Below are 116,573 nucleotides of genomic sequence, written 5' to 3'. Positions count from 1 at the left end.
CACAAAGGAGTATTATTGCTACACTGCCAGTAAATAACATCATATAATTATATTGATAATCATTGAAGTGGAGCTAAGTGTCATCTGAGTGTCATCTTCTTTGTCTTGGAATGACTTCATGAAAATAATACAATAGTAATGAAAACCTATATGGCAAATGGATGCTTCATCCAGCAGCTACTAGCTTCAGTTTTACTCCAATGCCAGGGTATTTTTGCTCAGTCGCTACTTTTTATTTGCTTCCTTCAAATTTTCTATCAAGAATAATTGAGAAATGTATAATAGTGGGAACATACCCATATACGAAGACAGTAATGCCAAATCTCATTGGTAAATATATTCCTACAAGATTGAATTCTATCCTGAATAGCGCAGCTTGAAAATGTGCTATATTGGGTGCTATTAACTCATGTTAAATAGGGTAATGTTTCTACTGAAATAGTGGACTAGTGAGTATGCTGTGAATTTGTTCTGTAGTATGTTACAATATACTGTTTAAATTTAATTTTTGCATAGTAATGGTTTAGGAGAGGCAGAATAGTCTCCAGTGGCATTTTTCATGGGATCCAATGACATAAATCACAAAACATATTGCTTTCTTGAAAATGTTGTCTTGATGAAAATAAACCATAACTTTTCTCCCCACTGTTAAACAATGATATTTTGCTGAAAAATATCTGAACTATTTCTAATCAGCTGAACTTAAGTTTACATCTTTTATCAGCCCTTAGCTGCTTCTTGCTTAGGGTTTCTTATCATAAAGAATGAAATAAATCTACTCGGTGACCTTGGCCTCCCTTGTGCGAGATATTCCCCTTAACCTAAACATCTATCCCTATCTGTGCTTCTGTTTTGCAGAAGAATCTTTGACCCCTAAAATGTTAATTTTCTTTTTCCATTAAAGCTTCCTGGCCTGCTGAATGTTTCCTGTATTTTCTGGTTTTGAACTTCAGTTCAATGTCCACAGTGGCAGCAATGGAATTTCTATTTATTAGTTATTAGTAATGATAACCACTAAAAGAGAACAAATTGTTGTAAAGTCCCATCAGCTTCCCTAACGATCTTCAGGGGAGGAAATCTAACATCATTACCAGATCATAGGACTCCATTGTAGCTACTTCATTATCACAAATCTCTCCCACTGGCAGAACAGACACTCCAGAGGGGAGTATGCATATGGCAGTGAGTAGCCCTGTGAATCTCAGCAATTGCTCTGAATCCCATGAGGTCTCATTGCATTGGCAAACATCTGTTCAAACTGGCCTGAAGGAATGAGCTTCTGTTGATGCTGAACATTTGAGGCCAGATTGATGGAGATAATTGAACAGATTAGAGGGAGATCAGTCCGGCAGTAAGCTCCAGCCATTGTAGGTTTGCATCTCCTTGGTTCATTGTTGGGATGATGATAAAAGGTAACAGTTTGATAAGGAGTGTTGCCATGAGGTCCTATGCTTGCGTCAGTGGTGAAACAACATGTTCCTTGTGAGAAGGGCACATAGCCGGAATTTTATTAGAAGAAGGACACCCTTGGAGTTTGCTTTCTCTGCTCCTTTCTATGCCAGATGGTTGCGTTGCTTCGTGGAATTTGCCCAGGTAGAATAGTTTGTCTCCCTTCAGGATGCGGACTGGGATTTTTTTTCAACATTAGTGTCAAATCCCCCTTGGCCTCATCTTCAGTTCCAGAATTGGGACATGTGCACTGACTACTGTGGTATGTTGGTTCCATGTTAGAGTGAGCCATAGGGTCATCAAGTTTTTGTTAATTATTCAGAGGGAGTTGTTGAGACATTGAATTAGCTCATTCTCGACAGTTAAACTCACTCTCTAAAGATAATGGTCTCTTCCACTTTGCTCTTTCAGAAGAAGATGTACCCAGCACCTTATTAAACTGATCACCTACTGCCTGTCTTGCCATATTCAGTGGCACATTGGTGATGTCAAAATATTTGAGTTTTTGAAATATGATGGTGAATCAGTGTTCAGTACTATCTCTGCCAGAACTGTCATGAGTGATCTAACACTGCAAATTGCCTGTGCTTGGTTTCTTTTTGCACACCACTACCACGTGGATTCCATACAGCAAGTATTTTGGGAGCAGCTGTTTGAGGGTAAATTTCTATCTGGCAATTGGGTATCTTTCAAAGGCTATTTGATTAAAGTTCAGGACCAGAAAATTCCTACAATAAAGAAAGATCAGGATAGCAAGGTTTGAAAACCTTGGATGACAAGAGATATTGTAACTTCAGGATGCATATGTAAAGTTTAGGAAGCTGAAAGAGAACAAGAATCTTGAGGAATATAAAGAAAGCAAGAAAGAAATTAGGTCTTAGAGGGGCCATGAAATGTCCATGGCAAGTAGAATGAGAAGAATCCCAAAGCATTTTATACATACATTAGGAACAAGAGTTAAGCCAGCTAATGGGTAGTACTGCTCAATGAGAAAGAGGGATTTATGTGTAGACACAGAGGAAGTGGTTAATACTTAGCATTGACATGGATTATGATGAGATCAGGGAAGGGTGCATTGTTATTCTATGGCATGCTGATATTAGGAAAGAGGACATATTGGGGGCCTTGAAAAGCGTTAAGGTGGATAAGTCTACAGGGCCTGATGGAATCTTTCTCAGGATGCTGAGGGAAGCAAAGGAGAATATTGCTGGGGCCTTAACAGAGATCTTTGCATCCTCTTTATCCACAAATGAGGTTCGGGAATTCTGAAGAACAACCAGCATTGTTCTCATTTAAAAATGGAAACAGGAATAATACAGTAAATTATCGGTCAATGAATCTAACACCAGTGGTAGGAGAATTATCAGAGAAAATTCTTAGGGACAAGATGAGTTGCATTTGGAAAAACACAGATTTGAGGAAGAGTCAGCATGGTTTCCTGCGGGGGAGGCCCTGTCTCACAAACGATTGAGTTTTTGAGGTGCTGACAAAAGTGATTGATGAAGGTAGGGCAATGGACGTTATTTACAAGGACTTAATGAAGCATTTGATAAGGTCCCTTTTTGTAGGCTGGATAAGAAGATTAGGTGAGTTGGAAATTGAATCCCAAATTGATTAGTCAAAGACAATAAAGGGTAGTTGTGGAGGGTACCTAGGACTTAAGTTGTTTATGATATGTAGGTATTCATGCTTGGATGAAAATGTAGGTGGTCTGATTGGTAAATTTGCAGCTGACACAAATGTAGATGGAGTTGTGGAGACCAAGATATATTGTGAAAGGATTCAGCAGGATGTAAATTATCCTGTATCCTTTAAACGATTTGGAATTTGAGTGGAGAAATGGAAAGTAGAATTTAATTCAGACAAATATGAGCTGTTGCATTTTATGAGGTCAAATGATAGAGTAAGGTATAGAGTAAATGGCAGAACCATCAAGAACGATAGTATACAGAGGGATCTTTGGGTGGAAATCCCCAGCTCTCTGATAGTGGCATTGCAAGTGGATAAGGTGGTAAAGAAGTGGTACTAGATGATTGCCTTTATCGATCAGAGCACTGAATATAAATAATGGGCAGTCATGCCGCAGCTGAATAAAACTTTGGTTAGCATATTCTACACATTTCTGGTCACCATATTAAATGAAAGATGTTGGAAGGTTTGGAGAAAATGCAGAGGAGATTCATCAGGATGCTGTCAGGTTTTGAGCATATTAGACGTGAGGAGAAGTTGGTCAAACTTGGATTTTGTTCTCTGGAATATCAGAGGCCGAGTAGCAAACTGATAGAAGTATATAAAATTATGAGAAATATAGGTTGCATAAATTGAGCCTTTGTTCTCAGGTTGGAAATGTAAAATTCCAAGCCTCATAAAGCTTGAAGGAAATGTGTAGGCCAAGGTTTTACACAGAGTGATAGGTGCCTGAAAACTGTTGCTGGAAATTCAGATATGATGAAAATGTTTAAGAGGTATTTGGACAGGTGGGGAACAGGGGGATACAAGCCAGGTGCAGGCAGGTGAATTTAGTTTAGAATGACTTCATGGTGAATGCAGACATAGTGGGCCAAACAGTTTGTTCCTGTGCTGTTCACAGAGTAAAGTCTTGACCCAATGGCAGTGGGAGATTAGGCTCTATTGTGGTTGTTCCACCTTAAATGTATGCTGTAGTCTTACTGATAATGATGGCAAAACACTCCTCAGAAACACACTGAGCTGGCTGCATAAGCATTTGATGACCATCAGGTCCCCTTACAGAAATAATTTCTCCTGTTCACATTCTACAGCTAATTTTTTTGGTAAAAAATAACTGAACAATTGGAATGTTGGAGGCTGCCTGCAAAACTGTGTGAATTTCTTTGAAATTACATAAATGTGCAGCTAGAGGGAGCAGGGTGGTTCGGTTTGGAAGATCCTACTAGAGATTGTTTTGCACCCCACCAGCACTCATTTCTCCCAGCTCTCTCAAGTTCCCTGTTTTTTCAGTGGATCTGCTGCTTGCACCCCTGCTGAATAACATTCTTCCCCTCTGGGGTCGATGCACAACATCTTGAGCTGTGATGAATGCCCCCTGTGTGGCTATCACCTCCTGATGATGGCAGAGCCCTAGCTTTGCACGGTACGACTGTGCACTAATCTATGCTTAGCTGATCATGACTGGGAGCATGTCAGAATTTGGGAGAGAGTGTTTTTTCCATTTTCTGTTTAAAAAAGACGCAGCATATTTTCTGCCTCCGTGTGCAATTAAAGGGTTTCGGGACTGTTAACCCTCAACATTCCTCACTTTGACACCAACCAGATTATTGAATCTCATGTGGCATTTCTATTTGAAGCAAACAGATCTTCCCATTGTTTTATTTAAACACAACTTCAGTTAGTCACAGATTGCTCCAGGAGTGGGTTGCCTCTTTAACAGTCTCTTCCGCAGATCGGACGAAAGGAGTTCAGCCTTAGGGGATTGTTCTGGGTCTTAAAATATGAATTTCATTGAAGAGTGAAGTCAGCATGCTGGCTGCCCCATCTGGCTGCTGAACTGGAGCTCACACCCACTTCAGCGAGTTAGACGTTTGTAATTCATTCTTGGCCGATGTTCTGTCTTTCACCTCACTATCAAGTCCCTTATTTCAGGGATCTTTATGGGACTGTGACTGGTATGCGTGTCGCCTTCACGCTGTTATGATTGGAGCAGTAAAGGAGAAGGGGTAAAAACATAAAACAGTGAACTGTTACAGGATGTGGTTTCACTGAACACGCAGCACTGAAGATTAAAATTTTTGATGCATGACGTTTTCAGCAGCAAAAAGGAAGTTAACGGATAATTTTAGACCAAAATGCTTCAATTGTAAAATTGGTATAAGAATCAGACCAGTCTGGTCACCTCTTATGCTGTTTGGAATAGTGCTTTGTTGCACTCTGCCTTTTCGAGTTATTTCTTGCTTGTAAAGCTGATCTAAGTTTCCTTCAGGGTCAGGAACTTCCACTCCCGAAATGAGAGTATCTTTAATTGTGGTGGCATTTTGATCACCGGCAATTCTTGAAAAGACTGCTGGCTTGCTTGAGATAATTTTCGTGCAAGCATTCCTCAGGTAAATTATTCAATAATTATTTGTGTGCATGAATGCATGTGTTGATGGATTAATGTTAGTTGCACTCTGTGCTCTCAGTTTAGGTGCTAATGCTGAAGTGGAGGAGTTGAAGCTTTGACACAATAAACAGCATTTTATTTGATCTTTAGAATTTTTTTCCCTTTCTTAATTTGTTTGCTTCATTTAACTATCACAGGAAGCATGTTACTATGCAGCTACGAATCTGCTGAGAGTGCTCTTTTTAACTATCTGTTGACCAAAATCATTTATAAATGTGTTAAAAACAATCAGGGGTTGCTGTATTAAATTTTGCTGGTTCTCATGATAGATGGAGAAAGAGTGATCTTTTCTATAATTAAAATGCAAATACAGATTTGTATTTGTTGCATCATTGTATATTAAATATAAACAGCACCAGCCTTCCTTCAAATAGTTAAACAGTCTTCATAAATAATTATATAGTAATAAAGGGTACAATTCTTTTGACAACTATTGACTACATAATTATTTGCACCTTATTTAATTAAAATGAATTCCCGGGTTGACATCCTTGATTTTCAGCAGATATTTTAAGTTTTATTAGTCATTTTCTTACACCTTAAAATTATTTGAAGAGTACAGCATGGTTAATAATCTTTAAGAATTTTTGTGTAACAATGCTGTAGGGTTCTCTGTTAAAAAGTCATTGTACATGAGGCCAGTCTTTACATGCTGACAGAGTCTTGTAGAGAACTCTCAGAAAAAAAATCAGCTGGCAGTTGTTAACAAAACTGCAAATATAGCTGATAACAGAGCCCAAGAAGAGCATTACTCTATCCGTTATGTATTTGGTGGTAAGGGTTCTACCACACAGGCAACTTAAAAATATCTGCAGTACCTTCTTTTATATGATGTTTTAGTTATTTGAGTGACAGTACATTTCTTCTTAAGAAGTATATAAACAAATTCAGTAAAACCAAGTTTGTAAATAAAATGAAAAAACTGCTAACATATTCCAATTAAACCCATAAATATAACTGACCTAATTGGCAGCAGAATATGGAAATTGTGAGTAAAATTACAAAGCTGAACTTCCTTATAAGTTAAGCTTAAGAAAAGAAAGAGTGGTTTTAAAATGATAAACATGTGCTATGATTTAGGAGAAGGGTTTAGAAATGATAACAGAGTCAAACTGCACATTAGTCATCAATCAGAGATATTCTGGAATAGCACAGGCTGACTGTGAATGAAGTCAGTACTCAGTCTCTTGCTATTGAAGCTGCTGAATTCTTCCCAACATATACTACCTTAAAAATAACATAGACATAAGGGCACAATTTAACCATATTTCCTAGGCAAGAACTACTCCTTCAAGTTACTAACCTGTTGGAAAGGTGCACAGGATTCTCATTTTCCCAATTTGTGACAAATGCATAGCCAACAGGATCGTATTTCTCTAATGCTAATTGAGGATCTCCACCGTGACTTAAATTTCTGTCAGAAACCTTTTAGATAAGTTTATATTACTGTAGGAGGAGGAGTGCTTTAGCATGCCAGTGAGTGATTAAAGTTGTTGAATCCTCATACCTTCATTTAACCCTTAACCTCAATTCTGCCTTTCTATGCGATTGGCTTTATTGGAATATATTTTGGGATGCTCATTCCCCATTGTGTGAAAGTACGTCCTGACTTCATTTCTGCATGATCTGGATCCCCCAGTTTATCATGAGAACAAATAGTTTATGTAAATCCATCACAATGAATAACACTATTTTAATCACCTCAATCAGATTACATCCTCACCTTCTCAAATAAAGGTAACTCAAGGAACTCTTATGCAGTCAGTCTTAATAGCATAATACTTTAACCCACAAATCATTCTGGAGTAAACTGTAGCAAGAGGTTGAGGAATCAGTCACTGACATTTAGAATCACAGCCAGTTTCCACCCATCCTTACTGGATTATATGTAAAATATGTGATGTGATATTGCATTTGAATAATATTTATTTGATTCTATCACTGAGATAAAAAGTTTGTCAAAAAAACATAAAAAGCAATCAATGTAAAATGTTGTAGTTTATCCTAGCTGACTTTCTCACAACAAAGTATAGTTTTATTATCTTCTTTAAACAATTTAAATTTCTCTAAGCCATAATTGCGATGTGAATGCAATTGTAAGTAAATTAGGCAAAATATTGCAGATCCTGGAGGACAGACATAAAAACAAAATGCTGGAAATTCTCAAGTGGTCAGGCAGCATCAATGCAGAGAGAAACAAAGTTAGTGTTACAGATTAATTATAAATCTTGACTTGCAAAAATCAATGGGTTAATCAGAGTTTTCAGATTTTGCATTAATTTTATCCAAAGTATTTCAACCCTTTAAGAGTTAAAATATTGTTCTATTTTTAAATGAAGAAAACCTCTTCAGTACAGTTTTAATTATATCTATTTATTATTTATTCAGGATACATACCATAGAATCTCTGTTAAAGTGAAAGTACTGTTGACAACAAAAACTGAAATGCTGGAAACATCAGCACATGTAAGAGAATATTGGGTTAACTTAGCAATCTATGATTTTATGTTAAAAATTCAGTACAGTGGATTCCAGTTAATTGGGATACATTGGGACCAGTACATCTCGGCCCAATTAAGTTACCCTAATTAACTGAAGTTTCATGGAATTAGTTAAAAAAGTATAAAAAAAAGACAAATTACCATTTAACTGAGTAACAAATTATGTATTTAAATGAAATATGGAACAAATTAGGACACTACCATTCCTACTACAATACTATAAAACTGTACATTAGTTCCTAATAGTTATTGATAGAGGAATTCATTCAGTTTACGCTGACGTGTATGGCGAGTCCAGATAGAGGCAGCACCTCTGGTGAAGGGGCTTGTCATGATCATTCTGGAGTAACTCACTCACTTTTGGTCCCTGCTGGACACTCAGCCCTCACCCCTGGCTCTAAGTAGCTGTTTGCAGGTGACAGCGGCCACACTCCAGTACACCGCTTCAATAGGAGGGCCAAACAAGTTGAGGGTAGCCAGTGGGTTGCATGTCCCGTTGAAACAGGGACATGCTTGTCCTAGTATGTGAAGTCAGCTCCAGTGGACTAGGTGAATGAGATCAATAGTGCGATCCAACGGCTAAGAAACTGGTCCTGCAACACTTTGTGGAGAGTGAAGGCTATGATGACCACTCGTACCACTGGACCCAGACTTCCGAGGTTGAGAGAGTGGAACTGTTCCTGTGTGACGGCTTTTCCACTTTAAAGCTCTCTCATGGAGGTTCACTGTCATTGTCAGATACGACGAACAACCAACATGCTGCCGTATTCTTTTTGATTGCTTGTACATGAACAAAAGTAGTGCAGACACCTAATGCAGTTAATGGACTGCCTTCATACAATGCTTTCAACGATTGCATCCTGCAAATCTTCATTTTTATTGTAACATCCAAGATGATTGGTGATACCTTTAAATTCTTTGTAGTTTCTAACTTGCTGAAGTAGTGAAATCATTTCATTTTCACTCCCAGCCATTTCTCCAAGCTTGGATGATTGAACCCGCAGTGAGCAAAACAATTCTAAATTGTCTTACTGCTATTTCCCACCAACTATCAGTGACAAAAATCACTGCTTTTTGAACACAGGCACACACAACTGATGCTATTTAAAAACTTCGCTCTGAGCACAGTGTACTGTCTTATGGGCACACTAGTTCATGCGACTAACACTAGTTGGAAACTGTTCAGCAACAGTTTTCTGTCCCAATAAGTGGCACAATGTCCCAAATAAAGGAAAGGAATCACAGCTACCTTTTCAATTAGTTTTTGTTCCTTAAGAGTTGTCCCAAATAAGTGGCTGCCCTAATTAACCGATGGACCGATTAAACAGAATTCACTGGATTGTCAAAAGTTGTAACCTTTTCTTGACAAAAAGATTTATTGGGTGTTTACAGATGAATATCAAAAATAATAACAAAGAACCAGATCAACTTTCTGGTTTGTGATTTAAGAGGTCCGAGGTTAAGAAAGGAATACCATTTTAAATATTTCGTAGCAGTAAAGAATGAAGGTCAACTGGTTTGATTGTGTTTCGGTTATATTATATGACTTCAGATTTATTTTACTCTTGTACAAGTGATGCACAATTAAACCATGCTGGCAGTTTAAGAGAAAATCAAATGTGGAAAATGTTTCATAATGGAATCATTGTATAGTTAATGCTTGTAAATATTTCCATGTTGCCAGCTGCTTTGTTAAGGATAAGGTTTAAAGAAAACAAATGTGACATCTGTAATAAATAGAATTCATACAGTTAGCAGCATGTTTATTTGATTAAGATTTATTAAGTTTCTCAGGGATATCTGAGGGTGTCATTTGTTGGTGCTGTGCTGTTAATTCTATCACTCCCTGTACACTTCTATTTTATATTAGCAACTGAAAAAATGGGCTGCGGCTTACCAAAGCTGGAAAAATCCGATGAAAACAGCCCTGGCAAAATCTATTCAACACTTAAAAGACCGCAAGTGGAAACAAAAGTGGACATAGCCTATGAATATAAGCTTCTGGATTTCACTATAGCAGCAGAGGGTGGTAAGTGGTACTCATGTTCTTAATATTACAAAGCAAAGCTGTGAATTGTGATCCCAAATCTAATTACATTCACTTTGAAGAGGTATTCTTAATTGAGTAACACTCAAAAAGTATTCTCTTGACTCATCTGTAAAATTGTAAAAATCTAAACTGGAACAGTAAAGTGATTATCTCACTGTCAATGTAACATGTAGCCATCTCTCAATGTGCCTAATATTACCTTTCAGGTGGTCACCCATTGGTCTTAGTCTTGGAGTCATAAGGAAATACAGCAAAGAAACAGGTCCTATGGCCTAACAAGTCCCCACTCAACATAAACCGTCCATCATTACACTAATCCTAATCCATTTTATCCTCTTTGCACTCTCATCAACTCTCCCAGATTCTACCCTCATCTACACACGTTAGGGCGAATTTACAGTGGACAACTAACTCACCAACACAAAAATTTTTGGGATGTTGGAGAAGACTGGAGTACCTGCATGGTTTGAGTGAGAACATCCAGACTTCATGCTGGCAGCAACAGTGGTCAGCTTTGAACCTGGCTCACCGAAGCTATGAGGTAGCAGCTCTAGCAGCTTTACTTTAACCTTCCAACAAATGAAGCCACTTCAGGTGCTTGACTGGCTTGTGTCATTTAAAGATGTGCATGAATGTGCACACCTGAGCACTGAAGGATATTTCAACTTATAATGTTGTGAGTTAGTTTCCTTTGTCAGCTTCACCACTATAGTAAGGCAAGAATGGTTTGATGCCACAGATCTACTCACTCCGAGCACTGCCTTTGGGCCAGAGGGAGTAGGAATATTCCCTCAGCTGTGTATTTTCCCTCCCCAAAGTTAGCAGAACTGTTTATCCCTCCATGTTATTATAGTCCCAAGGTATATGATAGCCTTCTCCTGAACTTACTGAGAATCTCTCCATTTCACTGTCTTACTAAATTCTCTGTCTTTCTCAAGTCCATCCTTAGCTGCCACTAATCTATCCACAAATTTGTCCCATAGGCTCTTCTAATCAAAGCATAGCATTATCAAATGCACCACAATCTTTGCCCACTTCCTTCACATGTTCTACCTCCCCACCACTGAGGACATCTTCAAAAGATATTGTCTCCAGAAGGTGGTATCCTTGACAAAGGACTCTCACCATTCCGAGCATGCCCTCTTTTCTTTACAATGATCAGGGAGCAGGTGTAGGATGCTGAAGTGTCACACTCAACAATGCAAGAACAGCTTCTTCCCCTCTGTCATCAGCTTTTAGAATGGCCTATGAGCTCATGAATACTACCTTGTTTTGGAATATATACTTATTTCTGTAATTTATACTAATAATATGTTATTGCACAATCTGCTGCCACAAAACAACAAATATCATGTCATATAAGTCAGTGATAATCAATCCGATTCTGATTCTGGATCCAGTTAACCTCCCTAGTGTCTATTTGTACCAGACCAATTGTTGTCCCCCTCCAATAAGAAATTTAATCTCCTATGGGTTTGATTGTTTTTGCTCTCATTCATCTGCACTCTCACAAAATGTATGTAGCAGGCCTGTTGTGGGTATTGAAGGATTTTCTTGACGGAGTTTCTGCGTGTTGTCCATTTGTGGTTTTCTTGCTAAATGATGCTTTAAAAAGTCAAGTTTTCAAATATCACTCCACTTCTTCCCACTTGCAAATTCTCCAGCAACTTTTGCATTGTGACAATACATGCAGGTAACACCAGTTTCTGTATTTTACATAAATTTTTCTCGAAGCTGCACATTTCTGACCTCATGAGCATTTGGTGTAACAGTTTCTACAGTTTCATTAAGCCATTCTGCTTTAAGTGAACTAGCAGTTCTTTTGGACTTCACACCCTTCGCTTCTTTGGAATTCAACATACTGAATCAATAATTTCTTCAATAAAAACAGTATAAATAAGCCATTTCTAAAATCTGCAGATAAATTGTCGCAAACTCCATGTTGTCAACACTATCTGCACCAGAAACTGGAAAAGGAAATGTGATTGCGTATGATTGTGAAATATACTTAACATGCCAATGAGGTAGAGGGTAACAACCTTTTGTGGGCAGTTTAAATTCCTCTGTGCAAATGATGTGTATGCACACACATGCACACACCTTAGATGGAACATTGTTCCTAAAAGCCAACCGACCTCTTAATTTACAGTTTCCAAACACATAAATTAGTTCCTGCAATTAATGTAGCAGCACTTGTTTCTGGAAACCTGTACTGTCAGGTTCCTTGGCCACTACACTTCCCAAGCCCACTCCCGTAAACCTTGGAATCAATGAATGAAGATAATATCTAAGGAACAAGAGAGCTGATGCCCAGTCACACTAGCATGTATTATTTCTTTTTGATCCATTCAGATTGTAAAAGCACTTGCCATCCCATCGTTCTGTCAGATAATACAATCCTTTTCAAATGTCTGTCCAATTCCTTTTCAAGAATTGCATCAGACAAATATCAATACTTCGCTATTGATTAGAATGAATTTGGTAAAACATTGCCAGATAAGGGAAGAAATGATCCTTCGTTTTAATTCCACTCCTAATATAACAATATCCTGTAACTACATGACACTTCATATTATCAACAGCATAAAATATGAAATAACCAAAAATCTTTCACAGTATCTAGCTTAAGAAAGCAGACTGTTTCTATTTGTTTAAATCTTAAAATAACTGATAATCAAAAATACCATGGGGAAAATCTCATAGAAGGGAAAAAAGTTTGCTAAAAACTTTATTTATCCTCCCTGATGATAAACCAAATATCCAGGATATGTTTATCACATCATAGCCAACATAGCTCAGCCTGACAGGTGGATTCTGCAGTTGCCATTTTCAGAAAGTCCAGGACGCAGGACAACATGTAATCATCTGTGCCCATGTTGTGCTTCCAACCTTAATCCATGAGCAACTAATGATAGAACCAAATCAAAACAAGTTTGGTATCAAAGTATTCAGAAGCATAAGAACAACCCACTGTGCCTTTTGAATAAGGCTTTTTAGCACAATGTTGGTTCCTGGTAGTTCAATTTGCTCAGTCCCATTCCTCTTCTTTCTTTTCACTTGCAAGCTGCTTTCCCTTGTGTGCCTATCCCAGTTCTCTATTTCCACTGTCCCTACAGGCAGTGGGTCCAACATCATAAACTCTTCATCAATGAGTAAAAATTTTCCTTCATCCCTCCAGTGATTTGCCCATCAGTTTCCAGATCTTGAACAATTTGTTACTGGGAATTGCTCCCCCTTTACCCTAACGAAACCTAATTGGGTACATATACACCAAAATTCCTCTCAATCTTTTATGCTCCAAGAAGAATCACCCCAGTTCTCCAGCCTAACTTCATAGCTGAAATTCTACATCCCTAGAAACATTCTTATAAATCTTTTCTGCACCCTTACTAAATTTGTTCTTCCTTAACTATGTTGAACAGAATTGGATGCAATACTCTAGTTGTGGTCTAACCAATATTTTATAATGTTTCAACCTAACCACTCAGCACTTGTGCTTTGTGCCTGTTTATGAAGCTCAGGATCCTACACACTTTATTAACCACTCTTGCAAAACACCTTGATGCTTTAAAACATTTTGACCTAGTTATACATAGGCCCCTTTGTTTGTGCACATTTTTAATGTGTGCGCTATTGAGCCAATATTCTACCTCAGCCTTTATTCTGCTAAGCTACTTCACCACCATTTTCTGCAGATGTATTTTTGATTTTGATTAGTTAATCAGCCTGTTATGCAGAAAATCCATATGGGCATCATCTACTCCATTGTCCTCATTAATTTCTTCTGCTACATCATTAAAAAAAATTCAAACAGTTTAGTTGAACAGGAGACACAAGAGACTGCTGATACTTGCATATGGACTTAAGGAGCTGGAGGTCAGGCGGCATCTATAGAAGGAGATGGATAGTCAATGTTCTGGATCCAAACCCTTCCTCAGGTCTGGAGAGAAAGGGCGGAGGTAGCCAGTATGTAAAAGTCAGGGAAGGGGTGGAGCGAGAACTAGTGAGTGACAGTTGAATCCACAAGAGGGGATGGTAGGTGAGGGAGAATGGAAAATGGGGATGATGTCACAAGCTGGGAGGTTATAGAAGAATTGACAAAGGACTGAAGATGATAGAATGTGGAGCATGGAATAAAGGGAGGGAGGTGGGTAGGGAAACCAGTGGGAGGAGTGTATGGATAATGGGCAGGTGGAGAGGGTGTGGGAGGGAAAGGGATAGGGTACTGGGAGCCAAGTGGATCGGGGGTAACGAGAAAGAGAAAAAGGAACTTAATTTGATTTGCTACACTCTGGGGGGAAAAGTTCTGTTGGCTCCATTTCAATCCACTTAACGTTTGAATCAACTCCCTGACTTTATGCTCATTGTTTAAGTAAGCCTGATCTACAGCACCTTTTGATTAGAACTTCTGCTATGCAACCACTAATTCCAGAGTCAGGCAAATGAAAATTGCAACTTCTCAGACTGAAACATGGGTTACCGAGTCCAACTATGCCAGGTTAAATATTAATCTGGGCACTTCCAGTTGCAAACTGTGCTTGAGCAGATGAGCTACTCCTATGCAGGTGTAAACCGTGACACAATTCATAATGTAACCGTCACGTTGTGTGTGGCAGGAAGAAAGGTCACCTTGGTCTTTGGCTCATCCACTGTTGGTTACCCACAACACAGCGACTGGTTCTACAGCTGTGCTATTTACGAAGGAACTCACTCAGCAAACTCAACACAATGCTGATCCCTGACTCTGATGAATCCCTTTTAAATTACTTGCTTATTGGTTCTCTTTATGACACTCTTCAACTCTTCTCTCATTAATACCTATCACATTTGCCTCAAGCTCTCTCAAACTGATAACCACTGACCATTCAACATCCACTCCACACCAGTGAGCACTTCCTAATTCACTAATTCAACACCCCACTACTGCTGACTGCACTCTACAATTAGAGTCATGGAGTCAGACAGCCATACAGCCTGCCTTGTCCATGCTAATCTGCACCAATTCCTTTTGCCCTTATTAGGAATGGATCCTCCAGTGCTTTGCTTACGTAAGTGCCTGCTTAGATGCCTCTTAGAGTGACTTTACCACCTCCTATGGCAGTACATTACAGGTATTAACCACTCTAGGTCTAAAAAATCTTCCTCCTAAGGACTCCTATAATTCTCTTCAATTTCACCTTAAAACTATGCTCTCCTGTTTTTTTCACCACCTTCAACAGGATCCTACCACCGACCACATCTTTACCTCTGTCCCTCCCACTCTCCACTTTCCACAGGGATCCCCCTTGTCCATTCGTCCCTCCACACTAATCTCCCTCCCGGCGCTTATCCCTGAAAGCGGCAGAAGTGCTACAGCTGTCCATTCACCTCCTCCCTCGCCTCCATTCAGGGCCCCAAGCAGTCCTTCCAGGTGAGCAACACTCCAGCTGTGAATCTGTTGATGCCATCTGCAGTGTCCGGTGCTCCCAATGTAGCCTCCTCTACACTGCTAGGACCTTTTCGTAGATTGGAGACCGCTTTGTTGAGCACCTTTGCTCCAACCACAAAAAGCAGGATGTCCTGGTGGCCAACCATTTTAATTCCAAATCTCATTCCCATTCTGATGTGTCAGTCCCTGACCTTCTCTACTTCCATGATGGAGCCAACTCTCAGGTTGGAGCAGCAACACCTCATATTATGTCTGGGGCACCTACAACCTGATGACATGAGCAATGATTTCTGCAACTTCTGTTAATTTTCCCCCTCCCCTTCCTTCTTCTTTAGTTCCTCACTCTGGCTCATCTCTTACCTCTTCTCTTCTCCTCACCTCCCCCTGGTGCCCCTCTTCCTTCCCTTTCTCCTGTGGCCCACTCTCTTCTCCTATCAATTACCTTCATCTCCAGTCCTTTAACTAATCCACCTCTCACCTCCCAGCTTCTTACTTCATGCCCCATCCCCCACCCACCTGGCTTCACCTATCACCTTCTAACCTATCCTCCTCCCATCCCCACCTTCTTATTCTAGCATCTTCCCCCTTCCTTTCTAGTCCTGATGAAGGGCCTTGGCCCAAAACATCAACTGTTTATTCATCTCCATAGATGCTGCCTGACCTGCTGAGTTCCTCCAGCATTTTGTGTGTGTTGCTCCCCTGTTTTTGCTATCTCGGCTGTAGAAAAAGAAAGATTCTGTGTACCTACCCTACCTGTGCCATTCATAGTTGTATATATTTCTGTCAGGTCACCCCTCAGTCTGCTTTGCTCCAGGGAAAACAAGTCCAGCCTTTCCTATTTCCACCAACAACACACGCAGAATATGGCAAAGTCTGCACACCATCGCAGACTTCAAAGCTAAGCACACTGGTGCTGCCAACATCGCTGCCTCTCTCCCAGATGAGCGAAATCTTTTTTACGCTCGACTCGATGTTGCCAACACTGAGCCCCTGAGGAAAGGTGCCGAAGCCACCTGCACCTTGGTCACCTCTGAGGCTGAAGTATGCAGGTGTTTCCAATGTGTGGACAGTCGCAAGGCTGCGGGACCAGAAGGCATCCCAGGGCGGGTACTCAGGATGTGTGCAGCACAACTGGCAGGTGTGTTTGCAGACATTTTTAATCTCTCCCTCTCCCAGCGTAGAGTGCCCTCCTGCTTCAAATTATCCACCATTGTTCCTGTACCAAAAAAGACCAAGGTAACATGCATGAACGACTGGTGTCCTGTCACACTTATCTCAATAATAAGCAAATGCTTTGAGAGGCTGGTCAAGGACTTTGAGAGCATGCTACCACCCACACTGGACCCCTAGAATTCGCCTACGGCCACAACCGATTGACAGATGACGCAATAGCCACACTGTCCTTACACATCTGGAGAAGAAGGATGCTTATGTGAGAATAGTGCTCTTGGACGACAGTTCAGCATTCAACACCATAATTCCCTTCAGGCTTGACAAGAAGTCAGCCTTCACCCTGCCTTGTGCATCTGAATCCTGGACTTCCTGTTAGATCGCTGGCAGGTGGTAAGGGTTGGTTCCTCAGCTCTGCCCCTCTGACCTTCAACACAGGAGACCTTCGGAGCTGTGTCCTAAGCCCCCTCCTTTACTCTCTGTATACTCATGACTGTGTCGCCACCCACAGCTCCAATCTGCTAATTAAATTTGCTGATGATACTACATTGATTGGCCTTATCTCAAATAATAACGAGGCAGCCTACAGAGAGGAAGTCATCACCCTGACACAGTGGTATCAAGAGAAGAACCTCTCTCTCAATGTTGCAAAAACAAAGGAACTGGTTGTGGATTACAGGAGGAATGGAGACAGTCCAACCCCTATTGACATTAATGGATCTGGAGTTGAGAGGGTGAGCAGCTTTAAGTTCCTTGACATACACATCAATGAGGATCTCACGTAATCTGTACATACTGGCTGTGTGGTTTAAAAAGCACAACAGCACCTCTTTCACCTCAGACGACTGAAGAAGTTTGGCATGAGTCCCCATATCCTAAGGACTTTTTACAGGGGCACAATTGAGAGCACCCAGACTGGCTACATCACTGCCTGGTACGGGACCTGTATTTCCCTCAATCGCAGGACTATGCAGAGAGTGGTGCGGACAGCCCAGCGCATCTATAGGTGTGAACTTTCCACTATTCAGGATATTTACAAAGACAGGTGTGTAAAAAGAGCCCAAAGGATCATTGGAGTCCCGAGTCACCCCAAGCACAAATTGTTCCAGCTGCTACCATCCGGTAAACGGTACCACAGCATTAAAGCCAGGACCAACAGGCTCCGGGACAGCTTCTTCCACCAGGCCATCAGACTGATTAATTCACATTAATACAATTGTATTTCTAAACTATATTGAGTGTTCTGTTGTATATCTTACTGTACACACTATTTATTACAAATGACTATAAATTGCACATTGCACATTCAGACGGATGTGTAAAATAAAGATTTTTACTCCTCATGTATGTGAAGAATGTAAGAAATAAAGTCAATTCATTTCAATTCTCCCCATAATTGAAATTCTCAGTCAGGGCAATATTCTGGTGAATCTTGTCAGTATTCACTCTAGCACAAACCCATTCTCCTTCTGGTGTGGTGACCAGAACTGCATGCAATACTTAACAAGCAGCTAAACCAATAGTCTGAAGTGTTGTAACATAATATACCAATTCTTATATTATAGGCCCAACCTTCTTCACCACCCTATCCATTTGAGTTGCCACTTTCAGGAAACTGTGGATGTAAACACCAAGATCTCTCTGTTCATCAGTATCTCTTAGTACCCTCCTGTTTGATGTATACATCAGGATTAAATTCCATTTGCTAACCCTCTGCCAATTTCTCCAACTGATCTACATATTTTGTTATAGTCTTATAAAAACTTTCTCGTTACTTACAACACCACCAACTTTTGTGTCATCCACAAATTTTCCAGTCAGTCCTCCTAGATTCTCAACCAAGACATTAATTTATGGACCTCTGTCCAGACTCTTGATCAGCAATCACAGGCCCCAACATCATTGATCATCAACAGTTGACCCTTCATAACACCTCTTCTGATCCACAGCTCTCCTTCTAATCCTGGAGATCTCTCCTCTCCGATTCCCCTAGACCAGGGGTGGCCAACCTTTTACATTCCACGTGTCAATTTTTTCAAGCACGACTTCTATATTAACATATTTTACAAGAATTGAATGGGTGTACAAGAGTTGTGTGGCGCATCTGAACTCGTGCGTGAAAAAACTTGACGCATGGAATGTAAAGGGTTGGCTACCCCTGCCCTAGACCATGCCCTGTTCCTGCCCTTGTGCTCTGGATTGTTTGAATTGTAAGGCCAAGTTAGCAGTGCCTAATGCCTTTGACCTTGGATGCTAATAAGTACCCAAATGCTCAACCTATTGCTAAACCTCTAATGGTAAGACACGTAATGACCAGCTGGCACATCCCTGCTTATGCCAAGGAAATCCTAAGCATTGGAATTGGAATTGAGGCTAATTTATTACTGTCATATATATGAGGTATGGTCAAAAGCTTGCCTTGCAGACTGTTGACACAGATCAAATCATTATACAGTGTATTGAGGTAGTACAAGCTAAAAGGATAACAGAATGCAGAATAAACTGCAGCGGCAACAGAATAAAGTGCCACAGTTGCAGAGAAAGTGCAACTCACGTAGACAATAAGGTGCAAGATCACAATGAGGTAGCTTGTGAGGTCGATACTCCTTCTTATTAAATTATTCCAAAGTTTTCACTATAGAGCAGAGCAGAGGCTGCCCTTGAGCCTTGAGATCTGTGCTTTCAGGCTTTTGAATGTTCTGATTGATGAGAGAAGGGAGAAAAGACAATGTCTGGTGTGGACGGTGTCTGATTATGTTAGCTTCTTTAATGAGGCAGCAAGAAGTATAGACAGAGTCCGTGGACGGCAGGCTGATTTCCATGGTATTCTGAGCTGTGACCACAACTGTCTCCAGTTCCTTTCGATCATAGGCAGAGCAGTTGCCATACCGAGCCATTATACATTCAGAAAAGATGCTTTCTGTGGTATATTAATAAAACAAAAAGGTGAGGGTCAACGGGGACATGCAAATTGTTTTAACTTCCTGAGGAAGTAGAGGTGTTGGTGATCTTTCTTGATATCTATGTGGCTGAACTACGGACAGGCTATTTGTGATAATCACTCCAAGGAACTTGAAGCTCTCAACCCTCTCCGTCTCAGCCTTGTTGATGTAAACACGAGCCTGACAACCACTTCCTGAAGTCAATGACCTGCTCTCTTGTTTTGCTGACATTGAGAGAAAGGTTATTGTCATGACATATGCTACTGATCACTAAGATGCATCATTATTTGAGGATTGGCTCACTGATGGTATCATCTGCAAACTTTCAGATGGATTTAGATTAGTTTCTTAACTTTAAAAAAGTTAATTTTTCATAAAATAAAATATTGGAGCAGGAGACCATCCTGGCTCTTGGCAGAAACTATTGTTGGCAGAATCTCAGATGGAGACGGGAGGGCATACAAAAGCGAGATATACCAGCTAGTTGAGTGGCGTTGCCGCAACAACCCTGCACTCAAAGTCAGTAAGACCAAAGAGCTGATTGTCGTCTTCAGAAAGGGTAGGACGAGGAAACATGAATCAATCCTCATAGAGGGATCAGAAGTGGAGAGAGTGAGCAATTTCAAGTGTCTGGGCGACAAGATGTCTGAGGATCTAACCTGGTCCCAACATATTGATGCAGCTATAAAGAAGGCAAGACAACGGCTAAACTTCATTAGGAGTTTGAGGAGATTTGGTTTGTCGCCTAAGGCACTCGAAAACTTCTACAGTTGTACCGTGGAGAGCCTTCTAATTCCTAAATGGACAATGAACCCATCAACACTACCTCTTTTTTTTATATAATATTTCTGTTTTTGCACTATTTTTTATTTAACTATTTAATATACATATGTACTTACTGTAATTGATTTACTTTTTTTCCTATATTATCATATATTGCATTGTACAGCTGCTGCTAAGTTAACAAATTTTACAACAAATGTTGGTGATATTAAACCTGATTCTGATTCTCAAGTCTACTCAGGCATTCAAAAAGATCCTGACTGTTTTATCTCATGTCTGCGATTCTATACAATGCTCGTTGTTCCTTGTTAATCTAGTGTCTGAAAACCTATTAAATTTAGTTATTTACTGAACAACTGTCTAAGGGATCTCACAGAGTGTTATAGTTTATTGCAAGGGGAAGTGAATACGGAAGTAGGCAGATTATGTTTCAGTTACACAGGGTGTTAGTGAGACCACAATTGAAGTATGTTTAAGAGCGGGTATTTATTAATACTTTGGAAGCAGTTCAGGCAAGGTTTGCCAGATTAATATCCGGATTGAGCAGGTTAAAATCTATAACTCACAGCCTGAGGAAGGAAAGCACCCTTATAATTTTCTAAGAAGTAAAAGTACTAAATGAAAATATTCTGCACCTGGGGAAAGAGGAACAGAATTAATGTTCAGGTCAAAATATTTAGAAGAGCATATGAAACATGGCAAAGAGGTTGGGCACCGTACACTAGAAATATTATTAATATATACTTGACAGCTGGTGTTGACACTGAGGGCCAAGCACCTGTTTCTGTGCTATACAACTTACTAACTCCAAGGCTCTGTGTTTGTCTTATGAGGACAGGATGGACAGGCTAAGATTATATCAACTGAAGAGTAAGGCACTTCAATTGGAACATACTTGAGTCTTGGATGTGCAGAAGATGTATCTATATATGGCAGATTAGGAACTAGAGATCACTGTTTAAAAATATTTGGTTCAAAACAAAGATAAGGTTATTTTTCTTCTCTCTCAGAGGGTTGTGAATGTTTTTTTGGGTAACAGCTGAGAATATTTTTAAGACAAAGGTAAATAGATACTTGTCTCCCATTTTCAACATTGTAATTTCAATATTATATTCCTTCTGCCATACCCTTGCCCATTCATTTACTCTGGCTATAGCCCCTGAGGTCCTTTATCCAAATTATTGATACTGATTGTGAACAGCTGGCATTCCTGCATCAAACCTGTAACATCGCACTAGTCATAGATCCCCAACCCAAAATAGGATCCATTTATTCTTACTTCCTGTATCTCTATCTTAACCGATCGTCAGTCTGTGCCAGTACATTACCTCTAATATTGTGCATTTTAAACTTGTTCAATTATCTCTTACGTGGCACTTTAGTGAAGGTCTTTTATTTTGAATGTTCAAATACACCAGAAGCACCTAATCTGCTGATTATAACCTCAAAAACTGCCAACATATTTGGTCAAACCTTGTGAATAAATGTTTCACACTGATTTGGTACTAATATGCCATGATTGCTCTCTAACTGATACATCTTCTGAAAATTATCCAGTGAGACAGGTGGGAAAACAGGATAGGATGACAGGAATGTTAAAGTCTCCTGCTGTGAAACCTGGTGATCTGGAGCTGCTTTGCATTGATCAGGGTAATTACCAGAAGCATACTGTATGAGTGTAGCTTTTTTCTGACCTGTTTAAATAACATAACTGGAACTGCTGACTCAGTACAAGATAAAGCAATGTTTTCAGTTGAGCTCATGATACTTCATGACTTAGCTTGCACGAGATGTTTTTTATTTCATGAAGAGTATGTACATGAATAATCTGGATGAAAATGTGGGTTAGTAAATTTGTGGATGACACCAAGACTGGTGGAGTTCTGGATAGTGTAGAAGACTGACAGAATACAGCACGATATAGATCAGTTTCAGATATGGGCTGAGAAATGGCAGATGGAGTTTAACCCAAATAAATGTGAGGTGGGGTAAATGCAAGGAGACAGCACAGCGTTAAGGGCAAGATCCTTAACAAAGTTGCTGAACAGAGAGATCTTGGGATCCAAGTTCATAGCTCCTTGAAAGTGGCTACACAGGTTAATAAGGTGGTGAAGAAGGCAGCTTATAGAATGCGTGTTCTTATCAGTCGAGGCATTGAGTTCAAAAGTCAGGAGGTTATGTTGCAACTTTATAAAACTCTGGTTAGGCCGCATCTGGAGTATTGTGTATAGTCCTGGTTGCCCCACTATAGGAATTATGTTGAGGCGTCAGAGACTGGGCAAAAGAAGTTTAGCAGGATGCTGCCTGGTTTAGAGGGCACATGCTATCATGAGAGGCTGGATAACTTGAGTTGTTTTCTTTGGAGAATTAGAGGCTGAGGGGAGATCCCATAGAGGTTTAAAAGATTATGAGAGGCATATATGGAGTGTCACAGAGAGTATCTGCTTCCCAGGGTGAAATGTCTAATACCAGAGGGTATGCATTGAAGGTGAGAAGGGATAGGCTCAAGGGGATGTGAGAGGTAAGTTTCTTACTTGGATGCCTGGAATGCAGTGCCTGGTATGCTGATAGAGGCAAATTCATCAGAGGCTTTTGAGAGACGTTTAGATAGGCACATGGATGTAGGGAAGATGAAGGGATATAGACATGATTAGTGTTTGGGTGTTTTTGATTTGCTTTTTAGCTGGTTCAGCACAACATTGTGGGCCAAATGGCCTGTTGCTGTGCTGTACTCTTCTATGTTTTGTGTTTAAGAGCTGTCAATAATTATAAGTAAAGCCCTTAGCAGGATGAAAATCTGAATCACTAAATTGTTTGATTTAAGGTTTCTAAATGTTGTTTGAAACTTTTAATTGTTAACCATTCTTCCCATTCCAGCAGGGTTGAAACATAACAGTTCTTGAAAAATATTATTGACAACAGAGAAGGTTTATTTGCTACAGTTTCTAATGCTAGAATTGATAAATCTCTGTCTTAGTGTAATCTTTTTAATTAAATACACTTTCAAGGTTCAGCTTTTTATGAGTTGTGCTGCCTATTAGAATTAAGCAAGAATTAAGGGTGAATTACTGCAATTCACCCTTCACAAGAAATGTAGTGAGGGTCCAAAAGATGAGAGAAAACAACAGACACAATGATTAGAAATCCATACATTTGCTTAACATTTTCACAGTCTCTGACTGGACCATCTATACTTTTTTTAATTCTAAAGTTTTTCTCATCCTTATCAACCACATTGTCAATTTTTTGTTTCACATGCAAATGTATTTATCATGCTACCTACATTTAGGTTTAATTGTTATTATATGTCAGAGCTCTGAGGAGCCCCAATGGTAACAACCTCTCTTCTAATCACAAAAATATGTGTCAGCTACAACCGTTTGCCTTCTGCACAGAGCCACTTCTGGATCCTATCTTCCACATTCTCTTGGATCCCGTTGGCTTGTACTTTCCTGATCAGACTGTTATTCAGGGCCACGTGTGTTGCTAAAATTAAATGAAGTCTACATCAAATGCACTGCCCTCATCATACCTTCTTGTTACTTCCTCAAAATATTCTAATGACAGTCTTGTACCAATTTCATTTAGCATGTTCTTTCTAGCTGTCTCAAATGAATTTATGACTTTCAAAATGAAAGTTATCCAGCCCCCTCAAATGGATTCCAATAATTTACTGACAACTGAAGTGGCACTAGCTGATTTGTAACAATCTGGGATGCACTGCATCCAAATCAGGTGACTTATCCATTTTCAAAGATATTCAAACCCGTAATACATTATGTTTATTCCACAAATCTCTTGCTCCTGATCTTTCACAATAATATCAGTATCATCTCCTCCTTTGACAAAAATATCAAAAACCTCACCACACCTTTTGCCTCTAAACCCAGATTAATTTCTGAGTTTTAGCATATCATAGATTCCACTCTTTTATCCTACATTCTTATGAAGCTTCTTTACCTTTTCTTTGATTTTACTTTCTGATTTCCTTTTCCAACCTCCCTTAGTTTTCTGAATCACTCACTTCTGTGTATCTGGGTGTACTGAGCTCAAGGTGCCTTTATCTCTCTTTTGATCTTGATGTCTATCTTTTCCAAGAGATTATCTGTTTGTCAGTCCCAGCCTTGAATCTGCTGCTTCTCATTGCATTGAGACTCTTTAGTAACAGGTTCCAGTAACTTTTATTAAATCACTTCTCAGTTGAATATGATTGAACTTAACCCCGTTTAAAGTATTTACGCACTATAATTTAATTATTGTCCTTCTCTCTATTTATGCTAAAGAGAACCAAATTATAATGAGCATCACAAAAATGCTGTCCCACTAATAATTCATCCACCACCCACTTCCACTTCCTAAAAGAGTCACCCTCTCTTGTTGGACGTGTTCTCATGGAGCAGAGCAACACAGATACAAACCCTTTGCCCCAACTCATTCATGCCAACCACGACGCCTATCAGCACTAAGCCCATTTGCCTGTATTTGGACTGTGCCCCCCCTATGCCTTTGTTATACATGCACCTGACCAAATGCCTTTCTAATGTTGTCATTGTATTTGCTTCCTTCTCTGGCAGTTCGTTCAACCCTCTCTGTGTAAAACACAGGTTCAGATTGCCTCTAAATTTCTCACCTTAAAACTGTCTCTGTCAGTTCTACACACCCCTGCCCTGGGGAATGGACTCTGTCTCTCTATCATATCTATGTCCCTCGTAATCTTATGAATCTCTATAATAACTATACATTTTTCTGAACACAATGCCCCTTTGCACTTTTTATACTACATATATCCCAGGTAATGGACAATTAAGTTAAGTTGGTTTGTTATTGTCATATGTACCAGGGTACAGTGGAAAACTTTATTTTGTAAGCCATCCATAAGATTATTTCATCACATCAGTACACTGATGTATTACAAGGAAGACAATTACAGAATTTGAAATAAAATGCTACAGTTACCAAGAAACTACAGTGTAGGCAGACAATAATGTGCAAGGCCCTGAGAAGAGTTTATCTTATTGTGCTACAGAACTGTTCGGTCACAGGGTAGAAGTTGTCCTCGAGCCTGGTGGTACGTGTTCAGGCCTTTGTATCTATTGCTTGATATAGGTGTGGGGAACTTCCAGGCTAGGAGGAATCTTTGATTATTCTGGTTGCTTTGCCGAGGCAACAAGAAGTATAGACAAAGTCTGTGGAGGGGAAGCTGGTTTCTGTGATGTGATGAGCTGTTTTCACAACTCTCTGCTGATTCTTGTAGTATCAGGAAGAGCAGTTGCCATGATGTATCCAGTTAGGCAGGTTCTTATAGTGCATTGGGTGAGGATTAATGGGAACACACTGAATTTCCTTAACCTTTTTTGGCAAGACATCTACATGGTTGGACCAGGCAGGCTGCTGGTGATGTTTACCTGTAGGAACTTGAAACTGTTAGCCAGCTCCACCTTAGTGATGTAAATGGCAACGTGTGCACCAAACTTTCTGAAGTCAATGGCAAGCACATTTGATTTGCTGACATTGAGTGAGAAGTTATTTGCATGACACCATGCAACTAGGTTCTCTATCTCCTTCCTGTAGTTATTTGAGACTCTGCCTACCGTGGTTGTGCCACCTGCAAACTTGCTAAGATTATTTAAATCTCCCATTGCCCTAATGCTTTTTGCATATTAATAATTTGCTTACACATGCCTTTTGATTATGTTTGGATTGTGGGAAGTATATCACACTCCCAAAAGCTTAAATGTCCCTTTTTGGCTGTTTAATTCAATGTATATAGCCTAATTTAAGAAGAGACACATTGTCTCTCCTTCCAGCTCTCATTGTTTCTTTTAACTGATTATGTCATCACTTCCATTTGTAATCCCATCTCTGCCTTCTTTGAAAGCTTTATAGCCAGAAGCATTAAGCTAGGAGATTCTTACCCTCTTTAAGGGATGTCACCATTAGATTATACCTCTTTGCCTATCAATGCCCCTCAATTTCACTATCTTACTTCCTTAACCTTTTACAGTGTACCGTTAAGCTGAGTCAGAGTCTATTTTGCCAATTTTCTACCCTTGATTTTCTCTTCTTACTAAATTCTCTCAATGTTTTCCTTTCGATTTTTCTATTTTGCTTTACGCTCTTCTGAATCTTTGCTCAGTTTCCAGTACCCACACCAATCTAATTTAAACCTTTCCAAACGACACTAGCAAACCTATCCATGAGAATGTTCGCCCGAGCCCTGGCACCTTCCCCAGATCCAGTCCCAGTCTCCCAGGAATCTAAAGCCCTCCCTCCTGCACCGATTCTCCAGCTATCCATTCACATGCACTATTCTCCTGTTTCTGCAGAGTGCCAGGGGTAATCTGAAGTTTAATCCTATTATGTCCTGCTTGGCAATTTCATTCCTCACTCTAACATCTGACTGAAGAACCTCAACCTTTTTCTATCTAATGCCATTAATACCAATGTCAATTACAACCTCTGAGCTCAGTGAGGCAATTTAGTCTCCAATAATTATGCCTGCAATCAGAGAAATATATTTTACTCCTGAACTCTAAGATGTCCTTGACCTTCCCTCTCCTTCCTTATACAGCTGAGCCGTCAATGATACTGTGGTCTTGTTTCAGTTTGCACTCCTCAGGGGAAATCCCCTCCCTCACCACAGTAGTCTGAACCTGCAGGACAGTAGTTAGAGAGCAAAATCACTGTATGATTACTTTACAGGCTATTTGGCTATAAAGACAACCCACCTAGTCCCCCAACTTCACCTTTCTTTTCAAATATTTATCCACCTCCTTTTTAAATGTTAACGAATGCACCTGGAAAGTCTTCACTCTCCAGGGCGCAGACCTGGGCAAGGTTGTATGGAAGACCAGCAGCTGCCCATGCTGCAAGTCTCCCCTCTCCACGACACTGATGTTGTCCAAGGGAAGGGCAAGGGCCGATACAGCTTGGCACCAGTGTCGTCGCAGAGCACTGTGCGGTTAAGTGCCTTGCTCAAGGACACAACACGCTACCTCGGCTAGGGCTCAAACTCACGACCTTCAGGTCACCAGTCGAATGCCTTAACCACTTGGCCACGTGCCACACTTCATTATAATTGAATGTTACAATATGCTTCAATGTTACAATTATAATTATAGGATTATATAGCGTGGAAATAGGCCACTCTCTAACTATTCTATGCCTACCAGTGGGCACCATTCTGTATTAATCCAGCACTTGGTCCATAATCCTCTATGTCCAAGAAACTCAAGTGTTCATCTAAACCTGCCTTTCTCAACTGTTGCGCATGTGCGAAGTTCAAAAAACAGTATTTACTTTTTTTTAATTCATGATCTCTTGCAGAACCCTTAGCAACTTCTTACAGAACCCTAGTTCAAAGAAACCCTGATCTAAACACTTCTGAGATGCTGTTGGCAGTTCCAGGCAAGGTGTTCCAAACCCCATCTATTTCTGCATAAAATAATTCCTTGTGTCCACTTTTTGTACTTTTGTTAGTCATTGTTTTTAGAAACATAGAAAACCTACAGCACAATACAAGCCCTTCGGCCCACAAAACTGTGCCAAACATGTCCCTACCTTAGAACTATCTAGGCTTTACCCATAGCCCTCTATTTTTCTAAGCTCCATGTAGCCATATAGGATTCTCTTAAAAGACCCCATCATTTCTGCCTCCACCACTTACCCCTGACATCTCCTCTGTACCTACTTCAAAGCACCTTAAAACTGTGGCCTCTCATGCTAGCCATTTCAGCCCTGGGGAAAAGCCTCTGACTATCCAAACGATCAATGCCTCTCAGTATCTTGTACACCTCTATCAGGTCACCTCTCATCCTCTGTTGCTCCAGGGAGAAAAGGCCGAGTTCACCCAACCTGTTCTCATAAAGCATGCCCTCCATCCAGGCAACATCCTTGTAAATCTCCTCTGCACCCTTCCTGTAGTGAGGTGACCAGAACTGAGCACCAAACACCAAGTGGGGTTTTTATGTTCACTGGTTCTCTCCCTCTTCTTTAATGGGAATCATTTCTCTAGCAATCAACTCCATTTATCAACTTTCCAGCTCTTAGCTCCATCCCTCCCCGTCCTGTCTTCTCCTATCATTTCGGACCTCCCCCTCCCACTTTCAAATCTCTTACTACCTCTTCTTTCAGTTAGTCCTGACAAAGGGTCTCGGCCCGAAACATTGACTGCACCTCTTCCTATAGATGCTGCCTGGCCTGCTGCGTTCACCAGCATTTTTCTGTGTGTTGCTTGAAATTCCAGCATCGGCAGATTTCCTCGTGTTTCCCATTTATGCATTTCATTGTTTTAAATAATATCAGATATCTTTATAAACACTTTTTGACCAAGAGCTACAACCCCAGCTTTTCCAATCTATCTAGTTAACTGAATACATTGGACATTAGTTTGGTAAATATATCTTGCCCCTTCGCCAAAGCCTTCACAACTTTCCCATTCTCATGCGTTGAGCTAGACACAGTATGCCAGTTGCAAGCAAACATATCTTAAGAAAGCTATAATTGAATTGGCCTTACTATTGCAGACAGAACCTTCCAGATCCTAAGCATTCACTTTGTGAAAAAGTTTTTCCTCATTCCTTTTTTATTTATTCTCTCATCACTTCCATTTGATGTCTCAAATTATTAACCCCTCCAATAAGAAATTTATCTAACTGAGTTCCCCTCAGCCTCTGAATTACTCTGAATTTCTGTGGCCTGTCCACGCAGAGGAAGTTACTCATTCCAAATAATCATTCCAGTAATTTCTTATGCACTCTCCTACAGTTCTGAATCAGAATGAGAACCAGTGTTATTGTCACTGACATCTGTTGTGAAATTCATTGTTTTGTGACAGCAGTAGATTGCAAAATATAAAAAATTCCTGTAAGTTATAAAAATAAAAAAATATTGCAATAGAGGAATAAGGAGGTGATGTTCACCTCCATCATGATGGAGGATCCCTTCACCATCATTTTGCAGAATTTTAACCAGGCCAGCCTGAAAAAGTCACTAAATAATCATCATCAACAAATCACTTGTATGTACCAGAGGAAACAACATACTGGACCACTGTTACACCACCATCAAGAGTGCCTATTGTGCTAATCCACACTCACACGGTGGAAAGTCCGATCACCTGGCTGTACCTCTACTCCCTGAGTAGAGGCAGAGACTGAAGACTGCATCACCAGTAGTGAGGACCAAGGTGTGGACAAGGGAAGCACAGGACCGCTTACAGGACAGCACAATATTTAGGGATTCATCTTCGAGTCTGGATGAGTACACCACAGCTGTCTCTGACTTAGAAAATAATAGACAATAGGTGCAGGAGTAGGCCATTCGGCCCCTCGAGCCAGCACTGCCATTCACTGTGATCATGGCTGATCATCCACAATCAGTATCCAGTTCCTGCCTTATCCCCATAACCTTTGATTCCGCTATCTTTAAGAGCTCTAGCCATCTCTTTCTTGAAAAAATCCAGAGACTTGGCCTCCACTGCCTTCTGGAGCAGAGCATTCCACATATCCACAACTCTCTGGGTGAAAAAGTTTTTCCTCAACTCTGTTCTAAATGGCCTACCCCTTAAACTGTGGCCTCTGGATCTGGACTCACCCATCAGCGGAAACATGCTTCCTGCCTCCAGCATATCCAATCCCTTAATAATCTTATATGTTTCAATCAGATTCCCTCTCATCCTTCTAAATTCCAGTGTATACAAGCCCAGTCGCTCCATGAAAATCTGTGCAGATGAGTGTGTGCCTATGAAAACTTGCTGCACATTCCCAAACCAACAGCCATGGATGAACCAGGAGGTTCATCGTCTGCTGAGGGCTAGATTTGTGGCATTTAAGTCTGGTGATACAAGAAAACCAGGTATGACTTCCGGAGACCTATTTCAAGAGCAAAGAATCAATTGAGCGTGGTTAGAGGCGATATTGGATGCATGTCAACACTGGCAGGGTTTGCAGGACATAGCTTCCTACATGGTAGGGTGAAGGAACCATGGGTGACAAGTGAGGTGGAAAATCTAGTCAGGTGGAAGAAGGCAGCATACATGAGGTTTAGGAAGCAGGGATCAGATGGGTCTATTGAGGAATATAGGGTAGCAAGAAAGGAGCTTAAGAAGGGGCTAAGGAGAACAAGAAGGGGGCATGAGAAGGCCTTGGCAAGTAGGGTAAAGGAAAACCCCAAGGCATTCTTCAATTATGTGAAGAACAAAAGGATGACAGGAGTGAAGGTAGGACCGATTAGAGATAAAGGTGGGAAGATGTGCCTGGAGGCTGTGAAAGTGAGCGAGGTCCTTAATGAATACTTCTCTTCGGTATTCACCAATGAGAGGGAACTTGATGATGGTGAGGACAATATGAGTGAGGTTGATATTCTGGAGCATGTTGATATTAAGGGAGAGGAGGCGTCAGGGTTGTTAAAATACATCAGGATGGATAAGTCCCCGGGGTCTGACAGAATATTCCCCAGGCTGCTCCACGAGGTGAGGGAAGAGATTGCTGAGCCTCTGGCTAGGATCTTTATGTCCTTGTTGTCCACAGGAATGGTACCGGAGGATGGAGGGAGGCGAATGTTGTCCCCTTGTTCAAAAAAGGTAGTAGGGATAGTCCCCGTAATTATAGATCAGTGAGCCTTATGTCTGTGGTGGGGAAGCTGTCGGAAAAGATTCTTAGAGATAGGATCTATGGGCATTTGGAGAATCATGGTCTAATCAGAGACAGTCAGCATGGCTTCATGAAGGGCAGATCGTGTCTAACAAGCCTGATAGAGTTCTTTGAGGAGGTGACCAGGCATATAGATGAGGGTAGTGTAGTGGATGTGATCTACATGGATTTTAGTAAGGCATTTGACAAGGTTCCACACGGTAGGCTTATTCAGAAAGTCAGAAGGTATGGGATCCAGGGAAGTTTGTCCAGGTGGATTCAGAATTGGCTTGCCTGCAGAAGACAGAGGGTGGTGGTGGAGGGAGTACATTCAGATTGGAGGGTTGTGACTAGTGGTGTCCCACAAGGATCTGTTCTGGGACCCCTACTTTTTGTGATTTTTATTAACGACCTGGATGTGGGGGTAGAAGGGTGGGTTGGCAAGTTTGCAGACAACACAAAGGTTGGTGGTGTTGTAGATAGTGTAGAGGATTGTTGAAGATTGCAGAGAGACATTGATAAGATGCAGAAGTGGGTTGAGAAGTGGCAGATGGAGTTCAACTCAGAAGTGTGAGGTGGTACACTTCGGAAGGACAAACTCCAAGGCAGAGTACAAAGTAAATGACAGGATACTTGGTAGTGTGGAGGAGTAGAGGGATCTGGGGGTACATGTCCACAGATCCCTGAAAGTTGCCTCACAGGTAGATAGGGTAGTTAAAAAAGCTTATGGGGTGAGCTTTCATAAGTCAAGGGATAGAGTTTAAGAGTTGCAATGTAATGATGCAGCTCTATAAAACTCTGGTTAGGCCACACTTGGAGTACTGTGTCCATTTCTGGTCACCTCACTATAGGAAGGATGTGAAAGCATTGGAAAGGGTACAGAGGAAATTTACCAGGATGCTGCCTGGTTTAGAGAGTATGCATTATGATCAGAGATTAAGGGAGCTAGGGCTTTACTCTTTGGAGAGAAGGAGGATGAGAGGAGACATGATGGAGGTGTACAAGATATTAAGAGGAATAGATAGAGTGGATAACCAGCACCTCTTCCCCAGGGCACCACTGCTCAATACAAGAGGACATGGCTTTAAGGTAAGGGGTGGGAAGTTCAAGGGGGATATTAGAGGAATTTTTTTTTTTATATATATAAACCCAGTGGTTGGTGCGTGGAATGCACTGCCTAAGTCAGTGGTAGAGGCAGATAGACTCGTGAAGTTTAAGAGACTACTAGACAGGTATATGGAGGAATTTAAGGTGGAGGGTTATATGGGAGGCAGGGTTTGAGGGGCGGCACAACCCGAAGGGCCAGTAATGTGCTGTACTATTCTATGTTAAAGCAAACCCCAATAGCATGATTGGCAGCATTGCTTCACTACCAGATGATGTCAAGCCCCACTATGCCCACTTTGAAATGGAGAATGTAACTACAGCTGTGAAGGTCCCTGCTGCATCCGGTGACTCTAATCTGTCTCAGAGGCTGATGTCAGGCTGTCTTTCAGAAGGGTGAACCCTCGCAAGGCGGCAGACCCCGATGGAATACCTGGAAAGGCTCTGAAAACTTGAGCTAACCCAACAGCCGGACTGTTCGAGGACATTTTCAACCTCTCACTGCTATGGTCAGAAGATCCTATCTGCTTCTAAAGGGCAACAATTATACCAGTTAACACATTTCATGTCATATGCCAGTGATGATAAACCTGATTCCGATTCAGTGCCCAAGAAGAGTAGGGTAAGATGCTTTAGAGACTATCGTCCAGTTGCACTCACATCTACAGTGATGAAATGTTTTAAGAGGGTGGTCATGGCGAGAATCAACTCCTGCCTCAGCAAGGACCTGGACCCACTGCAATTTGCCACAATAGGTCCATGGCAGATGCAATCTCAATGGCTCTTCACGTGGCCTTAGATCAGCTGGACAATACAAACACCTCTGTCATGATGCTGTTTGTTCCTATAGCTCAGCATTTAATGCCATCATTCCTACAATACTGATCAATAACCTACAGAACCTGATCCTCTATACCTCCCTCTGCAATTGGATCCTCGACTTCCTAACCAGCAGACTGCCATCTGTGTGAGTTGGTAATAAAATCTCCTTCTCGCTGACCATCAACACTGGTGCTCCTCAAGGATGTGCACTTAACCAACTGGTCTACCTCTCCATACCCATGACTGTGTGGCTAGATTTAGCTCAAATGCCATCTATAAACTTGCTGCTGATACAATCATTGTTGGTAGAACCTCAGATGGAGACGAGAGGGTGTACAGGAGTGAGATATACCAGCTAGTTGAGCCGTGTCACAGCAACAACCTTGCACTCAACAGCAGCAAGACAAAAGAGCTGACTGAGGACTTCAGAAAGTAGGGTGAGGGAACACAAACCAATCCTCAAAGAGGGAGCAGAAGTGGAGAGAGTGAGTAATTGCAAGTCCAGGGTGTCAAGATCTCCAAGTATCTAACCTGGTCCCAGTATGTCAATGCAGCTATTTCATTAAGAGTTTCAGGAGATTTGGTTTGTCATCTATGCTACAGAATGAGGGGTGGGGTGAAGAAAGAGCAGGTGGGTGCTACTGCATAGGATTGAATGAAACTACAGAAATTTGATATATATTAGTCAGCTCCATCTTGGGTACTCGCCTCCATAGTATCCAGGACATTTTCAAGGAGCTGTGCTTCAGAAAGGTAGTGCCCATTATTAAGGACCCCCACCACCCAGGACATAACCTTTCCTCACTGTTACCATCAGGAAGGAGGTATAGAAGCCTGAAGGCACATTCTCAGCGATTCAGGAACAGCTTCTTCCCCTCTGCCATCTGATTTCTAAATGGACATTGAACCCTTGGACACTACCTCACTTTTGATATATATTATTTCTGTTTATGCACCATTTTTAATTTAACTATTTAGTATATATGTACTGTAATTTGTTTATTGTACTATCTTATTATGTATTGCATTGTACTGCTGCCACTAAGTTAACAAATTTCATGACATATGCCAGTGATATTAATCCTGATCCATGGGCCATTCAGAAATTTAATAATGGAGGGCAAGAAGCTGTTCCTAAATTGTTGTGTGTTTCTTCAGTCTCCTGTACCTCATCCCCAATGGTAGTAATGTGAAAAAGATATGACCTGGATGGCGAGGGAATTTAAAGATGGATGTCACCATGTCTTAAAGATGTCCTCAGTGGTGGGGAGGGTTGTGCCTGTATGGAGCATGGCTAAGTCTAGAAACCTCTGCAGCTTCTTTTGATCCTGCACATTGGAGCTTCCATTCCAGGCAGTGCTGCAACTAGACTGCAAGCAAGTCTTTGCAAACATCTTAAATTTCCTCAAATTCCAAATGAAGTCAAGCTGCTGGTATGTCTCCTTTGTGATTCTATCACTTTCTTGGGTTGAGGATGGATCCTTTGAGATGTTGACACCCAGGAACTTGAACTGGATCTGCTCACAAATGTGAAGCAAAGTATGTTCATTATAACTTACTTGCTCAAGTATTCTACAACTCCCTTCATACAGCCCAGGAACCTACCACATTTCATAAACCTGTCAGGTTACTTTCAAAGAATTGAACAGATTTAGAGGTAAATGTGCTTTTCTAGATCCTTTTCAGAATCATGCCTTCTAGTTATTTTGCCTCCTGCCATTCTTTGCATTTCTCAGCATTAAATTTAACCCAATCATTCCACCATCTCCTTCAGATCTCTTACTATCCTAACTAGTCACTGTCTCTCCAAGGTTTGTGTGGCCTACACTCAAATCCAAGTCATTAATATGCTACACAAAACATTGGTTCTAGTACCAACCTCTGGGAAACTCCTGTGTACATTTCCCTCCAGTTTGAAAAGAAATCCTGCACACACCTCTTTATTTCCTCTTATTTAATTGTTCTTTGTCCCTGCAGCTTCAGTTTCTTTTATTCTAATTGCTCTAATGTATATGGGACCTTACTCTATTTGAAAAATACTCTAGATGCTCTCCAAAACTAACTACACGCTTATTAATGAAAATGGAAAATGATGGATCACGCAATAGGCAAGGCCGCAGCTGAGGAAAGAAAAATCAAGACAACAATTCAGAGACCTTTTCAACAGATGTTGCATAATCTGCTCAGTGTTTTCAGCTATTTGTTTCAGATTTCCAACATCCGTAGTTTTTTTGAATGTTCATTTTCTGCTCTTTTTTGTCTGTCTAACAGTTAGACTAGTCCCCATCTTCACACTCTTGATCTGTGGTGGTGACCACTTCCTGAAATCTGCTGTCCACAATCCAGTCAGCCTCACATTGATGTCAGTTGTTGCTTGAGCACCTCAGGCCTGAAGCAAAGGCTCCTTCAGCTGACATCACTTCCTGTTCTTGTGGCAGTTCAGGAGCTTGGACACCATAGAGCATTACAACACAGAAACAGGCCCTTCAGCTCATCTAGTCCATGCTGACCTGGTCCTCTCCCTAGTTTCATCTCTCTGCACCCAGACCCTAGTCCTCTGTACCTTTTTCACCCATATACTTATTCAAACTTCTCTTAATTGTTACAATTGAAATAGCATCTACCACTTCTGCTGACAGCTCATTCCACACTTGCACCATTTTCCTGAGTAAGAAGCTCCCCCTCAGATTCCCCTTTCACTCTAAACCTATGATCTCTAGTTCTAGTCTCACCCAACCCAAGGAAAGAAAACTGTGCATTCACTTTAATTCTAGCCCTCTTAATTTTGTATACCTTTAATTCCCCTCATTCTTCCACACTCCAGGCAATAACACCCTAACCAATTCAAACTCTCCCTTTAAACTTAGGTCTACAAGTCCCAGCAACATCCTTATAAATTTTCTCTGCACACGGTCAAGATTTTCTTTCCTGTAATAGGTAACCAGCACTGCACACAATATTCTGGCACAGGATCTACATTCCACTGGTCTGAAGTATTGTTGCCTTGATTTATTTGATTAGTTCACAAAGCAGAAACCAGCCTGGGTCTCTTACACTCATTGTACTGAGTTTCACAATAACCACTAGACCTAGAATATCTGTAGAAAGCCAGCAGCAAAGAATTCTCTCCTAACAAAAATAAAAATCAGTACATATGAAAATCTAGAAAATTGAAGGAGTAAGACTTTTGGGCTCTCAAGCTTATCCAACCATTCAATATGATTATAACTGATCTGCTCCAGGCCTCACCACCACTTATGTGCTAGTTTTCCATAGCTCCAAATTCTGTGAATTCAATTTATATACTTCCTCTTCAAATATCCCCACTAATTCAGCCTCCATAACTGTTTCAGAGATTCTTCATTCTCTGTGCAAAGGTACTATATACACCTCAATTTTAAATAACCACCATCTCAACTTGTAAAATTTTCCCCTTTTGTTTCTCCCAAAAGTGGAAACATCTCAATATCTGCCCCATCAAGCCCCCCCAGTATGCTGTATATTTCAATAAGATCACCTTTCATTTTTCTAAAACCTAAAGAATATAAACCCAGTTTCCCTTGCTCTCCAGTATAGAACAATCCTCTCGTCCCAGGAGTTAGCCTAGTGAATCACTGAGTACCACCAATGCCACTATACTTTGAAATAAGGAGACCCAAATTGTGCACAGCACTCAAGATGTGAACTTACTCACACCTAGTGCAATTGTAATACATTACTATTTCTCCAATCCTCCTGAAATAAAGGCCAACAGGCTATTTGCTTTCCTAACCCTTTCATGTACCTGCCTGCACATCCAGGTGAGATGCATTTACAACAAGTAAATTTCATTGACTTTGGAGAAGCTGATGGTTAAGTATATTGTAATTACAAAAGTAGACAACACCCAGCAGTTTTAGAAGAAAAAAAAAGTGTTTTGTAATTGTTAGTCCCTGCATTGCAGCAATTCCCACATAGATATGATTATCATTGTGCACATAGCAAAACAGTGATAGTCAGCAAGCACCTCAATACAGAAACAGACCCTACAACACTTCAACCTATAGCAAACTTGGTCCTGCCCAATCCCATCAATCTGCACAGGGACCATTGTCTTTCATACCACTCCCATTCATGTACTTACCCAAACTTCTCTTAAATATTATAATCAAACCCATATCCACCACTTTCACTGACTTTCATTCCACACTCACAGCACACTGAGTAAAGTGTCAGGACACTGGAGCAGGGATCCAATTGTAGACCCAGTACTGTACACACAGTGATATTAATTGAGTAACAAATCCCAAGGTGCAAATAAAGGCAGCATCAAAGTTCAGGCAGAGATCAAAACATCCAAAGACATCCAAAAACCAGAAACAGGAAAAGTCAATATTCAGACAGAGTACATATACAAATTCTGGAAAGGCACAGGAAAATTCATTGACACAGTCTGGCAACAAATAGGTGAAAACACAGGACTGAAATACACTGAGCAATAAACAGAGAGGCAGATGATAGGTGGAGCACAATGAGACACAGGTGGCAGCAATGCAGGTAATAATGAGAAACAGATGAGAGACAGAGTACTCAGTAATACGGGGGCCGGAGCAGAGCAGGAGTGGGGATAGGAGCACATACAAAAAGACAGAGTTCGACTGGAAGTACTGACAAGAAGTTTCCCTCCGAGTTCCTACTAAACATGGAAATTCACCATTTTTCTATAACTTGTAACCATATGAAGTAGCTCTATTTTAGTTAAAAAACTTAGGAAAATCCATTGGTGCCAAAACAGGGATCTGTTTTGTCTTATCTTTATAGTCTCACCTTAAGATAACAAGGTTATCTTAATAATACCACATTGCATAGATTGTTTACATAATGAAAGTGATAAAGTAGATCAATTTTACTCTGTTCATATGAAACTTAATCTTCAGAGAGTATTAAATGTATTAAGGATGCAATGAAATGTATAATTTAAATTAACACCAGCAGATGCTGGAAATCTGGAATAACACACACAAAATGCTGGAGGAACTCAGCCAGCCAGGCAGCATCTATGGAGAAGAATAAAGAGTCAATGTTTTGGGCTGGGACCCTTAATGAGGACTGAAAAGGAAGGGGAAAGAAGCCAGAATAAGGAAGAAGGTGTACAAACTGGCAGGTAATAGGTGAAGCCAGGTGAAGGGAAGGTGGGTGGGTGAGGGGGAGGGGGTTGAAGTGAAAATCTTGTAGTGATAGGTGGAGAAGTTTAAGTGCTGAAGAAGAAGCCCTTGGATAGGAAAAGAGAGTGGACAACAGGATAAAGTGAAAGAGGAGGGCCAGTAGAGCAAGGTGTCAGGCAGGTGAGGAGAAGAGAAGGGGTAAGAGGGGATCAGATTTGGGAAAAGAAAAAGGAGCGAAGGGGGAAGGAGGACATATCAATGTTTATGCAGTCAGGTTGGTGCTACCCAATTTGAATATGGTGCAAGTAAGTTTTTTATTGTATCTTGTGCATATGATAATGAACTGCATTCTGACTTTGACTTTGTTCTGGGTTGAATCCATTCCTTGGGTGTTGTCTGTGTGGAATTTGCACCATCTCTCTGTGACCACATGAGTTTCCTCCAGATGTTCCCATCTCCAACCACATCCTATATACTGCATGCGCAAAATATAGTTACACTTGAATTAGACAAGAAGAACCACAGGGGAATTAATGGACATGTGTAATCGAGAGTAGGTTGCAAAGATGCTAGGAAATGTGGAGAGAAGGAATAAGAGTTATGGATTTGATCACTGGGAACTGGCACAGACCTGGTAGGTTGAACAGCTACCTTTATGCTGACAGGCAGGGGATAAAATAGGAAAATGATTTTGGTTTCATCTTTTGGGCCGGGCCCACTAATAAGGCCAACAGTCAATGCCTAGTCTTAATTGCCCCTGAACATTATTGATTTTCATTTCAAAAATATCCTTTATATATGATAAACAATTATTTACAAAGGAAGAAATGGTGTATTAACCCTTTACTTTCATGGTCATTACCTTCGGTAATGTAACCTTTAAAGAAGTACCATTGCCCCTCATGGCTCCCTGAATTGATATCCTGTTCATTGTTCGAGGGGCTTCCCCACCCAACTCTATCTGTAACAGAGTGGAATGATCAAATACTCTGGTCCTTCCCCTCAGCATCTGCTGCTCAGAGCTTCAGTGCATCTCTCAGCACATACACTGGCAGACGGACTGAGCCACTCTGTAGTATTCCCTTATTGACACCTCACTGTTCTGGGAGTTTCAGGCAGACCAAAGCATGCCCTTCACTGATTTGATGGCTTCAGTTGCTGAGGATGAACTAGGACGCAGATCCTTGTATCGATCTCCACACCCACCCTGCAGCAGAATCTCCAGACCAGATGCAGACTATCATTCTCCCACCAACCCAATAATCAATCCCCGTGACCACTATGGTACCATCACCGACAGCTGCATAGGTGTGACATCCCACTCCTGTCAAAAAATTCATATCTGATTTGACCTTGGCCAGTTATTACAGGGTGTTAGCACATCTCACAGTGTTTTACACATTGTCCACATTTAAAGATGCCAGATTCATCTCCAATCTTACAGTTATTTGAGTTCAGGGGTAACAAATACAATCCATTACCAATCAACCTAAGCCTTCACACCCACAGCCTTAGTGAATTGCCAGACTCTTTTTGGGCTGATGTTTCTCCACAGGGTTTGGCGATGCTGGTGTTGTCGCTCTGTTCCTGTACCGACCACCAGTTCTGGTTTTTCTGCATGCTCAGTCTTTCAGCTGCTCCCAGACTTCCATTTCCAGAGCAGAGGGGTGGCACGCAACTTTGCTTCCTCACCCTGATATGTCTGTGGGCTCTCTTCTTTTTCTCCCCTCCACTTTTGTGCTTCTTCTGCTTGTGTCATCAGTTTCCAGTCGTTGCTTCATCCGCCGTCAGGGGAGGTCGCTGGTGGCTGTCTGCTGCATTGCCTTTTTCCCCATTATTTTCATTTTTAGTAGCCTGCTGTCTCTTTTGGTGGTGTCTTCTGGGATTTATTCCTTTCCAATACCTGCCATCCCTCTTCTCATCCCTATGTTATCCCTCTTCCATTGACTCCCTCCTTGGGGTGGGGTTTGAGGACTTGTGATTGACGGTTGGGAGGTTGAAGCGGTCACCTTTCCCTCAGTCTCACACTCTACTGGGGCCTTTCCACTGGTGTCAGCATTCCTTTGGGGATTCTTCTTGCCAGCTCTCCCTCTTATTGCCTGAGCATGAGTACGGGCATATTTTGAACAGATCTTGTAGGGGTAGCCTCCCTCCCCACACACGTTTGCTTTTTCTGCCTTCCTTGGTCTGGTAGCTGGTCCTCTGAACTCAAGAGGATAAAACCTTTTTATCTTAAGTTTTTGTCTCTTCCCTCCATCTTGGACCAGGTATTACTTTAATCCCTGGAAGACTGGTCTAACAAAATTAGATTACCTGTGAAGGAGTTTTAGTAAATGTTGAAGGCTCTGTTAAGTCAGTTACAACAACTTCATGTATATAGGAAAAATCTGTGGATTAAGTTTATATTTTTTCAGTGATATGGTACTGTGCAAAAGTCTTAGGAAGCTAGGCTATATATATATATATATATATATGTCTAAGACTTTCATACTGTAGTAATTTTATGTTTTGCTCTGTACTGCTGTGCCAAAAAGACCCAAATTTCATGACATGTGTGAGTGATGATGAACCTGATTCTGATATGGGTCTCTATTGTGGACTGAGAGTGGGAAGCCGGCAAGGAGAGGGGAGGGACTGAGAAGTACCAGAGAGACATTCTGTAATGAATAATATACAAGACATCGTCAAGGAACGGTGCCTCAAACAGGCAGCATTCATCATCAAGGATCCCCACCACCCAGGATATGCCTTCTTCTCATTGTTACCATCAGGAAAGAGGTACAGAAGGCACACACTCAATAATTCAGGAACAGCTTCTTCCCCTCTGCCATCGATCTCTGAATGGACATTGAGCCCATGAACACTATTTTATTTCTGATTTTTGCACTACTTATTTAAATTAACTATTATATATATACTTGCTGTAAATCACAGTTCTTTTCCTATATTTATCATGTATTGTATTGTACTGCTGCCACAGAGTTAACAAATTTCCCAACATGTGCCAGTGATATTAAACCTGATTCTGATTCTGATAAGACAATTGTTTGGAATCAAATAACCTTGCCTGTTGTCTTAGGGCTGGGTTTGGCACCCGCGCACCCTCCCCACACTTGGCACTCCTCTGCCTCCTGTCCCATACCCCTCCCATGGCACTACACCCTCACCATTCCTAACATCCTTTGTTCCGTCATTGTATTTCTTCCTATAGATGCTGCCTGGCCTGCTGCGTTCCACCAGCATTTTGTGTGTGTTGCTTGAATTTACAGCATCTGCAGATTTCCTCGTGTTTGCGTTCACAAACTCACCAACTCACTCTCCGCTTCGTGCTGACAAATGCAGTACTGTACAAAAGTCTTTTTTATATATATCTAAGACTTAATCACAAAGGAATAGTTCAAGGATTGATATTTCAGGTTCTGCACTATTTCTCTGTTAATGCACAGCCTCAATGTCACTACCAGCAGAGACACCCCATAATGTTAAAATCAGAAAATACTTCATTACTGTTATAAATATTGAATTAATCTAATCTAACACAGAGAAAAAAAATCGTTGTTTCATAAATTATTACCTTTGAGGACGGTTCTAAATTTTAAGCATCCTCAGGAAAGCACATTGCATTTCATTAACATTATGAAAAGTAGCATCTGTTTGGCTTGTTTCTATCAATAGCATTGAGAATCCTGTCAATATTATCCAGTGTTAGAGCCTGCTGAGTAAAAGTTAATTGATTCAAGGTTTCCAAAATTTATGACTTTTAATCTGGTCGGTGGACTCTGGTTGGCTTATCAGAAATACAATATATATTCGGAATGAAACTATGAATCAGTAGGCTCCAACCAGGAGCTTCAGCAGTTCAAAAACATTACTGCAAATAATTCCTGCTGAAGGTCTCAGCTCAAAATGTTCTTCTTCAGCTGTTAAACTTTTCCACCTATCGCTTCCTAGATTTTCACTTCAACCTCCACCCCCCCTTCACCCACCCACCTTTTCTTCACCTGGCTTCACCTATCACCTGCCAGCTTGTACTCCTTCCTTTTTCTGGCTTCTTTCACCTTCCTTTTCAGTCCTCATTAAGGGTCTTGATCCAAAACATCAACTCTTTATTCTTCTCCATAGATGCTGCCTGGCCTGCTGAGTTCCTCCAGCATTTTGTGTGTGTTGCTTGGATTTCCAGAATCTGCAGATTTTCTCTTGACCCTTATATAATTTGTTATTTTAGCAATTATTAGTTTTTATCAAATAATCCTTTGTCAGAAGAAAAGTGTATTTATGTTACAACTAAGGTACACCAACAGAGGCTTCAAATGAAATTTTTGTCTTCATGAAAGTATAACTTGTGAGCAGCTCAGTAGTGGTGGGAAGCACAGTGAAGCAGTTAGTAGAGCTGATGTCTTACAGCTCTGGTGTCTGGGGTTCGATCCTGACCTCTGGTGTTGTGCAACACACACAAAATGCTGGAGAAACTCAGCAGGGCAGGCAGCACCTATGGAAAAAAGTACAGTTGACATTTTGAGCCAAAACCCTTCGGTAGGTAGGACTGGAGAAAAAGTGCTGAGGAGTAGATTTAGAAGGTGGGGGGGGGTGTGGAAGAAGAGAGTGAAACACCAGACGAAAGGTGAAACCGGGAGGGGGAGGGATGAAATAAAGAGCTAGGAAGTTGATTGGTGAAAGAGACAGAAGGCCATGGAAGAAACAAAAAGGGGGGAGGAGCACCAGAGGGAAGCGATGGGCAGACAAGGTGAGAGAGGGAAAGGAGGAGGGAAAATGGTGAAGGGGGAGGGGCATTACTTGAAATTTGAGAAATCGATGTCCATGCCTCAGGTTGGAGGCTAACCAAATGGAATATAAGGTGTTTTTCCTCCAATCTAAGTGTAGCCTCATCACGACAGTGGAGGAGGCCATGGATGGACATATCGGAATGGGAATGGGAAGTGGAATTAAAATAGGTGGCCACTGGGAGATCCTGCTTGTTCTGGCAGCCAGAGCATGGATGCTCAGTGAAGTGGTCTCCCAATCTACGTTGGGTGCTGTCCGTGTGCAGTGAGCCTGTTTTTCCGGTGCTCTGGTTTTCCTCCATGACCCAAAGATGTGCAGATTGGCAGGTGTAGATGGCCCTGGGTGTGGTGAAGAGTGGTAGACTCTGAGGAGAGCTGGCGGGAATGTGAGACAAAATGAACAGGATTAGTGTAGGATTTGTGCTAATTCCTGCTTGATTGTCAGCACCAACTCCCATGCAATATGACTGAGTATAATTAGTTAGTCACTGCTAAAGGACATTTGGTGTGAGCATAGCCTCAACACTCACACTGTGCATCCTCTCCAATATTGATCCACTCTTGACGATTAACATAGTTCTGGAAATTTATTTGGTGGTTCTATAAATTTAGCAGAAGCTAAGCAGATGATTCAGATAGATACAAAAGTGACATTTCATAAAGTTTTCTGAATTTAAACTAGCTAATGGTGGAAACCCCTTTGAGAAAATCCCCTGTGAGATACTATAGTCAGTCATAGTCATAGTCATACTTTATTGATCCCGAGGGAAATTGGTTTTCGTTACAGTTGCACCATAAATAATTAAATAGTAATAAAACCATAAATAATTAAAAAGTAATATGTAAATTATGCCAGTAAATTATGAAATAAATCCAGGACCAGCCTATTGGCTCAGGGTGTCTGACCCACCAAGGGAGAAGTTGTAAAGTTTGATGGCCACAGGCATACGGTATGTCCTGTTGCATTCAAACCATGCAAGTTTCACATTCGTGCAAGTCTCAGTAGTGTTATAGCAAAGCTGGGCTTGGAGAGGGAACTGATGCTAGAGGGAATGAGTAGCAAAACTATCTTCACACTGAGCTAATATATGCTGTTAATACAGAGTTAATGCACTCTGAAAGTTTTTATCTGGCAGCTAATAAAAGGAAGTTTGATTATCTGACTGAAAATTCTGACTCAGGGCTTTCGCTGTGTGTTAAAATTGTGGAAACATCTACAATGCAAATTAATTAAATGTGTTAAACCATGGAAGATCAAAAGTATAAAAAGTGATAATATCCTATTATGAGGGGAAAGTGCAAAAATGTTCCACATAATGTTTCAGTGTGAAATTGCTCCTATAAATTCCTGATCTTAGCTGTGTTATAATGGGAGGTTTCTTCACTGGAGATAAAAGAAGAAAAGAGTCTGGAATTGCTGTTGGTGAGTTAATCTAATGAAATAAATTTAGTATTTTCTGTCATAGTCTACAATCTGTGGCTACATGCTTAAATTCTGCACAAGAGAGAGTCACTTGGAAGTAATTTGTCCAAAACTTCCATTATTTAACATTTTTGAGGAGTTTTGAAAGGCACTGTGTGATCAATCTTCTCTTGCATATCATATTCTAACAAGGAAGGGAAGTCAAGTCAAAATGTATGATTTTTTTATATAAAGGTCTCTTCCCAACAATATTTCACAGATTAGGTTCCACATTGAAAGAATCATGAAAACTGAGTGACTGAGACCTGACCTCCAGGGTCAAAGCAGTCAAAGCACATGAGGTTGTTTTTCAGATCTCAGTGAGAGCCAGTTATGCAGGATGGCTGACGGCCCTTTAAATAGCATGACCTTGGAGGGACATGGGATTATCAGATTATGAGGACACGCAGTCCTCTTTTATTGTCATTTAGTAATGCATGCATTAAGAAATGATACAATATTCCTCCGGTGTGATATCACAGAAACACAGGACAGACCAAGACTGAAAAACTAACAAAACCACATAATTATAACATATATTTACAACAGTGCAACAATACCATAACTTGATGAAGAACAGTCCAGGGCACAGTAAAAAAGTTCAAAGTTTCTCAAAAGTCCCACATCTCACGCAGACAGGAGAAGGAAGAAAACTCTCCCTGCCATGCCCGACCACAGTTCGACTCTCAGTCGTCCGAAAACTTTGAGCTCTGATCAGCCCTCCGACACCGAGTACCGAGCACCATCTCTATCCAAACGCTTCGACCTCAGCCTCGGTCGCCAGCAGCAGGCAAAGCCGGGGATTTTGGGGCCTACCCTCCGGAGATTCTCGATCGTTTTACCAAGAACAGGCTGCTAAGAGAGTAACTGAGAACTCTTGCAGACAAGCTAGGTTGAATACCTCGCTGTAAATGATCTTTGAGTGTTGCACTGTCGAAGAAGTTTTACACCAGAAAAAAAGTGCTTAAGAGAATGAAAATCCCACCAAAAAAGTGAGGTGATAAATTTATCACAGTGTTAAAACACCCTGATATTTATTTTGTACTCTGGTTAACTCTGAATAACTTTCCAGCTCTGAATTCCTCATGCATGTCTGGGCACAAGGCTCTGACTTGGAGCTTGTTAAAATCCCTATAATATGCTTTATTATATTGCAACAATGTTCCAAAAAGGCTGTTTACAATTAACACAGACCTCTCCTGATTTCTGGCATGCCAGATTCTTCATATGTTACTCGTTGCCGTTGACAATGACAATACTCACTTTCATTTAAGTCTGGCTCCATAAGTTTAAATCTGTTTACAACATGTGTCTCAGTTGCTGTTTGTAGATCTGCTTCTTATTATTCTGTCAAACTGATGGCTCTGGGACTTTTCAATTTGCTGCACTAGATGTACAGTAAATGACAGATAGGAAATCTTAATCTCAGTGGCCCAGAATATCCGATCATCCAATGGTGCATATCAAGTCAAGTCAAGTAACTTTTTATTGTCATTTCAACCATAGCTGCTGGTACAGTACACAGTAAAAATGAGACAACGTTTTTCAGGATCATGGTGCTACATGAAACAATACAAAAACTACACCAAACTACATAAAACAACACAAAAACTACACTAGACTACAGACCTACCCAAGACTGCATGAAGTGCGCAAAACAGTGCAGGCATTACAACAAATAATAAACAAGACAATAGGCACAGTAGAGGGCAGTAGGTTGGTGTCAGTCCAGGCTCTGGGCATTGAGGAGTCTGATGGCTTGGGGGAAGAAACTGATACGTTGTCTGGTCGTGAGAGCCGGAATGCTTCGGTGCCTTTTGCCAGATGGCAAGAGGGAGAAGAGTTTGCATGAGGGGTGCGTGGGGTCCTTCATAATGCTGTTTGCTTTACGGGTGCAGTGTGTAGTGTAAATGTCTGTAATGGCGGGAAGAGAGACCCCGATGATCTTCTCAGCTAACCTCACTATCTGCTGCAGGGTCTTGCGATCTGAGATGGTGCAATTTCTGAACCAGGCAGTGATGCAGCTGCTCAGGATGCTCTCAATACATCCTCTGCAGAATGTGGTGAGGATGGGAGATGGGAGATGGACTTTTCTCAGCCTTTGCAGAAAGTAGAGACGCTGCTGGGCTTTCTTTGCTATGGAGCTGGTGTTGAGGGACCAGGTGAGATTTTCCACCAGGTGAACACCAAGAAATTTGGTGCTCTTAACGATCTCTACGGAGGAGTCGTCGATGTTCAGCCGAGAGTGGTCACTCCACTCTCCAATATGGCAGGTATTGGAGATTATTGTAGTACTGAACAAGAGCACAATTAATCTGCACTTTCAATCCAGTGCATGGCACACGTGACATTTACCCTGCCCACACAATTTGATGATTTCTGTATCGAGCCAGTTTGTGACCATGGTCCAATTTTGTCATTGGTTATTGCCATTTCAAGCTAGCTTTCATTGCTTAAGAGTAACCCGTAACTGTTAAAAGGATAAACAGGGTGGGTAGTTTGTGTTTTGGTGCGCTCCTTCCGCCATCTAAACAAGGCTGTGTGCTCCAGATGAATAGCCTCAAGATTCTCAATACCACTGCTTCTTCTGCACTTGAGATGTTATAAACAAGGAATTTCCAGGATCTCTGAGGATGTTGCTCCTTTTTTTAAAAGAAGCACAATCTTAGCTCTTTCCCTTGGTCCACCTGGGACTTCCTTCCCATGACAAAGGCCAGAACAGGGAAGTCGTTCTGAAAGTCTGGTGTTGGGTATGTCACTGGTGTGAGGTGCCCAACATTGAAAACCAGGTGGGACTAGGGCCTCATTGCTGAAGGTGTTGGTTTGGGAGAGGACACTGATTTGTTCTTACAGTGAATTTGGAGGAGTTTGCAGAGACGACACTGCTGATATTTTTCCAGTGACTTGCTGAGATAGCTACTGTCAGTAGTCCAGCTTGTGGGGGTTCAGGATTACAGCTGTGCAGTCAACCATGAGTTTTGTGCCAAACTGAGTCCTTGGTCTCTGAATGCCAATTTCCTCAGTCAAACTCAGGCTATGCAGGTTCATTGAGGGCAGTGATGAATTTTATCGCTCATGTCCAACCTCACTGAGAAGTGGTGCCTGGAATATGGCAGGTGGGGTCTTGGAGACGGTCCAGAGGAGGTTCATGAGAATGATCCTGGGTATGAATGGATTAATGAATGAGGAGTATTTGATGGCTCTGGGCCTGTACTTGTTGAACTTGGAAGAATCAGTGGGAATCTCATTGAAACCTATTGACTATTGAAATGCCTAGATTGAGTGGAGCCAGCCAGTGGTGTAGTGACATCTGCACCGGGCTTCGAGGCGAGTGGTTCCAGGTTCAAATCCGGCTGGTTCCTGGCACACTTTCCATCTGTGCCGGGAAGAGCGTTGAGCTAGCAATTTGACCTCATAGAAAAACAAGCAAAAATGCTAAAGGACAGCAAGGTTGCCACCAGTGTGCCACAAGGTGCAGAAAGGAACAGCAACAACGACAAGATAGAGTGGACATGGAGAGGATGTTTCCTATAGTCCACTAGGACCAAATGGCAAAGCCTCAGAGTACGAGATGCCCCTTTAGAAAAGAGATGAGGAGGAATTTCTTTAGCCAAAGGATGGTGAATCACTGTCACAGACGGCTGTGGAGGCCAGGTCTTTGGGTATATTTAAAGCGGAGAGTGATAGATTCCTGATTAGTTAGGGTGTCAAAGATTATAGGGAGAAAGCAGGAGTATGGGGTTGAGAGGGATAATAAATCAGCCATGATGGAATGGCAGAACAAACTCAATGGACCATATGGCCTAATTCTGCTCCTATGCCTTGTTGTCTTATCATGAACATTTACTTCAGAGGGCAAACAACAGGAATTCTGCAGATGCTGGAAATTCAAGCAACACACATCAAAGTTGCTGGTGAACGCAGCAGGCCAGGCAGCATCTATAGGAAGAGGCGCAGTCAACGTTTCAGGCCGAGACCCTCCTGACGAAGGGTCTCGGCCTGAAACGTCGACTGTGCCTCTTCCTATAGATGCTGCCTGGCCTGCTGCGTTCACCAGCAACTTTGATGTGTGTTACTTCAGAGGGCAGTGTGTTACAGAAGGGGAATGAGATGCCAATTCTTTATTTCCCTCCATAGATGCTGCTCGACCTGTTAAGTTCCTCCAGCATTTCATGAGTAGTACAGCAGTGGCAGGTTGGTACCTGTCTTACAAATGTTAAGTGTAAAGGCCAATCCTCCTACATGTTTCAGTGAATTAGTTGTGATGGCTTTGATCTCAGCCTCTGAGCCTGCACAGCTTCAAGAGTTGTCTGCATATTGCAATACTTCTATTGCATTGAACCTAGTTATGGAATTCAGTCATCATAATTGGACAGTTTCACAGTAGTTCTGAATATCAGCTTTGCTCCTGTAGGAAATTTATTGCAGCAAGAAAGTATTGAGGCAATGACATAGCCTTGTCGACACTGGCTTCACTGAGAATAGCTCTGTTGTAGAGTTGTAGATCCAATGGTTGGTATCATGGCTTCCATGCTATTCCAATATAGAGATAAATTTCTGGGGGCAGCCAGGTATGAGCAGAGTCCAGTGAAGTCCCTCCTGGCTGATAGAATCAATGATTTTAGTGATCTTGAAAAAGGTAATGTGTGGTCATTGATGTAGCTGGCTGTATTTCTCTTGGAGTTATGTAGTTTTGAGTCACATATCATGAAAGTATGTGCTTCAGGCTGCCTTGGTCATACTGACATCAAGTATTCATCTATACAAATCCCATTTACCAACACCTTGCCCTATGCGTTGTGAAGATCATACCCACTGTGCTTCTCAATGGATGTATTCCTCACTACTCTATATGAGGCAGCTGCTCAAGAATCTCGAGGATAACTTTCTCTGCGGCAGATAGTAGGTCATTCCCTCTAGAGGTACCACTGTAGGATTTGTCTTATTTCTTACTCACATGAAGGCACCTGATATATCTGATGCGGTCAATGAGATGCTGGATTCATGGTTGCAGCTCTTCTCCATGCAATTTTAGAATTTCAGTATGGATACTGTCTGCTCCTGACACTTCATTCATTTTCATTGTTGTAGAGCCACATTTTATCAGTCAGAAGAGGAGGCAAAGATGGATCAAATAGGCTGCTGATGTATGGAGCCATAGGTGCTCATATCAAGAACAATTATGGTTAACTTTGATCTATCAGTGGGTATTGATTGTTTCTGTCCCAATATAGTGAGTTTTCCCCCTTTCTAGGCCCTCTGTGGAGTGTGTCATTCGTACTTGGACCATAAGTAGTCTTGACATTGCTGAAGACCCCGCTCATGTTGCAATGGCTCTCAATGAGTTGCTGAGCATTTTCCATCCAACATCTTTTCTGATCACAGGTGTTCTCCTGGGTGGCTGCCTTCAGATGCCTATGCATCTGTCTCCTGGTCATTCTCGTCAAATCAGTCCTACTTGTTCTTGACAGAAAAGCCAGGAATCTCTTCACAGGGATCAATGTTGTTGGAGCTTGGGGCAGCCCATCCACTGTTGGCTGGTAGTCAACAGCTGAGCTGCTGTTTGAGAAGGGTGAGTTTTGTTGGGGTTCTTGCAGCAATAACCTTTGCTACTATACTTTTGGAGCCAGTTTGATGGAAGATCTAACATTATTAGGTGGGATCAGTGCAGTTCCCATTGATACCTTAATGATGTTAATATATTTATGGTCCCTATGCTTGGACAATATTATAATCTGACAAATACAAACGCTTGGACTGTGTGTGTTGCCATGATGTCTTATCCTTCTGATGAGAGTGTTGATTGCATCTAGAATGTGCTCCATGTATTCTGATAGAAATTAGCTGTAACCTACTCCTTCCTTGCTAGTACTTTGTGTCCTTTCTCACTCTAGTGCTGAAGTCTCCAAAGGTGATCCATTTCTCTCCCTTTGGGACATGGATCAGGACTCTTTTTATGAACAGAGTAAAATTCTTGCTTGGCTCCATGACTTCCAACATTGGGGTTTATGGACTGATGTTGGGTTGCTTCTGAGTTAGAGAAAATTGTTGAGTCATCAAGTATCCAGCAGTTCTACAGTGGGAGTCACTCTTGATAGCAAAGTTCAATATGTTTCTTGTGTGCATCATATGCCAAATTGAAAACGTATTGGCACCCATTACATCCAAACAATGTCCAGCTTCGAAAGAATCAGAGTCAGAACCAGGCTTGTGATGTGAAATTTGTTAACTTGGCAACAGCAGTTCAATGCAATATATAACCTAGCAGAGAGAAAAAAATAAATAAAATAAAACATAATAATAAATCAACAAGTCAATCAATTATGTATATTGAATAGATTTTTTTTAATGTGCAAAAATAGAAATACTATATATTAGAAAAGTGACTATCTCCTACCACTGAGAAAAGGGCATGCCCTGGGTCCTTAATAATGTAATGAAATCTGCAAAAGTAGACCTTTTTCAAACAATCTGCTAGAAGAAATCAACAGGACAAGTAGCATCTGTGGGAGGAAAGGAACTGTCAACATTTTGAGTCAAAATTCTGCTTCAGGACTGCATTTTATTTTGAACTTGTGCCTAGATGTTGAGAATTCCTTTTACCTCCACAGATACTGCTCAGTCTGCTGAATTCCTCCAGCAGATTGTTTTGTTGCCTCAGATCCCGACATCTGCAGTCTCTTATGGCTCCATTTATTTTCTTCAGTCTGTGGACCCAGCAATTTTAAACTATTTGTAAGTTTGATCTTGGCTTTTTGCACAAAATATAAAAAGAGGAATGAGAAGGGCATTCTTCTTTTAAAATGTTTTTCCAAGGTTGTTTTAAATCTTTACTTTAGCCATGACCTCTCTTGCCTATGTAAATATTGAAGCAGAGGAAGGTCATACTGATACAGTAGGTCTGGGATATTTATTCATTTGTCCTTGTGGCCATAATAGTTACAGAAAGTGGTCTGAAGTCAATTGGCTTACTTAAGCTGCATGCATCAAAAATACAAATGAAGTTTGCCTAACTATTCAGCAGTGAAACATCTGTTGTGAAAGCAATCCAATACCAAATTCTTGTGAAAAGCTAGAAAATTAAAACAATGAATAAAAGTAGGATGCATTTCCTAGGTTTTAAAAGAGAACATGGACAGCCCTGTATGCATGGAAATAGTTGAAGAGTCATATAGCGTCCTTCTCCGTTGCAATATTTTGTGGCTCAAGAGATTCAGGTACATCTTTCACTTGTTTTCTGTGGTTGAAGATCCCAACAGACAAGTGTTAGAAGTGATAGAGTTATAAGGACTTTTCAAAGCCAGGTCACTTTTCAAAACCATGCTGTACACTGTTAGAAGAGAACCAGATAAGCAAAATAGCCCTCTTTGTATCCTGTGTAAAAGGTGAAAGAAAAAGTTAGATTTATTTATTAACTATACATAAAAACTTCGAAACATACAGTGAAATATATCATTTGCATCAATGAGCAACACTGTCCAAGGATGTGCTGGGCAGCCTTCAAGTGTCACTGTGCTTCTGGTGCCAGCATAGCATGTCCACAACTTACGAACCCGAACGCAGGAATGTGGGAAGAAATCAGAGCACTGGGAGGAAACAGATGCAGTCACGGGGAGAACACTGAATAGACAGTCACGGGGAAATGAACACCAATCATTGTCACTGTAAAGTGCTACACTAACCGCTGTGCTACCATGCTAGTAACACTAATGAATCCCAATTAAACTGAAGTAGGCTTTGTCAATAGTTCCTTCACAGCCTTAAAACATAATAATTAACTGCCAACTGCAGGTTGCTGTTTTTACATGCATATTCAAAAAAATATTCAGACTAACAAATGACTGGGAAGTGATATTCTTGGACATAGTTTTGTATATTTCATATTTTGAATAATTTTTCAGGAACTGCGGGTCTGGCATACTTCGGGGAATGAATGCTGAAAAAAATGTTTGGTCATATTCTTGGTTGTAGAATGATTGATTTGTGTTAATTCCAGTGATTTCTAATGCTCTGTTGTCCCTTTTGTGTTTTGTCTCTTCAGAATCATCTGCGGTGAAGCTCACGTCCTTACATGATCTTCCTCATCATCTGCAGGGCCTCTACCAGAAGGGCTTTGTTCTGGCTGTTTTTCACCCTTTCATATACCCCATCAATGGCCAGAAGACAACTCCGTTAGAAAAAATGTTCAGAGCTGTTTTGATCAAGGCAGTGGTGAGGTAAAGTTGGCCATATAAGTGGGAGATAAACACAGTAAATTAAGCTTTATTTTTGTAGTCAAAGAGTTATTTAACAATATAAATACTTAAGTTATTTATTCAGTATTGAGCACATCAGAAGTTTAAAGCTCACAGGAAGTCAGATCATAATCCAAAAAGAAACATGGATTTTAAAAGAAGCTTGAGTGTATTGACACAAGCATATTCAATGTTTTTGTGAAAGATTTCTGTCATGGAATGTACTTCTGTCAACTGTTAAAAATCGATTTAGTTGAAGGAAAGGGCATTACCTAATTTAATAGTAAGTGACTCTCTGCCATATTATACAAACAATGTCTAGTCAAGGGTTATCAGGGTAGAGCATTGCCCAAGGTTACTGATGTAATTGAGGAATAATTACCCACTTACGGTCACATCTGCAACCCGCCAGATAATTGTTATATTTCAACCAAAGCAATACAATCAATATTTTCTTCATAAGCCCTTGGGCTAGCACTCAGAAGAGAAAATTCCTTTCATTCATTTCCAACAGGCTATCACAAACTTGCACTTTAAGGCATAACAGTCTGAAGTTATCTGCCAACATAAATTGAAGTGACAGCTGAATTCAATTGTTGGACAATTTTCTTTAAGCAAAAGCTAGGTAGAGTTTCAGCATACATGTATCACAGCTTTAGAGGCAAAGTCAATTTTTGTATGATTATGAGAAAAATCTGATAGCGTTTCAATTATCTCAAAGGCATGATATTTAATGTTTACATTCCTGTTATTACTTGTTCCTTATATTGCACAATAGCTAGTGGTCGGTGTGACCGCTGAATGAAGATTTGATTTTAAAAAGAATAACAATAAATCTCTGTGGATTTAAAATAATTATTTGATATCTGGAAATTCATAACATTTTTAAGTCTGTGTAATATCGTAATATCATTCTGGATATCTTCATTTGGAATGTATCAGTTATAAATGATTATTATCTGAAAACAGACAAGCTATTGACCTTATGTTGCGATTTTCCCCAGAAGTATTAACTTTGCTTAAAAAGCCATATGCAGAGTAGGCACAGATTACGCTGGGGAGATACCACTGTTCAGAAAGTGGGTTCATTTGTGCCTGTCTTATATGTAAAGATTATGCATAAAAATCATTTGGCATCCATTTGCCTCGAAGCCTTGCCCTATATGGCTTTGGCATAAGTACAACTTCTCTGTTGCCTTTGGTTCTCCTTCCCAGCTTGATCTTATTCTCTGCTTCCTCCTTTCTATCTCCTTCATTAATGGGGTTGACATGCTTCCTAGCAGGGAGTGTGTGACAGGTGTGAGATCTGCAAGCACCAGCAGTCTGTGCTTGTTTTCCACTACTTCTAACTAGGAGAGAGTTATGATAATGATTTTGTTTAGAGTAAGGATATCCCAATTTGTTGTCTGCAGGTAGTGCAGCTGCATCACAGGCCCAGCACTGCAGGGTTGAGCCTGCCTTTGTAGAATTTGCATGTTCTCCCTGTGCCACTGCTTTGGTTTCCTCCTTCTAAAGAAGTTTTGGTTGTTTGGTTCATTGGCCACTGTAAATTACTGATAGTGTAGGTAGGCAGTGAGAGTAACAGTAGGGTATTAATAGACCTGTGCAAGTGAATAGGGAAGCAAGTGAAATTAATCGAAAATTTGGCCAAATGCTCTTTTTCAAGATCGTAAAGAAATATGGTAATTTCCCCCGTTTTGGTGCTATTTTAAAAACTCATTTAGTGTAAAATTTAAAAACAAAGATGTCTAATTTCTAGGGACACATGTATGCATCATTTGCAAAAAAGTAAAAAACGGATGCATTTCTCAGATGTAAATCTATCGTCAGAATGACAAAGGCTTCACACTTCACAGTTAAATGGTCTATTTCCTTCCTTGAAGATTTTACACCTTTTTAAATTATTATACTAGCTTGGAGATGGTGACTATTAAAATCTTGATAATTAGAAAGATTTTTGATTTATGATTTGACACAGAAATTAAAAGATTAATTTGCATTGCCTGGTTATAAAATACAACTGGGACTTTCTCCAAGTTTCCCCTTTATTTGGATATAAAAGCAACGGGAAGCTTTGCTATTCATGGTGATAAAACGTTTTTCATAAATACTGCTTTAATTTCTTGGAAACAAATTTTACATATCTTTGGCATCTGGCAAAAATATAGAGATGCATACATATATCAAAGCAATTACTCCAATCTTTTTTCTTCCGATAATCAATATAATTTTAATAAATAATGAAATTAGTGAAAATAATTTTATTTTATCTTCTATTACTGAGACATTTGTTTTAAAATATTCCTTTTAGAAAGTCATAGACCAGAAAATAGTATTGTTAGTTGTAAAGATGTGATGAACTAATAATAAGCAAATAATATACTAATAAATAATAATAATGATAGATAACTGGAGGGCTATGTGGGAGGGAAGATTGATCTTAGTAAAGGTTAAAAAGTCAGCCCATCATGGTGAGCTGAAGAGCCTGTACTGTTCTATGTAAACACCAGATCTACCTCTTTGAGGAAGCCTTACACCATATCACTTCAAGTTAACAAACCCAGTGATCTTAGTTGTATACATTCATGCGTGAAGTCCCACAGAATTGGAATTGGTTTATTATTGTCACATGTGCTAAGATACAGGACAAAGCTTTTGTTCACATGCCATCCAGACAGATCATTCCATACATCAGTACATTTAGGTAGTAAGAAAGAAAAAAGAATTCACAATATAGTTAGATTTAAAAGATATTGTTGGTAATGCTTGCAGACTTAGAATTGAGATTTAAAAGAACAGAATTATAATAATAAATGTAACAAATAGATTGACTGACAGCAACTCATAAAAAATTGCCATGCTCCACAGCATCTTGCTATATGCATTAATATTGTGAAGAAAATATTCTGTTATCTTATCCTTATATGAGATTTATTTAGCAGTGAACACCATTAGGGTAGTCACAAGAAGATACAGTAGGTGCAGGAGTAGGTGAAATGGCCCCTCAAGACTACTCTGCCATTTAGTATGACCCCAGGCCTCCTCTGAGTCACCTCCCTGCAGAGGTACCAAATACTCCTCTCAGTCCGTGTTCCTTACTTTAAATGCTTGTTCAAAGCAGCTTTACCAGTCTACACAAGAGAATTATATTTTGCAAGGCATGAGATAGGCTGGTACTGTGGTGGTGTTACCACAATAAAATCTTTCACTCTTAGCTGTGGTGGATCTATAGGGAAGGGGATCTGAACCATCATTTGGAGAACTGAAATGGCTGGTTATACCAGGCTAAATACTGTTGCCTATCAAATCTTGATTGGAGGCCCCAGAATTACAGAAGCTCCAAATTTTCTGCAATTCCACCATGAACTTGCATTGCTGTAGGAAAATGCTCCCTGTTGCATACGCCTAGTGTGCAATTCCCAGTGCAAGGCGAGGAAATGCTGCATCTGGATCGTGTCCTCGAGGTGCACTGTTATTTAAATTATGGCAGCAGTGTAAAGGAAGGGCATTGAAATTTCAGTCAGTAACTTGACATGTCAAGTTAAGAATTTCACCTTGGGTTTAGTGAACCACAGTCTTCACAAATTCACTGTGGGTTTGTTGGAATAGTAATTAATTCCAAACAGCAGTGATCCCAACACTTTTTATAATGTTGAATACGTAATGATATACAAGAAGATTTGTTCCCAGCATCATTGCAGGAAAGATAATAATATGCTGCATTTTTGTTTTTGTGATTGAATCCAGATTGCTAATTTAATCCAAATGTTCTTTTCTGCTGTTTGAAAATGTGAATATCCAAGGGTTAGGTCCACAGCAGAAAACTATTTATGCTTTCTGAAAATACATCATCACTGTTCACAAAATAAAGGTCTCCCTGTTAAAAGCATGCTAAATGCCAGAGGGCACCAAGGTATTGTAGTTGTTAGCGTGAAGCTATTACAGCTCAGAGTGTCGGAGCTTAGAGTTCATTTCCGATGTTATCTGTAAGGAGTCTGTATCCTCTCTGTGGAATGCATGGGTTTTGTCCCGGTCTCTGGTTTCCTCCCACAGTCCAAAGGCATTGCCTTAATTGAGGTTATTGTAAATTGCCCTATGATTAGGCTAGGGATAAATTGGGGGTTGCTAGGCAGCAGGGCTTGAAGGCCCAGAAGAGCTTGCTCACTGCTGTATCTCTACAAAATAGAATAGAATAAAATAAACTCAGCAAGTCAAGCAGCATCTATGCAGGGGAATACACAGGTGACATTTTGGGCTAAGATCCTTCAACAGAACTCAAAAGGATAGGGGCAGAAACCAGAATAAGAAAGTGGGGGGAGGGACCCACTCACCCCTTCTCTTCTCCTCACCTCCCTCTAGTTCCCTTCCTCAATCCCTCCCTTTCATCCATGGTCCACAGTCGTCTCCTATTAGATTCCCTTTTCTTCAGCCCTTTACCTTTTCCACCTATCACCACCAGCTTCTTGCTTCATTCCACCTCCCCCGTCCACCCACACTCCCTCTCACCTGGCCTCACCTACACATGCCAGCTTGTACTCCTTCCCCTTCCCCTCCCACCTTCTTATTCCAGCTTTTGCTCCCTTCTTTTCCAGTCAGGATGAAAAGTCTCCCATGAAATATTAACTGTTTATCTTCTCCCACTGCCCGCCCCCCGATGCTGCCTTACCTGCTGAATTCCTCCAGCATTTTGTGTGTGTTGCTTTGGATCTCTGCAGAATCTCTTATGTTTATGATCTGTTGAAATCAATAAACTTAGAACTTCATTCCTTTTGTCAGGGTGTTTACAGTCTCTGTAACGGCAATTTTTACATCCAGACAGCCCTTAGCCTCCAAGGCACTTGCATAGTGCATCAAATAAGCCCAAACCTTGTGGTTAGACGTAATTTTAGACTTTTTTTTGTATAAGGGGGTGGTGAAGTGGAAAACTTCTTTGAAGCCTGAACTAAAACTGGAAAATACTGGAAACACTTGACAGGTCAGGCATCATCTGTGAAAAGTGAAACAAAATTAACTTTTCAGTTCAGGTGAAGGATCTTCAACTTGGAATGTTAATTCTGTTATAACGAAGAAACTTGATGGAGGAACTCAGCAGGTTGAGCAGCATTTGTGGGGAGACTGGGGTCAAGTAAATTGTTCATATTTCAGGCTGATACCCTGCATCGGGATTATATTGGTTTCTCTTTCCACAGATGATATCTGACCTCTCATATGTTCCCAGCATTTCCTACTTTTTAAGGAGATGTAAAATGGAATATTAATTCTCTCACTTGGGTCCAGTGCGGTTTAATTCCACGCCAGAGGTCAAATTCCAATCTCCTCATTGGGAATCCAGCAGTGTTCAATTGTAGTGAAGAATTAAAATGTGAAACAGTACAGCACAGGAACAGGTCCCTGGCCTGTGAAGTTGTGCTGAACTAATTAAACTAACTCCATCTGCCTTGCAAATGATCCAAATCCCTCCGTTCTCTGCAAATTCACCTGCAGAGCCTCTTAAATACTTCTATTGTATCTGCCTCCATCAACACCTCTGATAGTGCATTTCAGCCCCCCAAAACATTATATGAAAAGAATTCCTTCCCACATTTCCTTTGGATTTCCCCCCTAAATACACGACCTTTAGTATTAGATATTTTAAGCCTAGAGAAAGATACTAGCTGTCTACCCTATCTATGCCTCTGTTATTTTGTAAACCTCTATCATGTCTCCCCACAGCATCTGCCACCCAGAGAAAGTTTGTTCAGCTTCTCCTTATAGCAGAGGCCCTCCAATCTAGGCATCACAAGAGAAACTGAAGATGCTGCAAATCTTGAGCAGTACGCTCAAAGTGCAGGTGGAACTCAGCGAATCTGGCAGTGTCTATAGAGGGGAATGAATAATCAAAGTTTCAGGCCTGTAAATCAGGACTGGACAGAAAGGGGAGGCTGAATAAGAAGATGGATGGGAGAGGAAGAGGTACTAGTTGCCAAGTGATAGGTGAGAGGTAAAGGGCTGAAGAAATAGGAATCAGAATCAGGTTTATTATCACTGAATTACAGTATGTTGTGAAGTTTGTTGTTTTGGAGCAGCAGTACAATGTAATATATAAAAATTACTATAAATTACAATGAGATTATATAATAAATCAATAAATTATGCAAAAGGGAATAAAATAGTGAGGTAGTTAGAGTCCTCGTCTGCACCCTCTCCAAAGCCTCTACATCAGCCTTTCTCAACCTTTATGATCTGGCGGAGCCCTTGAAATAATTTTCAGGTCTCAAGGAATCCCTGCGAAAAAATTATTATATCTATAGCTCATATAGCGTGGTCAGTAAGTTGTAGATATAATAATCCAAAAATAATTGTCGATACTTTTTAAAATAGAAAATAAATTATTAGCCAACCCCAACCTTTCTTGAACAAAAGACAAATTGTTAAGCTTAGCTTACCTTTCTTAAAATTAATCTTTCTTTTCCTTTCATAAATTTTAAAAATTCCTAAGGCAAACATAATACTTTTCTCAATTCTGGGTCAAACTTGAGATAAGCACACAGGATTTCACCTTCAGCTGAGATGAGATGATTTCTATCCTTGCTCTTGATGCTTGTTAAACAAGACAAAGCTTGATCACATATGCAAGAAGTTGAAAAGTGCAGCTGATAAAGTTCTTCCTCTTCTCTCAAAGTCAAGTCCTCAGGCTGAGCAGAAGATTTAGAGAAAAGGTCCCTCACCCAGTCATACACTTGTGTTGAAAGTGAGGAAAAATACTCTTCAGTTTTGTTCTGCAGTTCTTCCAGGTGGTTTTAAATAAGACTCAAGAGTTTCTGATATCCTTCCTCACTCTCAAGCCTAAGCAGCAATGGAAACATTTCAAGATTTCCTTTTGCAACATGATTTTTCCAAAGATTCTGTTTCCTTTTAAATTCAAAAATCTTGTCAAGAAAAGTCAAAACATTTTCTCCAGGGATTTGGGCAGACTTACTAAACTGATTCATATGATGAAAAATGTCTACTAAGTAGGCTAGTTTTTGCAGCTATTCTTCATCTTCAAAGCACTCAGCAAAATCAGGCTAACTATTTTCTTGAAAATACTTCCGCAATTCACCTTTCAGCTCAAATATCCTGTTGAGAACTCTTCCTCTACTAAGCCACCAGATTTCTGTATGCAGCAGGAGATTGGTGTGCTCTTTGTCCAGGTTTTCACACAGTTTTTTTAAAACATTCTTGAGTGAATTGATCTTAAATCTACTTAATAACTTGCTTCTTGAGTCATTTTACTTTTGACTTTTTATTGTGACACAATTTTCAAAAGCTTTAATCTGTTTATTTTGAGATTCCAATAGTCATTTAAAATAATCAGCACTTTTACGTGTCATATGGCTGTGATTTGTAGTTAAAGTATCTTTTCAGTTTCGTTGGAGCCATTGCTACATTTGTAAGTTGTTTGCCATAGACGAGGCACAATGGAATAGGATGACTTGTAAAGCCCACTGATAAGTAGCTTTCACTCTAAACGGGCTTTTTTTGCGTCTGTTGTTGCACTAGTGTGGTGAAATAACTCACAAGATTGTAATTCTTCATCATTAACCTTAATCAGAATTGGCCATAGGCCTAGGCCTAGGATCCTCCTCTTCCATCACACACCTCCTCTTCAAAAATCACCACACTGGACCATCTATAGAATGAAAATTTCCCTCCAATTTTCTACTATGCTGGTGGTTTGTTCGCTCCCATAACTCAGTTGGTAGTGCGTAAAGAGAAGTTGTGGAAGGTAATTCAGGGAGGAGAGGCTGATGTCACACCCCAAGTTGGGCGAGTCTATTCAATGCTTGGAAAATGCACTTCACGCTCCTCATCAGCCTACCATCCTCCCCTCCATGCAATAGCAGTTATCACCAGCCTTCCCTATCCCTATGGACTCAGCCAAATAAACATGGTCCTGTAGCGCACTGCCACACTGGGCTGAGAGATCTCTAACGAGATTGCTAATGGGACTGCTCGGTCACTGCCCACCACCATGAGTTCTAGCATCGCACGTAACATGAAGTTCAAAAAATGATGTTTATTTTTCTAATCCTGACCTCTCTCAGAATGCTAGAGTTCCATGGAACTTCGGTTGAGAATCCTGCTCTACATCCTTCTGTGATGGGGTAAACTGAATTGAATGCTCCAAATGTGGACGTGTCAGAGTTCTATAAAACTGTAACAGAACTTCCTGGCTCTTGAATTTAGTGTCTTGACTAATTAAGGCAAGCATGCAACCACCCAATCAACTTTCTTGCCACTTTCAGGGAGCTACGGACTCAGACCCCGAGATCCCTCCTGTTATCAATGGTGTTAAGTGTCCTGCCATTAACTATGTACCTTCCCTTTATGTTTCATCTCTCAAAGTGCAACAGCTCACAAATCGCCAGATTGAACTCCATCTGCCATTTCTCCACCCATATCTGCTGCTGATCTATATCCCATTATATCCTTTGACAATCTTCCATACAATCCACAACACTGCCAATCCTTGTGTCATTTGTAAACTTCCCAAACCTCCATCCATGTGTTCATCAAAGTCATTTACGTGTATTGCAAATGGCAGAGGTCCTAGTACAGATCCCTGAGAAACACCATGAGTCAGGGATCTTCAGCAAGGTAAGACCCATTATCAAAGGGTACCATTCTGTGGGCAAGCCAATTCTGAATCCAAACAGCTAAGACGCTGTGGATCACATGCATCTCAATCTTCTGAATGAGTCTACAACAGGGTACCTGGTTGATCACATTACTAAAATCCACCCCACCAGGTAACCTACTCTAGAAACTGCCTAGAATTTCCCTACTGCATAGCCCTCTATTTTTCGAAGCTCCATGTGCCTATATAAGAATCTCTTAAAAGACTCTATTGTATCTGCCTCTACTGCCATCGCTGGCAGTGTATTCCACGCACCCACCACTCTCTGTCTGATTTACTCTCTGCCATGCTTTTTCAAACGTCTATCCCTAAGCATCCTCTCCAATAGCATCCCTGCAACCGAGATTAAGTTTGTCTGTCTATAATTTCCAGGATTATCCCTATTTCCCTTCTTGAATAATGAAACAAGATTAACTACTCTGGGACATCACCTGCGGAAAGAGAGGATACAAAAAACTTGGTCAAGACCCCAGCATTCTCATCTCTTTTAACTCTCAGTAACCTGGGGTTTATCCTATCAGGCCCTGGGGACCCATCTACCTTAACATTCTTCCATTTGGTAAATTGCTTTATTATTTATTATTTATTATGGTTTATTATTAATACATGTATTGAGGTACAGTGACAAGCTTTGTTCAATCAAATCAAGTTTAATTATCCTTCAAACCATACATTGGTCCAGCTGAATAAGACAGTGTTCCTACATGCCTTTAAGAGACCCAACGTCACCTCGATCTTTATTTCAAAATGCCCAAGTGAATTGACATATCCGCACTGCACTTATTATCCTTCACGACATTTCCTTTTGTGAATACCAATGCAAACGACTCATTAAAGACCTCATCCACATTCTCTGCCTCCAAGAACATGTTCCCTCCTATCCCACTCTCTCCCCAGTTATCCTCTTGTTATTGATTATGTATTCTTAACCTTATGTACACTCAGTGGTCACTTTACTAGGTACACCTGTAAACCTGCTGATTAATGCAAATATCTAATCAGCCAGTCATGTGACAGGAACTCAGTGTATAAGAGCATGCAGACAATAGTCAAGAGGTTCAGTTAATATTCAAACCAAATATCAGAATGGGGGAAGAAATGTGATCTCTGTGACTTTGAACTTGGAAAGATTGTTCGTGAGTGATGGGCTGGTTTGAGTATCTCAGCAACTGCCGATCCCCTGGGATTTTTACGCACAGAAGTTTCTAAAGTTTACAGACAATAGTGCGCAAAACAAATAAATGCCAAGTGAGCGGCAATTCTGTGGGTGAATGTTAATGAGAGAGGTCAGAGGAGAAGCTGACAGGAAGGGGACAGTAACTCACATAACCACATGTTAAAATAGTGGTGTGCAGAAGAGCATCTCTAAAGGCACAACATATTGAACCCTGATGTGCATGGGCTACAGCAGCGTGGGTATACACTCAATGGTCATCTCATTTGGTACAGGTGGTACAGTGGGCCCTGAGTGTTTACTTCCTTTTCATTCTTGATTAAATTCACAGCATCTCTTATCTTCATAGGTTCCCGTACATTGCCATCATCATCCTAACCTCTTATTATAACATACTAGTCCTGCACTCTCTGTAGTTGGTCTTTAAACACCTCCACATGTCAGATGCGGTCTTGCTTAATAACAGCTGTTCCCAATTAACTCTCCCTAGTTCCTGCCTAATACTCTCAAATGGTATCATAATTGCACAGCATTTAACTTGCGTTTTGATGCCTGAACTGTAGTTTATGTACTGCAAGCAGATTACAATTGTATTTCAAAGTCTTGTTTATACAGCAGAGAAACAAAAGACTCCAATTAGTTATCTTTAAGTTAACGAACCCGTGTGAGATGTAATGATTTTACAGAGGGAGCAGAATGCTCAGTGCAAGTTAAGCAGACAGACATAAGTTCCTGTATTTAAACTTTTACACTTTAACACAATGAGTAACATTTTTGTTTCAAAGTCTGTCTGAACCACATACTGCACTTTAGGTGGAATCCACTGTATTCACGATTCCAGGATTTGTGGTGCTGAGTTCCATACTACATTTGGCCAAGATTACTCTTCTGCACATATTTTTATGAACTTGTTTGTTTAATGTAAGGGTAGCCCTGTCCCTATCCTGATTATTTATTCGTGTCTTAAAGAAAGATGCTGGTCACATCCTTTGGAAAGTAATCTTTAGAGTGACTTCTGGAAGCAAGTTCAACAGGGACTTGGCACAGGTCAATGTCCTATAAAAGCAATGCTATAAATGACCAATAAATCTGTGAATTTGGCTCAAGTGGACTCCATGCTCCATATCTGAATCAGATCATAGATTTCCTTTCGTGTGTTTGGATAGACAGATGGAGTTTAATGTTTTGTTCAAAGTACAGCAACCCGAATAGTATTTCAATCCCTCAATAGAGCACTACATTATCAGCCTTAACTATGCATTCTGATGAGTATTTTAGAATCATAAAATTGGACAGCTAGAAAATGGCCCTAACTTCCACACTGACCCCAATAGGCATCCTTTCATACTAATCTCATTACGTAGCACTTGTGTGCAAAGTTAAGAACATTTCTGAGGATCCCTGCCACCCTACCACCCATCCCGCAATCTCTTTGACCCACTACCAATAGAAAGGAGGTACAGGAGCATCAGGACTAGGACTGCTAGACTGGGTAACAGCTTCTTCCCCCAGGCTGTGAGACTAATGACTACCCAGACACCACTGAGGTCTCATCACTTGGACAGTGAGCTGTTTACTGTTTATCTGCACTGCACACTACATGCACTTTTAATTATATTTATTGACTTATTTATGTTAATAATTTGGTTTATATGAACCATGGTTTGGAGGAACACTGTTTTGTCAGATGAGAATATACTTCAACTTAATAGTGCAAGGGCAAAAACACCTTCATGGGAGTAATGTACAATCCTCCTAACAGTAGCTAGGATGTGGGGGTACAAATAACAATCGTAGATAGAAACGGAATGTAGAAAGGGCAATGTTATAACGGTCATGGTAGATTTCAATACACTGAAAAAAATCAGATTGGTGCTGAATCTCAAGAGAAGGAATTTGTAAATGGCTTTTTCGAGCAGCTTGTAGTTGAGCCCACTAGGGAAAAGGCAATTCTGGATTGGATGTTGTGTAATGAACAAGATTTGAACCAAGGTAAGGGAACCATTAGGAGACAATGATTATCGTATGATAATCATTCTGCAATTTGAGCAGGAGAAGCTAAAGTCAGATGTATTCAGTATTACAGTGGAGTAAAAGCAACTACGGAGGCATGAGAGAGGAGTTGGCCAAAGTTGATTCGAAAGGGGGTGCTAGCAGGGATGACAGTAGAGCAGCAAAGGCTGGAGCTTCTGGGAGTAATTTTGAAGATGTACAATTGGTTTATCCCAAAGATGAAGAAGTATTCTAAATGGAGGATGAGGCAATCATGACTAACAAGGGAAGACAAAGACAGCACAAAAGCAAAAGGGAGGGCATACAATATTGCAAAAATTAGTGGGAAGCTGGAGAATCAGGAAGCTTTAAAATCCAACAGAGGGCAACCAAAAAAGCAATAAGGAGAGAAAAGATGAAATATGAAGGTAAACTAGCAAATAATATAAAAGAGGATATGAAACGTTTTGTCAAGTATATAAGGAGTATAAGAGAGGCAAGAGTGGACATCAGTCTATTGGAAAGTGATGCTGGAGCGGTTGTAATATGGAATAAAGAAATGGTAGACAAACTGAATTGGGGACAGAAGTGAATTAGTCACTATTACTAAGGAGGAGGTGCTTAGAAAGCTGAAAGATCTGAAGTTAGTTAAGTTACCTGGACCAGATGGGTTACACTGGTCTGAAAGAGGTAGCTGAAGAGTGATGTGCGGAAGAACATCTTTGAACGTACAACGTGTTGATCCTTGAAGTGCATGGGCTACATCAGCAGAAGACCACAAACGTACACTCAGTTGCCTCTGTTTTAGTACAGGAAGTGTTCTATCTCTGTCCTTTTCCATAGTCACTTTATAATATGTGGAGTTACGTTCGCAACCTTTGAAATTATCTTTTGCTGACACATTCCCAACTTGACCAGCTTCATTTTCCAAGATGAGATCCAGTAATGCTTCTTTCCTCATTGGTCTGTCTAAATACTGCATCAAAAAATCTCTCCTGGACACAACTCAAAAATTCTACCCCTTTTGAGCCTTTAGTGCTAAGGCAATCCTAGTTAATGTTTGTGAAATTGAAAATGCAGTACAATAATCCTGTTTTTTTTTTATTACATCTCTCTGATATCTGCCTTCACATCGGTTCCTGTATCTCCTGTTGACTTTTGAGAGGACAGCAAGGTTATGGGCGTAGTGGAAGGCTATCAAAGCTTGCATTGGGATCTGGACCAGCTGCAAAAATGGGCTGAAAAATGACAGATGGAATTTAAAGCAGACGAGTGTGAGGTGTTACACTTTGGGAGTGCAAACCAGGGTAGGACTTACACAGTGAAAGGTAGGGCACTGAGGAGTGTGGTAGAACAGAGGGATCTGGGAATACTGATCCATAATTATCGGAAGTAGCATCTCAGGTAGATAGGGTTGTAAAGAGAGCATTTGGCACATTAGGCCTTCATAAATCAGAGTATTGAGTACAGGAGTTGGGACGTTATGTTGAAGTTGTATAAGATAATAGTGAGGCCAAATTTGGAGTACTGTGTGTACTCCTGGCCACCTATCTACAGGAAGGATATTGATAAGATCGAAAGGGTGCAGAGAAAATTTGCAAGGTTGCTGCTGGGACTTGACCTGAGTTATAGGGAAAGGTTGACCAAATTAGGGTTTATTCCTTGGAGTACAAGAGAATGAGGGGAGTTTTGATAAAGGGATATAAAATTATAAGGTATATAGATAGAGTAAATGCAAGCAGACTTTTTTCTACTGAGGATGAGCGAGACCAGAAAACATTGGTTAAGAGTGAAAAGTGAAATGTTAAGAGGAACATTAAGATGTTAAAAATTAAGGGAAACTTATTCTCTCAGAGGGTGGCAGAAGTTTGTGAATGTTGTGGATATGGGTTCGATTGCAACTTTTAGGAGAAGTTTGGTTCAGTATGTGGATGGGAGGGGTATGGTTCAGGTGAAGGTTGATGGGACTAGGGAGAATAACAGCTTGACATGGACTAGATGGGCCAAAGGCCTGTTTCTGTGCTGTAGTACCTTAATCTATGACTGTAATACAACCCAAACAAAGTGACAACACAGTTTTGATCTCTCATCTCTACCCACATGACCTAATTTGGGGAGCCTTGTAAGTTACCCTCCTTCAATATTGAAGAAACACAATCTTTATCTGTGCATTATCTCCCTCCCTCTAACTCCTCCATCTATTAGACTTCAATCTACAAATTTCTAATATTGCCAAGTGTGCTGTCACTGAGGCAACTGGATGAAAAGCTCAAAAATATATTGGCTTTATTAGACAGAAAACTACACCAATAGTTTTGCAATGACTAAAATTGTAAATAATGGATGTGATAAAACTGCAGCTTCATCTAATTCTTAATATTTACTCTATGACTCTGACTGTCAAAAGCTGGCAGTATTGTGTATGATCACAATTTTGAATGTCCTCTAAATCCTCTTCTTGTTAGTGTGTGTTGATGTGAATTTATTTGAAGTGAAATATATTTGGAAAATTCTGCAGTAGAATGGAGCCTACTGTTAAGATGTTGGAAAGACATGTCTGTAAACACACTTTGGACCATCAAAAACGTTTTAAACTGATAAACAAGGGAAAATCTGCAGATACTGGAAATCCAAACAACACAAACAAAATGCTGGAGGAGCTCAACAGGCCAGGCAGCATCTATGGAAAATAATTACAGTTGACATTTTGGGCCGAAACCCTTTGGCTGATAGTATAATTGAAAAATAATTTCAGCATAAGATTTTAAAACAAAGTATTATGATGTTCAGATATGAAACTTCTGTCCTTTCAATTTGCTTTTGCAAAACATGCATTATTACAAAGACAAGTGAACGTGTGAATATCGCGGAGAGCGAACAAAATCATCAAACCTAGTCTTAAAAGCATTTTATTTAAGAACACCAAATGTTCTAAAAGCATGTTTCTGCGTGGCTTGATTCTCCTTTCTACTGCTGCAAAGGTTGCTCATTTTTTTTAACTAAGTCTTCATTAGAAGGCAATTTGTGCTTGTATGCAATAAATAAAATAAGCATTAATCCTTGCGTGATTAAAATAAAATATTTCTAGAAGTAAATTAATAGTACTAAGTCTTTGAAGATTGTGCTAACTTAAATTTATTGTTCTACAATCTCTCCAGCTCTGAAGAGAATAGTGTTAAGGCAGAACCAAGCAGCCTTGAAGTGGATCTGTGTTTATTGGCTAACCAACCAGTTAATTCCAAAGGACTAGAAAATATCCTGCAAAAAGTAAGAATATAATCCTTTGTTTTAACTTTTCTTAAAAGCCTTGGCATTGTTGACATGCAACAAATAAAATAATAATAATAATAATCCAATCTGCATTTTTGCACATATTTGCTTCAAAATAGGAACAGTAATTTCTGAGCATGTGGCTGCTATCCATCCTCATTTAAAGCCTTCAATCATGTAATGCTACTTCCCCTTTATTCCTCCCATCATTTTTCATCTGCTGAAGCTCTGATTAGTTTGAGATGTAATCTCAAAAATACACTAGCAATTGTGATATTTTTCTGGCACAATTAGTGTTCTGTTTTTAAAATGGGGCTCCAGAGAAATTCCAACTGATAACATGCAGAAAGTAAACAGGAAACTTTGGAGGCACAGCAGGTCAGGCATTATCTGTGAAACGAGAAATAGAATTAATGTTTCAGGTCAATTGCTTTCCATCAAATGACAAAGTTGTACAGGAGTCAGTTCATAGAGTGAAAATGCACACAAGTTCTGCTGCACAACCGTCAGGTGAAGAAGACTTCAATGTGACAGATTACAGAAGAAGATGGATGCACAATGATGTGCTTGATCCACTTGGAAGGTCCTGCTTTTACTGATAAGAGTTAAGGAATTTTCTTCCTGAATATCACAAAAGGATTTGCATAGTGCTTCAACCCAAGCCACTCCAGAATGGGAACAGTGAGCATCTCCGTTCCAAACTTGTGGACTAAACCATGATGCCATGTTAGCTGAGCGTTATGGCAATTTCCACCGAGTCATAGATGGAAAACACCCAAAGTCAGGTTCTGCTATAGGGGGAAGACAGTGGTTCCATGGAGGCTGAAGCTGTAGTTCTCTCACAGGATGTTAGAGTACAAGATCACTTGACTGTCTGGTACACGGGCTATCCTTTCCACATTTCTTTTTTGCTGGGCACTCAGTGTATGTTATTCAAGTTCTCTCCAATCTGCAATTGACAGATGTGTTCACTTTCCACAAACACCATTTGGATCGCAATAGGCCTTCTGAACACAAATCAGTGAACAGTATATTGAGCAATAATTTTCTCCTCACCCAAGGTGTTCTGACACTGAAGCTCTGAGAGATTAGGCAGTAAAAACACAAGTAGAGTCCCATAACATGGCAACTGTGACACCTGTGGGAATGAAGTGAGCACACTGCAATTTACCAGATTACAGCTGGTTGCATGTCAGTCCAGTCCCTTTTTTCCAGACTTCAAGTAATGAGCTCAAAATAATACTGAAATAATACACTTCAAAGCAATGTTATGCAATGCATAAAAGTTGATGGTGAACGCAGCAGGCCAGGCAGCATCTCTAGGAAGAGGTACAGTCGATATTTCGGGCCGTGACCTTTCGTCAGAAAATTCCAGCATCTGCAGATTTCCTCGTGTAAAGCAATGTTATACTCATTTTTATACAGTACTTTCTGTTGTCCTTTGTTTAATAATTTGTGATCTAAAGAAATCAACTTTTATTCTGTACTGCAAAAGGAGCATCATAATATTTCCATACTGAGAGTATCATATATAGTTATTTGTATGATCAGCATTACAGTTACCATCCATATAGCATTCTATTTTATAAAATAACTTTTACTCTGTGATTAGTTTTATGGATTCAAAGTACAGATGGAAATTCAAGATATAGGTCTGTTTTTATTTTTGCCCCCCTGGTTCAGTGTAGAGATATTCTCAAGTTATTCTGCAGTATAAAAGAAGCTATTATTCCTCCTGACTTAAAGATACCACATTTATAGTAATTGCATGTTAATCAACATAGTAACTGGTAATTATTTAACATTTATATTTACGTCCATTAAAATAATTTTCATTATAATTATGTGCTTTACGTTCAAAATACAGCTGGAAAATCCAGAATAACAGTTGTTTTATTTTTATTTATGGTTGGAATATAATTTGATACTCCTTATCCTGCTGCTTACCAGGACTATATCCTATTATTTCAAAGAAGTCCTTTTGTGCGTGAGGAAAGGATGTGAACCAAATAAATTATTCCTTTTGAAGATAAGAAAAAATACAATAATGTAATTTGTGATTAAACCTTTCCTTGCAGTGCTAGTGAAGAAACAGCTGTTTGGACATAATATTCCATGTCAATGCCCTAAGAAGCGACTGGAAGAGCAGAATTTTCCTGATGATTTATTTTGTTAAATAACAGTTTAAAAAAATGTGAATTATCATCCTTCTTGTTACTATGCAATATGTGCATCAATTTTTAGAAACATAGAAAACCTACAACACAATACAGACCCTTCGGCCCACAATGCTGTGCTGAACATGTATTTACTTTAGAAATTACCTAGGGTTACCTATAGCCCTCTATTTTTCTAAGCTCCATGTACCTATCCAGGAGCCTCTTAAAAGACTCTATTGTATCCACCTCCACCACCATTGCCGGCAGCCCATTCCACGCACTCACCATTCTCTGCGTAAAAAACTTACCCCTAACGTCTCCTCTGTACCTGCTTCCAAGCACTGTGCCCTCTTGTGTTAGCCAGTTCAGCCCTGGGAAAAAGCCTCTGACTATCCACATGATCAATGCCTCTCATCATCTTATACACCTCTATCAGGTCACCTCTCATCCTCCGCTGCTCCAAGGAGAAAAGGCGGAGTTCACTCAACCCTCAACCTATTCTCATAAAGCATGCTCCCCAATCCAGGCAATATCCTTGTAAACAACACACACAAAAAATGCTGGTGAACACAGCAGGACAGGCAGCATATATAGGAAGTACAGTCGACATTTCAGGCCGAGACCCTTCATCAGGACAGGGTCTTGGCCCAAAACGTTGACTGTACCTCTTCCTATACATGCTGCCTGGCCTGCTGCGTTCACTGGCATTTTTTGTGTGTGTTGCTTGAATTTCCAACATCTGCAGATTTCCTCATGTTAACATCCTTGTAAATCTCTTCTGCACCCTTTCTATAGTTTCCACATCATTCCTGTAGTGAGGTGACCAGAACTGAGCGCAGTACTCCAAGTGGGATCTGACCAGTGTCCTATATAGTTGCAACATTACCTCTTGGCTCTTGATCTCAATCCCATGATTGATGAAGGCCAATGCACCGTATCCCTTCTTAACCACAAAGTCAACCTGTGCAGCAGCTTTGAGTGTCCTATGGACCCGGACCCCAAGATCCCTCTGATCCTCCACACTGCCAAGAGTCTTACCATTAATGCTATATTCTGCCATCATATTTGACCTGCCAAAATGAACCACCTCACACTTATCTGGGTAGAACTCCATCTGCCACTTCTCAGCCCAGTTTTGCATCCTATCGATGTCCCGCTGTCATCCAGGTCACTTATAAAAATCACAAAGAGTAGGGGTCCCAGAACAGATCCCTGAGGCACACCACTGGTCACCAACCTCCATGCAGAATATGACCCATCTACAACCACTGTCTTCTGTGGGCAAGCCAATTCTGGATCCACAAAGCAATGTCCCCTTGGATCCCATGCCTCCTTACTTTCTCAATTAGCCTTGCATGGGGTACCTTATCAAATGCCTTGCTGAAATCCATATACGCTACATCTACTACTCTACCTTCATCAATGTGTTTAGTCAAATCCTCAAAAAAATTCAATCAGGCTCGTAAGGCATGACCTGCCTTTGACAAAGCTATGCTGACTATTCCTTATCATCTTATACCTCTCCAAATGTTCATAAATCCTGCCTCTCAGGATCTTCTCCATCAACTTACCAACCACTGAAATAAGACTCACTGGTCTATAATTTCCTAGGCTATCTTTACTCCCTTTTTTGAATAAGGGAACAACATCTGCAACCCTCCAATCCTCTGGAACCTCTCCTGTCCTCATTGATGATGCAAAGATCATTGTCAGAGTATCAGCAATCTCCTCCTTCGCCTCCCACAGTAGTCTGGGCTACATCTCATCTGGTCCTGGTGACTTATCCAACTTGATGCTTTCCGAAAGCTCCAGCACATCCTCTTTCTTAATGTCTATTTGCTCAAGCTTTTCAATCTGCTGTAAGTGTGCCCTATACTCACCAAGGTCCTTTTCCATAGTAAATACTGAAGCAAAGTATTCATAAAGTACCTCTGCTATCTCCTCCAGTTCCATACACACTGCCACTGTCACACTTAAGGTCCTATTTTCTCACGTCTTATCCTCTTGCTCTTCACATACTTGTAGAACGCCTTGGGGTTTTCCTTAATTCTGCTCGCCAAGGCCTTCTCATGGCCCCTTCTGGTTCTCCTAATTTCATTCTTAAGCTCCTTCCTGCTAGCGTTATAATCTTCTAGAGCTCCATCATTACCTAGTTTTTTGAATCTTCCGTAAGCTTTTCTTTCCTTCTTGACTAGAAGTTCAATAGCCTTTGTTCACCATGGTTCCAGTACCCTACCATCCTTTCCCTATCTCTTGGAACGTACCTATGCAGAATACCACACAAATATTTGCCATATTTCTGCCGTACATCTGTTCCCAATTTATGCTTCCAAGTTCCTTCTTGATAGCTTCATATTTCCCCTTACTCCAATTAAACGATTTCCTTAATTATCTGTTCCTATCCCTCTCCACTGCTTAAAGGAGATAGAATTGTGATCACTATCTCCAAAAAGCTCTCCCACTGAGAGACCTGACACCTGACCAAGTTCATTTCCCAATACCAGATCAAGTACAGCCTCTCCTCTTGTAGGTTTATCTATATATTGTGTCAGGAAATCTTCCTGAACACACCTAACAAACTCCACCCCATCTAAACCCCTCACTCTAGGGAGATGCCAATCAATATTTGGAAAAGTAAAATCCCCCACCTTGCCAACCCTGTTATTATTACATCTTTTCAGAATCTGTCTCACTATCTGCTCCTTGATGTCCTTGTTACTATTGGGTGGTCTATAAAAAACACTCAGCAGAGTTACTGACCCCTTCCTGTTTCTAACTTCCACCCACAGAGACTCAGTAGACAATCCCTCCATGACTTCCTCCTTTTCTGCAGCCGTGACACTATCTCTGATCAACAGTGCCAAGCCCCCACCTCTTTTGCCTCCCTCCCTGTCCCTTCTGAAACATCTAAAGCCTGGCACTCAAAATAGCCATTCCTGCTCCTGAGCCATCCAAGTCTCTGTAATGGCTACATCATAGATCCAAGTACTGATCCATGCTCTAAGCTCATCCGCTTTGTTCATAATGCTTCTTGCATTAAAATAGACACATTTCAAACCATCGGTCTGAGCTCATTCCTTCTCTATCACCTGCCTATGTCACAATGGGGGTGTTGGGAACAGACCCAAATGCAAGACACAGACACAGAAGTACAAGGAACAGGACTTGACTAGAGTAGGGACATGACAGGATACAGGCAAGGAGCAGGGACAAGAACGCAAACTTGGGCTAGGGAAAGCGGGACCAGGACTAGAAACCATGGACTAGGAGACAAGGCTTCGACTCCAAGCCCGAGACTGGTCAAGGACCCAGAACCTGGGGCTTGCCTTGGGCTCGGACCCCAGAACCAGGCAAGGACATGACATGGCTTCAGGACAGGACGTGGCTGGGGTCTAGAGGCCTGAGCTTGGAGACAGGCTGGGGTCTTTGCTCTTGAGGCTTGAGGCTGGGGTCTTGGGTTCTTGGAGCTTGGCTGCAGGCTGGGATCTTCGGGGCTTGGGTTCTTGGAGCTTGACTGCAGGCTGGGATCTTCGGGGTTTGGGTTCTTGGAGCTTGGCTGCAGGCTGGGATCTTCGGGGCTTGGGTTCTTGGAGCTTGGCTGCAGGCTGGGATCTTGGGGGCTTGGGTTCTTGGAGCTTGGCTGCAGGCTGGGATCTTTGGGGCTTGGGTTCTTGGAGCTTGGCTGCAGGCTGGGATCTTCGGGGTTTGGATTCTTGGAGCTTGGCTACAGGCTGGGATCTTCAGGGTTTGGGTTCTTGGAGCTTGGCTTGGGACCTTTGAGGCTTGGGTTCTTGGAGCTTCTCCTGGGCAGGACACAGAACTCCTGGTTGCTCCAAGGGGAACTGACAAGACAAACCAGCAGCCTACACGCAACTCCAAGGCTACTTATATTTCAAGCCACAAGATGGGAATCAGGTGCCTATAATTAACTCAACCAAACAAGGGACAGCTGGAAGACCCAGAGTCCTGAGTCTATGGACTGGACTGTGAACTGGAATGCAGACTTCATGGACCGGACCATGACAGCCTATCCTCCCTGTCGCACTGTCTCTGAGCTTTCTCGATTTGTGAGCAAATAGCCCCTTCTTCCGTCTCTTCAGTTCGGTTCCCACCCCCAGCAATTCTAGTTTAAACTCTCTCCAGTAGCCTTAGCAAACTTTCCCGCCAGGATATTGGTCCCCCTGGGATTCAAGTGCAACCCATCCTTTATGTACAGGTCACAGCTGCCCCACAAGAGGTCCTAACGATCCGGAAATCTGAATTCCTCCCCCCTGCTCCAATCCCTCAGCCACGCATTTATCCTCCACCTCACTCTATTCCTATACTCACTGTCATGTGGCACAAGCAGTAATCCCAAGATTACTACCTTTGAGGTCCTGCTTCTCAACTTCCTTCCTAACTCCCTGCAGTCTGTTTTCAGGACCTCCTCTCATTTTCTACATATGTCATTGGTACCAATATGTACCACGACATCTAGCTGTTCTCCTTCCCACTTCAGGATATCACGGACACGTTCAGAAACATCCCAGACCCTGGCACCTGGGAGGCAAACAACCATCTATGTTTCTTTCCTGCATTCACAGAATCGCCTGTTTGACCCCCTACCTATAGAGTCCCTTATTACTGCTGCCTTCTTCCTTTCCCTACCCCTCTGAGCCACAGGGCCAGACTCTGTCCCAGAGGTGCGGCCACTGTTGCTTCCCCCAGGTAGGCCACCTCCCCCCCCCCACAGTACTCAAGCAGGAGCACTTATTGTTAAGGGGTACAGCCACAGGGGTGCTCTCTAGTATCTAACTCTTGCCTTTCCGTCTCCTGACTGTTACCCACTTCTCTGTCTCCCCAGGCTCTGGTGTGACTACCTGCCTATAGCTCCTCTCTATCACCTCCTCACTTTCCCTGACCAGACGAAGGTAACTGAGCTGCAGCTCCAGTTCCCTAATGCAGTCCCTAAGGAGCTGCAGCTCGACGCACCTGGTGCAGATGTGGCCTTCCAGGAGGCTGGGAGTCTCCCGGACTTCCCACATCTGACACCCAGTACAGAACACCAGCCTCACAGACATACTTCCTGTTTCTATTCTTCACAGGTAACCTACCTCACCTCGTCCTGTTATCGCCGAAGCCCTGTTGAGCCAAAGCACTCCTGCTCTGTTTACCTCTACTCCGTTGCCTGCTTGTCAGACACCCACTCTATAAAGCTGTCTTCTTTTTATACTCTTCCTACCGGTCTAACTCACTGACATCCACATGTCTGCACATTTGTTCTCGATACTCTGTCGGAAATATTGTCCTTTATTTTTCAAATCCAACAATTAGCAAAGACCATAAGACCCTATGATACAGGAGCAGAATTAGGCTATTCAGCCCATCCAGTCTAGTCTGCCATTCAGTCATGGCCTTTCTTAAACTGTTTTTTTTTCCCACAACCCTTAACCCCTTCACCATTCAAGAACCTATTAATCTCTTGCTTTATTTTAGGAGAGTGTTATCAGAGGAATACTTCAGTGCCCTCTGGGGATCCAACAAGTACCCTGTTACAAGGGAGGTGTTGTCTCTCCATGTATTAGAGTGAATGTGTTTTAATGAGTGAAAATAAACTGCAGGAAGACTGAACTCCAGTGATCTGCAGCTTGCACCTCAGTCATGACAGGAAATAGAGCTTCGACACAGGAAAAACCTTTACTGTCATTTTTGGAAAGTGTTTCGTTTGTGAGATTGGATTGAGGGAAAATAGTTTTGATCCATTCAACCCTTCCTGCTGAGTAGGAAGTGGCAGCAGTGGGTTGGCTAATTATTTCACTCGATAATTACCATTAAAGAAATCAGGATAAGAAATAATGTTGGGTCTAAATCACTGCTGCTGTTCCATGAGCATGGGATAATTTTAAAAATTATAATTGTTGATAATAAGTAAATAAAATTTTGCAAATAAATTTAATTGAGGTAACTTATTTAAAACATTAATATTAATTCATTAAAGGAAATCAGCAATGATCTTCACTTTCCTTTTCCATTAAGATCTGCATTCCATTGGAATGGATGTAACAGACACTACAGATGTGCAGTGCACCAGGGTTCTCAGTTCAGTCCAGACTGGAACCACACCCAGACTCATTGCTGATCCTAATGGCAGAGAGGGAAAGTCATGTCAACCAGCATCTGATCCCTGCATGTCCCATGCTTGCAGTGTTTCGGCATCGAAGCTGAAGATACACAGAGCAATGAGGCTGAAAGGACAAAAGTTCTCCATGGCACCGATACCCACAATCTTCAGTCTGGTCGTTTAATGTTTATGTTATCACTGATGTTAACATTGGCGTTGCATTACACAATCATTATACGTTAAAACTATTCAGATACTCAATAAAATGTCAAATCCTTTCAATTAGAAAATATGTCAGCACAGTTCTTGCAAACTGTTTCGATTAAAAGTAATCTGTCTGCTAATAGATGACTAAATGAACTAAAGGTTCATTATGATCTTTCGACAGGCAGATTTGATTTAAATAAGATTATTGGGAACCTGCTAATGTTACATAACATTGCATTTTATGTTTCTATATTATAACCAAGGAATCACTCATTGTTCAGCGCTTCATTGGTAAATGGGTGACTTGATTAGACTAGAAACAAATAGACTGAAATATTCAGGTTCAATACCCAACCTGTATGGAATTAGCTGATCTCAGCTAGAAGTACTGAGATGTATAGTTGATGTACTGTTTTCCGCCAAGGGAAGAGAATGTCATGTGGAGTTCTTGTTCTTCTCCAATAATCCTGAACATGAGTAACAGCAGGTTCTCAGTTGGAAGTGGCAATGATCCATTGCATTTCACTGGCTTGCTGACATCCACTCTATATCCGAAGAAGGGCAAACCAGCTGCACCATCACTGGCTCACTGATAACCAGTGATCCAGAGTCCAGCAGAGGTTACCGGCTGATTCTCAAAATAATGATGAAATTAGCTGTGCGGGTATTTGTTCATCCGAGCATGGGAGCCATTTTGTGAGGTGGTCTTATAACTGTTATTGTGCTCTGAGGAGCTGCTCAGCTATGTAAGACCACTCCCCCTTTCCTATTTCCAACATCAGCGGCCTGAGTTTTCCCTCCCCTGATTTTCAGTTATTGACAACTGTTCTCAGACATGGAATGGATTAAACATAAAACACTTTGTGTCTTCAGAATAAAATTAGGGGGAAAAGGATGTTTTTTTTTAAGTTGCTGAAGTTGAATAATTATTTTCTGATTAATAACCAGGTACAAGAAAAGTCAAAGAAAGACTCACGATTTGTTGGACATGTGCTGTATCAAAATTCCACAGCAAATTCACTGGAAAGACCTGAAGAAGTGTCAGCAGCTAACAGTATTTTGAATCAAAATAAAGTGGAAAAGAATGAGCAAAGTGATAATAATGGAGATAGACTGGCATCGAGTCAGGATTCCAAAGGGCCACCTGGTGAGGGATCCCAATCTGAAGCCCAACCTATTGAATGTCAAGAGAAAGCTGATGATCAGCCCACATTAAAAATAACGAGTCAACCATATCAAGAAGATGAAAGCCAGATACAGGATAAAAGCTTAGCTGGTAGTGAGGTAGATGACATCGTTACTGATAAACAAGACGCTTCATCACCAGCAGAAGCATCAGGACTTGAAGCAGCAGACGGCCTACATACTGTGGGGACAGCTGTGGGGGAGCAGTCTCCAATGGCAACAAATGAGTTCACTGAGGGGAAGCCAATTACAGAATGTCATGGAGCCAATGAGGCCAGCATGTCTGAGACTGATGACAGAAAACAGGAGGTGCACTCAAAGCAAGGACTGGCTGAAGGGATCAGACAGAGGAATGTTGTGGGTGAGCTGCGTTTACTACATTCTGTTTCAATCCCTGCAAGATATTTATCCAAGATCATATTTTATAACATTCTTTGTTAAACAATCTCATGTTGAAATCAGTCTGCGTGTATAGGTTTCTTTAATAACCCTCTGAATTAAATGCGTATAATACAGTAAATACAGAAAGGGCATCTGCAAATTGAACATCTGACCTCATATGTGTGATGTGCCAAATAACCATTTATTTTATTTTCTCTAAATCTGTTTTGACATTTTCCCAAGCCAAGCACTTTTTTTAGTTAACAGAGCCACAAATCAGCACGTTTTTCCCCTGCTGATGTTATTCTGATCACACAGTTGTTGTTCCCACTCTTGACTTTCCCTTCAATTCTCCTGTGATGCTCCATCTGCATCCCTTCCACCCAATGTCCTCTGCCCACCTCACAGCACCACTTCCCACATCGACTCCAAACGCCAGAATGTTAGAGAGGGGTGGCTTACAGAGAGGATGACATCTATTGTTCTGAGGCTTGGACTCTCTCCCTTCCTGATGCTGCCTGACCTGCTGAGTCATTCTGCTTTTATTTTAGTATTCAGGTATCTGCAGTATTTTGCCTTTTGGCAGGGTAAACATCCTTGTACAATAATGGGGATTGAACTCTCAAAGGTCATTGAAAACAGACAGAAAGCAACTTCTGAGACACACGAGATTCTGCAACTGCTGGAAAACACACAGAGAATACTGGGGGGACTCAGCAGGTCAGGAGATGAACAGTCAGCATTTCGGGCACAATCCCTTCTTTAAGACTGACGAAGGCTACTGGTTCATTTTCCTCTGTAGATGCTGCCTGACTTGCTGAGCATTTTGTGTGAGAAAGCTCCTTTTATGCAGCTTTGGAATCAAATCTCAATTGATGAGCCACTGTATGGTAATCACAGAAGAAGCCATTCAGGTCATCATTCCTGAGCAAGCTGTTTGAAAGAGCCACCAGTTACTGTCTTGATGTTTACTGGATCCAGTGGCGGTGTATGGATTAAGTTCTGAGTGTGACCTGGATAACATTTTTAGATCAGGAATTTTAGCCTTAATAGAGCAAGAAGAGAAGTGTTGTCAGTTTGTTACCCTTTCTCCATTTAGAGTTCAAGCCAGATCACAACATGTGTTCTTTGATATGTCTTAATTAAGTTGGCAAGGGGATGAGAACTGGAGTGATAGGGCTGCGGATGGGGCAGTTGGTATACAAGTAGATGTGGTATGTAGTGAGCCTGTGAAGAAAGACAGGCAGACGACAGGGCAAAATTGCAGTCAGTGGGATAAGTTGAAATGAAATATGGGTCTTCTTACTGCAAGAGTAAAAAGACCCTGATGAGAGTTATTTAGAGGCCTCTAAACAATAGCCAGAATGCGAGATATAAATTACAACGGGAGGTAGATATAAATTACAACGGGAGATAGAAAAGGTGTGTACAAAGAGCAAGTTTACGATAGTCATGGGAGATTTCAATATGCAGGTAGATTGAGTAAATCAGATTGGTGCTGGATCCCATGAGAGAACATTTGTAGAATGCCTACGAGATGGCCTTTTAGAAGAGCTTTTGGTAGAGTCTACTACGGGAAAGGCAATTCTGGATTGGATGTTGTAGAATGAATCAGATTTGATTAGGGAGCTTAAGGTAAAGGAACCCTGAGGCAGAAGTAGTAATAATATGATAGAATTTACTCTTAGTTGAGAGGGAGAAGAATCAGATATATTAATATTGCAGTGGGGTAAAGGGAATTACAGAAGTTTGAGAAAGTGGGTGGCCAAAATTGATAGGAAGGTGTCGCTAGCAGGGATGACAGCAGAACAGCAATGTCTGGAGTTTCTGAGGGCAATACAGGAGGCGCAGGGTAGATGCACCCCAAATATGAAGAAACATTGTAAGTAGTCAAGTATTCCTAAAAGGAGGATAAGCAACCGTGGCTGACAAGGGAAGTCAAGGCAGCATAAAAGTAAAAGAGTGGTCATGGAATATAGCAAAAATTAGTGGGCAGTTAGAGGGTTGGGAAGCTTTTAAAAACCAACAGAAAGCAGCTAAAAAGCCCTAAGGAGAGAAAAATGAAATTTGAGGGTGAGCTAGCCAATAATATACAAATGTAAAAGAGCATACCAAAATACAAACGTTTGTATTTTTCAAATCGATAAAATGTAAAGGAGAAGTGAGGACAGATATTGGACTGCTGGAAAATGATGCTGGAGAGGTAGCAAAGGAGCACAAAGAAATGGCAGATGAACTTAAGTATTTTATGTCGGTCTTCACTGTGGAAGATACTCGCAGTATGCCAGAAATTCAAGAGTGTCAGGGCAGAATTGAGTGTAGGTGTAGTTGCTTTTACTAAGGAGAAGGTGCTTGGGAAGCTGAAAAGTCTGAAGGTAGATAAGTCAGCTGGACCAGATGGGCTACACCCCAGGGCTCTGAAAGAGGTGGCTGAAGAGACTGTGGAGGCATTCATAATGACCTTTCAAGAATCACTAGATTTTGGAATTGTTCCTGAAGACTGGAAAATTACAAATGTCACTCCATTCTTCAAGAAGTGAGAGTAACAGAAGAAAGGAAACTATAGGCCAGTTAGTCTGACCTCAGGGTTGGGATGATGTTGGAGTTGATTGTTCAGGCTTCAGGGTATATTGAGGCACATAATAAAATAGGCCGTAGTTAGCGTGGTTTCCTTAAGGGAAAATCTTGCCTGACAAATCTGCTGGAATAGCAAGCATTAATTTAAGTCAACTGGACCAGATGGACTACACCCCAGGGTTCTGAAACAGGTAGCTGAAGAGGTTGTGGAGGCATTCAAAATGATTATTAAAGAATCACTAGATTCTGGATTAGTTCTGGAGGACTGGACAATTGCAAATGTCACTCCACTCTTGAAGAAGGGAGGGGGCCAGAAGGAAGGAAATTTTAGGCCAGTAGGTCTGGTTGGGAAGATGTTGAAGTCCATTATAAAGGATAATGTTCTGGGGTACTTGGAGGCACATTATAAAGTAGGCCAACATCAGGATGGTTTCGTTAAGGGAAAATATTGTTTGACAAATCTGTTGGAATTCGTTGAGCAAACAACAGACAGGATAGACAAAAGACAGTCAGTGGATGTTGTTTACTTGGATTTTCAGAATGTCTTTGACAAGGTGCCACACATGAAGCTGCTTAACAAAAATAGAACCAATGGTATGACAGAAAAGATTCAAGCATGGATAGAAGACTGGCTGACTTGCAGGAGGCAAAAAAGTGAGAATAAAGGAGACATTTCTGGTTGCCTGTGACTAGTGTTGTTCCACGGGGTTTAGTACTGGGACTGCTTCTTTACACATTATATGTCAATGATTTGGATGATGGAATTGATGACTTTGTGGCAACGTTTGTGGACAGTACAAAGATAGCTGAAAGGGCAGGTAGTGCTGAGAAAGCAAAGAGTCTGCAGAAAGACTTAGACGGATTGGGAGAATGGGCAAAAATGCATCTGACGGAATATAGTGTAGGGAAGTGTATGATCATGCACTTTGGTAGAACGAACAAATGTGTAGACTATTTTCTAAACAGGGAGAATATTCAAAAATCTGAGGTGCAAAGAGACTTGGGAGTCCTTGTGCAAGATTAACTGAAGGTTAATTTATAGGTTAAGTCAGTGATGAGGAAGGCAAATGCAATGTCAGCATTCATTTTGAGGGGACTAGAATGTAAGAGCAAAGCTGAGGCTTCACAAGACATTGATCAGACTGCACTTGGAGTACTATGAGCAGTTTTGGTTGCAACTTTATGGAAACCAGAAACCAGAGGGAAATATTCTGACAGCTTAAAATTTATACACAATTTTATTTTGAAATAGATATTTAAATAGCTTTCATTCAACCACATATTCGTTTAGATTGGATGGCTGCTCCATGATGAGGCCTAGATTAACTTTAATCTACACATCAATTAAAGTGTTGAACAAAGTTGTATTTACACACATGCAAGGGTAATGGTTTGATAATTTAATTTAATATATGTTATATGTTATAACACACACACACACACACACACATATATACTGAATCTGTTGCCACAGGCAGCTGTGGAGGACAAGTCACTGGATATATTTAAGGAAAAGGTTGATAGATTCTTGATTAGTCAGGACATGAAGGGTTATGAGGAGAAGGCAGGAGAATGGGGTTAAGAAGGATAATAAATCAGCCATGATGAATGGCAGAACAGACACAATGAAGTAAATGGCCTAATTCTGTTCCTATGTTTTATGGTTTTATAAATTCCCAATGATCTGTGGATAATCGGTATTCATTGTACTGCTTCTGCCCAGGATTTCTTTTTTCAGTCAAGACTAAGATCAGAACACAAACAATCTCCCATAGAAAATATTGTCTTTTACCTGTCATTTTCCTGATTTTATTCTTTCATAATTTCTTTTCCTTAATGACTTGTCCTTTCTCGCTTACCACTTCAGCGGATTTACCTTTTTTAAAAAATAAGTTCCAATATTCTGTTTTATGCTCAATAGTTCTGTTAAATCAATTCAATCTTGTCCTTAATTTACACTTTAAGAACATAAATGACACTTTGACCTTCAAGTGTTTTGACAAATCATCACACCCTGAACATTTATTTTTTGGGTTACATCTGGTGAAAATAGGAAGGAACACTATAAAATGCCCAGTTAATCGAATGATCAATTAGTTCCTGGATTGTGCTTTGGAGGACCAGGTGTCAAGTTTGAAAACTTTAAATGGTCCTTTTCCTTCCAGCAGTACAGCAGAGTTTTTATTACAACTTCGCATTAGAACACTATTCAAATATGTATTAAGAAATTGAGCGTACTGAATCTAATTATTATAACGTATAACATGTATTCAATTAAGTTAAATTATAAAACCATAAGACCATAAGACAAAGGAGCAGAAGTAGGCCATTCGGCCCATCGAGTCTGCTCCGCCATTTTATCATGAGCTGATCCATTTTATCCTATTTAGTCCCACTGCCCCGCCTTCTCACCATAACCTTTGATGCCCTGGCTACTCAGATACCTATCAATCTCTGCCTTAAAGACACCCAATGACTTGGCCTCCACTGCTGCCCGTGGCAACAAATTCCATAGATTCACCACCCTCTGACTAAAAAAATTTTTTCGCATTTCTGTTCTGAAAGGGTGCCCTTCAATCCTGAAGTCATGCCCTCTCGTACTAGACTCCCCCATCATGGGAACAACTTTGCCACATCCACTCTGTCCATGCCTTTTAACATTCGAAATGTTTCTATGAGGTCTCCCCTCATTCTTCTAAACTCCAAGGAATACAGTCCAAGAGTGGACAAACGTTCCTCATATGTTAACCCTCTCATTCCCGTAATCATTCTAGTGAATCTTCTCTGTACCCTCTCCAACGTCAGCACATCCTTTCTTAAATAAGGAGACCAAAACTGCCCACAGTACTCCAAGTGAGGTCTCACCAGCGCCTTACAGAGCCTCAACATCACATCCCTGCTCCTATACTCTATTCCTCTAGAAATGAATGCCAACATTGCATTCGCCTTCTTCACTACCGACTCAACCTGGAGGTTAACTTTAAGGGAATCCTGTACGAGGACTCCCAAGTCCCGTTGCATCTCAGAACTTTGAATTCTTTCCCCATTTAAATAATAGTCTGCCCGTTTATTTTTTCTGCCAAAGTGCATAACCATACACTTTCCAACATTGTACTTCATTTGCCACTTCTCTGCCCATTCTTCCAATCTATCCAAGTCTCTCTGCAGACTCTCCGTTTCCTCAGCACTATCGGCCCCTCCACCTATCTTCGTATCGTCAGCAAACTTAGCCACAAAGCCCTCTATTCCATAATCCAAATCGTTGATGTACAATGTAAAAAGAAGCGGCCCCAATACTGATCCCTGTGGAACACCACTGGTAACCAGCAGCCAACCAGAATAGGATCCCTTTATTCCCACTCTCTGTTTCCTGCCAATCAGCCAACACTTTATCCACATATGTAACTTTCCCGTAATTCCATGGGCTCTTATCTTGTTAAGTAGCCTCATGTGTGGCACCTTGTCAAACGCCTTCTGAAAATCCAAATATACAACATCCACTGCATCTCCCTTGTCTAGCCTACTGGTAATTTCCTCAAAAAATTGTAATAGGTTTGTCAGGCAGGAATTTCCTTTAAGGAATCCATGCTGAGTTCTGCCTATCTTGTCATATGCCTCCAGGTACTCTGTAACCTCATCCTTGACAATTGACTCCAACAACTTCCCAACCACCGACGTCAAGCTAACAGGTCTATAATTTCCTTTTTGCTTCCTTGCCCCCTTCTTAAATAGCGGAGTGACATTTGCAATCTTCCAGTCCTCCAGAACCATGCCAGAATCTATCGACTTTTGAAAGATCATTGCAATGCCTCTGCAATCTCCACAGCTACTTCCTTCAGAACACGAGGGTGCATTCCATCTGGTCCAGGAGATTTATCGACCTTTAGCCTATTCAGCTTCCTGAGTACTTTCTCTGTCGTAATTGTGACTGCGCACACTTCTCTTCCCTGCCACCCTTGAGTGTCCGGTATCCTGCTGTCTTCCTCAGTGAAGACTGATGCAAAATACTTGTTCAGTTCCTCTGCCATCTCCTCATCTCCCATTACAATTTCTCCAGTATCATTTTCTATTGGTCCTATATCTACTCTCACCTGTCTTTTACTCTTTATATACTTGAAAAAGCTTTTAGTATCCTCTTCGATATTATTTGCTAGTTTCCTTCATAGTTAATCTTTTCTCTCTTAATGACCTTCTTGGTTTCCTTTTGTAAGGTTTTAAAGACTTCCCAATCCTCTGTCTTCCCACCAATTTTTGCTTCCTTGTATGCCCTCTCCTTAGCTTTAACTTTGGCTTTGACTTCTCTTGTCAACCACGGTTGCATCCTTTTTCCACTCGAAAATTTCTTCTTTTTTGGAATATACCTGTCTTGCACATTCCTCATTTCTCGCATAAACTCCAGCCACTGCTGCTCTGCTGTCTTTCCCGCCAGTGTCTCTTTCCAGTCAACTTTGGCCAGTTCCTCTCTCATGCCACTGTAGTTTCCTTTACTCCACTGAAACACCGACACATCAGATTTCGGCTTCTCTTTTTCTAGTTTCACAGTGAACTCAATCATGTTATGATCACTGCCTCCTAAGGGTTCCTTCACCTCAATCTCTCCAATCACCTCCGGTTCATTACACAATACCCAATCCAGTACAGCCGATCCCCTAGTGGGCTCAACAACAAGCCGTTCTAAAAAGCCATCTCGCAGACATTCTACAAAATCTCTCTTGAGATCCAGTGCCGACCCGATTTTTCCAATCTATTCGCATGTTAAAATCCCCCACAATTATCATAACACTGCCCTTCTGAAAAGCCTTTTCTACTTCCAGTTGTAATTTGTAGTCCACATCCCTGCAGCTGTTTGGAGGCCTATAAATAACTGCCATTAGGGTCCTTTTACCCCTGCTATTCCTTAGCTCAACCCATAAAGATTCTGCACCTTCCGATCCTATATCACCTCTTTCTAATGAGTTAATATCATTTCTTACCAATAAAGCCACGCCTCCCCCTCTGCCTACTTTCCTATCCTTCCGATACACCGTGTATCCTTGGATGTTCAGCTCCCAGAGACATGCATCCTTTAGCCAGGTCTCAGTGATGACCACAATATCATACCTGCCAATCTGTAGCTGTACAACAAGATCATTCACCTTATTTCTTATGCTGCGTGCATTTAAGTACAACACCTTAAGACCAGTATTTGATACTTTTTGCTTTGATTTCACTGCAACTTTATTGCACTGCAACTCATCCCAATGGCTACACATTTGCCCCATCACCTACCTGTCTTTCCTGACATCTTTACTGCTCACTATCTTAGATTTATTTCTGTTTTCCCCTTCCTCCGCTCTATCATTCCGGTTCCCATCCCCCTGCCAAATTAGTTTAAACCCTCCCTAACAGCTCTATTAAACTTTCCCGCCAGGATATTGGTCCCCTTCGGGTTCAGGTGTAACTTGTCCTTTTTGAACAGTTCATACTTCCCCCAGAAGAGATCCCAATTATCCAAGAATCTGAAGCCCTGCCCCCTACACCGGTCTCTCAGCCACGCATTCATCTGCCTGATCTGACTACTCTTGCCCTTGCTAGCACGTGGCACAGGTAGCAATCCTGAGATTACTACCCTGGAGGTCCTGCTTCTCAGCTTCCTTCCTAACTCCTGGAAATCTCTCTTCAGGACCTCCTCCTTTGTCCTATCTATGTCATTGGTACCAACATGTACCAAGACAACTGGCTGCTCACCCTCTCCCTTCAGAATATTCTGGACCCGATCCAAGACATCCTGTACCCTGGCACCTGGGAGGCAACACACCATGCGGGTATCTCTGTCAGGCTCACAGAATCTCCTGTCTGTTCCCCTGACTATGGAATCCCCTACGACTACCGCATTTCTCTTCACCCTCCTTCTCTCCTGCACAACAGCGCCAGGCTCAGTGCCAGAGACCCGGTAACTATTGCTGTTGCATGTGTGTAAATGCAACTTTGTTCAACACTTTAATTGATGTGTAGATTAAAGTTAATCTAGGCCTCATCATGGAGCAGCCATCCAATCTAAACAAATACGTGGTTGAATGAAAGCTATTTAAGTATCTATTTCAAAATAAAATTGTGTATAAAATTTAAGCCGTCAGGATATTTCCCCCTGGTTTCTGGTTTCCGTAAAGTTGCAACCAAACATTTTAGGCAGTTCCGTGTTTCACTTAACAGGTTATTATATAGAGCTGAAGATTGTATAATTCCATTTAAAAATAAATTTATATTAAACCAACTTTAAATATGTTGGCAAAGCAGGTAAGCTGTGATGAAATGCAGAGACAGGCATGAACAATAAATGCCCAGTAAAGTCTAGTTAAATCTGCATAAATGGAATGGTGCACAACAGCAACCTATTTTTAGAAATTATGTTTCATTTTGTGAAATGTCCAAATGTTGTGAAATATTTTGGAGGATGAGGACATCAACAAGAAGAAAAGAATGTGAGTATAAATTGTCAGGTCTAAAGTAATAACTTCTGAAGTTGTCATTTAAGGTTTAGAAAGGAAATCTGAAAGCATGAACAGAGGTGGAGATTTCCTGCTGCATTGTATAGGGGCTGGGGAGACCACAGCTGGAATATTGGGCACTGAAACAAAAGCAGAAAATATCTGAAATACTCAGACAGCATCCATAAGGAGTGATATTTTCAGTAGATAACCCTTCGCTAAAACTGAAACAAGCATGTTTTAATTTATAGACCGGGGTTGAGGGTGGAGAGATCAGAGGGCATGCCAGAGAAAAATGTTATTGTCAGGACAACAATTACTTTAAAAACATTAAAATGGAGAACAGAGAAAAATATAGAAATACAATGGAACAGAATGACTCAGCCATGACTGTTGAGAAATTCTCCTTCACTTTCTTGATATCTCTCACTTCCTTTCTGGGATAGGTAAGCTACCAATATCCATTATAAGCCCATTGATTCCTGCAACTATCCAGACCTCCTGCCACCCTGCTTCCTAGAAGGACTTCATTTCAGTTTTCCAATTTCTCTGTCTCTGTTATAATTGCCTGATGAGATTTTTTTTTGTATTAATTTTCTTAAGAAGTCTTCCTTTTCCATATCTAAGCTTTCCCTGAACAAGGCTCTTAATGGTGTCTCCCCTATTTCTTACACTTGTGCTCCTTCTACTCCCAGTTAGAATAAGAATAGTGTTTCCACCCCACCATCCTCCACATTTCACATAACATCTTCAATAATTTCTGCCACCATCAATGTGTATCCACAAGCAGACACATCTTCCTCTTCTCTTCATGCATTCCAGGACCATTCCATTTGTGATGGTTTGGTCCTCTCTTCAATGCCCACCAACCACTCCCCTTCTCAAAGTGCTCTCCTATGCAACTATGGCAGATTCAACACCTGCCTTTTTATCTCATCCCTTTCCAGCATCCATGGTATAACAGACAGTCAGGTACGTTGAAGCACTTTGCATTTGTTATTGAATTTAATGTTTGCTTGCTCTGCACCACTATGGCCTTATCTGTCTGTTCAATTTATTTATTTTTGTTCCTTTTTCCACCTGCTGCTTTTTGAAGCAGTTGTTACCCTGACAATGTTAATCTCTACATTATCAGTGACATTTCCTCTGATCTGTCCATCTCGCCCTCTCTTAAATACACTTGTTTTCCCAATTTTCTGTTCAGACGAATTGTCCACCCAAAATGTCTACCCTGTTTCCCTTCCCACTGATGCTGTCTGAGCTGCTAAGTGTTTCCAACATTTTCTACTTTCATTTTGGATTTCTAAAGGCGCAGCAGGATATTGGTCAACTGAGAAGTTGGGCAGAATGGTGGCAGATGAAATTTAATTTAGACATGTGAGGAGTGGTAATTTGAGACACAGAGAGCAGTTAGTAGGGACCTTAGGTATATTTGCGTACAAAGATCTTGGGCTGGAAAGTCCATAGCTCCATGAAAATGACCACACTGGTTGATGAGGTAGAGAAAAGGGCATGTGGTATTCTTTCCTTCATAGTCTGAGACATTGAGTAAAGGAGTTGGGAAGTCACGTTGCAGTTGTACAAATAGTTTGTCAGAATGCATTTGAAGTTTGTTTACAATTCTGGGATAGGCATTAGAATGCAGAAGAATTCACCAGGATGTCGCCTGGAATGGAGGGCTCTTAATGTAAGGAGAGATTGGGTAGGTTGGGTAGTGCAGTGTTATGTGCTTCACTGGAGCGGGGCTGTATGAGGACATACCCGATCAAAACTTTTCCATGGACGGCTTCCAGACCGTTTGGGCTGACCGGGAGTGCACTGAGAGTGGTAAGCGTAAAGGAGTTGGGTGCTTACTGTTCTGGTTAACAACAGATGGTGCAATCCGGGTCATATTACGATCGAGGAACGTGGTTGTAGACCGGATATTGAACTTTTTACTGTTGGACTTCGGCCATATTCCACCGAGATACAACACTGGGCGGCACAGGAGGTCGTTCCTGCCTGTAGCCATCGAACTTGCAGCTCCTCCCATGGAGGGTCAGACACCCTGAGGCAATAGACTGGTCCTGGACTTATTTTCCATCTGGCATAGTTTGCATTTTGTTGTTTGATTGTTTGTGGTTTTTGTATTGTTATATTTATGCTCTATTCTTGGTTGGTGCGGCTGTAACGAAACCCAATTTCCCTCGGGATCAATAAAGTATATCTATCTATCTATCTTATTCTCATTGGCCTATAGGAGAAATTACTTTATCGATTTATAAAATTATAAGGGGCATAGATAGGGCAGATAGTCTGCTTCCCAGGGTGAGGAGTATAGAACTAAAGGCACTGGTCTCAGATGAGAGGGGTATTTTTTTAAACAGACCTGGAGAAGTAAGTGCTTCAGTGAATGGTGGTTATCTGGAACAAGCTGGCAGAGGACCTGGTGCGGGCAGATACAGTTACAACATTTAAAAAGGGGTAATTGGATGGGAAAGTTGGAGAATAATGCAGGTTTAATGCAGGCTGGCAGGATTAATCGGAGTCAGGTTTAATATCACCATTATAGGTTGTGAAATTTGTTAACTTGGCGGCAGCAGTGCAATGCAATACATGATAAATACAGAAAAAATAAGTAAATCAATTACAATAAGTATTTATATAATAGTTAAGCTAAAAAGAGTGCAAAATCAGAAATAATAAAAGTGAGATAGTGTTCATGGGTTCAATGTCTATATAGGAATTGGATGGGGGAGGGGAAGAAACTGTTCTTCAATCACTGAGTGTGTAACTTCAGGCTTCTGTACCTCCCACCGGATGGTAACAGTGAGAAAAGGGCATGCCCTGGGTGATGGATGTCCTGAGTGATGGATGATGTTTTCTGAGGTACCGCTCCTTGAAGATGTCTTGGAGACACGCAATAGCATCCTCCATACCGGACAGTGAGGCAGCCCGTCAGAATGCTCTCCATGATACATCTGTAGAAGTTTCTGAGTGTTTTAGAAGACAAACTAAATCTCCTTTGACTCCTGTTGACATATAGCTACTGTCCGGCCTTCTTTATAGTTCCATCGAAATGTTGGGACCAGGTTATATCCTCAGAGATCTTGACACCCAGGAACTTGAAATTTCTCACTCTCTCCACTTCTGATCCGTCTATGAGGATTGGTTTGTGTTCCCTCATCTTACCATTCCTAACATCCGCAATCAGCTCTTTGGTCTTACTGCCGTTGAGTGCCAGGTTGTTGCTGCGACACCACTCCACTATTTGGTATATCTCATTCCTGTACGTCCCCTCGTCTCCCTCTAAGATTCTACCAACAATGGTTGTATCAACAGCAAATTTATAGATAGTACTTGAGCTATGCCTAGCCACACAGTCATGCGTATATAGAGAGTAGAGCAGTGGGCTAAGCACAGACCCTCGAGGTGTGCCAGTGTTGATCTTCAGCGAGGAGGAGATTAGGAAGTCAAGGATCCAATTGCAGAGGGAAGTACAGAGGCTCACATTCTGTTGCTTATGATCAGGACTATGGGAATGATGGGGTTAAATAAACAGCATCCTGACATAGGTGTTTGTATTGTCCAGGTTATCTAAGGCCATGTGAGGAGCCATTGAGATTGTGTCTGCCATAGACCTATTGTGGTGATAGGCAAATTGCAATGTGTCTAGGTCCATGTTGAGTCAGGAGTTAATTCTAGCCTTGACCAACCTCTCAAAGCATTTCATTACTGTAGATATGCTACTGGATGATTGTGATTAAAGCAGTTTACACTGCTTTTCTTGGGCACTGGTATAATTATTGCCCTTTTAAAGCATGTAGGAACTTCTGACCATAGCAATGAATGGTTGAAAATGTCCTTGAATACTCCCATCAGTTGGCTGGCACAAGTTTTCAGAGCCTTACCAGGTACTCCATCGGGCCTGCTGCCTTGCGAGGGTTCACCCTTCTGAAAAACAGCCTGATATCTGCCTCCGAGGCAGAGATCACAGGGTCACCGGGTGCATCAGGAATCTTCACAGCTGTAGTTTTATTCTCTCTTTCAAAGCGGGTGTAGAAGGTATTGAGCTGTCTGGTAGTGAAGCATCACTGCCATTCATGCTATTGGGTTTCGCTTTGTAGATTAATGTAGATAGGCATCACATCTGGTGTGAATGAGATGAGTCACAAGGGCCCACTTCTGAATTCTATGATGTTCAAGATCTATAGATTGTTGTATATTAAATTAATCAAGTGACAAGGGGCTAATGTGGAAGAATGATAAGAATTAAAAATCAACTTTGATTGTACTGACTCCATGACTGTGAATGGTGAAGCAGGCATGAGGTGCTGATTGGCTCATTGCTTCTTTTTCCTTTAATATTCTATGTGACTGATGAATAAATAATGCAAATGCAGACTATTTTAAAAGTATGTATACGTAATATCATGTGATCTACCTGGCTGATTGCATTAATGTCTGATATAGCAGCTTGAATGCACTGGAACGGAAGAAGCTGCAGAGAGCAGTGAGCTTTGACCAGTACATCACTGGCAGTATTTATAGATGATGCTGCCTCAATAATGTAAATTCTGTTGTCAAAGATCCCCACCATCTGGGCCAAGCCATCTTCTCATCGGGCAGGAAGTTCCACACCATCAGATTCAAGAACAGCTACTTGCCTTCAGCCATTTCTCTCTTGAATCAGCCAAAAAACCCTAATCACTACAGTTTAGTGACTACTTTGACCACCTTATATTAAAATGGACGTGTTTCTTTTTGTTATGATTGAGTTTTCTTGTAAAATGTGTGTGCAGTGACTGATTCATTTATGGTTTTTCCTATAAGTGCTGTTTATATGATGTGATGTGCCCGTGGTGCTGCTGTTAGCCTTCCGTTTCACTTGTGTATATAACAGTAACTCAACTCTTCCTTTGACTTTAATTGTAAATTCACGAACTAAGAGTTTACTTATTGCTTCTTTCTAGAAAATGAGATATTTCTCCTTTTCAACAAACAACAAGTAAACCAGAACTCTCGCAAGTATTACACAGCTACAATTCCATTGAAGATCAGTAAGAAGGGAGAGGATATCAACAGTTTAGAAGCAGACTGGCTGGAGCACATGACGGAACACTTCACGAAGGGAGCCTTGTTAGTGGATGCTTTGATTTGTCTGGGAACGCTGACGGGTATGGAAACCAAACCTTGCCATTTAATTAGCTTAATGGATTCAGCGGTTCACGAGGCTGTTTCAATGTTGTATTTCTCGATGACATTATGATGCCAATGACTGGTTCTAGGTTAAGATGCTAAATAACACTCATAGCCCAAACTGTGATGGCAGTAAAAGCTATCAGGGTGGTCCAGAGGCAGAGGGTCAAGGCCACCTACTCAAAGTTGGCTGCACATGACAGGAAGTTTGTAGCAGTAAGGCTTTGTGCTGAACCACGTCTGTGAAAGGCTGGAACAGCTGAGAGGGTCGCGCTTGTGCCTAACGTGACCCAAGGAACATGCTAAGCATGAATTGGTGCACCAGTAATTTGTGCAACTCTTTTTATTAGTTTTGCACAGGTAAACTGACTGACCAGACGTGTGTTTCCTGTTTGGGCAGATTCAATACCGAAATCAGTGGATGGGCTTTTTATCTTTGAAGGAGTTTCAGATGAAAAGTATGAAACCTACGATGCTATAGTTGTGGAACAGTGGACGGTGATTAACGTAAGTATCAGTGTGGAAGCTGCAGTGCAACACGTAGGCTTAACATGTGAGACATGGGCATATTTCCAGCAGCTGGGATGGGAATTCTTTCAGTTCCAACCCTGAAAATTATACCTGTTAGCAGTTTGCCGAATATTCTGGTGTTTCAAAACGTGACTAGTCTAAAATTTCTGTTCTTTAAAATTCCAAATCAAATTTGCATTTACTGTAAAATATTAAAGTTAATGTTTTGTGGTCATCTGTATGTTTGTCACGTGTGTAATGAAATTTCAGGGTTAAATTACCAAATTTCAAACTAGATTACAGAGAAATCCTGAGCAAATTTTGTTCTGTCTGATTTGGGTTGCAAACATTCACCTCGAAATAAGACATGTCACTTAGCTTCGACTTGAACTTGGGTTCAATTCCATCAGGGCTGAAGTGGTACAGCAACACCAACGTAATAATATTTGCCTGCACAACCGTGCAATGAAAACTAAGGATTTACGCTGTGAATGGAAGGTTCTTGTTTTGATTTTCAAATGGAGTCCTCTGATGTGCTGACGAATGGAGGACTCTGGATATGAGCAGTGGCATCCGTTCATCTCCAAGAATGAACACCACTCCAGATCTCTCATAGGCACACCATGCCATGCCACCAATAAGTCCTCACATGACAGCAGACTTCTACAGGGCCTGCTTCTGTGACTATGGCTTTCAGGGGACCTCTTCAGGCAGATCTCAGCCTGGCACTGTAAGCTCAGTTCAGGCACTTTCTCCACTGGGCTCCCTCAGCGTAACTGTAGTAATGCCCTTCTGATTCCCCCTCCCACAAGCTCATGATCCTTGCCCACCACCACCACACTGACCTGCCATGTAATGCTAACATTATCCAGCCAATCATCCCCTAATAGTAATTGCACCCCCGCAACCCATGACTGCTGATGGATAAGGTGGTCATGGAAACCCAATTAAGGTATGTAATTGGGGTTTTATTACAATATAATGTTTATTTCAAGGACAAACTATAATGTAGTTCATGGGAAAGTTGTGTTGAAGGATAAGCTTTTCATGTAGGGTTCAGATTGGCCTTATGCCACATACAAAGTTTTAAATTCCCAGCCATGGGCATTTCTAACATAGATTACATAAAAATTCAAAGCTGCATGCTTTTAAATATGGTGAATACAAGACCCAGAAAGTGTTAGAGGAAGCTTCTGAAGGGTAACACGGCTGTTTGCAAACCTGTTTGCAGACTTCCTGTTTTGATTTCAATGTGAAGCACATGAAAATGCAATAAGTACACTGAAACCAGGGTAATGTGATTTGGCGGTCATGCTGTTCCTACTAAAACTGAGCTCAGTATGAAAAAAAATGTGCTAAAAATTGGCAGCACAACATTTTTAAGTAGTTAGCAAACCAAATATTCACATACCCTCATTAAATAGGATCAGCTTGTGATAGAGAAATCAAGAGATCATCAGCGATATCCTGTCACATAGTTACTTCTCTCTGAATTATGCAACAATATTTTCTTATTAATATGTTAGTTGTTTTCTTTTCCCCTCCTGTCACTGTCCAGTAAACTGACAGATTATAGCTGAAAATAAGACTCAATAAAGTATTCTCACAGAGACATAAAAATAAGTCATGCTTACACTGACATCTTGAGGCTTTTCTACACAGTCAGCTACTCATCTTTAACCATCTCATCAAACATCATAAACGATACTTTGGATTCCATAACCCTGCTCGTTCCTGGAGATCATAAGAGCATGGCGTGGGTACCTGATCTGAGCTGTCCACCACCAGGAGAAAGGAATATTGGTGCCCACTATGACTGAAAGGCTTATTGCTGCCACACTGCCAGATCTAATTAGTCTTCAAACGTACGATGTCCCCCTAACCATCCCTCTAAAGTGTAAGCTTGCATCTCCTTCATTCTCTCACCCCACCCATCCACAAACATTTATATCTCCTCCATTCCCTGCCTCCCCTCAGCCCAACTGCCCTTCCAGGCGGTGAGAAATGTAACCTGCCAGAGCATGGAGTATCAACGAGAGATGGTAATGACTAACTTGTGCCATTACTCAGTTTTATATTCTCAACCAAAATCTTAGGTAACAAAATTGAGAGGCTGGTCATGGCCCGAACCAATCCCTTCCTAAGCAAGCACCTGCACCCACTGTAATTTGCCTATCGCCACAGTAGGTCTACAGCAGATGCGATCTCACTGGCTCTCCACTCTGCCTTGGCTCACCTGGATAACAGTAGTACCTACATCAGGCTGCTGTTTATTGATTACAGCTCAGCATTCAATATAATCATACTGTCATCTGTAATCAATAAGCTCCAAAGCTTGGGTCTCTGCAACTAGGTCCCTGACTTTCTCACTGGGAGACCACAGTCAGTGCAGCTTGGAAATAACATTTTCTCCTTGTTGACAGTCAACACTGGTGTACCTCAAGAATATTTGCTTAACCCACTGCTCTACTCTTTCCACACTCACGATTAATTAAAAGCAGAGATGACTGTTTTTTCTCCTTATGAAACCGAAATCACCCTAGCTTCATACCTTAAAAGGAGTTTTAATTTGAGGAAGTGTTACCATTTTGATCAAACAATACATGCATGCTCATTCACAATCTTAGCCATGTCCAAGGAAACAAATAACCTTTGCCATGGGACGGGAAGAATTGTCCACAAATGAGGAATCTGGGTTTATTTGTGACCTCCTAGACAGCTGAAGAACAGAGCTGACAGTAGTGAGGAGTAATTTCTTAGCAAGAGGGAAGTGAATCTGTGGAATTCATTGCCACAGAGGGTTGTGGAAGCCAAGACACTGGGTTTATTTAAGGCAGAGAATAGCTAATTCTGTTCCTATATCTTATAGTCTTATGGGCTAATCTACAAAAAGCACATAAAGATCTTTTAGATATGGGCTAAATATGAATGGTCTATTATTCATAGGTAATATAGTGAAAAGCAAAGAAAATTTATACAATCTGATCATTCCAGGCAGAATGTAATTCTTTCAACACTTTGCATGGATTTTGTTGCCATGACACTTACATAAATTTTATTTATTAGCTAGCACTGTATAATTTAGAGAAATATAAAGATTTGTACAGTAAAAAAGCATGAAGGGATTTAAAAAACAAATAATGTCATGCAAGATAAAAAAACTTCAAAAATGACATCTCAAACTCACATTTATTTCTGTATCTTCCTTAAGACATCACTAAGAGTGTTGCAATTTTATTATTAGTTAAAAATAATCTTGTCAGGAAAAATAATCATTTTTTAAATGGTGTACAGTCCACCAGTTGAAAGTGATTACATTTTTATACTAAGGAACAGAACTAAACAGAAACAACATTGCAGCACTAAGCATTGGAATAATTTATGGATGTTTAAAATAACATCCTTATTCCTAACAAGGAGAATTTTTGAAAGCTCACTCACATTTTTATCTATTTTCGAAATGTTATGAAATGCTTCTATTATTCATGAAAGATTAATTAAGTAAAATGTATACTTTCAGTGTTGAAGCATTTAAAAGAGCAAAATATTTTTTAAAAAAGAGTTGAAAATAATGAGTAAAAGTTAATAGCCCAACTAAAATTCTGTAAAACCACAAGCCATGAAAATCTTGGTTCCCAAGTAGGCGCTTCACTGAATTTTTACATCAGATACATTTTCTGAACTGGATTGCCTTCAACACAATTATTGTCAGCTAGAAGTAACAGAAAGCCCTCTTCTTCTGCCAGTGTCAATTTAAGCATATCCTATGATGATTCACAGTCCAAACTTTTCCTGGTAAGGTACCTTTGCTCCACCTTGATGCTCCTTATAACAACTAACTCAGAATGTCAACTCAGCAGAGTGTGCTCTTGAATTTACAGCCTAACACTTTTGAAGACTTTAACCCTGAATTTATCAACGAAATTGTCAGTAGCAGTTAGTGTTAAAATTAATGAAACTGACAAACAAATTAAAATCTTGTGATATGGAACAAACAAAAATAACACGGCAACCATTAACAACTTGCTTTTCTTTGTTTCTTTAGGGAAATGAGGTGAAAACTGATTACGTTCCCTTGCTGAATTCCCTGGCTGCATATGGCTGGCAGTTAACCTGTGTGCTGCCTACTCCTATACTGAGGAGGGACAGGTACAAAATGTTGTTCAAACACCACAGTGCTGCTAGAGTATTCTATTTGATCATTATTAGACGCCAATGAAACAACGAGTAACTCCCACTTAGACAACAACATTTATCTGTGGCCCTGGAAGTAATTCCTTCAATGAAATTGATTATTTGTTGCATAACCAGAAGCAGCTGGAAATAATCCTTGATAAAATGTCATTAAACTTTGACATAAACTATCTTTCTCTCTCCGCAGATGCTGCTTGATCTGCTGCACATTTTCAGCATTTTCATATTTGCAGCACCTACAATCTGAAAAATAGTGTCTAAGCAGGCTGACGTTTGCAAACTATAGTGATTATCACTGTGCACTCTTGCAGCAACCTCCACCGTGGGAGTGCCAGACAGTGTGAACTAAAGCCTTCACATGCTGAACCTGTGCAAATATCCCTTTATTAATCGCTGAAGTGGACATGTACAATACTAAGTATTGGGCAGTACACAGCTCTGTCAATCAAGCTAGTTGCTTCACTAGTGCAAGAACCTTTACTGCTTTCATACGAGTGAAATCTGAAAGTATTGTAACTTGTCTGTTCATTAGGATTTCCCCAAAATCTAAGAATTATCCCCGACGTTACTTCCAGGGAGTACAACTACAGTGATGTCTTTGTAAGACCTTTCACTATAAGGTCATAAGACAAAGGAGCAGAATTAGGCCATTCAGCCCATCGAGTCTGCTCCTCTATTCCATCATGACTGATCCTGGATCCCACTCAACCCCATACACCTACCTTCTCACCATATCCTTTGATGCCCTGACCAATCAGGAAGCTATCAAATTCTGCTTTAAATATACCCGCAGACTTGGCCTCCACCACAGTCTGTGACAGAGCATTCCACAGATTCACCACTCTTTGGCTAAAAAATTTCCTCCTTACCTCTGTTCTAAAAGAACACCCCTCAGTTTTGAGGTTGTGCCCTCTAGATCTGGACACCCCCATCATTGGACAAATCCTCTCTACATCCACCTTATCTAGTTCTTTCAATATTCAGTAGGTTTCAATAAGATCCCCCAACCTCCTACCAGCATTCTTCTATAAATTCCAATGAGTAGAGCCTTAAGACTGCCAAAAGCTCGTGTGTACAATGTCACAAAGAGTAGTGGGAGACTGGAGGACTGGGAAGACTTTAAAAAGCAACAAAGAACAACTAAACAAGAAATAAAGAAAGGAAGATAGAGTATGAAAGTAAATTAGCACAAAATATAAAAATAGATAGCAAAAGTTTTTATAAATATATGAAGCGGAAGAGGGTGGCTAAAGTCAATGTAGGTCCCTTGGAAGGCGAGAAACGGAAATTGATATTGGGTGATAAGGAAATAGCTGAGGCATTGAACGACTATTTTGTGTCGCTCTTCACAGTGGAGGACACATCTAATATGCCAAAGAAGGATGTTATGGACGAAATGGGAGGTGAGGACCTTGATAAAATCACTGTCACCAAAGTGATAGTGATGAGCAAACTAGAGGGCCTGAAGGTAGATAAGTCCCCTGGTCCCGATGGGATGCATTCCAGGGTGCTGAGGGAATTGGCGGAGGTTATAGTATTGGCGTTGTTAATCATTTACCAAAATTCTCTAGACTCTGGGCAGGTCCCAGTGGATTGGAAGACAGCAAATGTCACGCCACTTTTTAAAAAAGGATGTAGGCAAAAGACGGGCAACTATATGCCAGTTAGGTTAACATCTGTAGTTGGGAAAATGCTGGAAGCTGTCATTAAGGAAGAAATAGCAAAACATTTAGAAAGGAGTGGTTCCATTGGACAGATGCAGCATGGATTCAGAAAGGGCAGGTCCTGTTTGACAAACTTACTGGAGTTCTTTGAGGACATAATGAGTGCAGTGGATAGAGGGGAACAGGTGGGTGTTGTATACTTGGATTTCCAGAAGGCATTTGATAAAGTGCTACACAAGAGACTTATAAATAAGATACGGATGTATGGAGTCAGAGGAAGTGTATTGGCATGGATAGTAGATTGGTTAACCAATAGAAGGCAGAGAGTTGGTATAAATGGGTGTTTCTCTGGTTGGCAGTCAGTGGTGAGTGGGGTGCTGCAGGGGTCGGTGCTGGGCCCGCAGCTGTTTACCATTTACATTGATGATTTGGAAGAGGGGACTGAGTGTAGTGTAGCAAAATTTGCTGATGACACTAAACTGAGTGGAAAAGCAAATTGTACAGAGAATGTGGAGAGTCTGCAGAGGTTAAGTGAATGGACCAAGATCTGGCAGATGGAATACAACGTTGGAAAATGCGAGATCATCCAACTTGGAAGGAATAATAGAAGAGTGGATTATTATTTAAATGGTGAAAGATTGCAGCATGCTGTTGTGCAGAGGGACTTGGGAGTGCTTCTGCATGAATCACAAAAAGTTGGCTTGCGGGTGCAACAGGTTATTAAGAAGGCAAACGGAACGTTGACCTTCATTGCTAGAGAGATTGAATTCAAAAGCAGGGAGGTCATACTGCAACTATACAGGGTACTGGTGAGACTGCACCTGGAGTACTGTGTGCAGTTCTGGTCTCCATACTTGAGGAAGGATATACTGGCTTTGGAAGCAGTGCAAAGGAGGTTTACCAGGTTGATTCCAGAGCAATTGAGTCACCTGGGACGATACTCTCTGGAATTCAGAAGACTGAGAGGGGATCGTATAGAAACATACAAAATTTTGATAGGGATAGATAAGATAGAAGTAGGAAAGTTTCCATTGGTAGGTAAGACTAGAACTAGGGGACATCACCTCAAGATTCAGGGGAGAAGATTTGGACAGAGATGAGGAGAAATTGTTTTTTCCAGAGAGTGGTGAATCTGTGGACTTCTCTGCCCAGGGAAGCAGTTGAGACTTCTTCACTAAATATATTTAAGATACAGTTAGATAGATTTTTACATAGCAGGGGAATTAAGGGTTACGGGGAAAAGGCAGGTAGATGGAGCTGAGTTTACGGACAGATCAGCCTTGATCTTATTGAATGGCGGGGCAGGCTCAATAGGCCGGATGACCTACTCCTGCTCCTATTTCTTATGTTCTTATGATCCTCATATGTTAATCCCTTCATTCCCAGAATCATCCTTGTGAACCTCCTCTGGACTCTCTCCAATGACTACATGTCCTTTCTGAGATATGGGGCCCAAAACAGTCGATAATACTCCAAGTGCAGCCTCACTAGTGTTTTATAAAGCCTGAGGATTATGTCCTTGCTTTTATATTCTATTCCCCTTGAAATAAATTCAACATTGCATTTGCCTTCTTCACCACTGCCTCAACCTGTAAGTTAACCTTCTGGGAGTCTTGCATGAGGACTTCTAAGTCCCTCTGCACCTCTGATGTTTGAACCTTCTACCCATCTAGATAATAGTCCACACTATTGTTCCTTTTACCAAAATGCATTATCATACATTTCCCAACACTGTATTCCAAGTGCCATCTTTTTGCCCATTCTTCCAATTTGTCTTAAGTCCTGCTACAATTGTATTTCTTCCTCAGCACAACCTACCCTCCACCTATCTTTGTATCATCTGCAAACTTTGCTGCAAAGCCATAATTCCATTATCCAAACCATTGACAAACTATGTGAAAAGTAATGGTCCCAATACTAACCCCTGAGGAACACCACTAGACACTGGCAGCCAACCAGAATAGGCCCCCTTTATTAACACTTGCTGCCTCCTGCCAGTCAACCATTCTTATATCCATGCCAGTATCTTTCTTGTAACAGCATAGGATTTTATCTTGTTAGACAGCCTCATGTGTGGCACCTTATCAAATGCCTTTTGAAAATCCAAGTAAATGACATTCACTGCCTCTCCTTTGTCCACCTTGCTGGTTATTTCCTCAAAGAGCTCTAACAGATTTATCAGGCAAGATTTCCCTTTACAGAAACCATACTGACTTTCACTTATTTTATCATTAATCCCTAAGTACCCCGAAACCTCATCCTTAATAATAGACACCAACATTTTCCAGACCACAGAGGTTAGTCTAACTGGCCTATGATTTCCTTTCTTTTGCCTTCCTCTCTTCTGAAAGAGTGCAGTGACATTTGCCATCTTCCAGTCCTCCAGGACTATGTCAGAATCAAGTGATTCTTGAAAGATCTTGACCAATGCAGCCATTATCTCTTCAGCAACCTCTCTCAGGACTTTGCAATGTACTCCATTTGGTCCAGGTGACTTATCCACCTTAATACATCTGAGTTTGCCTGGCACTTTTTCCTTTGACATAGCAATGGCACTGACTCCTGCTCCCTGACACTCACGGACCACTGGCACACTGCTAGTGTATTCCACAGTGAAGACTGATGCAAAGTACCCATTAAGCTCATCTGCCATTTCTTTGTCCCCTGTTACTACCTCAGCAGCATCATTTTCCAGCAGTCCAATATCAATTGTCTAGTTCGCCCTCATATTGCATCTTTTCCCTTCTTATAGCTTTTTTAGTTGCCTTTTGTAGGATTTTAAAATCTTCCCTGTCATCCCACTTCTCACTCACTTATGCTACCTTATATGCCCTTCCCTTGGCTTTTATGCCATAGCAGTGTCTGCATAATGACACTCTCAGTCCAACCCCCAATCCTTAAAGTAGATCTAACAGAAGTATTTCAGAAACACGAGGAATTCTGCAGATGCTGAAAATTCAAGCAACACACATCAAAGTTGCTGGTGAACGCAGCAGGCCAGGCAGCATCTCTAGGAAGAGGTACAGTCGACGTTTCGGGCCGAGACCCTTCGTCAGAACTATTTCAGAGAAATATAGAACAGGCAATTAATTGTTTTTTCACTTTTATTTGCATCCTCCCCAAAATCTACCCCATGACATAAAGAACACTCTGATTTTTTTTTCCTTGTATAGTGAGATACAATGTGAAACTTTTCTTACCTAAAACTTTCTTGAGCAACTGTTTCCATCTTTGTTGTAGGAGTTTCACTACCTGCTAAGTTTTCTGCAGCTGACCAATTGTAAGGAGATGCTCCACATGTCAAAACAACCTCTTTGTCACACGTCATGCAACAGAAGCCCCAGCCCTGAATGTGAAATGTTTGCCTCGTCCTATTTTCAGCACAAATTCCCTTTAATTTTCCATCTTTAAGTCTCAACTTATCCTGCATTTTGCTGCCTGAAACCGCACAGAAAACCTCCATGTTATCAGAACTCAGATTTACAGGATGTAAACACTTTAAGGTGATATGAAGGGTGCGATATTAGAATTAGGTTTTCTTTCTACTAATTATAGTTGGAGTTCAACTAATGATGGGGCTAGATGGAATGTTTTCCATTAAAAATTGCAGCCATTTTGATTCCTGACAATTCTCTATTACTGCAACCTGCTGTAGCTGCCAAATCACAAAGAAAGCATTTAAACTCTGGAAGCAGTGCAAAAGAGGAACAAAGGGACTGATCTCATTCCAGGGGACCGACACTGGACTAACAAGCAAATTGGGTGTTGAAATTATAACATTGCACAGAACTGCAAGACTGTGAGACATAATCTTATGATATTTTATTCTACAAACTCAAAACACACATGATTAATTTATTTGTCATAATCATTGGTAATCATTTTCAGATTATTGAAACAAGCATCTATATTCTAAAATGCTGTAACACAATTTTAGAGTCTTTGTCACTCTCTCGTGTATTGCCAATTCTTCACAGCTACATAGATGACCCCATACAATTTATCATTTTCCCTTTGAAAAACACTTTTGAGATGCCGACATTGATTTAAAGGAATTTATAAATATAAATAGTTATACTTTTGAAAAGACCAGCTCAGAGTTGACCTTACATGGTTTGCAAGTTATATCAACAAAGCAAACTCAAAGAGAAGACCTGTTCCTGTGCTGCTCTATTTTAAAACGTGGAAGACCCTCAGCATGTGAGGCAGCGTCCATGTAAAGAGAAACTGCTGCTTCATGCTACAGATTCTGAAACAGTTCTTTGTTCCAACGATCCCTCCCCCACCTTTTCTGCTATTCTGAAAGCTGACTAGTTTTCTCTTTTTCCTAATCCTACTGAAGCATCTTGATCTGAAACGTTAACTCTGTTTCTCATTCCACAGATGCTGACAGGCCGGCTAAGATTTTCTTTCATTATCTTTATTTTAGATTTCCAGTATTTGCATTTTTAAAAATTAGTTTCACTTACGAGGGTCAGAAAATTTGGGTCATACCTTAAAATTAAACTGTGCCATTCAGATAAAGTTACAATTTAAACTACAAAGAGCATATTTGTAGTTAACACCAGAAAAGAATGGTCAGAACCTGAAATGCTTGTTAAATTGATGGACCCCCAACCATTAAGAAACGGTTCTGCAACAATGAATGGAAGTTGATTTGGATGACTGAGATCAGAGTGATCATACTCGCCTTCATACTGAGAACCTTAGCAACTCAGTGAGCTTATCCATTGTCTGACAAAATAAATAATTTGGGTGATTTGCAGTTTAAATTATATTCTTAAACCAAGGCCACTGTTGGAGATAGACAATAGACAGTAGGTGCAGGAGTAGGCCATTCGGCCCTTCGAGCCAGCACCACCATTCACTGTGATCATGACTGATCATCCACTATCAGTATCCAGTTCCTGCCCTATCCCCATAACCTTTGATTCCGCTATCTTTAAGAGCTCTATCCATCTCTTTTTTGAAAGCATCCAGAGACTTGGCCTCCACAGCCTTCTGGGGCAGAGCATTCCATATATTCACCACTCTCTGGGTGAAAAAGTTTTTCCTCAACTCCGTTCTAAATGGCCTACCCCTTATTCTTAAACTGTGGCCTCTGGTTCTGGACTCACCCATCAGCGGGAGCATGCTTCCTGCCTGCAGCGTGTCCAATCCCTTAATAATCTTATATGCTTCAATCAGATCGCCTCTCAGCCTTCTAAATTCCAGAGTATAACTAGAGCTGGCTCAACTGAGACAGGTTAGGGAAAATAAAATGGGTCAGACTTCCAATTTCAAACAGTAATTGAGTGAGCCCTGCTGGAACCGCACATCTGGAGGCTGGATGAGGAAAGAACCACACACACTGTGCAGCTTACGATGCACATCCTACCAGCACTCACTGTCAGCCTTCACTCATGAATGATGGCCACACGAGAGAGACCTTAAGACATAGGAACATAATTAGGCTGTTTGGCCCATCCAGTCTGCTCCACCATTTAATCACAGCTGATCCTTCTTCTTCCCTCCTCAGCCCCACTACCTGGCCTTCTCCTCGTAACATTTGATGCCATGTCCAATCAAGAACCAAGAGCTTTAAAAGAAGACTAAGCTAGCAAGGAGCATTGATAAAAATGGAGGCGGGGGGGGCGGAATTGGCTTAGTGGGAAAAAAGTAAAACAGGGAGATAAGGCATGGAAGCCACCAAGTCCATACTGACCTTCAAGCACCCATGTCACTAATCCAACCCTAATCCAATTTATTGTCTTCATGGTCCTTTCAATTTCCCTAGAGACCACTACTCACCCATACGGGGAACCTCTAGTGGCCTATGAACCTACCAACTTGCACATTTTAAGATGTAGGAGGAATCCTTAGTACCCAAAGGAAATCCCTATGTCCACAGGGAGAATGTATAAATTCCAGAGAGATAAACAGTAGAGGTCAAAATCAAACACAGGTTACTGGAACTGGAAGCAGCTGCTGAAAGTAGGAAGTCTGTCTTCTGAACCTGTTAAGATTTGTTCACAGCATTCAGATATTCTGCACAATTTTACATCAGCAATTGAAGTCAAAGTCGAGTTGATTGTGATATGCACAAGTACGTGGATGCACAGGTGCAATGAAAAACTTACAGCAGCATCACAGGAAAAACATACTTTGAGCATAAATTACACACAATATTTACAAGAAAAGCACAATTAGAACATAAAGAAGTCCATTTTAGTGCAAAGTGATCAGAGTGGTCAAAGGGTTCTAAACTGCAGTGATTGTGGTTTTACCGGTTGATTGAAGAGCTGAATGGTTGATGGAAAGTAGCTGCTCTTGAACTTGGTGGTGTGGAACTTCAGCTCTCTAAACCTCCTGCTCCAAGACCTTTTCTCATTGATGAACATGAGCATCTACCCCGTATTTTCCTACCAGCTGTTTCCTGAACTGTAATAAACCCAACAGAATTTTGCTTGATTATTTTGCCACATTGCTAGCTGCTTCTAATGCAGGAAAACATTAGTGAAATTTTACAATTAATTGCTTTTCTCATATTTACATATTTCTATTTCATTACAACACTGAATGCTATTTGGCCCATCAAATGTGGCTGTTCTTAGAGCAAACCTATTCTCCCATTTATTTTTCTTTAACCCATTTTCTTATAGATGCCTATTAATAATCCCCAATTCTCCCACACTAAGGGAAATTTAAAGCAGTCGACTATTTTAATAATGAAAGGTTCAAAGGTTCTAAGGTTCATTTATTATGGAAGTATGTTTGAGATTCTTCTTCTCCAGATAGCCAGGAAACCAAGAAAACCATGGAAGTCAGTTCAGAGAGAAAATGCAAACCCACCCCTCCCACACACACACAAAAGGAATGACAACACAATCATCAATCCCCAAACTCCCTCCTCTGCACGGAATGCAACAAGGACATCAACCCCCCCCCCCAACCCTCTGCCCCGCATGAAATTCAGCAAGAACATCAGCCTCCAAATACACCTCCCCACACAAAGAAGCTAACAAAAAAATGTAACAGACATTGAACCGCACCCCTGGCGCAAAAAACGAGAAAAAATGGACATGTCTTTTGTTGGCGAAGGGTACTGAAGCACCTGGAGGAAACCCATGCAGAGACAGGCTGAATGAGCAAACTCCACACAGACAACATTGGAGGTCAGAATCAAACCCAGGCGGCTGAAGCCATGAATCAGTTGCACATACTCTTTCAACAAGGCCCGAGAAGTAATTCAATGAGAACCAAACTATGAGAAGAGGAAGTCTTTACTCTACACTCTTGCTTCATTGCTATTTGGGGCAAACTGCACCAACCTTGGGCGTAATATTACTCATCAAAACAGCACTAGCAGGGTAGCTGTTACTAGGATAAGCAGACTGAAAATAACATTGGATATATCTGGTCTCAATTTGCACAACTTAGACCTGGTGCAATCTACATGTGTTGTTTTCTTGATATATCAAGGCTTATAGGTAATAGAACTGACAGAATGTTAAAAAAAAGTTTTAATCTAACTTTTGTTAGATTTGATTGGAATTCATGAAATTAATGAAAGAGAATAATGTTCTTCTTGGTGTGATATACTTTACAGCGATGGGAATCTTGCTACAAAACAGATCGTCTTCCTCCAGAGACCATCACTGCCAAGCAAAGAGAAGAAAAAGGAGCCAAAGGTAAATGGCCTCTTTTTTTTTGTTTGCAAGTGTAACTTTATACAGCATTTTGCACAGCAAAGCTATGGAAGATTAGTTATGCTTGACTCGACTAGGTTGAAGTCAGTAGAACAAAGATTGCTATTGTGGATTGAATCACATTTAAAGAGACCGTGTCAGTATGAGTAAGGAAGAAAGAGCACAGCGGCGTGTAATATTCATCATGGTGCCATCGCACAAATCCAATCCAATGATGTTTTCTTTAATATTCTCTGAAGTTGTTGCCAGTGAAACACGTTGTTTCTAGCACTATAAACAAACTGCTGGAGGACCTCAGTTGGTCAAGCAGCATCAGAAGAAGCAAAGGGATGTTCGTCATTTCAGATTGCAGATAATATCTAACCCACTGAGCTTCACCAGCCTTTGGGTTTTTGCTCCAGATTCCAGCTTCTGCAGCCTCCTGTGTCTCCATGCTGTTTCTAGCTTTTGGCAATATCCTTCTCCTTTCTATTCTGGTTCTTTCCTCATCAGCACCTTTCATCTTTCTCTCTCTGTCAGTTGCCACCCATTCCCTTCCACTCTGTGTCCTTGTTCAGTGCTGCTCATAGAAACATAGAAACATAGAAACATAGAAAATAGGTGCAGGAGTAGGCCATTCGGCCCTTCGAGCCTGCACCGCCATTTATTATGATCATGGCTGATCATCCAACTCAGAACCCAGCCTTCCCTCCATACCCCCTGACCCCTGTAGCCACAAGGGCCATATCTAACTTCCTTTTAAACATAGCTAATGAACTGGCCTCAACAGTTTGCTGTGGCAGAGAATTCCACAGATTCACCACTCTCTGTGTGAAGAAGTTTTTCCTAACCTCGGTCCTAAAAGGCTTCCCCTCTATCCTCAAACTGTGACCCCTCGTTCTAGACCTCCCCAACATCGGGAACAATCTTCCCGCATCTAGCCTGTCCAATCCCTTTAGGATCTTATACGTTTCAATCAGATCCCCCCTCAATCTTCTAAATTCCAACGAGTACAAGCCCAGTTCATCCAGTCTTTCTTCATATGAAAGTCCTGCCATCCCAGGAATCAATCTGGTGAACCTTCTTTGTACTCCCTCTATGGCAAGGATGTCTTTCCTCAGATTAGGGGACCAAAACTGCACACAATACTCCAGGTGTGGTCTCACCAAGGCTTTGTACAACTGCAGTAGTACCTCCCTGCTCCTGTACTCGAATCCTCTCGCTATAAATGCCAGCATACCGTTCGCCTTTTTCACCGCCTGCTGTACCTGCATGCCCACTTTCAATGACTGGTGTATAATGACACCCAGGTCTCGTTGCACCTCCCCTTTTCCTAATCGGCCACCATTCAGATAATAATCTGTTTTCCTATTTTTGCCACCAAAGTGGATAACTTCACATTTATCCACATTAAATTGCATCTGCCATGAGTTTGCCCACTCACCCAACCTATCCAAGTCACCCTGCATCCTCTTAGCATCCTCCTCACTGCTAACACTGCCACCCAGCTTCGTGTCATCCGCAAACTTGGAGATGCTGCATTTAATTCCCTCATCCAAGTCATTAATATATATTGTAAACAACTGGGGTCCCAGCACTGAGCCTTGCGGTACCCCACTAGTCACCGCCTGCCATTCTGAAAAGGTCCCGTTTATTCCCACTCTTTGCTTCCTGTCTGTTAACCAATTCTCCACCCACACCAATACCTTACCCCCAATACCGTGTGCTTTAAGTTTGCACACTAATCTCCTGTGTGGGACCTTGTCAAAAGCCTTTTGAAAATCCAAATATACCACATCCACTGGTTCTCCCCTATCCACTCTACTAGTTACATCCTCAAAAAATTCTATGAGATTCGTCAGACATGATTTTCCTTTCACAAATCCATGCTGACTTTGTCCGATCATTTCACCGCTTTCCAAATGTGCTGTTATCACATCCTTGATAACTGACTCCAGCAGTTTCCCCACCACCGACGTTAGGCTAACCGGCCTATAATTCCCCGGTTTCTCTCTCCCTCCTTTTTTAAAAAGTGGGGTTACATTAGCCACCCTCCAATCCTCAGGAACTAGTCCAGAATCTAACGAGTTTTGAAAAATTATCACTAATGCATCCACTATTTCTTGGGCCACTTCCTTAAGCACTCTGGGATGCAGACCATCTGGCCCTGGGGATTTATCTGCCTTCAATCCCTTCAATTTACCTAACACCACTTCCCTACTAACATGTATTTCGCTCAGTTCCTCCATCTCACTGGACCCTCTGTCCCTTACTATTTCTGGAAGATTATTTATGTCCTCCTTAGTGAAGACAGAAGATTATGAGAGAAATTATTCAATTGGTCTGCCATGTCCTTGCTCCCCATAATCAATTCACCTGTTTCTGTTTGCAGGGGACCTACATTTGTCTTTATCAGTCTTTTCCTTTTTACATATCTATAAAAGCTTTTACAGTCCGTTGTTATGTTCTCTGCCAGTTTTCTCTCATAATCTTTTTTCCCCTTCCTAATTAAGCCCTTTGTCCTCCTCTGCTGAACTCTGAATTTCTCCCAGTCCTCAGGTGAGCCACTTTCTCTGGCTAATTTGTATGCTACTTCTTTGGAATTGATACTATCCCTAATTTCTCTTGTCAGCCACGGGTGCACTACCTTCCTTGATTTATTCTTTTGCCAAACTGGGATGAACAATTGTTGTAGTTCATCCATGCAACCTTTAAATGCCTGCCATTGCATATCCATCGTCAATCCTTGAAGTGTCATTTGCCAGTCTATCTTAGCTAATTCACGTCTCATACCTTCAAAGTTACCCCTCTTTAAGTTCAGAACCTTTGTTTCTGAATTAACTACGTCACTCTCCATGTTAATGAAGAATTCCACCATATTATGGTCACTCTTACCCAAGGGGCCTCTCACGACAAGATCGCTAATTAACCCTTCCTCATTGCTCAAAACCCAGTCCAGAATAGCCTGCTCTCTAGTCGGTTCCTCGACATGTTGGTTCAAAAAACCATCCCGCATACATTCCAAGAAATCCTCTTCCTCAGCACCTTTACCAATTTGGTTCACCCAGTCTACATGTAGATTGAAGTCACCCATTATAACTGCTGTTCCTTTATTGCACACATTTCTAATTTCCTGTTTAATACCATCTCCGACCTCACTACTACTGTTAGGTGGCCTGTACACAACTCCCACCAGCGTCTTCTGCCCCTTAGTGTTACGCAGCTCTACCCATATCGATTCCACATCTTCCCGGCTTATGTCCTTCCTTTCTATTGCGTTAATCTCTTTTTTAACCAGCAACGCCACCCCACCTCCCCTTCCTTCATGTCTATCCCTCCTGAATATTGAATATCCCTGAATATCCATGTTTGAGTGTTGTGAGTAAAGTAGTAGTTCAGGTTGCTTCTGTGCTGGTCATGATACCTCAGATCAGATTCCTTGCCATTGGCAGGTAGGAGCCACATTGGAAGTTGAAGGAGGGGGTGAAGGGGCAGTCACTACATTAGAAGGGGAAAGGAATAGTGCTTTATAATGAATGAATTGAGAAAAGGGCCCGCTGTGACTTAAGTACAGAAAAACAGTCAGAAAGGGTTGAGGATTTGAAAGAAAACACAAGTTATCTTGAATGGAAATTATCTGAGCAGTCAGGGCATCCAGGGTTATGGTGAGAAGACGGGGGAGTGGGACTAAATGGGAGAATGGATCAGCTCCTGACAAAATGGTGGAGCAGACTCGATGGGCTGAATAGCTGACATCTGTTCCTTTGTCTTATGGTCTTATGGAAAGGAAACCTATTTTACATGGTGAGCTTAGTAGGTATACAGACGGATGTTCTTAATAAAACAGTTCCCTATGTTTTGCATGTGTAGTGTTGGCAAGAATAGACACAATTTAAGTTCCTCAGGAGCTTTTTGTTATGCTGAATTTTGCTAATAATTGCAGTATTCGGACCACATTTTACATGTACTCTTTTATGCCTTTATATTTGCTATCTGTGTATTTTCTCAAAAGGTGTAAGTCCCACCCTTTTTAAAATATACATTTGATCCATGTGACCTTTTTCTCCCACTCTGAGGAGCCACACAGATGGCTGTGATGAGAATTGGCATTACTTCACCATTACTCTGAAGAGACACAATGTGTAGAGCATTAATTCATTCCAGTACATAAGAAAGTGTTTTTGTTACCCACACAAACTTTATGGGCTACAGCAGTTATTTCTAGTAGAACAACCAAGGGAACAGAATCTTATTCAACTCTCCTGCAGGAAAAGGAGCCTGTAGAACTGAATTAATCAGATGAAAAGCACTAACTTTATTCACAGAACAAACACTGTAGAGTTGTAAAATATTCTATTTCTGCTCTATATAATGAACTTCTGGTGTCCTTTATAACAATGGGAATCTTGATACAAAACAGATTGTTTTCCTTCAGCCACCTTGGTGGTGCCAGAGGTTGTATTGAAACCAGTGCAAAACTGAGGCAGCAATGTTGTGAACTGTTTAGTATTATTTGGATGGTGTATATTTGAATTACTTGGGTTTATGGACTTCAGGCATTTAAACGTTCCATAACGATGCCACAAGAAATTAACCATAGCTTTCTCTAAGAAGAGAGAAGGTCATAGATGTAGCCGGGAAATTAATCTGCAGACAATCCTAACAAAAATTCAACTCTGTTCTCCATATTTGTCTGCAGAAAAAATCAACAAAAGATGAAAAATCAAGCAAGAAAGACAAAGGCTGTTTAAAAGATAAAAATGGCAAAGCACCTCTTACAGTGAAGAAATCTAAAGAAGTTTCAGACGAGAAACTGGAAGAAAGCGTGGCAAAGAATGGAGACAAAGAAAATGTTGAAATTGGAATTTCCCTGAAAACAGAGGGGAATGAAAACAATATCCCTGGGACTGAGGGAGTGCAAAGCTACATATGTGTGACAAATGCTGAGGGGGCTGGGAGTGCAGGGTTAAGCACAGTTCCGGAAAATGTAATGAACAAAGCCCATGATGACAAAAATATTTGTGAAAATGAAGATGTGAAAGTAGTACAGGAAAAGCATGAAAATGAATGTCAAAGTGATACAATTAGTCAAAGTGAAGGAGAGGCCTGTCAAGCAAAAGTGAATACTCCAGTGAATGGAGAATGTATTGTCACTAGTCAGCACCTTAATAACATGCCTGCCCAGGCCTCGGAAGAAGCAATTGGATCCATCTCAGAAATAAAGCCTATTGCACCTGAGGAAGGGAAAGGAGGTGTAGAATTACATGATGGTGAATAATGCAATATTCTGGATAATAAAAAGATAGTGCAATTTTTTTTCCCCTGTGAAGTCTGATTGTAAAATTTTTGCTGGTCTGTTTGTAAAATTATGCCCATGTTGTGTCACATCCTTAGTGAATGAACTCATTCACACACACACTTGCTTGTTATGTGATAAAGCAAATAACAATAGTTTATGCTAGAATTCTGTGTTTTTATACTACAGTTGATAGTATGACATTCTAGCATTAAACTTAATAAGAATGTAGGTGTTACAGTTAATATTACAGTAAAATCTATTAGTTGATCAACAGCAAATAAAATATTTTATACAACAACAACTTATGCTTGTCAGCAGTTTCCTCTCACAGGATTATGTATTTACTATCATTTAATATTGCTCCTGTAAATAAAATATTGTTTTCATTGAGAAACTCGCTTCAACATTTGTATTTTACACGTTCAAGTATTATAATGCAATTTTTTTTTGTGATGTTAAAATCACAACCTTGGGTCTGATACCTGGGCCATACAGAGTTAATGGATCTCAAACTGGGTGAAGACGGGCATGGTTTATTTACAGCAGAGGTTATCAACAGCCAGACAACATTTCCTAATCCCTGTCAAACATGCATCACGATTTTGATTGACTGTGATGCTTTATAACAGGGGTCCTCAACCTTTTATGCACCGCGGACCGGTTTAATATTGACAACATTCTTGCGGACCAGCCAGCGGGGGAGGTGGGGTGGTGTTAATCACGACCGGAATATGGATGATGAGGCAACTATAAGTCACTTGTTTATCTAACGAATTTAACATTAAACACACAGCGCATATTTTCCTCGCATGAATATAGTAATAAGTCAATTATAACAGTGGTTCCAAGCCTCCTTGCCGTGAAGAATGCAGCAGTGGTCGGAACGTACCTGATGATACGTTAGACCCCTACCTGATGGTGGGGTCTACATCAGGGTCCTACATCCAGGGCAAGCATCAAAAAGGGCCACTTTTCAACATAATTGTATAAGGGCTAGGAGAGTTATAAAAGAGCGCCTGAAGGCTTTGTGTGTCAATGCAAGGAGCATTTGTAACAAGGTGGATGAATTGAAAGTGCAGATTGTTATTAATGATTATGATATAGTTGGGATCACAGAGACATGGCTCCAGGGTGACCAAGGATGGGAGCTCAACGTTCAGGGATATTCAATATTCAGGAGGGATAGACATGAAAGAAAAGGAGGTGGGGTGGCGTTGCTGGTTAGAGAGGAGATTAACGCAATAGAAAGGAAGGACATAAGCCGGGAAGATGTGGAATCGATATGGGTAGAGCTGCATAACGCTAAGGGGCAGAAAACCCTTGTGGGAGTTGTGTACAGGCCACCTAACAGTAGTAGTGAGGTCGGAGATGGTATTAAACAGGAAATTAGAAATGTGTGCAATAAAGGAACAGCAGTTATAATGGGTGACTTCAATCTACATGTAGATTGGGTGAACCAAATTGGTAAAGGTGCTGAGGAAGAGGATTTCTTGGAATGTATGCAGGATGGTTTTTTGAACCGACATGTCGAGGAACCAACTAGAGAGCAGGCTATTCTGGACTGGGTTTTGAGCAATGAGGAAGGGTTAATTAGCGATCTTGTAGTGAGAGGCCCCTTGGGTAAGAGTGACCATAATATGGTGGAATTCTTCATTAAGATGGAGAGTGACATAGTTAATTCAGAAACAAAGGTTCTGAACTTAAAGAGGGGTAACTTTGAAGGTATGAGACGTGAATTAGTTAAGATAGACTGGCAAATGACACTTAAAGGATTGACGGTGGATATGCAATGGCAAGCATTTAAAGATCACATGGATGAACTACAACAATTGTTCATCCCAGTTTGGCAAAAGAATAAATCAAGGAAGGTAGTGCACCCGTGGCTGACAAGAGAAATTAGGGATAGTATCAATTCCAAAGAAGAAGCATACAAATTAGCCAGAAAAAGTGGCTCACCTGAGGACTGGGAGAAATTCAGAGTTCAGCAGAGGAGGACAAAGGGCTTAATTAGGAAGGGGAAAAAAGATTATGAGAGAAAACTGGCAGGGAACATAAAAACTGACTGTAAAAGCTTTTATAGATATGTAAAAAGGAAAAGACTGGTAAAGACAAATGTAGGTCCCCTACAGACAGAAACAGGTAAATTGATTATGGGGAGCAAGGACATGGCAGACCAATTGAATAATTACTTTGGTTCTGTCTTCACTAAGGAGGACATAAATAATCTTCCAGAAATAGTAAAGGACAGAGGGTCCAGTGAGATGGAGGAACTGAGCGAAATACATGTTAGTAGGGAAGTGGTGTTGGGTAAATTGAAGGGATTAAAGGCAGATAAAGCCCCAGGGCCAGATGGTCTGCATCCTAGAGTGCTTAAGGAAGTAGCCCAAGAAATAGTGGATGCATTAGTGATAATTTTTCAAAACTCGTTAGATTCTGGACTAGTTCCTGAAGATTGGAGGGTGGCTAATATAACCCCACTTTTTAAAAAAGGAGGGAGAGAGAAACCGGGGAATTATAGACTGGTTAGCCTAACGTCGGTGGTGGGGAAACTGCTGGAGTCAGTTATCAAAGATGTGATAACAGCACATTTGGAAAGTGGTGAAATGATCGGACAAAGTCAGCATGGATTTGTGAAAGGAAAATCATGTCTGACGAATCTCATAGAATTTTCTGAGGATGTAACTAGTAGAGTGGATAGGGGAGAACCAGTGGATGTGGTATATTTGGATTTTCAAAAGGCTTTTGACAAGGTCCCACACAGGAGATTAGTGTGCAAACTTAAAGCACACGGTATTGGGGGTAAGGTATTGATGTGGATAGAGAACTGGTTAGCAGACAGGAAACAAAGAGTGGGAATAAACGGGACCTTTTCAGAATGGCAGGCAGTGACTAGTGGGGTACTGCAAGGCTCAGTGCTGGGACCCCAGTTGTTTACAATATATATTAATGACTTGGATGAGGGAATTAAATGCAGCATCTCCAAGTTTGCGGATGACACGAAGCTGGGCAGCAGTGTTAGCTGTGAGGAGGACGCTAAGAGGGTGAAGGGTGACTTGGATAGGTTGGGTGAGTGGGCAAATTCATGGCAGATGCAATTTAATGTGGATAAATGTGAAGTTATCCACTTTGGTGGCAAAAATAGGAAAACAGATTATTATCTGAATGGTGGCCGATTAGGAAAAGGGGAGGTGCAACGAGACCTGGGTGTCATTATACACCAGTCATTGAAAGTGGGCATGCAGGTACAGCAGGCGGTGAAAAAGGCGAATGGTATGCTGGCATTTATAGCGAGAGGATTCGAGTACAGGAGCAGGGAGGTACTACTGCAGTTGTACAAGGCCTTGGTGAGACCACACCTGGAGTATTGTGTGCAGTTTTGGTCCCCTAATCTGAGGAAAGACATCCTTGCCATAGAGGGAGTACAAAGAAGGTTCACCAGATTGATTCCTGGGATGGCAGGACTTTCATATGAAGAAAGACTGGATGAACTGGGCTTGTACTCGTTGGAATTTAGAAGATTGAGGGGGGATCTGATTGAAACGTATAAGATCCTGAAGGGATTGGACAGGCTAGATGCAGGAAGATTGGTCCCGATGTTGGGGAAGTCCAGAACGAGGGGTCACAGTTTGAGGATAGAGGGGAAGCCTTTTAGGACCGAGATTAGGAAAAACTTCTTCACACAGAGAGTGGTGAATCTGTGGAATTCTCTGCCACAGGAAACCGTTGAGGCCAGTTCATTGGCTATGTTTAAGAGGGAGTTGGATATGGCCCTTGTGGCTACAGGGGTCAGGGGGTATGGAGGGAAGGCTGGGGCGGGGTTCTGAGTTGGATGATCAGCCATGATCATAATAAATGGCGGTGCAGGCTCAAAGGGCCGAATGGCCTACTCCTGCACCTATTTTCTATGTTTCTATGTTTCTATGTCCTGATTAAGCAGGGCGTTAAAATGCTCAGCCCACCTCAGCAGAATGGTATTCTGATTCTTCAGAAGTGTTAGGCAAAATATAAGACCTCGTGGATGCACCCTCACTCTAAATATTGGCACACAATCGACTTCATCATTGTGAAACGTAGTGACATCAAGGATGTTCACATCACCCGTGCCATGAGAGAAGCAGAGTGCTGGACTGACCACCGTATGATTGTGACCAAGCTCCATATGAAAGTACGTCCCCCCTTGTGTCTGCAAAAACCCAATAAAAAGTGGATAAATTGCAACCTCCTGAGAAACACAGAAGTAAGAAGTGAGTTTCGATGCATCCTAGCTGAGAAACTAAGGGAGTTGGAACTCAGAAAATACCATGGAGCAACAGTGGACCTATATCAGCTCTGCGTTCTATGAGGCAGCAGCCCAATCCATCGGCCATAAGAGCAGGGACCACCAAGACTGGTTTGACGACAACTCAGATACCATCCACAGCCTCCTTAAGGACAAGCACAAAGCACACCGGGCAACTTTAGACAACCCTTCATCCACCAGCATCAGGCAGCATTGGCAGGCAGCTCGGAGGAAAGTGCAAAAGGCAATACGGACCATACAAAATGAGTGGTGGACTGAAAAGGCACATGAAATCCAGTCCTTTGCCGATAATAATAACATGCATAATTTTTACAATGCTGTCAAAACCATCTACAGCCCAATAATTCGATGCGTTACTCCCCTGAAAACAGCAGATGGGTTAGTATTAGACTGAAGAAAAATATGGTAGCCTGCCTTAACGACTCGTCCGTTCACATCCACTGTGATGAAGTGCTTTGAGAGGTTAGTGATGAAACATATCCTGAGAAATGACTTGGATCCACTCTAATTTTCCTCATGGCACAACAGTAGATGCCATGACTCAACCCTGGAACATCATAACAGCAAAGGCGCATACATCAGGGTGCTCTTCATTGACTACAGCTTGACATTCAATATAATCACCTCCTCAAAAAGAATCAATCAGCTTCAAGACCTTGGTTTCAGTACCTCTTTGTGCAACTTGATCTTTAATTTCCTCATTTGTAGAAACCAGTCAGGTCAGATTAATAGCAACAGCTCCACAATCTCCATCAGAACAGGTGCACCACAAGGCTGTGTGCTTTGCCCCCCTTCACTGCTCACTTTGTACTTAAAACTGTGAGGCTAATCACAGCTTCAATGCCGTATTTAAGTTTGCCTACAACACCACTATTATTGGCCAAATCAATGGCAGTGACAAATCAGCCTGTAGGAGGGAGATTGAAAACCTGGCTGAGTGGTGCCACAACA

At 41.1% G+C, this 116,573-nt stretch overlaps 1 protein-coding gene across 1 annotated transcript; it reads left to right on the top strand.

The window, feature by feature from the left end:
* The first annotated feature begins 5,207 nt into the window (after nucleotides 1-5,207).
* Nucleotides 5,208-111,702, top strand: LOC134343598 (raftlin-like). Its single transcript, XM_063042362.1, has 10 exons — nucleotides 5,208-5,528; nucleotides 9,959-10,117; nucleotides 52,447-52,621; nucleotides 67,623-67,731; nucleotides 77,149-77,746; nucleotides 91,763-91,966; nucleotides 92,389-92,495; nucleotides 96,544-96,647; nucleotides 105,945-106,026; nucleotides 110,723-111,702. Exons 2-10 carry the CDS (start codon nucleotides 9,970-9,972, stop codon nucleotides 111,299-111,301), a joined length of 2,106 nt encoding a protein of 701 aa, XP_062898432.1. The 5' UTR covers nucleotides 5,208-5,528; nucleotides 9,959-9,969; the 3' UTR covers nucleotides 111,302-111,702.
* The last annotated feature ends 4,871 nt before the right edge of the window (nucleotides 111,703-116,573 follow it).

The sequence above is a fragment of the Mobula hypostoma genome, chromosome 3 (assembly GCF_963921235.1).
Source record: "Mobula hypostoma chromosome 3, sMobHyp1.1, whole genome shotgun sequence".
NCBI lineage: Eukaryota > Metazoa > Chordata > Chondrichthyes > Myliobatiformes > Myliobatidae > Mobula > Mobula hypostoma.
Note: the sequence above shows the minus strand (reverse complement) of the source record. Positions and strands in the feature narration are given on the sequence as shown.

Bases quoted from the DNA above. Each gene is read 5' to 3' on its own strand.
- LOC134343598 (XM_063042362.1), top strand. From the start codon at position 9,970: ATGGGCTGCGGCTTACCAAAGCTGGAAAAATCCGATGAAAACAGCCCT. The intron at 77,747-91,762 runs GTGAGCTGCGTT...GCTTCTTTCTAG, and splicing joins CAGACAGAGGAATGTTGTGG to AAAATGAGATATTTCTCCTT. The intron at 96,648-105,944 runs GTACAAAATGTT...TATACTTTACAG, and splicing joins CCTATACTGAGGAGGGACAG to CGATGGGAATCTTGCTACAA.